The 128,326-nt window shown below is 44.0% G+C and overlaps 1 protein-coding gene and 1 long non-coding RNA gene across 4 annotated transcripts; one reads left to right on the plus strand and one right to left on the minus strand.

Annotated features, from left to right (window-relative positions):
* Positions 1-676: 676 nt before the first annotated feature.
* LOC132501523 (uncharacterized) lies at positions 677-54,392 on the minus strand. The gene is made up of 3 exons (XR_009534256.1): positions 54,246-54,392; positions 42,933-43,087; positions 677-1,342 (listed from the first exon to the last, which is right to left on the minus strand). It is a non-coding gene; the product is annotated as an uncharacterized LOC132501523 (long non-coding RNA).
* Positions 54,380-113,887, plus strand: TAF1B (TATA-box binding protein associated factor, RNA polymerase I subunit B). 3 transcript variants are annotated; one of them, XM_060117132.1, is made up of 15 exons: positions 54,380-54,473; positions 55,848-55,946; positions 59,661-59,748; positions 61,906-62,003; positions 63,710-63,805; positions 66,618-66,771; positions 72,592-72,748; positions 82,277-82,376; positions 95,074-95,221; positions 100,142-100,319; positions 100,891-100,937; positions 103,462-103,552; positions 107,310-107,380; positions 107,935-108,157; positions 113,197-113,887. In XM_060117132.1, the coding sequence occupies exons 1-15, from the start codon at positions 54,456-54,458 to the stop codon at positions 113,399-113,401; spliced, it is 1,773 nt and encodes a 590-aa protein (XP_059973115.1). In that variant the 5' UTR covers positions 54,380-54,455; the 3' UTR covers positions 113,402-113,887. The 3 variants fall into 3 exon arrangements, with proteins under 3 accessions (XP_059973115.1, XP_059973117.1, XP_059973116.1); XM_060117133.1 differs by lacking the exons at positions 54,380-54,473; positions 55,848-55,946; positions 59,661-59,748; positions 61,906-62,003; positions 63,710-63,805 and adding an exon at positions 67,613-67,656 and having other exon boundaries at positions 66,725-66,771; XM_060117134.1 differs by lacking the exons at positions 95,074-95,221; positions 100,142-100,319; positions 100,891-100,937; ... (2 more) ...; positions 107,935-108,157; positions 113,197-113,887 and adding an exon at positions 85,947-86,033.
* Positions 113,888-128,326: the final 14,439 nt, after the last annotated feature.

Here is a 128,326-nt window from a genome sequence, read left to right on the forward strand (position 1 = left end):
GTAAAGGACGTGACAGGCCCAGGGGAGGCAATATGTCTGTTGACAGCTGTTGCCAAGGTAACGTCAGGCCAGGCTGCAAACAGGTAGAAAGAGCTGGCTCTTTTTGGAAAGCGCCAGGAAGCTGATTAAATTTTCTTAGAATTACAGGTGGGGGCCGAGAAGCCTATTCTTCTTGAGCAACTCGTGGCTCAAAGCTGGACTGGAAACAAAGAGACGTGGCGCTCGTACCTGTGCTGCCGTGAATTTCCCAGGGTTACCCAGGGAAATCACTTCTCTGTTTCCCCACCTGCAACGTGAAGGGTTAAATCCGTGGAGAAGCTCCGGGGTTTCAGGGCGCCCCTCAGGAGACACCCTGGGCAGGAGCCCACTCTCATCGTTTTTTTCCCCCAGAATATAGAAATGGATTTATTTTTCACACGTCTCCATCTCGGCATGTCCAAGTTCAATTACAGGTTAAGTAATAGTGGACCTTTTGTTTCAATCAAAATGCAATACTTATCCCATCTAACTCTAGAGGGTCCAATGAAGTGGAAATAATGTATTCGTAATGATTATATCAAAATCATCCATCTTTGAAGAACACTGTCTTAGGAAACACAATTTTATTAAACTCCAATAAGAGCAGGTGCGGTATTCAATTAAATAACAGCAACTAAACTAAAAACTATTGATCAAAATTGCTTTTAGGAGAGGAAACGGGTAAAGGTCTCTGGGCCCGCGGGGCTGCTGCTGCGAATGTGGCATCACCCCCACAAGTGAGCCGGGTCCCTCAGTCCTGGAGCCTCAGCGGCCTCCTGCCCTGGGGACCTGCTGACCCACGGTCCCGGGCCTCTGCCTCCACGACTGGTGTCCGCGTCCCCCCCGCTTCTCACTAGCTGGGCTTCCCCCCAGTGGGAAGAGCTGGCGCCCACTCTTCTCCAGCTTCCTTCTCAGAAGAGGTGAGATGTTTCTGCTGGAGGGAAGGAGCTTGTTCTTTCTGGTCGCCTCTCCCGTCTCCTCCTGCAGGAGGTCACTCCAGTGACCGTGAGGCTGATATTTCCACGTACGTTGGGGAGCTTCTTCTCTACCTCCGCGCGGTAAATCCCCCCCCCCCGCGACCTTTCTGCGAAGTTCCAGCACTTGCTCTTGGTGCGGTGCAGGCAGGATGTGAGGTCTCAGTAGCAGCTCCGGCAGCTCACCGCCCAGCTGTGGGATTTCAGGCTGCAGACGTGCTCACTCACGTTGGAGGCTTCTCATCTGAACTGCAAGTGCTTTGTTCATCTGCTTTTCTTCACAGACCGTCTCCTATGTTCCTTGTTTTCCTCCTTCAAGCCTTTGGAAGCAGGGGAGCGTCGTGGGCCCTCTGTGTGGAGGACAAAGTCATCACATCTCCTGACTTAAAGCCTCCTTCTGCAGCTGGATGCCCTCCTGCCCACCAGCGACACAGGGTCCTCTCTCCTCCCTCCCTCCCTCCGTCCCCGAAGGGCCCTCCCTGTTCACGCTGCGCCTCCCGCCGCTGGGCAGAGGCAGAGGACCGCAAGGCCTCAGCCAAGGGGTTCACTCGTGACCCGCTTTTCACTCAGAAGAAATGCATCCAGACGGGCAGTGTGCCAACATCTCACGGACGGAGCCAACGTGTCCCATCCAGTCCAAGCGTGCCTGACGGGGCTCCTGGGGGCTGGCCCATGGCCAGGCTCCTTCCCCCATGGGCCTGTGTCTTGAGCTCACAGCCCCACGGTTGCCCAGTCATCTCAGAACTGTGCCTCTGTGGGCGGCTCTGCCAGGCAGCAGGTCCTTCCTGGCACTGAATGGGCCACCCTTAGTGCTTTAGACAGCATCCCGCTCTCCTGGTCCCTATCTGGCAGGCTCAGGCCCAGCATCCCCTCGTCCATCACCCAGACCTGCCATAAGCCACTGTCCACAGAGCCTTGACCTGTGGCTGGAGGTCCCGGTGGGCACTGCAGGCCATGATTCCCCGAGTGGATGGGGTGTTCACGGGTCAGACCAGCCCTGGAGGGCGAGGACAAGGGGGCCAACTGCCTGATGGAGAGCAGGGGCAGTGGCGGGGATGACGGCCAGGGCCGCCTCTGTCCCTCGTGCCCTGCATGTTGCCCCCTCCCTGCTCCTGCAGGGGCGGTGCAGGCCCAGCCCTTCATGGGCCGCAGTACGTGGACAGTTTTTTTTTTTTTTTTTTGCGGTATGCAGGCCTCTCACTGTTGTGGCCTCCCCCGTTGTGGAGCACAGGCTCCGGACGCACAGGCTCCGGACGCGTAGGCTCAGCGGCCATGGCTCAAGGGCCCAGCCGCTCCGCGGCATATGGGATCCTCCCAGACCGGGGCACGAACCCGTATCCCCTGCATCGGCAGGCGGACTCTCAACCACTTGCGCCACCAGGGAGGCCCACGTGGACAGTTTTATATCAGGCTTCTGCTGAGAATTTCATGTGAATGAATGTTGCCCCAGCTATAAAAATCAGTCACCACTGAACGGTACACTTACACATGGTTAAAATGGTAAATCACGATTATATTTGACTACAATACAAATAATTTTCGGATCAAAGGCTTGATCAGATCATCTCTGAGGCCCTTTTGGGCACCAGATTCTGTCCACTGTCATCTGAGATGTGACCGACATGCTACAGTGAGAAGACGGACTTCACGCAGGGGTGGTCGGTGTGGCTCAGGGAGACGCGCTCACCAGGGAGAAGCACAAAGAAGGTCTGAGGTTTTTGCATGAGGAACAGGAGCCCCGAGGCTCTTGGGAACCGGGCACACCTGGGCAGGACCATGTGCCTCCACCGGCCTCAGAACTGGGAGAGCCCAGAGGAGGTGACCCGTGCATCCAGGGGCCAGGAGGCCCACCTGGCATCTGGCTCACCCCTAGGAAAAGGTGGGGTCACGTGCCCTTGGCTTCAGGAGGAGGGCAAAGCTTATGCTGCCTCCCCAGCCCCGCCCGACACTTGAACCTTGGCTCTGATACACAAGCTGAGGAAGGGAGGGTCTGTCCCAAGAGGGGAAATCCTGCCCCACCCTGACACCCCCTGGATGGCTCTGTTGTCTCCAGAGGGGAGAAGAGGGGACCAGTGGGAAACAGGGGGTTTTCCCAGGGGCTTCTGTGCTGGGTCCTGCTTCTTCCTCAAAAATAAGCCACCAGATCAACATAGCTGCAGCCAGGCCCCTAATGACCTCCAGGCCGGGGCTGGCAGAGCCTCCCTGTCAACAGTAGCTGTTAGCCGCTGCGTCAAAAGACAGGGTACTCCCAGTTCACCCCTGCAACAGCCCTGAGGGGCAACCATTTATCATCATTTTACAAAAGAAGTGGCATAGGCACAGAGAGGGTTATCTAGCAGCCCAAGGTTACACAGCTGGGGAGTGCCCGAGCCAGGACTCAAACTCTGAAAGTCTGTCAAATCTGCTGCCCCAGATGTTGCCTTTTCCTCCCTCAGAGCCAGGAAGGCAGTGAGCGCTTGATAGTTTTACGTGGGCAAGTCACCTCTCAGCCTCATTCTCCTCACCTGAAAACTCAGGTAAGAGGCCCAAGAGAGGGAGGGGGGAGCTGCCAATCCTTGTGAGTCTAGACCCCGAGCTGGTGCAGCGTCCCTTCTGCTGTACCCTGCTGGTCAGAGCAGTCACAGGCCAGGCCAGGCTCAAGATGAGGAGAAACAGATCCCGTCTCTCAAGGTAGGTATAACTGTCTCCATTTTACAGATTAATCGATGGAGGGTCAGAGAGGTCAAGCACCCAGGGTCACAGAACCTGTGACATGGAACCAAGATCCACACCCAGGACTGTAGCCTGGTCTGTCTGATCTAAAGTCTGGACTCTTCTGCTGGCCTCAGTGTGTGCTGGGGCAGAGCTGATGGGTCAGGGCTGACGGCAACTTCACCACCTGACCCGGCGGTTCCCCGCCCGAGCTGCAGCCTCACCTGGGTGACTTTAAGATTACGGATTCCCTGGCCCTGCTCCCAGGCTTCGGCTTTAATTGGTCTGAGGTGGAGCCTGGACGCTGGGAACTTTTTAAGCGCCCAGGTGGTTTTCATGGAAGCCAAGGGCTGGGGACACTGTTTCAACCAAACAGGTTCCCTCCCTGCCTGTAGCCTGTGTGTGAGACCTTCCCCTGGACCTTCCTTCCCTGACCCTGAGCATCTCATGCCAGTCCTGCCCCTGGCCCTCCCTCCAACGCCCCCTCCAAGTCAGAGGGACTGTCACCAGGTCAGCAGGTTTCCCGGATGGAGGACAGATGTCCCGTCCCTATGCAGTTAGGGGCTGGAACGAGCGGCCCCCAGCAGAGCAAGTCTAGGCCCAGCTCTGCTGGCGGGTGGGGGATTTAAATCCCAGCTCAGTCACTTACTAGTTGAGGCATCTTTGATGTACAGAATGTGATCTCTATGTCACAGAGGGTTTTCAAGGCTCTGAAGAGGGAATAACTGTAAAAAGGCTTTGTAAAGAAGTGCAAGGCTTTTACACAGAAAACTACAAAATGCCATTTGAAGAAATTAAAGCCCTAAATAATGGAAAGATATCCCTTGTTTGTGGATTAGAAGATTTAACATCATTAAGGTTTAAAATTGTCAATATTGCTAATAACATGTAAATTGACCTATAGATTCAGTGCAACATTAGGCTTAAAAACACTCTCACAGCCAGGGAATCAGAAGGCTGCTGGACATCCAATATAAGATGCACATGTTTTTTGTTGTTGGTGGTGGGAATGTAAGTTGGTGCAGCCATTATGGAAAACAGTATGGAGGTTCCTCAAGAAAACTAAAAATAGAGTTGCCATATGGTCCAGCAATCCCACTCCTGGGCATGTATCCGGAGAAAACTATAATTCAGAAAGATACGTGCGGGGCTTCCCTGGTGGCGCAATGGTTAAGGATCTGCCTGCCAATGCAGGGGACATGGATGGGTTTGATCCCAGGTCCAGGAAGATCCCACATGCCGCGGAGCAACTAAGCCTGTGCACCACAACTACTGAGCCTGCGCTCTAGAGCCCAAGAGCCACAACTACTGAAGTCCGCACACCTACAGCCTGTGCTCCGCAACAAGAGAAGCCACCACAATGAGAAGCCCTCGCACCGCAACAAAGAGTAGCCCCTGCTTGCCGCAACTAAAGAAAGCCCACGCGCAGCAACAGACCCAATGCAGCCAATAAATAAATAAATAAATAAGTAAAATCTATTAAAAAAAAAAAAAGATACATGCACCCAATGTTCATAGCAGCACTATTTGCAGTAGCCAAGACATGGAAGCCACCGAAATGTCCATCAAGAGATGAATGGGTAAAGAAGATGTGGCACATATATACAATGGAATATTACTCAGCCATAAAAAAAGAATGAAATAATGCCATTTGCAGCAATATGGATGGATTTAGAGATTATCATACTAAGTGAAGTATGTCAGAAAAAGACAAATACCATACGATATCACTTATATGTGAAATTTAAAATATGACACAAATGAATGTATTTACGAAACAGAAACAGACTTACACAGAAAACAAACTTACGGTTACCCGAGAGGAAAGGGAGTGGGGGAGGGATAAATTAGGAGTTTGGGATTAGCAAATACAAACTGCTATATATAAAATAGATAAACAACATGGTCCTACTGTATAGCACAGGGAACTATATTCAGTATCCTGTAATAAACCATAATGGAAAAGAATATGAAAATATATATATATATATCAGTTATATACATATAACTGAATCAGTTTGCTGTACACCAGAAACACAACATTGTAAATCAATTATTCTTCAATAAAAAAATTTTTTAAATGCATATTTTGTTGACATTTTAACATCCCTGAAATTAGAGTGTATCTTATAGAGGGTATCACAGTTTCACTGTCACAGAGCCTCTCCAGCTGGGCCCCCCCCCCCCGATGGGGTCAAGGAGACGCCCTCCCAGAGTCACCCTCCTCCAATTCCAGGAACTCCGAGGACTTGCTCCTGGGGTCTGTCCTCCTGGAGGCCACTGGAGGCAGCTGTTTGTGGGGGCAGCGGTGTGAGGATGGGCAGGCTGGGCCGATTGCACGCGTGTGCCTGCATGCATGTATCCTCGTGGTGCAGTGGGGGGGGAGCAGAAGGGGGCAGGCAAAACTGGCTCCCCCATACCATCACGTTTTGGTGTCTAACTCCAAGGAGGCCCAAAATTCTAAATTTGAACCTGGCCTTGCAGGCCCTCGTGAAGGCATATTTGTCAAGGTAAGAGGCTGGAACATACTTTAATAGTTTATGAGCTTGATTTATAGCTTTAAAATATTTAGCTATAGAGGATGTGGGCCTCCGATTGCCCCAGGGCTTGACGGTGTTAGGATGAGGTCTGCGAGGTCCTCTCCTCTGAAAACGCCAGCCCTGGAATCGGTACGGGTTGTCCCCTTTCCTGGAACGCCCTCTGCCTGGCCAACTCCACTCTTCCCCTCAAGTCTCAGCTCGGATTCCTGACGCCCCCTGGGCAGACTTGGGCTCACAGGGGCCTGTGTGCCTCTGTCCCTCTCAGCACTCGCTGGCCAGCGCTGCCTGGGCTGTGTGGAGGCCAGGAGGCTCTGAACTTGGCCAACATCCCTGGAATTTCTGGGCCCTGGCAGGGGTGCTGCCCAGGGAAGGCTCAGTGGGCACATGCATCACCCTGCAATTCGTTTGCCCCCTTAGCCCCGTTGCTTAAGACACTCTTGCTCCTCAAGGTGTAATGTGCATGTGAGTCACCTGGGCTCTGGCTAAAATGCAGATTCTGTAGGTAGACCTACAGAAAATTCTGTAGACCTACAGAAAATCCTGATTCTGTAGGTAAGGAGCGGGGCCTGAGAGTCTGCACTTCCAACCACTCCCACATGACGCCAATGCTGCTGGTTAGCATCAAACCACACTTTGAGTGGTGAGGCTTGAGAGCTTGCCCCCAGATAGACAAGTTCAATACATGTGTGGCTTGTAGCCAATGCTTTCATGCAAACTGGACGATGCAGCTCAGAAATAAGCCTGCAGCTGCCCACAGGGCCCGTGGGAGAATCCAGAGCAGCCCTCCCAGAGGAGAGCAGTTCCGGGCCTCGGGGAATCACACGAGGGCGCTTGGAATCAGGGCACAGTCTCTGCAGCACCCAGGCCTGTGCCCAGCTCTTGGTTCCAGGCTCAGCAGAGCCAGTGTCCTCGGGCGGGACACCTCTTTTGGGGTCTCTGCCCCATGGGCACTGTCTGGCATCAGAGCGAGAGAGGGGACACTTTTATTAGTTATTTTTAAAACTTCTGGCCGCACCGCGCAGCATGTGGGATCTTAGTTCCCTGACCAGGGATCGAACCCGCGCCCCCTGCATTGGAAGGTGGGGTCTTAACCACTGGACTGCCAGGGAAGTCCCGAGAGGGGACACTTTTAAAAGAAAGGACTGGTGTAAACAGCACTTACCACGTGCCACATACTGTTCCATGTGCTTTTCCTGTGCCAGTGTCTTTAACCCCCATGGCCACCCTCAGAGGTGGGCACTTGCCTTATTACCATCTTACGGATGGGGAAACTGAAGTTCGGAGAGAGGGATTGCCCAAGGTCACATGGTGCCGTGAGGCCCCAGACAGTCTGGCTCCGAAGCCCAGGTACTTAACTAACTGGCCCCGAGGCCTGTCTAGTGTGAGGCTGGGCTCAGACAGGGAGAAGGACTGGGATCCTCTCCACCCCTCACGCCACAGCCCCAAGGCTCCTCTGCAGACACAGTCACAAACCTCTTCCAGGCGTCCCTTCTGGCTCTGGGGCTCTGGCCGCAGACAGACCAGTACTGGAGAGTACCCCTGGGGCCCTCCCACCCCTCCTGGGCAGCCTAGGGCCTCCGGAGTGGAGGCTGGCAAAATCTTCCCGGACCTGGTGGTGCCTCCTGCTGGGAAAGGCTCCTACTCCCAGATTTGAGGCTGTCCTGTTTAAAACCAGCCCTATTTTGTAACACCCCAAACTTCCCCAGTGTAAGTCCCTTCCTCGTTTTATTATCATGGCCTGTTTTCTCCTCTGTCTTCCACCTTAATCCATGCGCTCTCAGAACTGGGGCCATTTTCCTTTTTCTCTGACTACCAGCTCTGCACCTGGTGCACAGTAGGTGCTGAACGGATTTGCATCCTACAGTGGTGATGCACTTGCAGATCTTGCCACCAGAGGGCAGGCGCACACAGCAGCGGGAACACAGGCCTAGCCACCAGGAGAAGGTGGGGCTGTGTGGGTCCCTGAGCGCCCAGCGACTGGACCTCTGGACAGGATAAGGCCAGGCGAGCCGGCTTGGGGCTTAGGACATCTCTGCACTTCCCCTGCTAATTCCAGCCTCAGCTCCAGAGCCCCCCTTTTCTCTTCCTTCCCTTCCTCTTTCCCCTCCTTCTTTCCTCTCCTCCCTCCCCTTCCAGGTTCCTGGGTCAACCTTGACTCTGAGTGACTCTGGGCCAGGCACTTTTTTCCCTCTAAGTCTTGGTTTCCTCATCCCAGCTTTTGCACGTTTCTCCTACCTAGGGACTTGGGATCCTCGGTGTAAGGCTACACTTCCCTTAGCCTGGCCCTTCCCTGCTCTCGGGGCAGAGGTCCAGGCTGTGCTGAGGCAGAATCGTGTCCCCATTGCTGTAAGTTGTGTCCTCATCAGGCCTCCTGCTCCATCCCTGGTGGACGATATCTCAAGGTCTGAGTCTGTGGTGCTGCCTGGGGCTGGCTGAAGTGGCTGGACTGTCAGGACCACTGCTTTTCTAGCCGAGGAGCTGCCGCAGCCACATCTGTGCTAGGATGCTCGCCGGACATCAGCTGGGCCAGACGAGCAGGCGGGGATGGATGGATGGATGGATGGATGGATGGATGGATGAGAGAAATTCAGAGCATTTGTAGCAAAGGGATTTTCATACCCACTGCCAGCAGAACCCTAAAGCCTTCTTAAGCCTCTTGGAGCCTGGCTCCAAATGAAGTCAGTTGAGAGCCTGTCCCCCTTTTAAAGCTCCCTGTCCTTTTGGGATTTCCCACTGGTGGTGGCCCTAGGGGACCAATGGCCCTGGTCTAGGCTGTCCTGGGGCTGGGGCCGGGTAGGGGGTAAGGATTCTACTAACTGTGAGGGTTTACTCCTTCGTCCTGGGCTGGCTGAAGCACCAGTCAGCCAGCTTCAAAGGAAGTCACTGGCCAGAGGGTCAGCCAGGGGGGACCCCGAGATGCTCCAGTCCAAATCCCAGGGAACTGAGGGCTCTGTGACAACCCACAGCCAGACTTCCAAGCTCCGGCCCTTCCCTTACACCAGGCTTCCTCCAGAGAAAGGGTTTCTGGGCGGGCCCGGAAACGAGATGTGTCATCACAGTGGGATCTCGGTCCCCAGCTGAGCTCACGCTTTCTTAAGTCTCTCCTGACACTGGGGCCACTTGTCGGGGCTTGCCTGTTGCTGACCCAGATTTCCAGGCCACTCTGTCAACACCTCCAGGGCAGGGCAAAGCACAGCTTCTCAGAGGCCCAAACAGAATCCATGACCAATATCGCAGAAACTTGACCAGCCGTGGGAGGACACCTGCCTATCCACCCGTGGGCTTCCTGGTGCCCCTCCCCGCAAGGCTGTCCTCAGGGCAGGGCGTGAAGAACCGTGTTAGGTAGGGGGTAAGGGGTAGGAGTCACGCAATGGATGTGCCTGGAAGGAGGGGCTCTGCGTGTGTCCGGGGCCGGTTTCTTCTTTCTGACTCTTGCACAGTCCCTGCTGCCCTGGGGATCGCTCAGAGCCTCCCAACCTCTGCTGCAAGCCCCGCCCCCAACCTTGGCCCACCCAGTTCTCTCAGGATGGTTGATGTTGTTGCCACACAGCCTAGAAAATTCTGCCCCTGGCTTGGCTCCAGTTACTGAGCCAAAATGAGGCATGAGTCACGGGGCTGTGTCAGAGGAGCTGCACGCCCTGGAGCTGCCGGAGGCTGGCGGGAACCGCAGACCTCAGACCTGCAGAGCCGCAGGCCTGGCTCCTCTTTGGGGCTGCCTGCCTTTCCCTCCCTGCTGCCCGCCCTCCCCAGCCGGGGGCCATGACATCATCCAGCTTCTCTGGGTCCTTCTCTCACCAGCCTGCAGTAGTTCAAAGAGCCCCACGTGATTTGGGCCCCAGACAGCGCATGGCTGTCCCCACTTATTAGAGGTTTGTCAGGATGAGCCAGAATATGCAAATCGTATTCCTTTTAGATTTTTCTTAGGTTACAAACACCCGATTAAACGTCTTCTTTGTAAAGAATTCCTAGGCTCCCAAGCAGACCCAGGGGACCCCAGTTTGAGGAACTCTCGGAGAGCAGAAGTGTGAAGGTCAGGAACCAGCCCAGTGTCTGGTTTGTCCAGTTGTCCAAGTACCGCCTTTCTCGGAGCCTTATTTCCTAGCTGAAGGCTCCTGTAGCTTGGATATCCTTCTCTCCGTGATTCCTCAAAGACATCCCAGTCCCTGTGGCTGTTCAGACAACAGGCTTCAAGCTTGTGGCTGCACCCAGAGGTGGCAAGCTGGCCGCCAGCCGAGGCCCCTCCAGGCAGAGGCGGGAACGCACCCAGGGCCAGGGGGCGGCAGTCTCTACCCCACCTCCGCTTCAAGGTCATCTCTCACTCCCCAAGGCCATCTGCATGTTGGTAGCTCGCTGTTCAGAAGAGTTTGGCCCAGGCCTCCCATCAGTGACCGCATGGGGGTCCGGGCCGCACGGGATGCTGACCTTGCCGGGAGGCCTAGCCTGGGCGGGGGGGTGGAAGGTCCGTGTACTCAGGAGGGATGCCCACGGGTTCCTCTCGGGCCCTGCAGGGAAGTCCCAACAGATAATGATCCTGAGCAGGGCCCTGTGGGGCTCCTGGGCATGAAGTCTGTGTCCCCCATTTCTTTGATTACAGGAAACAGGCTTCATTCAGCCTCCATAACCTTCCCTGAGTTCCAAGAGGCAGATTCAAGCAGTTGTTAATTAGGGGAGGGAGGGAATGCAAGACAAGGGAGAAACAAAGTCAAGAGAAACAATAGTGCAGCCTTGGGGCAAAGGGCTGGTGCCCCATCAATGGGTACACACAACGATATCTCTGAGCTGTTTTGCAGATGCTGAAACCCCCTCCAGGTGGGAGAAGTTAACGATTAATGAAGGTATGCTGCCCACAAGCATGTAGACCCCAGACCAGTTGGAACCAGAAGGTTGATGATGCCGACTCCCACTTACCTCCCACCAACCAATCAGAAAATGTCCGTGAGCTGATCACGCCCTCTTTGAACTATTGCTATAAAACTCCTCACTACCCTCTGGAAGGGTTGGGGGCACAGTCTTCTGAGGCGCTTAGGCTGCAGTGTTCCCTCTTTGCCTGGCAGAGTAAAGTTACACTTTCTCTTTCCTCCTAGATTCTGTCTTCGTATTTCTATTCGGCACAAGTGTACAGAAGCCGAGATTTCGGCAAAAATAGCCTGGCGCGTTCCCCCGGCCAGCCCTCCTGGGACTATGGCCCCAGCTCCCTCCCCGATGCTGGGAGGCTGTTGCCTCAGTTTCGTAGGAGGACGTGAGGACGAGGGGACGCAGGGGCTGTAGAAACTGCTCCACACACACTACCCGTGCAGACATTCGGGCTGTAAGGTGTTTACAGCTCACCTGGCCCAAATGCTCCCCATGAAAGAGGGCTGGCCCAGGGCTCCCCGGTGGAGTCAGGGGCACCTGGGCCTCCAGGCTCCCGGCCAGACCTCTGAGCTTCAGAGTCCACATCTGCGAACCTTCTCTGAGAATTAGGCCGGGACATCAATGCACACAGATCACAGCAGAGGTGTGAAAGCCACTTAAAAGAGGCAGGGCTGGACAGGCTTGCTCTCTGCCCCCTTCCCTCTTCCCTGCCGCCCCCCCTGTGCACGCAGGAGTGACTCCTCCACGTGGGACACGGTCTGGAGGGCCCACCTCGGAGGGCCCTGTCCTCGGCTCCCCACTGTCTCCTGCCGCCCCCTTGCGGGCTGAGGGGTCAGGCTCTTGGCTCAACTATACCAGCCAGCTGCTCCCTGCTGCGATTCGAATTCTGACGACAGAGACACAGCACCTGGGCATGGTGAGCCAGTCCTCTCAAGAGGCTAAGGGGCAGCTGCTTGGCCCAACTGTGTGGGCTCTAAATCAGTTCTTTTAATTCCTGCTCTGAAGCCTCTAGAACTGCCATGGCTGTTGGCCATGCCCAGACCTGGTTTTCCACCCTCCTTTGAATTCAGTCTCTGTTATGGTTTGAATTGTGTTTCCTTAAAATTCATATGTTGGCGTCCTAATCCCCAGGACCTCGGAAAACAACCTTAGTTAGAAATGGGGTCCTGGCAGATGTAATTAGTTAAGATGAGGTCATATTGGAACAGGGTGAGCTCCTAATCCAATACGGTTGGTGTTCTTATAAAAAGGGTAAATTTGGATACAGGCCTGCATATAGTGAGAACACCATGTGAGCAAGAAGGTGGCATCTACCAGCCAAGGAGAAAGGCCTGGAACATGTCCTTCCTCACACCTCTCACAGGGAACCAACCCTCCTGACACCTTGATCTCAGACTTCTGGCCTCCAGAACTTAAAATGCAAGAAGAAGGAATTCTCCTCAAGACTTCAACAAGCGACTTCCCTGGTGGTGCAGTGGTTAAGAATCCGCCTGCCAATGCAGGGGACATGGGTTCGAGCCTTGGTCTGGAAAGATCCCACATGCCACAGAGCAAGCCTGTGTGCCACAACTACTGAGCCTGTGCTCTAGAGCCCAAGAGCCACAACTACTGAGCCCATGCTCCACAACTACTGAAGCCCGCGTGCCTAGAGCCCCTGCTCCACAACAAGAGAAGCCACCGCAATGAGAAGCCCACGCACCGCAACAAAGAGTAGCCCCCCTTCGCCGCAACTAGAGAAAAGCCCGCGTGCAGCAACGAAGACCCAACACAGCCAAAATAAATAAAAAGTTGGTCCGTATGACATTCATTATTGATAAATCGATGTCTTATCCATCAGTCACGTGAGCTCGGTCAATGTGAGCCCTTCCCCCAGAGATGGATCCATCTTGCCGAGTTGGCAAATCCGGTTCCAAGCCTGCAAGGCTGACATCCAGAGGCCTGGTGGGTAAATATGTCCCTTAGGGTTCGGAGGCCTGGGCTCTGCAGCAACATTTCTGGGAGGGCGGGGCCTGCTGGGCACTGCCCCGCCCTGACCCGCCTGCGATGGCGTTGGCTGAACGCTCCTTCACCACAGGCTGCCTCTCCCCGCGTGGCGCCCTCAGAGATGAGGATAAAGGCCCTCTGACTCAGTCAGCCCTCCTCTGAGAGCCTCCCCCGAGTCCCCGTCTCTGGGCTCCTCCAGGAATGTGTTTTTTATCCACTTGCCACTGGGCGGCTTCCTCCAGAGTGACACTCTCGCCAGCCCTTGGAGAGTCTATCTCGTTTTCTCTCCATTCTGTGACTCTGGGCCCACTGGCCTCTCCACCCTAACCCAGGGCCCTTGCCTAGCCTCCCCCCCAGGCCACGGTGCTGTGGCCCATCCTGACTGGGGGCCATGGACAGACAGCTTCTGGTCCAAAGTGGAGCCCATCCTCAGCCCAGACCACAAGGGGAGGCGCCACTTGCCCGGCCCTGGTGTCTGGACACTGCCTGCCATGCCCACCAGCCTCACCAGCCCATCTCTCCGGTCTTCTCTGATGCCCTGCCTTCCGCTCCGGGGCCCTTGGAGCTCTGCTGCTTACCATCTACCTCCGGGCCTCCTCACCTACGGTGACTCCAGACCCTACAGCCCGAGGCCTGGCCTCTGAGGCCAGCCCTGCCTGGTCACCCTGCTGTAGTCAAAGCCCCAGCTTACATGTGCCCTGCCCTGGCCAGCCTGCACAGCCACTTTGCAAGCGGGCCTGGCAGTCCCCTGGAGCCTCCGCCCTCCACCCTGACTTCTTACTCAAGCCCTGTCTCTGCTTGAGTCAGAACCTTGGATCCAAGCCCCAACACCAGTCTTGCCTCTGACCCCGGGGCTGGCATCTGTCCCAGGCAAGCTGATGGGTGAATAGTTAGAGCCTGGTTCCCGGTGCAACCGCAGATTGGCCCGTGTGTTTATCACCTGTGGTTCCCCAAGCCCCATAGAGTGAGAGGGGCTCAAAGACAAAGGGGCAACAGCAGTGAGAGTTCACGGACTGCCTGGAGGCGCATGGAGCCAAGGTAACGGAGGTAGCAGAGCTGAAGTTACACGTAAGGGCCTGCAGAGAGGGTCAGCGGCGGTCAGGGTCAAGTTTGCCTTGCAGAATCGCAGACCCTTGAAGCTCTTGAAGTCGACGGAACCACAGGAGGCCTGGCATTGGTAAGAGGGGAGTGATGGAAAGTCTTTACTCAGAGACCTGGACGCACAGTGGGTATCGCTCTCCATGCAGCCAGGAGACCATCCTCTCCCATCCCCGGGGGCCGCAGACAGAGTGTCTGGAGGATCTGAGCCTGAGACGCCCAGCACTGGAGACGGGCTGGGAGGGAAAGAGGATGAAGGCAGAGTGGAAGCAAGTCGACGGACACCCACGGAGCAGTCCACGCAGCCCTTGGGCCTCCCTCGCCTCCGCTCCCTGTGCTGGACACTGGCTCCACCCAGACACCCGGGTCCCTGGGACTCCTTCTGGGCACCCCTCTTGGGCGTCAGCTGCCGATGCTCCCTGTGGCTTCACCTGCAGCTCTCCTGGGAGCACCGACCTCGGGCTCTTGAAGCCACTTGGCCAGCACTTGCTCAGTCCCCTGGGGTGGCCCTCGGCCAGTGACTGATTGGTGGCTGTTCCAACAGAGTTTCCTATCTAGAAGCTTCCCTTCGAGCCCTCCGAGCTGGACGTAGCACGGCCCTGTCACTGTGGCTTGGATCTCGAGGGGCTGGAGTGGCCGCCTGCTCCCTCCTGGCTCAGGAGCTGTGGCCGCCGAGGCCATTGTCCCTGACCCCGCGTCCTTATCTCTATACACACGTCACCTTCTCTTCTCAGAGGTTCGCGCTCTCTTTAAAACTTGGGTTGCTTCTGACGGCAGCTAGGAGCCCAGCAACAGGATGATGGGCACCAGCCCTGCTCCAGCGCCGTGGCCCTTCCCCACCCCTTTCGGTGCTGCAGCTCTTCTTTCTATGGCTTCTCTTCTCCACGAGACCGTCTCTTTGCTCTCCCCCCGTGCGTGCAGCTTGGTGCCGCCTCCTGTAAAGCCCCAGTGGACGCCCTGCTCCATGCCCTTCACCCCAGCCTGGCTCCCCCGCGAGAGGCTCACAGAGCCCGGGGGCCACCGTGCTTGCGCACGCAGCTGTTCTAGGAGGAGCTGCTGAGCGGATGGGCCCACAGACGTTTGAAGACACATTTGGGGTCTCAGTTTCCCTGCTCCTCTGGGAGCCTTTGACCCCAGTGCCCCCCAGGCTCCGGGATTGCCCAGACTGGCCCGAGGTACACTCACCTTACCCAGAGGGCACGCCTCCTCACCACCACCCTCCACCCCAGGGGCCCGCTGCCCCCGAGACTCTGTCGACCCCTCTCCCTCCCTCATTCACAAAGGCTGGCACAGCCCCCATCGGGGTTTTTGGTGGAAGGACAGGCCTGCTGAGCGGCAAGCCTGAGGGACAGGTAGGACCGTATCGGGGGGGCGGGAGGACCCACATCCGTCCCCGGCCGGGCGCCCGACGGCTGCCCCCTGCCGCACCCCACGTGCACCTGGTGTGGACAAAACCTCTTCCCTTGGTTCAGCCCAGCGTCTGGTATAAGAGCAGATACAAATAATCATGTTTGCAAAGGATGTTCCTAATCATGCAGCGAAAACGAGTGGGTGCAACTGAAAAGCTTTGGGGTCAGGACCAGATCCTCCCCACACCAATGGGTGGTCTCGGTCAGATCAATAACTTCTCTGCCGCCATCACATCCTCAACTGGGAAATGAGAAGGCCTGTCTGCAGGGTTGTTTGAAGATCGAACACAATCTCTATGTGCTAAGCGCTTGGGATCACCACCGTGCCGGGAGGGCCCTTGAAGGCGGCAGTGCGTAGTATTACTGCCGTATTCCTCTCGCCATAAAGAGTTGCTACCAGCCTGCAGGGGGCATCTTACTAGAATCTGTTCCCAGCAGATCAGCCTCGGCGCTGGTGTGCCAGGAGCGTCTCCGTTTCAGACACTTACAAATGCCCTCGTCATCACCGCACGTTAAAGACTTGAACGTCAATCCTTTACTTGTGGGGGGAACTTGGGCATCTCTTGGAGCCCCTCTGGGCCTCAGTTTCCTCCCCTGGAACCTCAGACTCACAACAGAGATGAGGACTCAGAGAGATCCTGGACCAGGGATGCCGTTCCCACCCAGGACCAGCCTGGACATCTACGCCCGGTTCTGTTTGCACCAGTGCTGGTGGCGGCGTGGGTTGCTTCTCCAAGGATGCTGACAAGGTAACTCCACACAGAGGAAAGGTGCTCAAGTGGAGAAGTGTCAGACACCCAGACAAGGCAGCTGGGAGATGTGGGCACTGTGGCCGGTCCGGTTTCTCTCACTGACATGCAGCACTGGCTGGTTCCGTGAGAAACGTCTGCACTGTGTCCCGAGATCCTCTCCCGGGCCAGGACCAAGGGGCCGGAACCGCCGAGACGCCACAGCGTATGGCAGGCAGTCCTGCTCCACCACTTCCTGGCTGGGAGACACCAGGCAAGTCACTTAACCTCTCTGGGGAGGGAAACAAGCAATCCCTGTAGAGAGGATTACAACAGTGTCTGCGGTGAGGCGGTGCGGCGCTCTGCGCCATGATACTCAGAGGTAGGAGCCGGCGTTCCCTCAGCCAACGGGGTGGCACCACTAAGAACCGAAAGCCTCCCAAGCAGACCTCAGACTCACCCTGCATGGGTGTCGCCTTAATTACCTCCTTCCTCTAGCAGATCCTCCTGAGAACCCTTGGGATCTGTGGGTGAAAACAAGGAGATGCTCACACAGCCCCAGACCAGGGCCACGGCCTCTGGGAGCAAACAGGGGAAGGGGGGCCCAGGACCAGGCTGCCCAATGCCTGGGCAGGGCAGGGGTGTCAGGGGTCCCAGCCTGGCGTCCGGGGCCGGCTTGGGCAGGTGCTCACGTCTGCAACGGGTGTCCTGGCTTCACCCACCCCTGGAGGTGAGGAGGTGGATTCAGGGCGGGGCCATGGATGCCAGGTGAGACCGAGCCGATGGGCAGCTCTGGGGCTGCCACCTGCCCACTTGCACGCACGTGCACATGCACATGCACACTCGGCCCGCCTGGCACACGGACGGGGCTGTTCTCCCAGCCCCCGAGGCTCCCCCTTGCTCCTTCCCCGGTACGAGGATGTCTCGTGTCGGGGGCCCCTGTGCTCCAGTGCACGAGCTCCTTGCGGGCAGAGGCGTGTGTCATCCAGTGATGCCCAGCAGAGGTCTGCTACGTGGAGGGAGGGTGGGCGACCGGGTGAACGGGCGGGGCTGGGTGAAGCCGGGTGGGCACGCACCTAACACGAGTACTCTCACTTAGAGCCGCTCACAGCAGCTGCTGGAAACAACTCTCTCCGTGCCAAGAGTCCACTAACTACCTTCTAAATAACCACTGAATAACCAGCAGAGCTGATGAAGAACACTGCCCCTTCTCACAGCAAACAATGAAGGGTGTTTCTAACACGAGTATTTGCGAGTGTAACATTTGAATGCGGTGGGGGTGGATTTTCTTTTCTATCTTAATGAAAAATTTATGGTTTTATGTAGCAAACTATGTTTATGTGCCAGAATTCATGGAACTGAACTTCACAACAGGTACAAAAATCCCTCCCTGCACATGTGGGCGTGTGGGGAAGGGCACACGCCTCTTCCTCCGCACCCTCCCCCCGCCACCCCCTCGTCACACGCTTACAGCAGAAGAGCCGATCTAGGAGCCAGAAGAACCAAAGTCCATTATGGTGTGATTTTAGCAGATCATGAACCTCTGGGAGCCTCAGTTTCCTCTTTGGTTAAATATATCTGCCTCTCTGGGTTTTTAAGGGAATTAAATGAATTTCTGCTGGTTGATACTTTTCCAGCTGGGATATAAATTCCCTTGAGGAAATTTAGAAATGTCCTGAAGGCTCGTGAAGCCATAGGATATATATGTTCCTCCTCACCAAAGTGTCAGAACTTTGAAAACATAATATTTCCTATGAAAAGAAACATGAATTTAAAATAGAGAATAATGTATGAAATGCAAGAATTTTTAAGATGAAACTTGAGACTCTAAAGAAATTTCAAACCTGGAACTCAGGGCTTCAGGCTCTGCCCCTGATCTCAGTTTCTTTTCGATTGTGGGTTGAGTTGTCCCCCTTTCCCCCAAAGATATCTTGTCCAAAACCCCTCGTACCTGCAAATGTAACCTTATTTGGAAGAGGGCCTTTGCAGGTGAGGCCATGGGGGTGGGCCCTAATCCAGTATGGCTGATGTCCTTCTAGGAAGAGGAGATGCCACGTGAAGATGGAGACACAGAGGGAGAGGTGACGGAGGCAGAGACTGAGGTGACACAGGGCAAGCCAAGGAGCACCAAGCGTCGGCCACACCAGAAGCTGGAAAAAGTCTCAGAGGAAGCACAGCCCTGGTACTCTCAATCTCGGACTTGTGGCCCCCAGAGCTCGGAGGGAATAAATTTCTGTTGTTTCAAGCCCTCTATTACAGCAGCTCTAGGAAACTGACACCCTCCCTGACTTAGAAAAGTGTGGGAAGCCCTGAGGCTGGCCAGAGGGAGCATGCAGACCTGGGAGCACACCAGGCCCTGCCCCATCGGCTGGGCAGCCACGGGCAAGTCACTGCACCACTCGGAGCCTCAGTCTCCATCTCAGGTGGGTCCAGCCCGTTCCTGGCAGATGTCGCCTGTGTCATGATTAATGCCCGCTGCTACTGTCCTGCTGTTACGTGTGGGTGACTGTACCAGCACTCTCCACATCCTGGCCACCGTCTGAGGGGAGCTGGGCCTCCAGGTGGCAGGCCCAATTAGGCCCAGGAGGAGGGACGCAGCTCAGGCCATGCCGAGGGGCGCCAGCCAGGGAGGCCACAGGGATCGCGCAGCCTGAGAGCTCGGAGAAGGTGCTGACCAGACTCACAGCTCCCTCCGCCCGCCTCGGACCCAAGGACTGAAGCCAGTGAGGGGCGAGAGACCAGACCCCAGGGAAGTCTCTTGTGCCCCCCGGCCCTGGGAGGCGGCCGTGAGATTCTACCCCAGCCGGACGTGCCTTCCGGCTCTCAAAGCGACCGACCTCGCACGGGTGCACGGGCAGGTTTCCTGGAGGAAGTGGGCTCAGACCAAGCCAGGAGGGGGCTGCGCTGCAGGACCTGCCCGCCCGTCTGCACCCTGTCATCACGGGAGCCCTCGGGGCAGCACAGGGCCCAGCACAGAGCGGGTGATGGTCAGTGTTTGTTGAGGTGAATCAAGCAGGAGGAAGGAAGGAAAGGCGATTTCCTTCCTGGCTAACCGGGGCCTCCCCTTTGCTCTGTGGAAAGTTCTGGGAACGGTCCAGCACATTTGGGGTTCAGGACAGAGGTATCTGAACTGCCTGCTAGAGCTCTGCCCTCATCTCCTCCTGGGACCAGGCGGCTGGCCGGAGAGGGCTGTATGGCTGGGCAGCATCCACAGGGAGGCCAGCCAAGTGTGGCTCTCCAGCTGCCCCGAGAATGTGTCCGGAGCCCCAGCCCTGCAGCCTGCCCGGCCCCGGGAACGTCTGGGCACCATGGCCAAGGCACCATGCAGAAGGTGGGGCTGCGTGGTGCCCGCTGGGTGCTCCTCCTCGGAGGCCCGGCCGGCTCAGCCCGCCCAGCTCCCCCCGAGGTCAACCCGCCCGGGGACTTGACGCCCGAGAGCCCTGCAGCCCAGCCAGTGTCCGCCCTCCACCCCACGGTCTCTCCTCTTCCCTGTGGACTCAGAAGGCTCTGCACAGGAAGGGAGTGCAGTCCCCTTTTCCAGAAAGCTCTGGAAACAGCCCCGGCTCAAGGCTCCTCTCTCCTGGAGCCAGCGCAGACCCACGCGCTCGTCCCGCCAGGCCTCAGCTCACGCAGCCCGTGGGCGCGCGGGGGCAGCTCCAGCTTCTCTAGCTCCCTTCCTGCGATGGAGTGGGTGCCCCGCTGCTCTGACTGGATGGGGCAGAGCTCTGGTCTCTTGGCTGGCACCTTGACCCTCAAGTCCTCCTGAGAGAAACTCAGGGAGTGCTTTCCCCCCAACTTCATTCACTGACTGTCTCTTAGAAGACTTGAGGGCAACCTTCTCGTCCATTTTACGCTGGTCTCAGAGCCCCCATGTCAGGAGTCACATCTGACCCACGTGTCCATCTGAGCACGTACCAGGTGCCTGGCACTGTGGCAGCCGATCTTGCACCTGCCTGCCATGCACCATCTCCCAGCTGGTGGGCGTGCCAGCAAGTAACTGATGCCCAACAGGGGCTTGAGGGTAGCAATGAGGGCACCCAGGACCACTGAGGGGAGATGTCCCCCAGACAGGGCAGGGAGTGAGCTCCTGGAAGGTGCCTGGCTGCCACTCAAGTTCACAAGCTGCCATTTTTAGCACCTATGAAGTGCCAAGAGTCTATGTCCGTATCTCCAACTCTCGGGAACGTCCATGGTGTAAATCATTACCCTCTTTACAAAGAGGAAATCTGAGGCCCCAAGAGATCAAGTGGTGTGCCTGTGACGGCAGGCTGCTCAACCCGGGCCCCTCTGCACGCCAAGCTCATCCTCAGCTCCTACACCGCACGGCACCCCAACAAGGCAGCATCCTGCTGCAGCCCCACTTGGCAGCCTCAGAGTTGGTGAGACCTTGGGGGCGGGGATGGAGGAACATAAGGACCCGTAGGAATGAGACCAATGGGGCCTTCCCCTTCCAAGCGCTAAAAGCAACTTCCCTGTCAGGAGGCCCGGGGCACCCCGGTGACCCATCTTAGCGGGGCTGGGGTGTCAGGACAGGCAGGCTGGGAGCATGCCGTCTTCCCACCCACGGTCTTGGGCCCTCAAGCTCTGGGATCCACAGCAATTCCCCCGGCCAGGGTCAGCTTTCAGTGCCATAAACGCTTGGGGCCACAAGGTGGCGCCTGCACCCCTCCCTCAGGGCCAAGGGCTCAGACAGCTTGAATTCAGCAAGGGCTAGGGCCGGGGACCAGAGACAGCTTCTGCCAGAGGGGCATCCTGGAGCCTTTCAGAATGCGGGGCCTCGGTGATGCCAGGGATGGGGAAAGGACCCCCAAGACGGAGGGAGGACCTGGAGGTTTGAAAGTGTGTTTGAGACAGTTCTCACCTTGGCTGCGCCTGAACCCAGATGTACGAGCAAGGCCCTGGTTTTACAACACAGTCCCCAGTTGTCATGAATACTCTGTCCTTGTCACTTTGCACATTCCAATGTTTTTGTTCACAGAAGACTCATAGGGTCTGTGGGCAAAGTCGGAGGGACAGGAACCTGGAGAGATGGGCCTTGAATGCCGGGGTAAGGGGTTTGTTTAGGACTCAGAAGGTGACAGGGAGCCTCTGGAAGGCTCTAGAACTCTGGCTGCATGTGAGGGGAGTAGGCAGGGTCACTAGGGAATAAGCCACATCCTGCACTGGGGACCTGGGCAAGGAAGTGGAGCAGACATGGACCGTTCCCAGAGTTGGTACCCCTTGTCCTGACACTTCTGCCCCGTGTCTGCGCCCTCAGCTCCACATCCTTCTCTAGATGCTCACACGAGGGCACGTCCTCCCACCTCAATGCCCTCTGCCACCCTTGGTCCCAGGCTCAGTCTTCCTATCAAAGCATGACCTTCCTATGTCCCATTCTTTCCAAGCTCTGCTAAGAGGGAGCTGATAAGCTCACGACCACCCTGTGCCTCTGGACCAGCAGGTATGTATACGCACATAATCCTTCTGTTTCAATGTCTCAGCCCAAAGGGGGGACCCGTAGTGAAATTTCAGGCAGAATGGCAGGCCCGTATTTGGAGATGACCAAATATGGAAGGTAGGAGCCTTCTGAAGTGCCTCAAATCATGAGAGAAATAGGTCCCCGTCATGACCAGTAAAATCAGCTCCCTTGGACCCTAGGACTCCTCTGATTCCCAAGGCCGTCTCCTGCTTAATTCACAGTGACAATACGTCAACCAGCTGGTCCACCGTTAGCGTCTGGCTCTGCCCCAGGCCCCCCTTACTGTAGCTAGAAGGTGGTTACAGTTTGAACTCGGAGCAAGGGACAATTTGTGGCCCAGCAAGATGAAGTAAGAGGAAGTCTTGGGACTTCCCCGGTGGTCCAGTGGTTACGACTCCACTCTCCCAATGCAGGGGGCCCGGGGTTCAATCCCTGGTCAGGGAACTAGTCCCACATGCATGCCACAACTAAAAGATCCCACATGCCACAACAAAGACCCCGCGGGCCGCAACTAAGACCCGGCGCAGCCAAATAAATAAGTTAAAAAAAATAAGAGGAAGTCTTATTTTAATTATTTGCCATAATAGATTCAGAAAGAGGGGTAGATTAGCTCAGTCCAGTATGATTGGCATTTGGCAAAAATCTAGTAAAGCAAGTGTTCTGATCGCTTAGGATCTAACAGGGATGCTATTACTGTTTAGCCATTAACACTTCAAATATGATCCAGGGCTTCCCTGGTGGCTCAGGGGTTGAAAGTCTGTCTGCCGATGCAGGGGACATGGGTTCATGCCCCGGTCCGGGAAGATCCCACATGCCGCAGAGTGGCTGGGCCCGTGAGCCATGGCCACTGAGCCTGTGCGTCCGGAGCCTGTGCTCCGCAACAGGAGAGGCCACAACAGTGAGAGGCCCGCATGCCGCAAAAAAAAAATAAAATAAAATCCAGATGCCGTTTTAAAAGTGGACAGACAAATCCACCAGAAACTAACACAACATTGTAAATCAACTATACTTCAATTAAAAAATGGATAAATCCAAGTTTAATAAATGGATAAATCCAAGGAAAGTTTTTTAAAAAAAGAAAGCAAAGAAACTTTTACATGGCAAAATGCACTATAAGCAAAGTCAAAATGACATACTGAAGGAAAGTACTTGTAATATATATATCAAAGATAAAACACTAATATGATTAATATTTAAAGAACTCTTTAAAATGTGAGGGAAAAGACCAAAGTCCTAACAGAAAACTGGGCAAAAAACATGAATATACAATTCACAAAAAATGAAATAAACGGCCCTTAAACATAGTAAAAAAATGTTCAACTTCACTCATCATAAGAGAAATACAAATTGTAACTATACTGAAATACCATTTTCACCCATCAGGTTGTCAAAAATTCAAAAGCTTGACAACACATCACATGGAGAGGCTGTGGAGAAATTGGCGTTCTCAGGCATTGCTGGTGGAAATCAAAGGGGTAAAGCCCTGTGGGGACGACTCGACAATACGGAATAAAAGTAGACATGGATTTAACCCTTGCCCCAGCAATCCCATTTCCAGGAATTTATCCTGAAGATTTATTTCCAACTTTATGAAAATACATATGTGCATGATTATTCATTGCAACATTATATGTAATAGCAAAATAGTGGAAACTGCCTCAGTACCCATAATCAGAGACTGCATGAATTAAATGTGGTACACCCACAAAACGGAGCACTAGGCAGCTGTAAAAAAAAGAATGAGAAAGAGTTCTAAAAGTTCTTATGGAATGATTCCCAGAACATACCATTAAGTAGAAAAATAGAGTGATACATTGTATGTTATCTTTTGTGTAAAAAGAGAAATAAGAAAATACATACAAATGTGCTTATTTTTGCAAAATCACAAGAAGGGTAAACTAGAAACGAATGAAACCACATTTAATTACCCACAGGGGTGGGTAGGAATGGAGTGAAAGGGAAAGGAAAGAGAATGATATTTCTCTGAATATACTTTTTCTGCATAGTGTTGACAAACTTTTGGAACTTTGTTAATGCATCACATGTTGAGTAAATAAGATTCCATCAGTATGAATGGGGAGGTCACCACCCCTAAAACTGAATAAAACCAAAACAAATAAACTGAGCTATATATCAAATCGATAACATAACCACATAAGAAAAAGGAGGGAAAAAAAGAACTAATCCAAGTAGCTTTGAATGCATACTTTGACTTTATACCCTTTGTATAAACACAAAAAGAACTGCAAAGAATCTTTAACTTTACTTACTAATTTTGTGGTTGGTAGAGATATGAGTGTAACAATTCTGAGACAATTGTCGTGTATCATAAGACTGAGAAAATGAGATATTGTTAGGAGCCAGAGTTTTCATTGTCGGAGAAAGGAGGCATAAGTAAGGAACAGAGAAAGGTGAGTGTATTAGTTTCCTAAGGCTGCTGTAAAAAGTACCACAAACTGGGTGGCTTAAAACAACAGAACTGTTTTGTTTCCCAGTTCTGGAGTCTGGAAGTCCCAGATCCAAGGTGTCAGCAGGGTTGGTGCCCTCTGAGGCTGTGAGGGAGATGACTTCTCCCCTAGCTTTTGGTGGCTTGCTAGCAATTCTGGCATTCCTTGGCTTATAGAAGCATTGCCCTCATTTCTGTCTTTGTCTTCATGTGCTGTTCTCCTTGCATGTGTCTCAGTTCCCCCTTTTTAAAAGTGGATAAATCCAGGCTTCCCTGGTGGGGCAGTGGTTGAGAGTCCGCCTGCCGATGCAGGGGACACAGGTTCATGCCCCGGTCCGGGAAGATCCCATGTGCCGCAGAGCGGCTTGGCCTGTGAGCCATGGCCGCTGAGCCTGCGCGTCCGGGGCCTGTGCTCCACAACGGGAGAGGCCACTACAGTGAGAGGCCCGCGTACCGCAAAAAAAGAAAAAAAAAAAAGTGGATAAATCCACTTTTAAAGTACTTACTGCCGTAAGTATGCCAGTCACACTGGATGAGGGCCCACCCTAATGACTTTATCTTAACTTGATCATCTGCCAAGACCCTTTTCCCAAATAATGTCACATTCACAGGTACTGTGGTGGGGGGGTGGTTTAGGACTTCAACATCTTTTGTGGACACACAGTTCAATCCATAACAGTAATGAAAAACCTTGTAGTGTTGGATTGGGATGAGAGATTTCAGAATGAACTCATGCTTTCAAAAATCAATTTCCAAGTTCAGCCCCTATGTCACCTCAGCAGCAACGAGCACACTCCAGATCTTGGTTTCTAAATGCTATTCTCCACAAAAAGGGACAGGACTCCTTGGATAAATGGGTGACTCTAGGGCTGGGAAGGGAAAAGCACAAGATGAGCCTGGAACTTTTTGTTATGCCTGAAAGTCAGGAAGGGCGTGATATAGGAATGGTGGGGACATGTCAAAAAGACGTTGAGCAAGTCCACTTGAAGAGGATGCCCCTGGCCAAATCTGGGACCATTTGAGCAGCAAAAAGAACGATGACAGTAATGGATTATAACATATTGAATCAAAAAGAATGCATGAGTCCACAGTGATCCTAAAAATGAAACCAACGTACAAATAAACTGGGGGAGATGGGAAAGCTCTTCTTCATAGTGGAAAGATGACAGATGTGGAAGGGATGAGTTAGAAAACAAACCTTCTGCAACCATCACTGAGTAATTGATTCAAACAAGAATATTCAAACCATTGAGTAAAAGATCGTTGGGTAAACAGATATTTACAGTCTCAAAGCATCTCCCCAGAGATGATTTAGTAATTACAAAGAGAAAAGATAGATATCTTTATGGTAGAGAAATACAGTGGAGAAGGTAGAGCGCACTGCCTCTGCCTTTACCAGTGGTTAAGTAAACATCAACAATGATGACACACTCTGCCATCAGGTACCTCCTGGTGTAACCCGCTGAGAAGAACACAGTGGCACTTAAGCACCGGTCCTGCCAAAACTGAGACATCCACATCAAATCTTGAGGAAACAATCCAACAAATGCAAATTGAGGGAGGTTCTCAAAACAGTGGGTTTGTATTCTTGAAATGTATCAGTCATGAAAAAAGAAAGGCGGAGAAATTTCCAGATTAAAAGAATGGGATTTTTTTTTTTTTACAGGAGCTTAGACATTTACCCTAAAATTTACATAGAAGTAAAAGAGATCCTTGACTAGGTAAGTCATCTTTAAAAAAGGAAAGCAAGGGCCTCCCTGGTGGCGCAAGTGGTTGAGAGTCCGCCTGCCGATGCAGGGGATACGGGTTCGTGCCCCGGTCCGGAGCCTGTGCTCCGCAGCGGGGGAGGCCACAGCAGTGAGAGGCCCGCATACCGCAAAAAAAAAAAAAAAAAAAAAAAGGAAAGCAAAAAGGGAGGATTTACCCTACCAGAAGTTAAGACCTACGACAAAGCCATTGTAATAAAAATAGCCCTAAAAGAGACCAACGGACCAATGCAATACAGCAGTGCACTTAGACAGGCTCATGCACGTTTGCAAATTTAAGATAACTTGGCATCACTAATCAATAAGGGAAAGAGAGATCTTGTTTTAAAGGTAAATGGTATTGGGAAAACTGGCTCACTATAAGGAGAAAAATAAAACTGTTCCTTACCTAACACAACATAACCTATTCCAAAGATCCGCTGGCATTTTACAAAAGAGATCTCTGAAAGGCAAGCAAGCATATGCTGTTAAACTCATCAATAATCACAGAAAAGGAAACCAGAATAACAGAAGGTTGGTTTCCCACAGCAAAGGGCTGAATGAGCCAAGAGCCAGGGAGGGGAGAGGCAGGAAGCAGGTAGAGGTCCCTCGAAGTGTGCAGTGGGAGTGGGAACTCGTCCAGCCGTCCTCTGGATTGAGTTGGAAATTCTTACTCTGGTTCCTTAACCAGATTCTTAAATTAGGTTAATCTAATTTAATCTAATCTAATACATGACTCAGCAATTCCACCCCTGGACACTCACAGGGGCTTTCTTTGTGGCCTTGTTTGTGGAGGCATCTCTGGGGAACACCATGATTGATTGATTCCAGGTCTAAATAGGTCAGACCAGACGCTCAAGGAACCAGATGAGGACACTAAAGTCATGTTAAAAGAACTCAGTGTCCAACCTGAAGACACTCCCACTGGCCAAAGATGGGATGCTTCGAGCACCAATAATGATAATAACCACAGTGGAAACCAATTGAACGTGTTTATATTCATGAGTTCATAATGATGCCAAAAAACAAGCAGACACAAAAGGATTGACTGCTTTTAGACAATACAAGGAAACTGCTTCATTATTTTGAAAGCAGATAAATAAAGGGAAAGAATCAAGTAATTATCGTGCTTTTCTGAAATGAACTGTACTTCAGAGTTAAACCAAATAGGTGATGAAGGAACATTTCTCTTTATATATATATTCCAACAAATACACAAAGAAAGAATGATAGAAATTAAAATATCACTGTTATGGACTGAATTTTGTCCTCCTGAAATTCATACATTGAAGCCCTAACTTCCAGTGTGACAGTATTTGGAGACGGGGCCTTTAAGGAGGTAATTAAGGTTAAATGAGGTCATAAGGGTGGGGCCCTAATTCAACAGACTGGTGTCCTTATATGAAGAGGAAGGGAAGCCAGAGATCTCTTTTTCGTCAGGCTCACAGAGGAAAGGCCATGTGAGGACACAGCAAAAAGACAGCCATGTGCAACCATGTAGAAAGGTCTCACCAGAAACCAACCCTGCTGGCACCTAGATCTTGGACTTCCAGACTCCAGGACTGTGAGGAAATAACTTTCTGTTGTATGAGGCCCCCCGTCTGTGGTGTTAATCTTTTACGGCAGCCCAGGCAGACTAATACAAGCACCAGTTTGCAACCCCTAATGACTTATGGATCTGGGCAATGATCTCCAATGGCTGACACCACCAAAGAGAGAGAACCAGACAAACACACCTCCTGATGGTACCACCTAGGAAGTTGTCCAGACAAACAAACAAAAAAACCCACAAAACAACTGGAGTCTGTTAGATCTAACTAGTAATTTACAGGAAAGACCAGGGATGGAGGAACATGTAAACCAACACCAGAAGGATGTAATCAGCAAAACCCACAGTGTAGGAAACTTGACAAGATTTTTTTCCTTGCAAAAAATTGCAAGGAAAATAAAATAGAGGACACCCCTCTAGATTAGAAGAGATTGAAGAATCATAGCAAACAATCACAACGTATGGACCTCACTGATCTCAATTCAAACAAACAAATTTTCACCCACCCCCAAAATTTTAAGACAAAAACTATGAATGCTGACTAGGTTTTTAATAATATTACAGAGTTGGGCTTCCCTGGTGGCGCAGTGGTTGAGAGTCCGCCTGCCGATGCAGGGGACACGGGTTCGTGCCCCGCTCTGGGAAGATCCCACATGCCGCGGAGCAGCTGGACCCGTGAGCCATGGCAGCTGAGCCTGCGTGTCCGGAGCCTGTGCTCCGCAACGGGAGAGGCCACAACAGTGAGAAGCCCACGTACCGCAAAAAAAAAAAAAAATTACAGAGTTATTTTTAATTCTGTTCATGTGCAATAATAGTTTTATTTTTTCTAAAGAGCGTTTATCTTTTAAATATATAGACTAAAATATTTGCAGGTGAAATAGTATGTGTGGGATTTGATTTGAAATAATCCAAAGAGTTAAGAAATGGGAGGAGGTACAGATAAATAAGGCTGGCCACGCACTGGCAATAGCTGAAGCTGGGTGATGGATATACAAGGTGCTATATTATTCTCTCGACTGTTAAAAGCTGGAAATTTTCTGGAATAAAAAATTGTTTTCTTAGTACTGAGTATTTTTAAAAGTGATAAACAAAATGAGATTTTTCTCTTAGGTAAATTAAATATATAATACACAAAACAAAATACATTTTACAAGAGTACTAACAAAGCAATACACATCTAACACGTAGAGGAGTTGTTGTCTGGAGGGGAGGGAGGAGCGGGAGTAGGGTCTGGGGATAAAGGCAATTGGTTCATCATTTAAATAAACCTGGAGGGCTTTTCCGGTGGTGCAGTGGTTAGGAGTCTGCCTGCCAGTGCAGGGGACATGGGTTCGAGCCCTGGCCTGGGAAGATCCCACATGCCACGGAGCAACTAAGCCCATGTGCCACAACTACCGAGCCCATGTGCCAAAACTACTGAGCCCTGCGAGCCACAATTACTGAGCCCACGTGCCACATCTACTGAGCCTGTGCTCTAGAGCCCGTGAGCCACAATGGCTGAGCCTGCGAGCCACAACTACTGAGCCCACGTGCCACAACTACTGAAGTCTGCGTGCCTAGAGCCTGTGCTCTAGGACCTCTGTGCCACAACTACTGAGCCCAAGTGCTGCAACTACTGAAGCCCGCGTGCCTAGAGCCCATGCTCTGCAACAAGAGAAGCCACTACAATGAGAAGCCCGAGCACCGCAATGAAGAGTAGCCCCCCTTCGCCTGTGTGCATCAACAAAGACCCAACGCAGCCAAAAATAAATAAAATTTTAAAAAAATTATAAATAAATAAATAAAGCTAGAGAGGGACTGAGGAGTACGTTTAGTGCCATCCTCTGCACCTGAGGTCCAAGGACAGAGAAAAATTGGAAGATGGAAAAGCACAAGGATACACAAAAAATGATTGTAGCCCTACTACCAGAAAGAAGCATTGCTCACATTTCCGTGTTTCCTTCTAGTGTTTTTTCTATACCTATAGAAAACTACCCTCTCCTTTCCACTCATTCTCAGGCTTTGGAGACACATAGAAATGGGTTAAAATTCTGGATTAACCATTTTATGAATGGTGTTATCTTGGACAAGTCGTTTTCTCTTGTCCAACTTTCGTTTTCTCATTCTGAAAAGTCGGAACCATCGCAAGCACCTAAGGTTAGGTGATGATGGGACGAAAAAGCATCTAGAGGTTCCCTGGGGTGGGCCCACTGGTATTTTTCACAGCTCTGTGCAGAGGCAGTGAAAAATATTTGTCAAACTGAACGGGATGAAATTACGAGACAGCTGGTGTGTGTGTTTTCATGTGTGTGTTTTCACATGTGTGTTTTCACGTGTGTGTTTTCATCTCAAAGCCTTGTGTTGAGGCACATCATGTTTCTTCCTGTGATTCACTCTCAGTTCCATGTGCAGGGAAAAGAAACTCCCCCTTTGGGGTCCCTCTTTGGGGTCATCCAGTTTACATGGTGAGAGACCCCGGAAATGTCTTCTCATCATTTGCAGTGTCTCCCAGGGAAGAGTGCAAAGATGTTGAAGTTGACAGAAATATTGCAAGAAGTACTGCAAGAGGCTTCCTGGCTGCTAGCAGTGAGGATGTCCAGTCTCTGGGGCCCAAAGGTTCCCAGGTGGTTTCTGGCCTTCAGAGTCTGGCTTACGTGAGCCACCCTGGAAGCCACCACACGTGGTAACATGTCCTTTTTCTGAAACATCACTGGGTGGCTGGGCACAGAGCTGGGGGTCTCCCAGGGGCTCCTGTGCAGCAGCATTATGCTCACTAAAGGTCCAAGGGGTCCCGGGAATGTTTTCAGTTCTAGTGTTCAGCATTTGTTGTTAGGAGAAATCATGCGCTCTACTGGCATTTGTGAATCTGGGACTTTTAGAAGTTTCTAGAATGCAGGCCTCCTGGGTCTCAAGGGCCTACTTGACTCCTAGCCCGTCTGGATCCTTGTTCTTCCTTAATCCTTCCAATGATACTTCAGAAGCAGAGCAGGGATTTGGGGTTGTGTTGTTCACACGGGTTTTGGTCTTAGGGGGACACACCAGCGCACACAGGCGCACAGGGCCCTCAGCAGGCATCTAGTGCCTCTCCTCTGCCTTCACAGACCAGGAAGCCCCGTCCAGAGAGGTCAAGGGACCTGTCCAGGGTCACGCAGAGGAGAGTCAGTTCATGCCACGTGGTTCCGGCTTTGGGGTCAGGAGAGAAAAGGTGAGATCGTGAGAGCAAACCTAAGAGGAGCGGCTCCTCCAGAAGCCCAGACGAAAATCTCAGACGAAGGCACAGAATCAGAAACCTGGCTCCTGGACAGACCTTCCTGCTCCTCCAGGCACTGGGGGGTGGGGGCAGGGTAGAGGGGTTGAGAGCTCAGACTCGACTTAGATGGACCCAGGTTCCAGCCCTTAGATGCATTTACTGGCTGCATGAATTTAGGGAAGTTACTCTACTGCTCCGTTTTGGTTTTCTTCTTAGTGAAACCTATCCCCCTGCAGAGTTGTTGTAAAGATTGAATGACTAAAGGCAAAAAGTGCCTGCCCAATGTGACCGCATGATCACTATGGCCCACAGTACTGCGGGGAGAGGCGGGGTGCAGGCCCTGACTCCCCACAGGTGACTCTGTCTTTGGGGAAATCTCCCAACCTGTAGCCTCAGAGTAAGGAGATTCCTTGCACAACGAGGCAATGTGTGTGGAGGCGCTTTGCGGAGTGCCAAGCACAGGCCAGGGCCCCATACAACGACTGCTGTTACAAAAAATCTAGTCCAGCACCATCAATTCAAGGAGGAGGTCAGAACACACCACCCCAAAATATGCCACTCTGGCATATCGCCCATTTGGAGTTAAAGGCACTTAAAAAAAACCCAGCAGATACAAGAACACCCTGACTGTCCTTTTTTTTAAAAAGCAAGAGATGAAACTCCCATGTGTAAGATGTCCTCCCTACACCAGAGAGACAGGAGCATGCTTATCATCAAGAATGGTCAGGTGAGACCACAGAATTCTGTGCCTTGTTAAAATAACTCTTATCTGCCTTTAGCCTACCCACTTATTTTAGTCTCTTTTCCGCCATTGCTTCTCTGTTTTACCTCGTATAAAAGCACAGAGATTTTGCCACTTCTTTGGGTCTTCATGTCCTTTTGAGGGCTCGTATGTCACCCAAAACTTTTGTTAAATAAATCTGTATGCTTTTCTCCTGTTGATCTGTCTTATGTCAATTTAATTCTCAGGCCAGCTGAAAAACCCTAGGAAGGTAGAAGGAAGACCTTGCTCCCCTACAAAAGCAAAGCCTCAGAAGGTCCTGGGTCTACTTTCCATGGAGCCTCCATCTGGCTGGTATTTATCTGCCTCCCCCGTCTGTCTGATTTTAGTCTGAGAAGTCAATTCAAGCCCTAAGTCAGCCCATCCTTCTCACTGAGCTTCCATCAGAGTTTCAGCCCACCTGGGTCACGTGTGCCTGGGGACAAGGCAGAGGCCCTGGCTAGGATGTGACAGCACCAGGTCACACAGGCAGGGTCCCCATAGCAGGGCACAAGCTGGAGCACTAGGAAGCTAAGCTGATAGGGATGCTAACATCTGAGAACTCCGGAGCTGGGAGCAGGCTGGTCCAGATGCTCACATTGTCGATAGAGGAACTGAGGCCCAGAGCAAAGAAAGAACTTACTCAGGGACACATGGCCCTGGTGGCAACACTGGGACTGGAATTCTGGTTTGCAGTTCTATACTCTTTCTCCCACACCTTGCCCTTGGAATGAATATGCTAGTAAGTGCAGGCTTTGATCTGGACATGTTCATTCCGAGCTCACAAATACAAATGCTTAATCCTCTGTAACATTCTTGGTTATGGTCTTGTTTTTTTTCTTCTTTCTTTCTTTTTTTTTTTTTTTTTTTTTTTGCCACATTGCGGCATACAGGATCTTAGTTCCCTGACCAGGGATGGAACCCATGACCCGTGCAGTGTGTGGAAGCACGGTGTCTTAACCACTGGGCCGCCAGGGAAGTCCCTTGGTTAGGGGCTTGAATGCAGTTCAAGGAGTTAACTCCTGGGGGTAGGTGTCAGAAACCCAGAGCCATCTTCAGTGTAAGTATTGCTCTGGCCTGTCATTTCTTATTTTTAGTAACACTGAATAGCACCCCCAGGCTGTGCTGGAGCCCACTGATTACTGGATGGCTTATTAAGGCCACAGGTCCTGGGAACAGCAAAGGGAAATCAAAACGAAAATCACAGCCTCTCCGGAGCACAGGCCTTTATTATTATTAAATCCCAGTCTACTGGTAACATTTCAGGATACAAAGAGATTTTTGCTCTCTTTTGGAACTCTGGGAAGATTTAAATCAACAGCCTTTTGTTGAGTGTCGCCCATGGTGGATAGTTTGGGATGACTGAACTTCAGCCTCGTGGGAGAATCAGACAGCATCCATTTGAAAAGCACTTTACAGTTTACAGAGCCTATTCATGTTGTCTCAGTTAATCCTTACTACAGCCCTGGCAGGCAGCAGACACTCAGAGAGGTAAGGCAATTTGCCAAGTATAGGCCAGCAAGAGGAGAGGCCAGGATTAACCCCAGGTCTTCTGCCTACAGATTCAGGTCTCTTCATACTATATCATGCAACACACAGATACAGTGTTAGGAGACACAGGCCGGAGAATCTAAAAAATTTATTATTATTATTTTGTGAAAAGCTCTTGGAGGGATTAGCATTTGATATAGGTCTTTGAATGGCTATGATTATTTTCCTTTTTTCCTATTTTAATAGGTCATTGTAGATGATTTGGAAAGTGTAATAAAATGCAACAAACAAAAGACTGATAATCCTGATACAGAGGTGCTACCTCTATAAATCATTTACATTGCCCCTTCCAGTTTTTTCTTTGTGTTTTTTAAACTAGTTGAAATCATACTCTCTATCTAGCTTTGAATTGTCTTTTTTTCCCCTTTAATGTACATTTTATCACATTCACTTTGAATGGGTTAAACGCCAGTGGGGCTGTGATTAGGGAATTCTGGACTAAGAACATAGCTGGAGACACTTTCCTGGTGGCACAGTGGTTAAGACTCCATGCTCCCAATGCTGGGGGCTTGGGTTCGATCCCTGGTCAGGGAACTGGATCCCACATGCATGCCACAACTAAGGAGCTGGTGAGCCGCAACTAAGGAGCCTGCCGGCCGCACCTAAGACCCAGCATAGCCAAATAAAAAAAGAAAAAAAAAGAAAGAACATAGCTGGAGAAAAGGTGTGGGGACAGGGAAATGAAGGGCGTGTTCAGGAAACGGTGAGTAATTCTTCGAGACTAAACTTGTAACTCTATGATGAGCTGAGATTTACCGAGGAATCTAGAAAGACCTTTAATATCAGATGGTGGAGAGCCTTGAATGACACGTTAAGGAATTTGTAGTTTATTCTATTCTCATTAAACAACAATACACTTTACACTGTACATATTTAGAAAAATACATATGAGAACATTCAGAAATAAGTCACAATCTGTGCAGATGTAATTGCTATTAATATTTTGAAACATGTATAACCTTCCAATTTTTTTCTGTACACATATTTCTTTTTTCCCCAAACAGGGACATAAAACACAGATTCTTTTCTAATCTGATTATAATTCCATTAACATCTTTCTTGGTCATTAAAAATTCTTTTGCAATAATGGTTTTTAAACATTGTATGCACTGGAACTCTGTTTTTAAACAAAATCCTACCAGGAACCTCAAAGGCCAAAAGGGATATAAGTAGAACTACTGTGATCAGAACATGAGTTATTATGAGCCCTGATGCCCGCCTGACCCTGTAAGACACCCTGACCCCATTCTGAAAAACACTGTTGCATAATGTCATTTTTATGGCTGCAAGGTAAGAGCATAGCATCACTTAATCAGCTTGCTCAGTTGTTTCCAATTTTTCCCTTTGTAAATTGATACTACATTCTTTGAGCACATCCCATAATTATTTCCCAATGAAGGTTTCTGAACATGGGGTGTGACATAATCAGAGCTATTAGTATGAATGCCAAATACAGTAAAATCTTATTTAACTGGAATTCAGCTAACCACAATCCTTAATTAACCAATTTTCTTTTGCTCAACTTTAGGAACATAAAGGAAACTCTCTACCTCCCTCCCTTTTCTTCTCTCTCTCTCAAACACATACACAAGCACACATGCACAGAACTATGAAATAGGGATACAGTTAACAAATATATGCAATCACTGTACTCTGAGAAACATTACTGAGAGAAATTAAAGATGAGTGCAAATGGTGAGATATACCATACTCATGGACTGGAAGATTCAGTATTGTTAAAATGCCAATTCTCCCCCAGATTAATCTATAGAGTCAACACAATGACATTCAAAATATTAGCAGGGTTATTTTGAAAAATTTAGTAAGCAAATTTTAAAATTTATGTGGAAATGCAAAGCATGTAGAACAGCCAAAATAACATGGAAAAAGAGCAAAGTTGAAGGCCTTACCCAATCCGGTTTCAAGACCCACTATAAAGCTGACAGAAATCAAGATAGAATGGTATTCAAGTAAAGGTTGACATATAGACCAATGGAACAAAATAGAAAGTCCAGAAATAGATCCACACATATATGTGGTCAATTGGTTTTCTAGCAAAGATGCCAAGACAATTAAATGGAAGAAAGGATAATCTTTTCAACGAAAGGTGCTAAAAAAATTGGTGGCTGTATGTACAAAAATGAGCTAAAACTATACACCTTTAAAAAAATAGGAGAAAACCTTAGTGATCTTGGGTTAGGCAAAGATTTTAAAAATAGGACACATAAAATTTTAAAAATCAGTAACTTGGACTTCATCAAAATTGAAAATGTCTGCTCTTTGAAAGCACAATTAGGAAAAAGAAAAGGCGGGACTTCCTTGGTGGTGCAGCGGTTACGAATCCACCTGCCAATGCAGGGGACACGGGTTCGAGCCCTGGTCCAGGAAGATCCCACATGCCGCAGAGAAACTAAGCCCATGCGCCACAACTACTGAGCCCGTGTGCCACAGCTACTGAAGCCCACGCACCCTACAGCCGATGCTCCACAACAAGAGAAGCCACCACAATGAGAAGCTCGTGCACCGCAAGGAAGAGTAGCCCCCACTTGCTGCAACTAGAGAAAGCCCACGCGCAGCAACGAAGACCCAACACAGCAAAAATAAATAAAATAAATTTTTTAAAAAAAGAAAGAAAGAAAAGAAAAGGCAAGGCACAGACTGGGAGGCTATATCTTCAAACATACACAAGATAAAGGACTTATGTCCACAATATGTAATGAATTCTCAATATTAAGACAAGACAATTAAAATTAGGCAAAAGATCTGAACATTTTATCAGAAACACTGATGTCAAATAAGTGCACGAAAAGATGTTCAACATCATTAGTTGTTAGGGAAATGCAAACTTAAACCAAATGGAGATACCACGACATATCCACTGTAGTGGATAGAATTTAAAAGACTGACAGTGCCAAGTTTGGCTAGAAGGTGGAGCAATGGGTTAGCATTTATTTACAAAGTTAAACATTCACTTACCATATGACTCAGGAATTCCACTCTTGTGTATTTTTCAAGTGAAGTGAAAATATTTAATATATGCCTACACAAAGATCTGTACGTGAATATTTATAAGAGCCTTGTTCAGAGTAGCCAAAAACTGGAAACAGTCCAGATGTCCATTGATAGGTAAACGGATAAAGAAAAATCTATACCTAAATGGAATACTACTCAGCAATTAATGGGTATAAACTACTTATACATGCAACAACATGATGAATCACAAAAGCATTACCAAGTGAAAAAAGTCAGATACAAAAGACTACATACTATATGCATTTATATGAAGTTCTAGAAAAGGAGGATCTGAAGTGGTGATAGCAGATCAGCTGTTGCTAGGGGTTCGGGGATTGGGGATGGGGATTGACTGCAATGTTCTAAATCCTATTTTTGACGGCAGTTGCACTACTGAAGACATATGTCAAAATGCATCATGTAGACTTAAAACTGGTGAATTCTATTATAAATAAATTATACTTCTACTGGCATTTGGATTCATCTTAGTTCACTTTTTTGTCATTATTCTAGCCACTTAGTGGTTCACATTTAATGGTTCAGATGTGCAACGTCTGCTAAGCGTCAAGAATAGAGTTTGTGTTTCTGGTTATTTTCCTTGGTTTTTTTTTGAGCAAAAAAAAGAAGTGGGAACACCTTTCCTTCACCATTTTAAACTTGGAAGTCTTACAGATGATATTAAAAACCATGGACTGGGGCTTCCCTGGTGGCGCAGTGGTTGAGAGTCCGCCTGCCGATGCAGGGGACGCAGGTTCGTGCCCTGGTCCGGGAAGATCCCACATGCCACGGAGCGGCTGGGCCCGTGAGCCATGGCCACTGAGCCTGTGCATCCGGAGCCTGTGCTCCGCAAGGGGAGAGGCCACAACAGTGAGAGGCCCACGTAACAAAAAAAAAAAAAAAAAAAAACAAAACCATGGACTGGAGCTATCCCTATTTCTTGATGATTAATTTACATTTGGAGACACTACCACTGAGTCCCTACAATGATAAGTAAGGACTCAGATCTCCCTCACCCTCCCATTTCCACTTCCCTATCCCCACAACGTAGTTACAGTCAGGACATATTTAATTATGATTGTGCAAATGTCATTCACTAGAGCGTCACTCGAACTCTCTGCCCACCCCGTAACACCTTAGTTATTCAGTCCTTCACTTTTACTGGAGTTACTCATTTTCCCATGTGCCTGAGTTTCTACACATTTAATTTTTCCTAATATCCCAATAAAGCCTGCTTCCTTTCTATTAATAATGTTTTCTGTAATCTCAAATATATCATGTTCATCTTATTCCTAGAGACCTTCTTCTCAGAGCCTTCCTTCCAAGTTCTCCAGTTTCAAATGTACGCCATACCAATGGCAACCAGAAACTTCCATTCACCATCATTGTGGGGATTCATGTTGCCTCTTGCGCTTTGGATCCCTTGCTTCCTGGATTCCATGTATTCCTTTCTTGGTTTACTCCCTCATTTTATTGGATCACTACCTCCAGTAGTTCACTAAAGGTACAAGGGAAGTAAATGATTTTCGTTCTTGCATGTCTGAAAATATCTTATTCTGTCTTCACTTGATGAACAGTTTGGCTGAATACAGAAGTCTAGGATATAAATTAGAATATTGAAGGCATTGGCCCATTGTCCACTAGATCCCAAAGTGTTGTTGAGAGGTCCGTTGATTCTGATCCTTTTCTTTTTCTCTCTAGAAGTTTATAATATCTTCTCTGTATCCCTGATAGTCAAAAACTTCACCGTGGTGTACCTGACCATGGGTCTTTTTCATTCTCTGTGCTAGACCCATCCCTTGAGCTAGCTCTTTTGAGTTGGAAACTCATGCTTTAGTTCTGAGAAGTTTCCTTCACAATTTTGTTCCCTTGGCTCTCTATCTGGCATTTCTAGTAGGTGGCTTTTAACCTCTCAGACTTATCCTCTTGCTTTATTTATTTATTTAGATTTTAAAATTTGTATTTATTTTTGTCTGCGTTGGGTCTTCGTTGTTGCACGTGGGTTTTCTCTAGTTGCGGCGAGCGGGGGCTACTCTTTGTTGCGGTGCACAGGCTTCTCATTGCAGTGGCTTCTCTTGTTGCGGAGCAGGGGCTCCAGGCGCGCAGGCGCTCTAGGCGCGCAGGCTTCAGTAGTTGTGGTACACAGGCTCAGTAGTTGTGGCTCACGGGCTTAGTTGCTCTGCGGCATGTGGGATCTTCCCAGACCAGGGATTGAACCCCTGTTCCCTGCATTGGCAGACGGATTCTTAACCACTGCGCCACCAGGGAAGCCCTACTTTTTATATTGAATTTTTATTTTGAGTCATATATGTAACTTTCTAGAGGTCTTCCTTATTTAGTGGATTATTATTATTTATTTTTCCCAAAGCTTTCTGGTTCTTCTTTCATAGATCATCCCCATTCTTTTCAGGGAGACTGTCAGTTTGAGGTTGTCTCTGATCCTCCCAATTCTTTTTCCCATTTTTTTGGTTTGTTTTGTTTTCTGTCTTCAGGTTAGAAGCTTTTCCCTGTGTCTGGAGGTACTTAGCCATCGGCTCTCACTTGGGAGCCTAGAAATCTCTTTGCACATAAGCCAGACTTGGGTCCTAGGGCTTCAGTCTAATAGGACAGAACTTCAAACCAGCTCATTGTGAAGAATCCCAAATGGTAGAGTCTCTGGGATTTACTCCAGAGAAGATTCTTATCTCCTGCCTTGGGGGGGGATATAAAACTTGCTACTGGCATTCTAGGAAGGGGGAGGGGCAGTATTCAGATTTTCACTCAATTCCCCCATTTCTGGTCTTTGAGTCCTCCTACTCCACATGCCCACTTTCAAAGCCTCTTCAATTACCATTGCCTCTCCTCCCATTTCCTTGGTCCTTGTGGACTTAATACTTTTTAAAAAAAATTTATTGAAATATAGTTGATTTACAATGTTGTGTTAGTTTCAGGTGTACAGCAAAGTGATTTGGTTAAACACACATATATAGAAATATATATTCTCTTTTTACATTCTCTTCCATTATAGGTTATTGCAAAATATTGAGTATAGTTCCCTGTGCTATACAGTAGCGTACTTAACCCTTTTATTTTACTGTTATTTTAGTGGGGATGGGGAGAAAAAAAATAATGCATTATTCAATCTGGCCTGTGCTTTGTTTCAGTGAAAAGGAGACTAAATGAGATTCAGAGAGGATTTGCCTTCTCTGTGGTACCCCACGACTCCCCAAGTCACTGCTTCTGTCTGGGTCTCAATTTCCTGACCTATAAAATGGAAGACTAGTACTAGATGAATTTTATTTTTTTAAATTAGTTTTTGTTGGAGTATAGTTGATTTACAATGTTGTGTTCGTTTCAGGTGTACAGCAAAGTGAATCAGCTATACATATACATATATCCACTCTTTTTTAGATTCTTTTCCCGTATACATCCTTACAGAGTATTGAGTAGAGTTCCCTGTGCCATACAGTAGGTCCTCACTAGTTATCTATTTTATATATAGTAGTGTGTATATGTCAATCCCCATCTCCCAGTTTATCCTCCTCCTTTCCCCCTTGGTAACCGTAAGTTCGTTTTCTACATCTGTGACTCGATTTCTGTTTTGTAAATAAGTTCATTTGTACTATTTTTTTAGATTCCACAAATAAGTGATATCACATGATATTTGTTTTTACTAGATGAATTTTAACACTCTTTCTAGTCTGAAATTGTGTCTTTCAAGAAACTAGAACCTGATCTCCATGGTGACTTTATTGATTTGTCCTATTTTTTGGTGCTCCCAAGATGTCCCACCAATCTCCTTTTAAGATCTTTTCTTCCCTTCTCTGGAATCAACAGCCACAGGCAGGGCTAGCTTCGTGGGTGTGCAGCCTGTACAGTCACATGGGACCCCATACTCAGAAGGGCCCAGCCTCGGTTTACTGCTCTGAGGTCACTGCCTTGAAGTTCTTATTAATTTTCAATCCACGGGCATAACATTTCCATTTTGTGCTGGGCCCCATGAGTTAGGTAGCCAGTACTGGCCATGGGAGTGTCGCAAGCCAGGACTCATCTTTCAAGGACTTTAAGGCTCGTGGCCAGAGCTACAAACGCCTGTGTTCTGTTAACTCTGCTTCCTGGAAGGGGGAGGGAGGAGCAAGACATGTTTGCCCCAAGATTAGAAACGGAGAAACCAGCCCCCAACAGGTTCTGCAACTTGCCTGTGATCTTATCACTCGAGAGTTTGGGAAACTCCTGAGTTATTTAGGCCACACTCTGAGTACCTCACATGAAACTTACAAGGTTGTTTTGCTTCTGTTTAATTGGGGCTGTGCCTTCTGGCTGTTGATGTCCTTTGACAAGAGGCAATTTTGCATCCAGAGGACTTTATTCATTCATCCATCCACTCACTCATTCACTACGAAAACCTTTATGAAGCACCTACTCTGTTAGCAGAAAGAGTGGGCTTTGAAGCAGGGAGAAATGAGTTACAGTGTCCCCCTCTGGCTCTTGTTGGCCACGTGACCCAGTGTGACCTCCTGAGCCTCAATTTCCCTCCCAATTTGATGAGGAGAGAATGATTACCTCCCAGCTCAATGATGAGATAACCTGAGTAATGGGCCTTTTATAGCTCCAAACACTCTGTACCCAGCCAGTATTCATTTCTTTACCTTTCTCCCTAGCACTACGCAAAACACAGGGGGTTTCAGCTTCAGTTATGGATAGGCCAGGCCGCCGCTAGCAGGCCTTGGAGCACTCGGAGGGTCCATTCTTCGGGGACACACTTGATTCTCTCTTCCTCCAGCAGAAATGTTGATGGGCGCCCAGGGAGAAAGGAGGCTCATGCATGTGATAGGCGTCAAGAACCGTGTTTGCGCTCTGGACTATCCCAGTGCTTTGTTATTAGCATTTAATAGGTTCCCAGAAAGCTTTGAAGATAATAATACGTCTCCCCTCCCTTTCAGCTGGTGACCTTGACGTGATATATTTATGTCTGTAATGAAATTTGGAGGCTCTCACAAGGAGCCAAGACTTGCTCTTACCTTTAAAAAAACTTAAAAGTCTAGTTATGAAAACTAAACCCACAGAGAGGAGTGCCCAGGAATGTGTCCCAAGAAATGCTTCCTCTACAAGCTGTGCCTGTTTTGTGAGATGAATGGGGGAATGATATAGTGAATGAAGCCTCATGACAATTTATGGCATTTGTATCTCACGTCCCAGCTTACAGATCTTCGGCGGAGCCTTTGCACATCCACTATCCCATTTCTACCTCACAATCTCAGAAGGCGTCTTGGTAAAGTTATCATCTCCACATTGCAGATGAGAAACCTGAGACTCAGAGAAGTGATTTGTCCAGGTCGCACAGCTGGCAGGTAAGTTTCAGGGCCAAGATTCAAATCTACTCTCCTGATTGCAGAGTCTCTGCTCTGTCGCCTCCTAGAAATAGTATTTAGCTACTTCCACACTCAGCAGAACCTCTTAACGAAAATCCAGCTGAGTTGTTCTGGGCTCCAAGCCCTGGGATATTGGCAACACCAGGGGAGGGGGGAAGGTCCTGAGGAGGCAGTGGAACCAGCTTCCATGCTCAGATGTGGCCACACCCGGCAGACGGGGGAACCCCCAGCCTGGCTGAGAGGTGGCCACATTCCAGGAATTTCCATGGCCTGGTCAGGTGAGAACAACGCAGCCCCTCAGGGTGGCCTCATCTGGGGTCAGATCTGTCCCTCTCATCCACTCAAGGACTTTGATCCCCACCCCAGTCAATGTTTCATTTCCAGTCACATAACAAACCCGCTGCAACAGTTCACATTCTTACCCTCTCTGTACCTCCCTGCTCTTCCTTACAGGCCTTTACTGATGGTCTACCCTCTTCCTCCGGCTCTGCCTTGAGCCCACTCCAATTCAACTGTCATCCTTAACACGTTACTAAAACCGTCTTGTCAGTGCCGTGCATCTTGCTAAGCTCTGTGCTAAGCTCAACTCTATGCTTAACTATTTTTGTGTTTTTCTTTTATGCTTAACTCTTAATAGCATTTGATGCTTCTTCTTTTTGACACTTTCTTCACGTGGTTCTGGTCACCGTCCTCCACCCGTTTTCCTCATTCCCCTTAGCTGCTCCTTCTCTACTCCCTTTACTAGACTGTTCTGCCCTTCAGACTTCTAAACGTCACCCAGCCCGCGTCTCAGCCTGGGGCTCTTGCCTCTCCTTCGCTCGCTGCCCTCACTCCCCAGGTGTTCTCATTTAGTCCTAGGGCTTTAAATCTCATTTTGACACTAGGACACCCAAATCCACGTCTCTAGCCAGACCATCTCTGAATTCCAGATTCATTTATCTGTAATGTCTCCTCTTGTATTCCTAACAGACATATCAAACCTGAGGTGTCCCAAATCTTGATTTTCACCCCAAACCTGCTCATAACCATGTCTGCTCCACCATTCACCTCACTACGTTATCCTAGAGCCCCAGGATTTTTCTCACAACTACGCCCAATCCACTCTTGGCTCCACCTCCAAAGTATATCTGTATCCCATTGCCCACGATGGTGCTCTTATCCAAGTACACCCATGTCTGGGTTGGATTCCTGTAACAGCCTCCTATGGACAGAGAATGTCGCCTGCCATATCAGTAAACAAAGGATGTTGTGGTCATCAAGCCATCAGCAACCACAGGCACCCCACCCCACCATGGTGCACCCGGAGGGTGTCCAGGATGGAGAGAGCAGGATACTGGCCCCAGATGGCTAAGGTGCATATCAAAGAAATGATTTCAATGAGCATCCTGCATCTGCCCATATGTAGAAAAGTGCTAAGTGCATTAACTTGAGATTCTGGTTTTTCTTTAATTAACAGTAATCTTTTGATGTTCCGACTACCTGGGGTTTTGTTTGTTTGTTTGTTGCAAAAATTCCTATATATCCTGGCTCCTCCCTTACCTCTTTGGAGAAATCCCTCAGAGTTACGTGAGAGGCTGTCTCCAGGCTTAAGTCCTCAGCAACTTTTAGGTTTTTCAGTCCACACTCCCAATTAGCCATCTTCATTCCACCCTTGTGATCTGTGGCTGTTCCCCATACAGAGACCTGAATAACAACTAAAAGAATAAATTACAGCATGTCATTCCTCTGTTCAAAATCCTTCAATGACTTCTCAACACATTTAGAATTAAATTGAAATACCTTCCGTGGCCTCAGAAGAAATATTCAACATACTCATATTTAACAACTGGTAGGGAAATATATATTATGTATAAGTTTCTACGTAAATCACAATTTAAAAATACATTCCCTTCTATTTTCTAAATAAACCAAACTATATCTGTTTATATAATAAAACAGCTTACAGATGATGTAAGTTGAAACACAGAGCATTCATCAAATCAGTGTAATAATTTCTAAGTCATTTCTGGTTTTCGTGTGATCTTTGGTTTCATACATTCTCACTAATTAAATAATGTCCCTACTGGGGCTAGGATTTGACAGAGTGAAACACATCAAACTCCTCCAATAGCTCCCCCATTAAATCAGTAGCCACTAGGTCACTTGTGGTCTTGAAATACAGAATTTCTCTTAATAAAACAATATTTTTTGCAGTACTGAGTTGTCCCTCAGCTTCTGTTGAACGAAGAGTAATTATATTCAAACATTTTCTGAGCCTTACAATATCATCTAAGGTTCTCAACGTAGTCAACATCTTATTACTGGCTGTGCCACAGGGACCCACTGTGGAGTGCCGTATTTTGCCGTATTTCACGAGGTTGACCTTCCGGAGAGGGCCATGTGGCCAAGGCTATGTTCTCCACTAGGCTACTTGGTTTTGACTCCTGGCTCTGCCACTTACAGAAATTTTAAATCTCTTTGTTTTCGTTTTCTTGTCTGTAAAATGGGGCTGCTGCTGCTGAGGATATTCGAAGGAGTTAACAGGTTTAGACTGGTGTTTGGCCCAGAAAACGTTACATACGCATCGGCCCTCACTCACTAAGGAAACCAGCTCTGTCAGTGCCCTCGACCGGAAGACCCGTGGAGGGTTTTAACAAATGCACGCCCTCAGACGGAAGCGAATTTCAGTAAGAATGGTGAGAAGTGGGGGCTGCACCCTGGTGTCCTCAGGCCCTTCCTTCCTCCACTCCTGGGGTGGGAGTGTCTGCCCTCCCAGTGGAGCCCCAACACCTGGCTTATGTCTATGTGGGGCCCCATTTTTCTGCTCCCCCAGGCTCTCCCTGCTCTCTCTCTGAGTCAGAATCTTGTGAAGCCTGTTATCCCCACACACAGGTCCGGGTTAAGCGGGCAGGACAAGGCAGCCGTGGCTGATCCACCGGGAGTCCCTTCCCGCCTCCCTGGTAGGAGCCAGTGATGGTGACCAGGAGGCAGGACCCACCAGGGACGCCTGGTGTAACACGCAGAAGGGGCTGTAAGGGTGTACTGGCCTCGTATTAGCCCCGTGGGTCCAGGAGACCTTCAGCAATCAGCAATCGGGCCTCGCCCAGCATCTGACCCCGAGGCCAATGACTCTACCGTTCACCTGTTACCCTCCAGACACACAGGCTTCCTTTTGGTCCTCAAACACACCAAGCCCGGTCCCGTCTAGGGACTTGTCGCTCTCCCTGGGACACAGTCCCCCACAGTCCTGCATGGTTCCCACTGCAGTCCCACCTTGGCTCACCTGGCCCGTCTTCAGAGAGGTTTCCCTGATGACCCCGTAAAAATTCTGTGCACTTACCCCACCCAGTCATGGTATATACCTACCCAGCTGCGTTTTCTAAAGCATCTATCTACACCCTAAAGTTATATTTTATAGTTATCAGTTTTCTATTCTGTTGTAATAAACATGGCTGAAATAACAGACAACAAATAACGTTGGAAGACGTAGAAAATGCTGAAAATTTAGAAGAAACAAGTATGAGAACATATTACACAGGTTTGCAATTTGAAGGTTTGCTATATAGTTGGATAAAATACAGATGTTTCTAATAAGTCCCTGTTCAAGGTAGTCACTAGATTGTTTCAAAAATGAAATAGGGAAAGAATTACTTTCGAGGAGCTGCTAATGGGAAGATGCACCAGGGAGCATATATTCTCAACAGTAAATAATTTCTTTTACAAAAGCAATATTTCGGGTAAAATTGTGTCCATATAACCAATGAAAGAGTGGCTGCTTTGACTAGAATAATAAAAGGACTCTGAGATATGGTTGCTTACAATGCCGTGGGTGAAATCCATCCATGGCCTCATGCACTAGCAGGAAGTAGCAGCAAAGGCTGAAGGCAGAAGTGTGCACATCGCTGCAGGAGGCCACGGATCTGGCTAATTCTATAAACACAAGACCTTGCAGGTGCCACAGGATTGTGACCGTAACCTGTAATGGGCTGAATATCCATGAAAGTCCTTTTCCACCTCGAAGGTTGTTGGTTGTCTCATGGCAAAATACTAAAAAGACCTGTCAGACTTGCAGATGAGTTGTCTTTTTTTTCTTTTTACACAAAATGCAAGTGTCAGATTTGGACATGTGATAACAAGTGGCTGTCAGTGGCATACTGCCGGGCAGATATTTTTGGAATTGTGAATACACCTAATTTGTCCCTTTGGAGTAAATGGGATGTGTTAACCAAGCGAGCAGCTGAATGGCTGGATGTGTTGAGTGGCCTTATCTCTATATTTACGATCACAACTCCCCCATTTCCAAGAGCTATTACACCTCCGATCCCTCCTTAGACCTCGTACAAGCCCCCACCCCACTCAGCTGATGACTTGCTTCCCATCTCACCGGAACAGTCAGAAAAGCCTTTCCAGCCATTCCCACCAGTGCCTGAGCCTGCTCACACGCTCTCAGTTCACAGATGAATTGCCTACAAGGCCAACCCTTCTGCTTGGGCCGCATATCCTGCGCCCCTCTCGCAGCTCAGGGAGAGCCCCCTGAAATCGTGCCCTGTCTCTTCTGCATCAGCATTTTCCCCTCTCTGACAGTTCATTTCCATAAGCTTATTTTATTTTTTATTTTTTTGCAGTACGCAGTCCCCTCACTGCTGTGGCCTCTCCCGTTGCGGAGCACAGGCTCCGGACGCGCAGGCTCAGCAACCATGGCTCACGGGCCCAGCCGCTCCGCGGCATGTGGGATCTTCCCGGACTGGGGCACAAACCCGTGTCCCCTGCATCGGCAGGCGGACTCTCAACCACTGCGCCACCAGGGAAGCCCTCCATCAGCTTATAAACGTCTTAAGCAAGCAAAGAAACAAAAGCAGACCAAAGTCTCTCTGGACTTTACATCGCCTACCAGCTGCGGCTCCCCTGCCTCTGTCTGCAACAGAATTCCTCACAAGTGAGGTCTACACTCTTGGAACACATGCTATTTGGCTTTCTTGTCAAGGTCGTTGATGGCACCACTGTCCAAACCTGCTGGTCAGCCCCCGGTCCCTGTCCTACTGTAGTTCTCCAGAGCACTGGACAGAGTTGAGGGCTTGTGCTTTTGGACACGCTCTCTTCACTTGGCATCCAGGACACCGCACGCTCCTGGCCACCCTTCTACACCCCAGGCATTTGGCTCAGGGTCCTTTTCCGGGTCCTCGTTCTGGCCCCTCCTCGTGCATTTGCTGGACCGCCCAGTCTTAGTCCTCACACCTTTTTCTCTGTCTACTCTCAGACCCTTCCTTGATGACCTTAGCCAGGCTCTTCACTCCCCACATTATACCTCCGGTTTCTACGTTTCCCCTGAGCGTCAAACATCTATTCGACAGCACGTTCAGCACCTCCACTTGGACATCAAATAGGCATCACTAACTTAAACATCTTCTAAACTGAACTCTTGATTTTTTTTCCCCCAAACCCTACCATAAGCCCACACCTAAGTCTTCCCTGTCTCAGTAAAACGGCAACTTCATTCTTATGTAGGTTCAGACCCCAGGCTTTGCTGTCATCCTTAACTCTTCTCTTTTCCTCACACCCCTTCCCGTAAGGGAAGACTTTTTGCTTACGCCTTTGAAATCTATGGAGAAGGTGACCACTTCTCATCAGCATCACCACCCTCACCCTACCAGCAGCCCGCACCTGGGTCATTTCCGTAGCCTCCAAGGTGATCTCCCTGCCCCTCCACCAGCCCCTTCCAATCTACTCTCCAGACCCCCAGGGCAACCTTTCTAAACAATGAGTCAGCAGCCGTCACTCTCCTGCTCTCCATCTCACCGAGAATAAACTCTAACGTCCTTACTATTATCCACAAGACCTTACTCATGACCTGGCCCGGCCACCTCTCTGACCTCCTGCCCTCTGCCACCTCCTCCTGGCTTTTTAAGGACCACCTTACTGTCTCAAGGTCTTTGCACCGGGAATGCTAACCCCCAACAAATCTAAATGGCTAGGTCCCCCAGTTCCTTTTTTTTTTTTTTTAATATTTATTTATTTTATTTATTTGGCTGGGCCAAGTCTTAGGTATGGCACAAGGGACCTTCGTTGCGGCATGTGGGATCTAGTTTCCTAACCAGGGATCGAACCGGGGCCCCCTGCATTGGGAGCGGAGTCTTAACTACCGCACCACTGGGAAGTCCCAGTCCCCCAGTTCTTTTATGTCTCCTCTCAAATTTCACCTTTGAGAGGCCTTCCTAGGCCATTTTGTCTAAAATAGCAACTCCCACCCACCCCCAATCTTCGCGTTCTGCTTTCTTTTTCCTCATGGCAGTGTTTTGCTATCTGACATATTTTATAATTATTTATTTATTTATTATGTGTCTCCCTCAGCTAGAATGTAAGCTTCATGAGGTAGAGATGTTTTTGTTTATTGCTTTATCTCCTCCTTGTATCTAAAAGGTGTCTGGTGACTTCTCTGGTGGTACAGTGGTTAAGAATCTGCCTGCCAATGCAGGGGACACGGGTTCAATCTCTGGTCTGGGAAGATCCCACGTGCCGCAGAGTAACTAAGCCCGTGCACCACAACTAGTGAGCTTGCACTCTAGAGCCAGTGAGCCACAACTACTGAGCCTGAGAGCCACAACTACTGAAGCCCACGCGCCTAGAGCCCATGCTCCGCACCAAAGACAAGCCACCGCAATGGGAAGCCCATGCACTGCAATGAAGAATAGTCCTCGCTCGCCACAACTAGAGAAAGCCCGCACAGAACAATGAAGACCCAACGCAGCAAAAAATAAATAAATAAATAAATAAATAAATGTGTCTGGCACAAGCTAGGCACTCAGTTGTTTAATGCATTAAAAAGTAACTGCTTTTTTCGAAGTAACATGCTATGGAGAGAGCATTTTGAGACTAGATGTTTGCAAATGTGTCCATTGTTATGAAAACACTTGGTTCTATGCATCTTTGTGAGGTATCTTTTTCTGTTATGACTGCCATTAAAAAGAAGTATTAAATTGAACTTAGAACAAAAACTACAAATCACTGTATTACAGTATTAAGCCAAGATTTAAAGACTAGTGAACTCTAATTACATAACTCTTACTAGTATTTTCACTGAAAGGAAAGTTATTTATTATGTTAATAAGTAAATTAAATTTTTATTTATTTTATCAATAAACATATAAACATTTATTTTATATATTTATGAGTGTTCTATAATATACATCACTAGAACAGTCCTGCATGTATATAATATATACAAAAATACATATCTGTATAATGGGTATGCGTGCTCAAAATTTTTCTCTGGTATTTTGCTGTCTAAGGGGTATGTGTTAGGACAGGATTAGATCTGGGCACATGTTTTAGGTTTTTTTGGTTTTTTTAAAATATTTATTTATTTATTTATTTATCTTTGGCTGTGTTGGGTCTTCGTTGCTGCGTGTGGGCTTTTCTCTAGTTGTGGTGAGTGAGGGCTATTCTTCGTTGCGGTGTATGGGCTTCTCATTGTGGTAGCTTCTCTTGTTGTGGAGCATGGGCTCTAGGCGCATGGGCCTCAGTAGCTGTGGCACGCAGGATCAGTAGTTGTGGCTCGTGGGCTCTAGAGCGCAGGCTCAGTAGTTGTGGTGTATGGGCTTAGTTGCTCTGCGGCATGTGGGATCAGGGCTCGAACCCATGTCCCCTGCATTGGCAGGTGGATTCTTAACCTCTGAGCCACCAGGGAAGTCCTAGGTTTTTGTTACATCACATTCTACTTCAAGAACCAATGTGAGAAATGGCAAAAAATTTAAGGCCATTTTAAATTCACCATAGGATTCTTCTGCATGTCATTGTGTTTCATTCATATTGTTTTATGTAGCAGTTGTTCATTCTTCTTCATTGCTGTACTGGATTCCACTGGATGACTAAATCACATTTGCTTGTCCATTCTCCTGTTGATGGACATTTGGTTGTTTGTAATTTTTGGCTATTATAAAGAAAGGTTTATGAAAATAATTGTACATATCTTTTCGTGAACATATGCACGAATTTACCTTGGGTATATATCTAGGAGTGGAATTGCTCGGTCATAATTAGCACAGATTTAGTATGACTTCCAAGACTTTTCCAAAATATTCAATTTATACTCCCATCAGTAAAGTAGAAGAGACCCAATTCATCCATATTCTTGGCTAACCTTGACACTTTCAAATTTTTTAAAATATTTAGTTGTTCTGGTAGATGTGTGGTGGCATCTCACTGCTGTTTGTTTGTTTGTTTGTTTTGCAGTACGTGGGCCTCTCACTGTTGTGGCCTCTCCCATTGTGGAGCACAGGCTCCGGACGCACAGGCTCAGCAGCCATGGCTCACGGGCCTAGCTGTTCCGTGGCATGTGGGATCTTCCTGGACCAGGGCACGAACCCATGTCCCCTATCATTGTTGTTTTAATTTTCGTTTTTCTGATGACTCATGATGTTAAGCACCTTTCCATGTATTTATTGTTCTTTTAGCTGTCCTCTTTTGTGAAATAGTTGTTCAAGTCTAGCCTATTTTTAATTGTTTTTTAATTGATTTGTAAGAATTCTTTGTTATGGAGATAAGTCTTTTGTTGAATATATGAATTACGAATACCTTCTCTCAGTCTTTTGTTTGCCTTAACAATGTCTTTTGATGAACTAAAATTTTAAATTTTAATGAAGTCCAGTATAACAATCTTTCCTTTCATGGATAGTGCTGTTTTGTGATCTTTTAAGGAAATCTATCCTATCCTAAGCCATAAAGATATTTACCTACTTTTTTTTTTTCTTAGAAGCTTTATGGTTTTACCTATCACATGTAGGTCTGTGATTCATCTCAAATTAATTTTTGTGTGAGATAGGGGGTCAATAATTTTCATATGAATTCAATTCAAATGATCCAGAATCATTTATTGTAGAACAATCCTTTCCCCACTGAACTTTAGCAGCACCTTTGTTGAAAATCAGGTTATCTTATATGTATTTATGGGTCAGTTTCTGGACTTTGTATTCAGTTCCATTGATCTTTTGTCTATCCTTGCACCACACTATCTGGATTACTATTTAAATTGTTGTTGTTATTGTTTTTCAATGTTAAACCAACCTTGCATTCCTAGAATAAACCCAACGTCATTTTGATTTACTGTTCTATTTATATATTGCTGAATACAGCAAAGGACTTGCATTCAATTTGCTGATATTTCATTTGTTCTGAGGAGAGAATGGACTTTAATTTTTACTTTTCTTGAAATATCCTTGTCAGATTTGGGCGTCAAGTTTAAGGTAGCCTCACAAAATTTATTGGTAACTGCTCTCTCTTTTTTCATTATTTGGAATAGTCTGTGTGACATGGGTGTTATTTCTTTCTCAAAATTTTGGTAGAATTTACCAGCTGTGCCATTTGAGATTGAGGTTTTCTTTCTGAGAAATTTTTTTTTTTTTACTTATAGAGTCAATTTCTTGAATAGATATAAGATTGTTCACATCTTGTATTTCTTCTTGCATAGCTCTCGGTTATGTGCTTTTCTAGGAATCTGTCCATCCATCAACATTTTCAGATTTATTGTCTTAGAGCTGTATCCTCTTATGATCTTTTTAATGTTTATGGTATCTGTAGTGATGTCACTTTTATTGTTCTAATATTGGTTAATTTTGCTTTTCTTCTTGATTGGTCTTTCCAGGGTTTACTGAATTTATGATTCTTTTTAAAGAGTTAATATTAGTTTGTGGACCCCCCCCCACTGAATGTTTGCTTTTTCTTTTATTAATCTCTCTTCTTTTTAATTTCCTTCCTTCTATTATTATTATTATTATTATTATTATTATTATTATTATTATCTGGTTTAACCTTCTTTTTCTAACTTCTCGAGATGTATGTCTCTATCACTGATTTTCAGCCTTTCTTTTTTCTAATCCATGAATTTCAGGCTATAAATTTCCCTCCAGATTTAAGTGCATTTCATAATTTTGCTATGATACATTTCCATTTTTATTCAGTTCAAAATGTTCTGTCAGTCCCTTGTGACTGCTCAGTTGATTGGGCTGTTTAGAAGTTTACTGCTTAATTTCCAAACAATTGGGAATTTTCTAGTTACTTAGCATATAGTTGATAACACTGGTAGCTGACTTCTCAACAGAAACAATGAAAGAAGAAATGGAACCATGTCTTCAGAGAGCTGAAAGAACAACTGCTAATCCAGTAATCTATACCCAGAGAAAATATCCTTTATATTCAGTGTCCTCTCTCCCTACAGGCAGAATTGAGTAATAGTTTGTGTTGGATTCTGTTTGTCACTTAAGAGGTATGGTACCCTGGGGACATTAACTGCGTGGGCATAAGAGTGGTGTGGGGGTCCTTGCTATGGTTAGGTCCTCCTTTTGTTAGGATTGAAGGGCTAAATACATCTCTTGCTGATATCACATTCTTTCTTTAGATATATTAATACCTTCAATCAGGCTTTGGTGTTATATCAAATCTTGGCCCAGGGACTCTTCAATCCCTGTAAGGGTTTATTATCTCCATTCTAATATTATTTCCCTGTTTCCTCTTCTTGGCATTGCCTCAATATTGCTCCACCATATCACCTGTTATGCAGCTGAATTATTTTCAAGAAATACGCCCACATTCACTCTCACCTGCAGTACAAGACAGAGTCCATCTCACTGAGCCCTTCTGCCACTGATTATTTCCATTAAGCAAAAATCATCTGTGCCAATCTGACAGGTCAGAAATGGCATGTGAACCAGTTTTAAGAAATGCATATTAAAGCTTCTCTGCTGAAATAGTCATCTAAGTCTTACAGTCTAAGAAGACATTTTCTTTCAAGGAGTCTGACTTTGCTCAAAACACTCAATTTTCTGTTAAGGAATGGCTGGGAAAATCTGTGACTCATTTCTGTGCAACTACATGTCCAAAGTCTCAAATCAAGACACGTCATCTATTTAAACTATTTTGCATATATGTAAAAATCTTACAAAGTCATCCATCCATTTAACAAATATTTATTGATCACATCTTATAAGCTAAGTACTGTTCTAGGCCCTGGGTATACAGCAATAAACAAAAAGACAAAACTTCCTGATGCCATGGTGCTCATATTTCAGTTCAACATACTAACTCCAATTTAGTTGGGCATTCAGCAGTGCCCCCTTCCCATTGTAAAATTTCAACATTTGAAATCAGGGTTTGTCTGGAAAATTAGAGGCTTATAATCAAGCTGTTCATATGACAATACTTCATGCTTTGAAGATGGGTAAGGTTTTTTGGAAAGGGTTTGAGGCTTCAGAGCCAAGCCTGGTAAATGACCTGGGTGACACAGCTGGAGAAGAGCATTTATCTAATGCCACGATTAAAATAATAAGACTGAATGCTCCACTGGACTGGGTGCCTCTTGAAGGCAAGGACCCTGTCCTGTTTATCTCTCATTTCCCAATTGCTGGCACAGTGCCTGCCATATAGTGGGTGTTGAATGACTTTGCAAAAGAAATGAATTGACAGGTGAATAAGGAGTGAGTGAATACAGAGCTACTCCTTTGGTGGTCTCCTCCACTCTCATGACTTTAAATACCATCTAGACAGAGATAAATCCCAAATATATATCTCCAGTCCAGAACCTGCCTCAGAATGCTAGACTGCTATATCCAATTGCTTTCTCATCCTACCTAGAGGTCTTATAAGCACCTCTAACTTGACAGGTCCACAGTCAAAAATTCCTGATTCTTCCTCTACCCACCTCCCAAACTGGTCCACCCATAGTCTACTCTGTCAAATACAGCTTCACCCTTCCAGGTGCTCAGGACAAAAATCTTGAAGTCATCCTTGACTCCCTTCATCCTCCATAGCTGCTTTGATGGGCTTCTTATCCATCAAGATATCCTTATGGTTCTACCTTCAAAATATACATTTCCAGAATCTGTCTACTCCTCACTGTCTCCACTGCTTTTACCTGGTTCAAGCTACCAGGATTATTGTAACAGACTCCTGACTTGCCTCCCAACTTCTACGTTTGCCCCCTAGCAGTCTACTCTCCCCACAACAGCCAGAGTAATCTGTTAAACATGTAAGATTGTGTAACTCCCACAACGGCGTCTCTAATTGCTCCAAGTCTAAGTCCTTGGAGCTGTATTTTGCCCTTGCCTCATTTTCTACTCTCCCTTTAGCTCGCTGTTCCAGCCACTCGCTGACCTCCTTGCTGATCCTTAAATGGTCTGGCATGAGGTTCAGGACTAGGGCCTTGGTACTCACTGTTCCCTCTGCAGGGAATGAGGTTCCCAACATGGTTCTTGCTCCCTTGCCTCAAAGGTCACCATCTCAGGGAGACCTTTCTTGACCACTCCATTTAAAACTGAAACCACAATATGGCTCCCATTCTCCTTTCCTGTTTTATTTTTCTCCTTGGCACTCATGCCCGTTTAACATACCCTATGTTCTCCTTATGTATTTTTGTCTCTCCCCACCAGATTATAATCTCCATAAAGGCAGGAATTTTTGTTTACTTTGTTCACTGCTTAATCCCCAAGACCTAAAACAGCGCCTGTTTAATGAAATGAAAGTGCCCAATGAAGGGACAACAATAAAGCTAAATTTAATGAGCATTTACCATGTGAGGCTCCATCGCGAGGGACCCACAGGTAACAGCTAATTTTTACAGAGGAGGAAATTGAGGAACAAAGAAGCAGAAAAGCCATGATTACAAACCCAGTTCTAACTCAACCACGTGTTCTTTTCTCCAAAACCCGGTGCCTCTCTTGTGCCAGAACCAGGTGGAGAGTCCCGAGCGCTCTGAGTCCACGCCACCGCTCCCCCCTCGCAGCCCGAAAGCAGGAGAGCTGCCGGGAAGGAACGGCTGTCGGAGCAGAGACTGAATCCTCTCAGCAGCAGGCACCGCCCACTTTTTTACTGATTGGTTTTAGTTACCTTGACTAGGAAAGGGATGCTGTCTGGGGACGCAGGATTAGTGTCGCTTCATCCCGGAGCTAGCGGAAGCTTTCCCACCGCCGCAAGAGACAAATCCAAAGTCAAGGGTCTCTGTTTCCGCCCGGAGGGCTCTTCCCGCCGCTCCCGGAAGCTGCTCTCGCTGCCGGGGTAACGGGCGGCGGCGGCGGCGGCGGCGGCAGCGGCGCCGTTATGGACCTGGAGGAGGCGGTGAGGGAGCCGAGTGCCGCGCAGCCGGGCGGCGGGGCGGGAAGGGAGGGAGGCTGAGGAGTAGGGGTGGAGGACGCCGGTTGGCTGTGGGGGCGGCTACTGGCCGAAGGGGGACGGGGCGGAAGGCTGCGGCGTAGGGACAGAGATGGGGCTGGCGGGTCTGGCGGGCCGCGTGTGCCCGCGCTTTGGGGGAAGAGGCTGGAGTTTCTGGCTGGGTGAGGTTGTGGGTGAAGGGACGGTGAGGTGTTGGTCGATGTGGGTGTGTTTCGGGAGGAGGCTGAAGTTGTGGGTTTTGTGGGGTGGCCACCCACGTAGCTCATCTCCTCTAATCGGGACCACCCAGAAGTTCCCTTTGATGCTGGAGGTTGGGCGAGGGAGGCGGTGCTTGGAACCAGAATGCTCCCAAGTAACCCCTGCCGGTGTCTCTGCGAATCTTAGCCATGGCCTGTGCAGGAATTCCAAATTCGGGTTTGGGGACACTCCAAGATTACGATAGTTATCCACATGGGGTCACTGAAAACTTGACCAACTTGTTGAAATAGAGTTGGCATGCATTTTGACCCACTTCATAAAACGCCACTCTTTGATGGTGTTAGAGGAGCAGTCGGTAATTAGATCAACAATAATAAGATTTCACGCACCAGAGAGTTGCAAATGGATAATTTGGTGCCACTCTATGTATGTACAGAAGCATTATGGTGATAGAAGGCCTTATTCTTTGTAGACGCTCAATAAATGTCTACTGAATGAGGGTTAACGTCTGTAGATGCTAGGTTAATGAAATTAGCAATTAGAACTCACCATTAGCGTGTATAGTTATGAGTAGGGGTCTTGTCTGTTTTGCTCACCCTCAAATCCCCAGCACCTAGTTAAGTGCCTAGTACATACATAGTTGGTACTCCTTGTATTGCTGAGTGAACAAATCGAAACTTGAAACAACCCTAGTAAAACTCTGGCTCCTTTGTGGTGGGTATGTGTTCTTAGTGTCCTGGAGGAAGTTCCAAATGGTATGCTACTTCTATTTTTTAAGTCTTCTCTATACTTGAATCTTATCATCTTTTTCCTCACAGCATGTTCAAGGAGTTTTATTTACTCATCTTTTTTTTCCCCACTTTACCCCTACCACCTTGTCTTCTTTGTCTTTTTTTTTTCACCCTCACACACTGCATATTTTAGAAACATTTCTTTAATAGTTTAATTCAGTTTCAAATGGCTCAGACTGAACTGTTCTTCTTGTTTATAGATAATCCCTCTGGTATATTTTCTATTCTCAGTGATTCTTTATTTATAGAGTAAAATTGTAGGGAACCCTCTAAGTAGAACTGCAGCGTTTAGGTACACTGTATTGAATGTGGTTTTCCTTTTCTCCTACAGAAAGAGTTCAAAGACCGCTGTTCTCAGTGTGCTGCCGTCTCTTGGGGTCTCACTGATGAAGGCAAATATTATTGCACTTCTTGCCACAATGTTACAGAAGTAAGTAACAGACCTCATTTATGAATTTGCTTGTGCTTTAAAAGTTGCAGTTTCAGCCTAATATGTGGCATAGGTCCCCCCAAAACTGATCTGTTTTTATTACTCAGGCAATGTCCAAATATGAAGAGTGTAAGCGGTCCTCAAATGCTTACACAAGTGTTGAAGACTTTGTAAGGTAGATTTAGGATGAGCTTTTCAAATTATGTTGGGCCACATATATAAATGTTTTCCTGATTCAGACTGTGTAGTATGTGTATAAGGGGAAATAATTAAAATTGCACTTACAAGATGATGCATTTATTTTTATTAGTTACCACTTATTTAAGAGTTTTTAATGTATTGTGGTAGCTTAGAGGTTTGGAAGACGGAATGTTAGAAAGACTGTTGGGAGTATGAGAAATGTGCTTCATCGTCATTATATCTTTGTACAGTGCCTTACACATTACAGAGTGTTTTCTCATCCATTAGTTCATCCCCTCCTCATAACAACCTGTGAGATGTGTATACTATTACACCTATCTGTAGATGGGGCAAGCAAGGCTCATCAGTTGAGTGAGTTTGCCATAGTCACATGGATAGAGTGCTGAGCCAGGACTTGAACCTCAGGCTTTCGACGCCAGTGGTCATTTTATTCCACCACACCTGTCTCTTAAGGGAGAGGTTGGCCTGCTGTCCTGTGGGACCTTGGTAAATGAGGCTCCCTTCACACTGGGAGTGCTAGGTCCTCTCCTGGTTACCACACCTTCAGGACAGTATAACCAAAATAATCAAGTGTGTGGATAGCCTGCTATGGGACAGGCTAAACATGCCAGGACTCTGCTCTCTGGAAAAGGATTTGCTCAAAGTCTACAGAGCCAGGAAGGAACAGATATACTACCTTTGCCGTATAGGCCTATATAAGAAAGGTAAATTTGGGACAAATATAAGTAACTGTGTGAACTTCTTCTGGCCAAGATGGAGTAACAGGAGCCCACCTTAAACAAGTAAAAGCCTGGACAAAATGTACGAAGTAAAAAGTAGTTTTCTTGGGCTTCCTTGGTGGCGCAGTGGTTGAGAGTCTGCCTGCTGATGCACGGGACATGGGTTCGTGCCCCGGTCTGGGAAGATCCCACTAAAACAAAAACAAACAAACAAACAAACAAAAACTAGTTTTCTTGAGAAAAGTGGTTAATTTAGCTTGCAACTCAATCACCCAAGAGCTTTTCCTTGAGACAGTCTTTGTTCTTCAGTCTGCTTCCCATTTGGTCACACAGAGTATTAAGAAGATATGTACTCACTCGATGAAATTGTTGATCTGATGGATATGTTCATTACCTTGTTTGTGGTGATGGTCTCGAGGATATACATACATACACACACATCAACTTGTACACTTTAAATATGTGCAGTTTGCTTTGATGTATATTGAGGCATTCATAGTTTCTGCTTTTGTACCAGCAGTACAAATGTAGACATGGTGAAGGAAGATGTGTCTCAATGGACTGTTTATCGTTAGCAGATGAAGTCAGCATATACTATTTTTGGAGAAATTAAACTACATTAACTAATTGCTTTCTTTTATTTCTGTCTTTGATAATGTTTCTGTTTGTTTCTGTCTGATAAAATCTGCTGCAGTCGTTTTTTAACTTGAAAGCCCCTAATACCACTGTTTCCACATTTGAAAGGTATCAGCCTGTATGGATAACTTGTCAAGAATGTCGCATTCTTGAGGGTGGGCACCATCTTGAAACAGACGCAGAACCTGTCTCAGTGCCTCCCATGTGACAGGCAGAGCTCTGTGTTGCACAACTTCAGTGGTTTCTCTTGGCTTTATTGTCTTCATATAGAGTGTGCCACGATCCATCCTTCCTGGAGAGCGGGGGTGTGGCGTGGCGGTGTGGAGATCCGGTGGGTGGGGAACGGCCAACGAGATGGTGGTTTGCACATGCAAAGAGTGGAAGCTGTGCCACAACTTGCCCTGTTTTTCTGCTCCTTTCGTTGCCCTTCAACTTGCCCTTCAACTGTATATAATTCTCATGTTTTAGATCCTCCACCATCTGGAAGAAGGCCTTCTGAATTGATAAAGGAATTAGAATGTTCTCTTGATTGATCTTATACAGGAAAAAAAGTTTCAGGTCTTAAACCTAGCCAATTTATATTATAGACATTCTCGGAAGTATTTTGTGGGTATTTAATAAAGGTGTATGCTAGAATTGTGTGAGTTTAATAGATTCTTATGATCATAAGAGCAGATTCATTGTAGAAAATTTAGAAATTATGAAGATGAAAGCTAAAATTATCAGTGATCTCAACATACAACATTTCTTTCGACAGCTTCCATTTAGTCTTCTTTTTTTTTTCTTTTTTTGTGTATGAGAAGGGGAAGGGAATGTGGTTGGGTACCACTGAATCTTCTGTCTTAATAAATATTGTCCTGTGTTATTCTAAACATTTGTGGACGTGTTAATTGACTGTATAAATATTCCACAATATAACTATTCAGTAATTTAATTAGTTACAGTTTCAGTTTGTATATGTAGCTTTTTCTAGCTTTTAGTTATTTCACATTTTGTCTAATCCAGATTTTAAGCCCCCTTTTTTTTTTTCTTGCCTACTCTTTATAGGTTTTACCTGTTTTTGCTGGGTAACTGCTTTGGTGTGTATTCTGACACGTCTTATTTTCTCAGTGTGGCCAACCCAGTCCACCAGAACTGCTTTGAATGTGGTTTCTTTAACAAGAGAGGATGTATTCCAAAAATCCTGTTAGAGACATTTCTTTTGTTCTTAATGAAAGTTGAAGATAAATGTCATTCCAAATCTCTAAATTTGGACAAATCTATAAATGTTCCCTGTTGGTTAAAAATCTTCACCTTTTCCCCATCATTTAGACCTAATTCTTTTATATTTTGGTTGTGAGAGAACCAGAATCTTAGGTACTAGCCCTTGAGAGAACTTGGAATTGAAGACGTTGGGATGAACTGTACTCAGCATTTAGTCATTCTAAAATCCTATAGGTTTGATTAAGAATAAAAGTAGCTCTTTTATAATTTCATAAATAAAGCTGTTTTAGAGTATTAAACACATAGAAAAGTAGGATGAAACTAATCTATGTAGCTTAGGCATTGCTGACTACAGTGAATACAGAAGTTATTTTAATTTCAAAGTATGTTTTGGATAGAGAAAAAAGTGAATAAATTTGACTTTACAATTGGTTTCAAACAATTAAAAATTGATTTCAAATAAAAGTTTATTCATTTGACATACATTTATTTAGTGTTTACTGTGTTCCTGGCACAGTTTTAGGTACTGAGAAATTTTGAATCAGAAAGCAATATAGGGCTTCCCTGGTGGCGCAGTGGTTGAGAGTCCACCTGCCGATGCAGGGGACACGGGTTTGTGCCCCGGTCCAGGAAGATCCCGCATGCCACGGAGCAGCTGGGCCCATGAGCCATGGCCGCTGAGCCTGCGCGTCCGGAGCCTGTGCTCCGCAACAGGAGAGGCCACAACAGTGAGAGGCCCGCGTACTGCAAAAAAAAAAAAAAAAAAAAGAAAGCAATATAAAGGCTAACCAGAATGTTACACTTTATCTAATTTTCCCAAAATATTACCATCATTGGTCCTGGCACTCACAATCTGGTTCATTATACATCCCAGAGCATGCTTGGCAGTATATTTAAGGAGATGTAAAACTATCTTTTTATGGTCTTTTTAATGGTCTGCTTCTATTTCCTGCAGAGGTCTAGGGAAGTTATAAACACTGGGGCTATTCCTAATACTAAAATACAAGCCATCAACCGGGGACTTAAAAGAAAACGAAAACTTGGTAAGCTCTTTCTTCATATGTGCTTAGCATTTTTCAATCATGTTTTCACTTTCATGATTTGGGGATGAGGAATGGAATTTTAAATGGATTCTAAAGAAGTTACCAGAATTTTAAGCAGGTAATCCAAAGTAGAATTAGAGTGGATAATTATTGATGGTAAAATTGGAAGCAGATGTCTTAAAACATGTCCATTTTTTATTCTGCTTATTGTTAATGACTTGATTTTCCAGTGGAGCAACTATTATGCAAAAAATAATAATAGCAAAGGTAGCATATTTCTTTTTGTGTGTTGGTATATGTTTTTCTGTTTTATATCTGTTATCTATTATATGATTTTCTGTGCTTTTAAAGAAAAATGCTTATTTTCTGAAATGAATCAGCTGTGGAGTTGTCAGGTTAGGCAAGTTAAACATGATATTCAGCTTTCAGAAATCCATTTCTCACACTGAATTTTGAACACACCCTTTTAAAATAAGGAAAATTATTTTCCCTTAAAATAAGCTCAGCATGGTTGTGCTTTGAAAGGTAATCTATTTCATTCATCCAGTGAGTACATAATAATTAACCATTATTGAGAAGAATCTGAGGTTAAGTTTAGCTGATGCTTTTTATTTCTGTGACTAACTGCCTAGGGCCAGATTCTCAGGTTTGAAACTAGGCTAATGGTAATGGTGGACTCTTCTATCTGAGGTAGCTTTAAGGATACACACATGAAATATATATATAAATGTTAATGAAATATCTATATGAAATACATTGCTGTTCTTAGATGAATAACAGAGAGACTGCCTGAATGCCAACTCATGTTCCTGTTTAACCTTTAGTAGTGACTATTTTTATTAGGCTAAACCTGATTAATTTTAATTAAATTTTATTAGAGTAAAACCTGATTAATTTGGACTTGACCTATCTAATAGTTAAAATTGTATATTTTAAACTTAAATTGCTGAAGGAACGTCAGGTGCTTCAAATGAAATGTTGAGTCTTATATTCAACCTCTTTGTCCTTAGTTGTTTCTTCATCTGTAAAGTGAGAATGTAATACCATTTATTATATAGAATAGGAACCCAGACTGAGAATATAGAATACGACTTTATCGGTTTGTCAGAGCAGTGTTCAGGAAGGAGAGGGCACACATGGATAGAGCTTGGAGAGTTTAAACTCCCTCACCTTTGGGAAGCGTCAAAATTACAGGCTTCCTGTTTTACTCCTATACAAGCTAAGACCCTTTCCAGAAAGTGCGTTAGTCAGCAGGGGTGGGGAGGCCTTGTGACATTTGAGGTAAGGGAGGGGCATGGGAGTCCTGTGACATTCTGAGGGGAGAGAACCTCTTGGAGTAATGGTAACAGACTTCAGAAGCTGTGCGCTCATAACATATTTTTCAAAGAGTTACAGTATTTGTCCAGTAGGGAGGGGTAAAACATAAGGGTCTTAACAGATTTTAACATTCTCTTCAACTGGTAGTTTTATTTAAACATGTAGCTTTGTCCATTGTAGTGGCAGTTCTCGTCACAATCTCTTAAGGTTGTTTTGAAGTTGGAAGAAAATAACCTACTTAAAACACCTGGTAACTAGGCTGAGCTCAATAAATCTTAGTTTCCTTGCTTTCAGTTTCACCCCAGAACTTAGAACTATCTTGAGAAAAGGAGAATGCCGTTGAGCAGTTTGTTTTCTTTGTATATTCTTATTGCCCTTTCCTGCGATCTTGGAGCTTCACATCTTCACTTTTGTTCATTCATTCTCCAAATACTCATTGTTCCTTTCCATGTGAGTTGGACCAGAGGAGTCATAGAAGCAGTGGCTGAGTGTTGAGTATCCTTTCATTTAGGATTCTTCAGTGCAGCATACATTTATAAAACTTGTTTCATTTTTTTAATGTGACTGTTCATTTTTCTGTCTCTGACATTAACATTTCAGAAAAATTATAGATAATTTAAAATATTTAAAATCTGATAAATTATAAAAATGATGTTTAGCTTTAGCATTTATGTACAGATTTGCCAGATGGGAAGCAAGAGAGTATAAGAAGGGAAACTCTACTCAGGGGTACGAAAAAATTCCAGTTGAAGTGTATAAAACGCAGTTGTAACTATGTTGCAGCATTACATTTAGTAAGTTAGGAATGCAAATATCTGAAACCTGTCATTTGTCATTTAGAGAAAGGCTGGGATTGGTATGTGTGCGAAGGTTTTCAGCACATACTTTATCAACAAGCAAAAGCCTTACAGACCCTTGGAGTAGGCCCAGAGTTAAAGGTAAGTCCATTTGTGCCTAGATGTTAGCTTTACATTTTGTTGTTTGAAGAACAGTAGATTTAGAGTGATATTAAGGAGGGCTATCAGTAATCACATTAGGCCTACGAGAAAGAATCATTTTTCTGATGATTTTGCTTTAATCCTTTTACCAGACCAGCAATTCCTAAAGTGTGTTCTACAGGATAGAAATAAGTAATACATCCAAAAGAAAATAAGGTTTTAGTCTTCAGGTATTTAGGGAACACTGGGTTAAAGTAAAACAAATAACTTTGCCCACTTATTGGTGCCTTTTATGTGTTAATGTGCTTTTTAATTTCCTAGGGGATGTAGTATGCAGTATTCACAATTTGAGAGCAAAATCCTTTGGCATGTATATGTGTGGGAAGCATCCATCAGGACTTGAGTTCCAGAGAATGCACTTTGTGGAGCGATACATTAAACCAGTGGTTTTTAAACTTGAGTGTGTGTGTATCAGAATCACCTAAAAGGCTTGTTAAAACACAGATTGCTTGACCTCATTCCAGAGTTTCTGATTAAGTAGGTCTGGAGTAGGGCCCAAGAATTTGCAGTTCTAACAAGTTTCCAGATGACAGTGATGCTGCTGGATTCAGCTTAGCTGGAGAGAGGGTTTCATGCATATGTGCAGTGAGTAAACACAACAGTATATAGCAGTATGCTCATAAATGAAAATAAGAGCAAAAAGAAAAGGGAGAAAGATAAATGTCTCCTGAAGTCACCAAGAAGAGATTCGTAAAGTAACCTTTGCTGTTCAAACCAGTGTCTGCGGCAGGCTGGCAGAATGACCCGTGGGCCAGTGCATGGCCTAAGTGGACTCTGAGCCTTACCCATGACAGTCATTGCGTTAGGTAATATGACTGGTAGTCTGGGCTTTGTGAATCTCGTTTCTCCTTGCATAGTCATCCTGTGTATAAGTGTTGTTCAATAAGTGGTTTCTATTAGTTATACCAAATAGCTTCAGTAGGGTTTATACCTGTGTAGCCTTCTACCTGCTTCATTGGGATTAATCCTGAAAACAGTTTCTCTGAAATTAACCAATGAGTGTAACTGTTTAGACCTGACCAGTTAAATGGCACAGCCAGAACACAGGCTCTGGAATCAGGACCGACTCCAAATCCCATTCATGGCTTTTCTACTTATTGGCTAGGTCATTTTGGCAAAGTTACTCAGTTTCTTCAGTGGTAAAATAAGAGATAATAGCTATCTTGCAGGATTGTGTTAAAGCTTATAGATGCCTTGTACCTAGCAGGTAGGTGATGAATGAATGGAAAAATTGTTTTGTTTCTTTCGTTTTACTTTCACTTGGATGAGGGTGGGGGCAGTAAGAGGGAGGGGTGTCAGTAGGTCGCTGGACCCAGTAGCAGCTTTGCCCCTAACTGGAAGTGTAGTCACATGTAAGTTACTTTCTTTCTCTGAATCTTAATTTGCTTAACTTGTCAAAGGAAGGGATTCAACTAGGTGACTTTAAGGAACTAAAATCTAAGATTAAGAAGAATTTATTCCATGCTTCCCGCATACCTGACATTGAAATGATCTTTCTTCTTAAGGAAATTTAGGTAAGAAAGGTAAGAATACATTTAGCTGGAAGCTGTATGTAAAGTACAGGAGAGTAGAGATTCTGTGGTGTAGATGGGCCAGTATATTTTTCATCATAACCTGAAGCACCACTCATTTCTCTTCTACCTTAGAATGAAGTTTTACATAATTTTTGGAAGCGCTACCTTCAGAAGAGCAAGCAGGCATATTGTAAAAACCCAGTTTATACCAGTAGAAGGAAAACTACGGTAAGTCACAAATCTGAAAAGTGGGACCAGAAAACATGTCTAGCGAAAGGTGGAGATGAAGATGAGGTTCAACCTTACCTGGGTTTCTGATGCTTGTCAGAGGGTTTTCAGTGAAGAGGTTTCCTTTATAGTCCAGAAGGACAGGGTCACTGATCTAGACACTGACCCCAAATAAGACATTGACGTCTTATTTGACCAGTTGAAAACAAAGAAATTTGTGGTTAAGTTTCTAAATAGAAGCTTAAGGAGTTTCTACCATTGTGCTACTAAAAGCTTTTTTGCATATATTATTCTTTCTGCTTGGAACACCTACTTCCTTTACTTGGTGTTTCAAGATTCAGCTCAGTTATCATCTGGGTGTTTCACCACCCACCCCATCCGTCAAAGCAATTAGATTTTTAGCAGTTTGCTATTAGTGCTTTGTAAGTGTGCCATGGATCATTTTATTTGGGGTAGGGGAGGATTCCACTGCTGAGAAACGTGGGTTTGGTAAGCTTTGATGTGTTTTATGTGTGATACTTACTCTCCAGGGCTGGGAAGAGATCCTGAATCTATTTGACAGACTTTTGTTAACAGCTTAGAAACTTGGCCCAGTGTTTCCTTGTTTGGTTGGGGTCTCGTAGGTTCCACATGGAGAATTTAGTGACCCAGCAGTGAAAGAAATAGGTCCTAAGAACAAGAATTTTAGAAATAGCAGGTGGGGGCTCCCCTGGTGGCGCAGTGGTTAAGAATCCGCCTGCCAATGCAGGGGTCATGGGTTCAACAAGCCCTGGTCCGGGAAGATCCCACATGCCGTGGAGCAACTAAGCCTGTGTGCCACAGCTGCTGAGCCTGTGCTCTAGAGCCCGCGAGCCACAACTACTGAGCCTGCGTGCCGCAACTGCTGAAGCCTCCCCGCCTAGGGCCCGTGCTCTGCAACGAGAGAGGTCACCACAACGAGAGGCCCGCACACTGCAACAAGGAGTGGCCCCCACTCGCCGCAACTAGAGAAAGCCTGTGCGCAGCAACAAAGGCCCAACGCAGCCAAAAATAAAATAAATAAATAAATAAAAAAGCAAAGAAGTAGCAGGTGGAGCAGGAATAATGATAGTTCAGTTTTGGGCATAAGTTTGAGACAGCTTTTGGACATCCAAGAGGGAACGTCACATCCTCAGATATACAAATCTTCAGCTCAGAGGAGAGGTCTGGGCTGGAGATGTAAATTTAGAAGCTGGCAGCTTACACTATAATCAAAACTAAAATGCCATTGTTTGTAAGATGCACCATTATTTTAAGTACTTCCAAGAAAAGATAATGCTGCAAATTAAATCATGACATGCCACTGATTGTAAGACACATCCTGATTTCAGGGATGTTAAAATGTGGAGACATGGGAGTGCATTTTAGAACTGAAAGCAATATAAGTAGTAAATGGTTTTTAAAACCACAAGCCCAGATGACATCCCTGAGGAGTGAAGACAGAGAAGAGGACCAAGAACTGAGCTCTGGGCCACTCTAGGGTTAAGGTGTCTGGGATAAAAGAGGGAGGAATCAGCACAAAAGTCTGAGGAGCCACTGGTGAGGTGGGAGGAAAGCCTAGGGAGTAAAGGGGGCATTCTAGAAACCAAGGGACAGAGTGTTTCAAGAGGAGGGGCGTGATCCACTGGGAGAAATGCTGCCTCCAGCTCAGGAAGGGAGAGGGCTGCCAGTCGAAGAGCGGAGCAGTGGGATCAAAACTCCGCCTGGAATGGGGGACGGAGAGGAGAGGAATTGGAGCCAGCAAGTCTGGACAGCTCTCTCTGGGCACTTTGCTGCGAAGAAGTACAGAGAGATCGCCTTGTAGCTGGAGTCAAGGGGAATTTTCTTCTTCAAGTGGAATTCATGATGGTGTGCTGATAGGAATGATACAGGAGAAAGAAGAAATTCTTGATGGAGAAGGGATAGAAGTGAGTGCTAATCTTTGAGTGGAAAGGGGGTGGGATCGAGTGCACAAAGGGAGACACTGGCTTTAGAGGGGAGCGTGGACAGCACACCAGAAGAATCCGACGGAGGGCAGAGCGCGTGGTGGAGCTGCCGGCAGACGGTTGCCTGCGGGAGCCTGTGGACGTTTCCTCAGGATTGCTTCAGTTTTCTCAGAGTCTCCGCTTATCATCCAGCTTTATGGTTGCCTGGCCCCTCGTGGGCTCGCCTGTCAGAGGAGATGTGCTTGACAGAACACACAAGCATTATCCTGTCCCTGTTTTTTTTTTGTCTCATTCTCGTGATTTTCTTTAATATGAGCTTTATCTCCTCATAATAAGATCAAGTTTCTTGGCCTGCGTGGTTGAGAGCATGGCTTTTTGACTGTGATCAGTTCCCCAAGGTAATGTCAGTGAGGCCTTTAGGTAGCCAGCCAGCTGACCTTTCTTAGGGACACTCTGACCACCACTCCAACAATACATGTGTGAAAAATTAAGCAAGGGTAAGAGATAGTATGTCCTTGTCAAGCCTTAGGGTGCCTGGAGTCATTATTGACGCTTGATGTTTTTATTGGTGTTGATACTAGAGCTGCAAGAGAGGTGTTAGTTACAGAGAGAAGGAGGCCTGACATGTCTGCCTGTTTCCTTGCTCACGCTTGTTTGAAGCCCTTCTCCAAGAAGCATTGCTGGGAGCTGCTGGGGAGCACATGCGGAAGTCAGGGTCTTTCGGTCGCAGGGACTGGGCAGACGGCTGCAGGTCTCTAGAGCGGTTCCTTTTCTGGTGTTTGTGATGTTCAGGAATTGTTTATGTTTGTGGAAATTAATTATGTTGTAAATTCCTGTAAAATCATAATTTATACTATTTTACGAAATAGGTATTAGAAGATAATCCAAGTCATTCAGACTGGGGTAGTGAGCCTGAGCTGCTGAGTGACTTGAGCTGCACTTCTTTTGTTGAAAGTGGAGCAGAATCTCAGCCTGACGTCCGCACTCAGAAGCCTTTCCCCATCATCAAAGCGTCACAGTCAGGTAAGATGAGAATCGGACTACCTAGAATTTTAAAGCTGGCAATGCATCTTAAAAATGGTCTAATCTCTTCATATTCCAAGGAGGGAAACTTGGCCTTGCAAGGAAGAATGACTTGTTGAATCATATGGCAAGGAGAACGGTAAACTAAATGAAATCTTAGTGCAATTTTTAAAAAGGTACATCGTCTCTACATGAGTTTTTTGGTGTGATTTTTAAAGGGAGCTAAACAGTAAGTAGATCCACAAAGGATGCTAGCTCCATAAAGACAGGTGTGGGCTCAGAATTTTCAGAGAAAAGTTGCAGCAGAGAAATGGCAGAACTTAGCCATAAGGTAAGATAGACAAGAGTCAAAGATAAGTCGCCCAATTTCTCAGCACAGCAGGCTGAATAAAACGTACCATATTATGTGTGTGTATACATGTGTCTTACCTTCTGATTTAATTCCATAATTTAAAGTAGACAAGGAATATATTTAAGGTTACAGATATAGACCTCCTGAAAGCATTTATTCATGATTTTAGTTTCCACACTCCTTTAAAAAAAAAAAAAAAAAGTGGTGGAAAACAGAGCTCAAAGAACAGACCAAGAATTTATTATAGATTGCTAGAATCTTGATGTGTGCTGACAGAGTTCTTTGAGAGATAGCTTCCAAAACCTCTGGTGTTAGGGATTGTTGAAATCTGCATTAAGCATGGTTATATAAAATTTTCAACAAAACACTTCAGAAGTATGAAGTGCTTATTTGCAAGCCCCTTGCCCTCCAAAGATTAAAAATTCCTATTATCAGCATATCCTCATTTCTTTTGTTTTGTTTTGTTTTGTTTTGTTTTGTTTTCTTCAGCATATCTACATTTCTTGTTGGACTGCACAATGACACAGATATCAGTAAGTTACATTTTGTGTCCAAAGAAGTTAGAATCATAGGATAATTGGGCAGCATGGAATCTCTGGAGTTGCCTTCTCCATGCTTTCAGGCAAGCCTGGCTCACAAAGTCCAAGAGGACTATGACTCTAAACCATCCAAGCCTTTTATTTATTTTAAAAAATATATTTATTTATTTGGTTGGTTTGTTTGTTTATTTTGGCTGTGCTGGGTCTTAGTTGCAGCACGCAGAATCTTCGTTGCGGCATGCAGACTCTCAGTTGTGGTATGCATGCAGGATCTAGTTCCCTGACCGGGGATCAAACCCAGGCCCCCTGCATTGGGCGTGCAGAGTCTTACCCACTGGACCACCAGGGAAGTACCCCCATCCAAGCCTTTTAAATAAAGCATCGTGATTATTTACCTATGTTAGGGGTTTTTGTTTGCATGTTTGTTTTTTAGTAAATGATGATCCTTAGAGCCTTATTTTCATTTTTACATTAAGTGTAACTATTCAAACAACTCTTATTACAAAACTATAAAATGGAGGTATTCATGGGAATTCCCTGGCGGTCTAGTGGTTAGGACTTTCACTGCCGGGGCCCGGGTTCAATTCCTGGTCGGGGGACTAAGATCCCACAAGCTGTGCGGTGCGGCCAGAAAAATGCAGATATTCATAAAGAAAATAAAATCACCAGTTATTGTATCACCCCAGAATAACCACTGCCACTGTATTCTACTATACTCCAAAAGGTTTTTTTTTTAATTGGAGTATAATTGCTTTACAATGTTGTATTAGTTTCTGTTGTACAACAAAGTGAATCAGCTATAAGTATACATACATCCCCATATCTCCTCCCTCTTGCGTCTCCCTCCCACCGTCCCTATCCCACCCGTCTAGTTGGTCACAAAGCACCGAGCTGATCTCCCTGTGCTGTGTGGCAGCTTCCCACTAGCCATCCATTTTACATGTGGTAGTGTATATATGTCCATGCCACTCTCTTACTTCGTCCCAGCTCAGGTTTTTTATTCATGTATATATAGAGAGAGGGAAAGAGTTTTATTATTTTGTTTTGCAAAAATGTGAGCTATGTCATCATTCTTTAAATTTTTTTAATCAGAATTCTACATGCATGTTAATTCAAATAAATTTTTGACTTGTTATAATAAAGTACAAAAATAACAAATAAAAATAAATTGCAGTCCATTGTCTCCCCGAGATGTCCTGGTTCCAACAGACTTTCGTTTCCAACTCTTTTGCAACCTGCGTATCCCTGTCGCCTGCTTCTAGTGCTACATCTTGATTTCTGGTTTTGGACATTAGCGATTAAGCTCCCACTAGGGAAGATGAAGCCTTAGCTCTTTCACTCGTCCTTCACTGCCCCCCTGCCCATGTAGTTACCAACACACAATTATGAATTTCTCATTCTCTGTCTTTCCAATATAATTTTTTACTGGATCAATTTTTGGTGCTTAAATTGTAAGTGTATAAATGCTATTCAGAACTGAACCACATAGCTTACTATGATTACGTTTTCTGTATATCTTTTGGTTTTTCCAGAGTTGATAGTTGTCTTGTTATTTGTTTAGTTTTCTATTTATTTATTACTAATCTGTAATTTATTACTAACGTATCTCCACACTTCCCCTCAGTTCTGAAAATCTCTCAATTCCTTAGATATTCTGTCAATTTCATCTTCTGTAATAGACTTTCTGGAGCTTCTGAGCTGCTCTGATCTAGAATGATGTATTTCTAGACCTGTGTCCCAGCTGTCTTTGGGATCTCTTTACCACCGTTCCAAGGATTCTGTCACCTCTCTTCTGTTAAATTTCTTATTTCCTTGATCTCACTTCATCTTCCCTCTTGGTTCACTCCCTCATTTTTGTGGAGCATCTTTTCTTATTTTGCTGAGGATATTAATATTATTTCCCACTGATTTGAAAATTTGTTTTGGCCTTGCCTGTTTATATTAGAGGATTTCTTCAAGTGTTTAGCAAGCCTAAGAAGGCTAGTCCTGTTTAAGAATGGAGATTGAAAAGTTGATTGAAACTTTGTACCTGTGATTAATCTTGTCAGCTCTGCTCGGTTTATTTTCTTAGTGAACCTTCAGCATTGTCATCTTTAATTTTTTTTCCCCCTTAGCTGATCAGATTTTCCATTTGGAGGTTGTAACCCTGACTGTTCTGGGAACTGGGTGGGAAAAAGGCCTCGGGGGAGGAGGGAGTTGTCTCAGTACTCAATATGTAAATGTTCTCTTAATCCTCCTGTTTTCAGTAAGATACCCCTGCTTCAACTGTGTATGTGACTGACGCCCTATCCCAGAGAGCCCTTTGTTTTACTGTCTCTAGAGGAGAAACTTCCAATGTTCTGGCAAGATTGGGGAGCAGCCATTTGGCCGCATGGAGTCTGGGGGGAAGTCTGGGTGCCTAACTTCTTCTTAATAGGACTTTCAAGCTATCCTCCCAGTATTAGTCCTACTTCACTCAGTTTCCAGGGGTACCTGGTTTAATGGATTCCTGAGCTTTCTTTAGAGGTCCCCAGGGGAAAATTAGATTGATTTCTGGCTTCCCCCACTGCTGGCTGTGAATCCAGCTTTCTCAGCACTGCTAAGGCAATAATCATCCATCCATTTGCTTTCCAGCTTTTAAAATTTTATTGCTGTTGTCTCCTTTTCCATGTTATTTGTTCTTGTATTTATATCTTTTGAAAATTTCTTTATAATTGAAGTGCGACAGAACAGAGCCTAATGTATGTTTTCAATCTGCCATCTTAACTGGAAGTCCCTACATGTTGTTATATATATAATATATATAGAAGGTTTTAACATAATATTTTATGGAAATCTGTGTCCTTGTATATTCCTTTAAAACAGTAGTCTTCAAACTTTAGCATCCACCAGAATCACCTGGAGGGCTTGTTAAACCACAGACTGGTAGGTTCGATCATTTGCGGCTCTAGTAAGTTCTCAGGTGATGCTAATATACCTGCTCCAGGGTCTGTACCTTGAGAACCACTGATCTAAAGCATTGTGTAAATTGTTATGGACTGCCCCCTTGCATGGAGTTACTTAATTACATTTCTATTCCAGTCACTTGGTTGTTTGAAATTTTTGTCTTATTATAAACAGGGTTGCCACAACATGCCTTGACCCTGAATCTTTGCGTGTTTTTAAAATCATTTCACTAGGATGAAATCTGAGAAGTAGAACTGCTAGACCGTTTGTCACCGAATATTTATTGGGTTCCTTTTCCATGCTAGAGACTGTTCTGAGCTCTGTGGATGCAGTGGTGAGCAAGACTGTCCTCAGGCTGCTTGACTGTACCGGGAGGTGCTGACAGTAAATGCAACCACGAGAAAGGACAGTTCAGTTCCTGATAAATGCGATGAAGAAAGGATTTACAGGATTTGGAAAAGGGGATTTTGAGGGATAATTTGGAGAGGTTTTGCCCAAGAAAGGCTGGAGTTTCTCAGGGTCATTCCTCATCCTGCTTTTTTAATCTACCCTCACTCCTTACTTTAAACACCAGTTATATCCTGACAACCCTAAAATTCCTATCTCTTGCCCATCCTCTCAACTATAGGATTTTTTATATTCAGCTACCTACTCAACACTTCTGTTTGTATGCTTCATAAAATCTTACACTTGTGCAATTCTGATATCTTGATTTCTCTTGTCAAACCTGATCTTTTGCCATCTTCCTCGTCTCAGTAACTGGCATCTCCATTCTTCTTGTTGCTCAGTCCCAAACCCTTAGAATCCTACTTGTCTTCTCTTTTTTTTCTCATACTTCACATCCAGTCCATCAGTAAATCCTCTTGACTCTGCTTTCAAGATATGTCCAGAATCCAGCCGCTTCTCACCATCTGTAGGGTCGCCACTCCAGTACAAGTGCCCGTCGTTGTCGACCTGGAATCGTGGTCTACCATGTGCCCTCCCCAGCTCCACTCTTCATAGCAGCCAGAGGAACCTTTTAAAACCATAAATGAGATCATGTAGCTCTTCTATTTAAAACTCTCCGGAAACTTCTTATGTACTTAGAAGAAAATCTAAAGTACAAATCATGACCAGCAAAGCCCTTTGAACCAATATGGTTCTTACTCTCTCCTGTCATGTCTTAACACTTTCTCCTCACCCGTGGTGCTCTCGCCACACTGGCTTCCTTGATGTTCCTTCAGGTTGACTCTGCTAATGTACTTGGTGTTCCTATCCAGATCCTTAAGACTCATTCTCTGATTTCATTCAGGTCTCTGCTCAGATGTCACTTTCCCAAAGAGGCTTCTCTGACCACCTGTGTAAAATAGCACGTCTCTTCCCTTCCCATCATTTTGTATGCCGCTCCAGTGCTAGTCGTCTGTGTTGTGCTTAACCACTGTCTGCAAATTTTTGTGGGGGGGGCGTTTATTTACTGTCTCTCACTACTAGTATATAGGTTTTAGGAGAGATGAGAGACTGTACACTGTCATTTCCCCAGAGCTAGAGGAGTGGCACAAAGAATGCGGTGGATAAGTATTTGTGGAATGAGTGAGTTGAGGATGGAATAATGCCCCGTGGGGGAGGATGCCTGGAGGATGGGAGTGGGAGGGGGCGTTGCCTTAGCCAGTGTTTAGAGAGCCTCTCAGAGAAGGGGACATGTGAGTTGAGGTGTGACTCAAAGGAATTACACATTTTTGGCTTTGTAATTGTTTGTCCTTTTATTTATTTGAAAATTGTTCCTGTTAACTATACAAAACTTCAAACAAGACAAATCCCTCCTTGGAATCTCAGCTCATCCAACTCCCACAAAGAACCAAATTTTCTTCTGAATCGTTATTGCTCTTTATTGCCAAATTGTTCTTTGTAAAGATTATATCAGTAATCTAAAGATATTTAAAATACCTCTTTGGATTTTGCTCTTTTTCTTCTTTGTTGTCCAAAATGGTTGCTTGTACTTTTAAAAATCTCCCTTTGTCCTTTTAGAAACGGCATCTGTCTGTTCTGGATCTCTTGACGGAGTTGAGTATTCACTGCGAAAGGAGAAGGGAATTGTGAAGATGACTGTGCCACGGACGCTAGCTTTCTGCTACCTGTCACTGCTTTGGCAGAGGGAGACAATCACTCTTGCGGACCTTCTGAGGTGAGCTGGGCCTCTCATATAACGGTGCTTCTGCTGACTACCTGTGTGCGCTAGGAGACAACCTTGGTTATTTTGGATTTTACAAGGAGGCTTAAATTAAGGAAGGGAAAGGTTGGGCAGTCTGAATTCTAACTGAAATTTAATTCTCCTTGGGCTAATAATTCATCTCCTTGGTTTCCTTATTTATGTAGTGGAAATAATACTATTAATCTTACAATGGGGTATTAGAAAATTAATTATCTAATGTGAGTAAAGTGCTTTGAAGATGAAAAGTGACATTTAATTACCTGAGTAGTATTATTAAGTGTTTTTCATTTTTGAGAGAGAAGATGAACAGATGACCTTTACATTGGCAAATGTTATTAGTAGTTACACAAAAGCATACATTGGTATTGTTAAGAGCTAAAATATAGGTTGTGTTTATAAGCCAAAATTTAAAACAAAGCTATTAAAAGAACCTGTTATGTAGATAGTCAGCATTTACATTTTTCAAGGTAATCTGCCGCGTTTTATAGTTAATGAATAAATTATGGCGTTCTGTGTAAGAATTTCTCATTAAATAGAAGATGTGCCAAAATCATTAATGTGTTAATTTTCCCTTGCTTAATATGTGTTCTAAATAATAACATTTGAGGGTTTTTTTAGTGTGTAGAGTGATTTTAAGAGCACAGATTTAGAACCAGAGTCCTGGGTTCAAATCCTGGCTCTGCCACTTATGTGTTATAGGACCCTGAGTAATTTATTTAATTTCTCTCTTCCTCTGTTTCCTCATTGGTAAAAGGAGGCTAATAAGAATATCTACCTCAGAGGGTTTAAGACTACTTTCAATAATTAGTACTACATGAAAAGCACATAGTGCCTGGCACATAATAAGAACTCACTGCTGGTTATTCTTGTTTGTGTTTCCTTCATCATCATCCTCATTATAGGTGCTAGGCCCTTTGATTGAATAAAATGCCTCTGGTAAATGAGGATAGTGCCTTTGAATTTGGCCACATCAACCAAATAACAAGGCTTTTCTCAGATGTGATTAACAGTACATGCAAGTTGAAAACTTGCCTAATACGGAAAAGGAAATAGTCAGTCAAGTCCAGGAAGCGCAGAGAGTCCCATACAGGATAAATCCAAGGAGAAACACGCCAAGACACATTACTCAAACTGTCAAAAATTAAATACAGAGAAAAAATACTAAAAGCAGCAAGGGAAAGCAACAAATTACATACAGGGGAATCCCCATATGGTTAAGAGCTGATCTTTCAGCAGAAACTCTGCAAGCCAGAAGGGAGTGGCAGGACATATTTAAAGTGATGAAAGGGAAAAACCTGTAACCAAGATTACTCTACCCAGCAAGGATCTCATTCAGATTCGACAGAGAAATTAAAACCTTTACAGACAAACAAAAGTTAAGAGAATTCAGCACCACCAAACCAGCTTTACAACAAATGGTAATGGAACGTCTCTAGGCAGGAAACACAAGGGAAAGACTTACAATAACAAACCCAAAACAATTAATGGTAATAGGAACATACATATCGATAACTACCTTAAATGTAAATATGCTCCAACCAAAAGACATAGACTGGCTGAATGGATACAAAAACAAGACCCGTATATATGCTGTCTGCAAGAGACCCACTTCAGACCTAGGGACACATACAGACTGAAAGTGAGGGGATGGAAAAAGATATTCCATGCAAATGGAAATCAAAAGAAAGCTGGAGTAGCAATTCTCATATCAGACAAAATAGACTTTAAAATAAAGACTATTACAAGACACAAAGAAGGACACTACATAATGATAAAGGGATCAATCCAAGAAGAAGTATAACAATTGTAAATACTTATGCACCCAACATAGGAGCACCTCAATGCATAAGGCAAATGCTAACAGCCATAAAAGGGGAAATTCACAGTTACACCGTCATAGTAGGGGACTTTAACCAATGGACAGATCATCCACAATGAAAATAAATAAGGAAACACAAGCTTTAAATGATACATGAAACAAGATGGACTTAATTGATATTTACAGGACATTCCATCCAAAAACAACAGAATACACTTTCTTCTCAAATGCTCATGGAACATTCTCCAGGATAGATCATGTCTTGGGTCACACATCAAGCCTTGATAAATTTAAGAAAACTGAAGTTGTATCAAGTATCTTTTCAACCACAGCGCTATGAGACTAGATATCAATTACATGAAAAAAACTGTAAAAAATACAAACACATGAAGGCCAAACAATACACTACTAAATAACCAAGAGATCAGGGACGAAATCAAAGAGGAAATCAAACAATACCTAGAAACAAATGACAATGAAAATGCAACGACCCAAAACCTATGAGATGCAGCAAAAGCAGTTCTAAGAGGGAAGTTTATAGCAGTACAATCCTACCTCAAGAAACAAGAAAAATCTCAAACAACCTAACCTTACACCTAAAGCAATTAGAGAAAGAAGAACAAACAAAACCCAAAGTTAGCAGAAGGAAAGAAACCATAAAGCTCAGATCAGAAATAACTGAAAAAGAAATGAAGGAAATGATAGCAAAGGTCAATAAAACTAAAAGCTGGTTCTTTGAGAAGATAAACAAAATTGATAAACCATTAGCCAGACTCATCAAGAAAAAAAGGGAGAAGATTCCAATCAATAGAATTAGAAATGAAAAAGGAGAAGTAACAACTGACGCTGCAGAAATACAAAGGACCGTGAGAGATTACTACAGGCAACTGTATGCCAATGAAATGGACAACCTGGAAGAAATGGACACATTCTTAGAAAAGCACAACCTTCTGAGACTAAACCAGGAAGAAATAGAAAATATAAACAGACCAATCACAAGCAATGAAATTGAAACCAGAATTTAACACCCATTTATGATAAAAACACTCCAGAAAGTAGGCATAGAGGGAACTTATCTCAACATAATAAAGGCCATATATGACAAACCCACAGCCAACAGTGTTCTCAGTGGTGAAAAACTGAAACCATTTCCACTAAGATCAGGAACAAGACAAGGTTGACCACTCTCACCACTATTATTCAACATAGTTTTGGAAGTTTTAGCCACAGCAGTCAGAGAAGAAAAAGAAATAAAAGGAATCCAAATCGGAAAAGAAGAAGTAAAACTCACTGTTTGCAGATGACATGATACTATACATAGAGAATCCTAAAGATGCTACCAGAAAACTACTGGAGCTAGTCAATGAATTTGGTAAAGTAGCAGGATACAAAATTAATGCACAGAAATCTCTTGCATTCCTATACACTAATGATGAAAAGTCTGAAAGAGAAATTAAGGAAACACTCCCATTTAGCATTGCAACAAAAAGAATAAAATACCTAGGAATAAACCTACCTAAGGAGACAAAAGACCTGTATGCAGAAAACTATAAGACACTGATGAAAGAAATTAAAGATGATACAAACAGATGGAGAGATATACCATGTTCTTGGATTGGAAGAATCAACATTGTGGAAATGATTATACTACCCAAAGCAATCTACAGATTCAGTGCAATCCCTATCAAACTACCAACGGCATTTTTCCCAGAACTAGAACAAAAAAATTCACAATTTCCATGGAAACACAAAAGACCCCAAATAGCCAAAGCAGTCTTGAGAAAGAAAAATGGAGCTGAAGGAATCAGGCTCCCAGACTTCAGACTATACTACAAAGCTACAGTAATCAAGACAGTATGGTACTGGCACAAAAACAGAAAGATAGATCAATGGAACAGGATAGAAAGCCCAGAGATAAACCCACACACATATGGTCACCTTATCTTTGATAAAGGAGGCAAGAATATACAATGGAGGGCTTCCCTGGTGGCGCAGTGGTTGAGAGTCCGCCTGCCGATGGAGGGGACACGGGTTCGTGCCCCGGTCCAGGAGGATCTCACATGCCGCGGAGCAGCTGGGCCCGTGAGTCATGGCCACGGGGCCTGTGCATCTGGAGCCTGTGCTCTGCAACGGGAGAGGCCACAACAGTGAGAGGCCTGCATACCGCAAAAAAAAAAAAAAAAAAAAAAAAAAAAGAATATACAATGGAGAAAAGACAGCCTCTTCAATAAGTGGTGCTGGGAAAACTGGACAGCTACATGTAAAAGAATGAAATTAGAACACTCCCTAACACCATACACAAAAATAAACTCAAAATGGATTAAAGACCTAAATATAAGGCCAGACACTATAAAACCCTTAGAGGAAAACATAGGCAGAACACTCTTTGACATACATCACAGCAAGATCCTTTTTGACCCACCCCCTAGAGAAATGGAGATAAAAACAAAAATAAACAAATGGGACCTAATGAAACTTAAAAGATTTTGCACAGCAAAGGAAACCATAAACAAGAAGAAAAGACAACCCTCAGAATGAGAGAAAATATTTGCAAATGAAGCAACTGACAAAGGATTAATCTCCAAAATATACAAGCAGCTTATGCAGCTCAATATCAAAAAAACAAACAACCCAGTCCAAAAATGGGCAGAAGACCTAAATAGACATTTCTCCAAAGAAGATATACAGATAGCCAACAAACACATGAAAGGATGCTCAACATCACTAATCATTAGAGAAATACAAATCAAAACTACAATGAGATATCACCTCACACCAGTCAGAATGGCCATCATCAAAAAATCTACAAACAGTAAATGCTGGATAGGGTATGGAGAAATGGGAACCCTCCTGCGCTGTTGGTGGGAAAGTAAATTGATACAGCCACTATGGATAACAGTATGGAGGTTCCTTAAAAAACTAAAAACAGAGCTACCATATGACGCAGCAGTCCCACTACTGGTCTTATACCCTGAGAAAACCATAATTAAAAAAGAATCATGTGGGGCTTCCCTGGTGGTGCAGTGGTTGAGAATCTGCCTGCCAATGCAGGGGACACGGGTTCGGGCCCTGGTCTGGGAAGATCCCACATGCCATGGAGCAACTAGGCCCATGAGCCACAACAACTGAGCCTGCACGTCTGGAGCCTGTGCTCCCAACAAGAGAGGCCGCGATAGTGAGAGGCCCGCGCACCACGATGAAGCGTGGACCCCACTTGCTGCAACTAGAGAAAGCCCTTGCACAGAAACGAAGACCCAACACAGCCAAAAAATAAAATAAATAAATAAATAAATAAATAAATAAAATTAAAAAAAAAAGAAAAAAGTAGAAATGAAGAATAATGAACAGATGACTAGATCTTTAAAAAAACAAACAAACAAACAAAAAGAGTCATGTACCACAGTGTTCATTGCTGACCACAGGACATGGAAGCAACCTTAGTGTCCATCGACAGATGAATGGATAAGGAAGATGTGGCACATATATACAATGGACTATTATTCAGTCATAAAAACAAACGAAATTGAGTTATTTGTAGTGAGGTGGATGGACCTAGAGTCTGTCATACAGAGTGAAGTAAGTCAGAAAGAGAAAAACAAATACTGTATGCTAACACATATATATGGAATATAAAAAAAAAAAAGGTTCTGAAGAACCTAGGGGCTGGAGAGGAATAAAGACACAGACCTAGAGAATGGACTTGAAGACCCGGGGAGGGGGAAGGGTAAGCTGGGACGAAGTGAGAGAGTGGCATGGACATACATACACTACCAAATGTAAAATAGATAGCTAGTGGGAAGCAGCCACATAGCACAGGGAGATCAGCTCGTGCTTTGTGACCGCCTGGAGGGGTGAGATAGGGAGGGTGGGAGGGAGACGCAAGAGGGAGGGGGTATGGGGTTATAAGTGTTGGTATAGCTGATTCACTTTGTTACACAGCAGAAACTAACATACCATTGTAAAGCAATTATACTCCAATAAAGATGTTTAAAAGAAAACACAAAAAGCAGTACATGCAGAGAGTCCATGATTCAGTGAATTTTACTGTTAAGCTAAAAACCTTGGGGCTTCCCTGGTGCACAGTGGTTAGGAATCTGCCTGCCAGTGCAAGGGACACGGGTTCGAGCCCTGGCCCAGGAAGATCCCACATGCCACAGAGCAACTAAGCCCACATGCCACAACTACTGAGCCTGAGCTCTAAAGCCCGCAAGCCACAACTACTGAGCCCACGTGCCACAGCTCCTGAAGCCTGCGTGCCTAGAGCCCGTGCTCTGCAACAAGAGAAGCCGCGACAATGAGAAACCTGCACACTGCAACGAAGAGTAGCTGCCACTCACCACAACTAGAGAAAGCCCATGCACAGCAGTGAAGACCCAACACAGCCAAAAAATAAAATAAATAAATAAATAAATAGAAACCTCATCTTGTTCTGTATGCCCTCATTGGGTGATCTCATCCTTTCCCAAGGCTTTAATTACCATCTATATGATGATGATTCCCAAATCTGGATTTCCAGCCCAGACTTGTCTACTGAGGGCCAGACCCATATATTCATATATTCACCTGCCTTCTGGACACTCCTTCATCATCTTTCTCCTCAGTCCAGCTCCTCCTCTAGTGTTTCTTTTCTTCGTAAATACCTGCACCACGTTGCATCCCATAAGCCACCTGAGGCTCATCCTTGACTCTTTCCTCTCTCTACGTAGAGTTAATCATTATGTCCTCTCAATTATACTTCCAAAATAACTCTCCAACGATTTTTCCCTGATTCCCTCTATCTTCACCTGGGTTACTTAGCAGCCTTCCAAGTGAGTCTTGTGCCACCCCTGTCCATTTCCTCCTGAAAACCAGAGGGATCGTAATAGAAACAGCAGTCTAATCATGTCACTGGAGCTGGATAACAGGGTTAGCCATCCTGCGCAGGGCCGTCTGTAAGGGGGTAATGCAACTCTCCTAGAAATCTCACAAGATGGAGAAAGTAATATTTGCCCGAAAATTCCTCTCAGGGAGAATATTGTGTGTGGTTGGAAGGATGGGGTAAGATCCTGCACCTTTGTCTGTCTGTCTGTCTCTCTCTCCCCACTCTCCTTCTGCCTCTCTCCCCACCCCTCTGTCTCCCTCTTTCCTTTCCTCCCTCTTTCCTCCCTTCCCCCTCCGAGGGGAATTCCCTTCGAGGAGATTAGATCTAGTTAGCTGGAGGGCTTTTATTTTGCTCTGTGGGACATACGAATTTGGGACCCAGTTTAACTGCTTGGAGCAATAGGAGAAGAGACTTCACCACTGATCCCCTTTCTCTGCTTTTCTTAGAAAAGAGCTCTAAGTCACAGGTTCTTCTCAAAGTGTAGTCTCGCGAACAACAGCGTCAGCATCACCCGGTGATTTGTTAGAAATGTAAATTCTTGGACCCATTCTAACCTTCTGAATCAGAAACTCTGGGGACAGGGCCTGGTAGTCTCTGTTTTAATAAGCCCTCCAGGGGATTCTAATGGATGCTAAAGTTTGAGAACTACTATTGAAAAACTACTTAAAGAACATTGATTTGAAGGGAATACATTATTAGCCTGGCCCCAATACCCATACATTTTATACTGATCCTGCATGTCCCTTCCCTGTTTAAATCCTTTAGCAGCATCCGTAGTCCTTAGGATAAATTCATAACCCTTAGATAGCCTTTAAAGAACCCTACCTACCTAACAATAACAATAATAATAAATAAAAATAGCCAACATGTATTTGTTCCACAAACATTCATTGAATACCTACTATACACAGGTGTTGTTCTAGAGTCTAGACGCCTGAAATACAGTTGTGAACCATATACAGATCAAGTCCCTGCTCTCGTGAAGTTTTAGAGGAGGAAACAGATGTGCAAATACACAAATAAAAAACGATCGGACAGTGAAGTGCTGTTCAGAAGATTGAAGTAGGATGATGTGATAGAGAATGACCAGTTGGCTACTTTAGATGGGTTAGTAGGGAAGGCCTCCCTGAGAAGGCGGAGTTTAAGCTGCACTCTGACTGAAAATAGAACCAGCAGCTGAATATCTGAAGTACACGCATTCCAGGTACAGGGAGGCTGCTAGTGCCAGGCTCTAAAGCAGTTTCAGGCTCTGTGTGATCAAGGAGCCGAGGAAGCTAAAGTGATGGGAGTAAGAACGTGGAGGAGGAGCAGGAAGATGAGGACAGGGAGATAATAAACAGCGGCCGGATGGAGGTCTCTGTAAGCCAAGTTAGGAGTTTGGATTTTTTTTTTTTTTTTTTGGAGGTATAGTCCATATACAATACAACTCACCCTTTTAAAGTGTACAAGTCAGTGGTTTTCAGTATATTCACAAGGTTGTGCAACCATCACCTCTATTTCCAGGATATATTCATCACTCCAAAAGGAAACCCCATTCCCACTGGGAGTCTGGCTTTAAGTGTGATAGTAAAGCCCCTGGAAGATTTTAGCAGGAGACACATAATCTGATTAATGTTTTCAAGATCACTCGGGCACCTGTGAGGAAAGTGGATTCTAGGCAGGCACAGGTGGAAGCAGGGAGACCAGGTGATCTTTTCTATACTTAAAGCAAGAGGGTAGTGGCTTGGGTGAGGGTGGTGGTAATAGAAATGGAACGAGGTGAAGGGGTTCAGGATATGTTTTACAGGCAGACACAACTTTCCTCTAATGCAGTGCTTCTTAAATTACCTGTAATGAAGAGCCAATTTGTTAAATTTCCAGTCTGTCACAGATTGAAACTTTTGAAAAGTATAATATTATAAGTAGAGACTGTTTCCAGGGGATGTGCCTGGAGTAGTGGTTTGTTGGTTAGGAGGGGTATATGGGATGCTGTTAGTCTGTGCCCATCCTTCTTTCTCTATTCTTCTCTACTTTATTTTTCTTCTTACTGTTTTTTCCTATCTGACATACTATAAATTTCACTTATTTGTTTTGTCATCTTTCTCTTTTCACTAGAATGTAAACTCCATGGGAACAAGAATATTTTACTGTTTTGTTCACTGCTGTATCCCCCAGCCTAGAATAGTGTTGGGTATATAGTACTCAATAAATTGCTGTTGAACGAATGAATGAATTGTAAATAAGTATGTATGAGTGTTTGTTTATATATATGTGCTAATTTCTTCAAACTCAATAATTTACTCAAAATATTTGATCAGCTCCTATGTACCAGACATTGAGATGGAGTGGTGAACAAATGTTCCTTTGTTTAATGGTTCTTCCAGTGACAGGCACCTACCGTGCACTGTCATAGGTACTGGAGACCGAATGGTGGGCAAGGAGGTATTCAAACAAGGAAAACAGGGATCAAGGAAGATCTCGCTGAATAAGTGATTTAAGAGATGAGTAGGAGCTAATCATGTGAGAGGAGCTAGGCATAGGAGGAAGGAATGCCATGTCTGCAAGCCTGGTGGTAAATTGACAAATAAGATAAACACACTTTTTAGAAATATTTTGTCTATTGGGGCAGAAACTTACGAGATTATTAATCAACTAAATGTTTTCTCCACACAAGGGTACAGAGAATAATAGATATTTTCAGATTAATTATCCTTACATATATGTAGGATATACAGTATACTCAACTGATTCTTACCTTGTCTTTGAAATACATTTTTACCTCTTTTGTTTACTTTGCCAAATCAGTACATATCTTTTATTGGAACTCTTTTTAAAAATATAGATTCGTTGAAGAGGAACATATTCCTTATATAAATGCTTTTCAGCATTTTCCAGAAGAGATGAAATTATATGGGCGTGACAAAGGAATCTTTGCTATAGAGGTATGTTATTTTCTTTTTACTTTGTAGTCACTTATAAGACACAAGAGTAATTTGGTGATTTATATTCCTCTCCTGACTTATTTGGTGTTGGAGTTTTAAAAATGTCATCTAGTTTTTGTTCTATTGAAATATGGACATTAGTCATAATTTAATGAAGAGTAGAATTATTATTTTTTGTTTTCCTTATGTGGCTACATCTAATCCTTTAGGTTACGCAATCCTCAAAATACAGCTATAATGTTAGGTGTGTGCATTGCAAATAGGTGTATTGTTGAGACTAAAAGTTTTATATAGAGACCTTTAGGTAATTCCAAATTTAAAAAACAGTATTTTTTGTTGTTATTTGCACACTATGTTGCTTTGGAGAGAAGAGATGAAAGTTATTATGTTGTTTCAAGAGGCATATATTTTATTTATTTATTTATTTTGTTTGTTTTTAAATTTTTGGCTGCGTCAGGTCTTAGTTGTGGCACGTAGGATCTTCATTGAGGCATGCAGGATCTTTCACTGCAGCGTGCAGTCTTCTCTCTAATTGTGGTGTGTGGGTTTTCTCTCTCTAGTTGTGGCGCAGGCTCCAGGGTGTGTGGGCTCTGTAGTTTGCGGCACGTGGGCTCTCTAGTTGAGGTGCATGAGCTCAGTAGTTGCAGCACATGGGTTTAGTTTCCCCGCAGCATGTGGGATCTTAGTTCACTGAACAGGGATCAGACCCGCATCCCCTGCATTGGAAGGTGGATTCTTTACCACTGGTCCACCAGGGAAGTCCCTCAGGAGGCACTATCTTAAGTCCTTTGCTTGTGTTAGTCTTCTTTTAGATCTCTTTTCAGATGTCTCCAATGGCAGCGCTTCTGTCCTTTTAATTATGAGTCTTTATCACTATTTATAGTACTCAAAGGTTATTTTCCCTGTGCTCTTCATCAGAAGGTTTTCAGTGTACTAAATATATATTAAATATTATCCTCCATTTACCCACTTAAGGAATTATTTTCATAGGCTTTCCTAACCTTCACTACCTTCACATTGTTTTCAGTTTAATTCAGGAGACATTTATGATCCTTACTAAACCCCTGCATGAGTATGGTTCACCATCTTCCCAATTTTACATGTGAGTAAACACCTCAGACAGGTAGAATGATTTGCCAAGGTCATGCAGGTGGTAGTCTCAGACTTGGAACTACAGTGCTTTAGGCCTTTTACTCATTGTATGGTCTTTTGTTCTGTTTTTCTACCATCTTACTATTATTTGTGCCATCTAGTCTTAATTTCTTGTTTCTTCTTTTACTGCTTTTTTTGAATTAAGATTTTTTTATGATTCCATTTTATCTCTACTATTGATTTATTAACCATACCTCTATTTTTTTAAGAGATTGTTCTAGAGTTTATAAAATTCATCTTTAACGTACCACAGTCTGCCTCAATAATATACCAGTACATCTATAGTGTAAGACCCTTACAAGAATATATATATTTCCACTTCCCTCCTCCTGTCCCTTAGTGTTAAACATTTTATCTTTACCTGTTAGATATTCCACAATGCGTCGGAATTATTTTTGCTTTAAAAAGTTGTTTATCTTTTTAAGAAATTAAAATGAGAAGAACTACTTCATATTTACCCACATTTTGCCATTTCTGGCACTCTTCCTGTCTAAAAATGTCCTGTAACATTTCTTATAGTACAGATATGTTGGCAGTGAATTCTTCTGGCATTTTTTGGTCTAAAAATGACTTTGTTTTGCCTTCATTTTTGAAAAAACATTTTCACTAGTATAGAATTCTGGGTTTGTACTTTTCCTTCAGCACTTTAAAAATGTTTCTTTCTACAGGACTGTCTGATTTCTCTTCTCTTCCTTTCTCTTCCCTTCCCTTCCTTTCTCTTCCTTCCTTCTCTCCTTCCTTCCTTCCAACTACATGTTAGACCACAGCTCACTAAGGCTTCTGTTCTTTTTCTTTTCCTCAGTGTGTTTTGTTTTGGATAGTTTCTACGATGATATCTTCAGATTCACTGATCTTTACTTCTTGAATGTCTTAATTCGCTGTTAAACCCATCTAGTAATTTTTTCATTTCAGATTCTCTATTTTTCATTTCTAGAAGTTCCATTTTAGTCTTATCTTTTTCGTTTCCTTCATTATGTTTATGTTTTCTTTTACATCCTCCAGTTTATTGACAATATTTACAGTAGTTGCTTTAAGGTTATCGTCTATTAATTCTGTTATCTCTGTTATTTCTGGGTCTGTTTCTGTTGATTGATTTATCTCCTGATTATGTGCCATATTTTCCTGCTTTGCATTCCTGGTAATTTTGATTGGATGCAGACAGTGTGAATTTTGTGTTGCTGAATACTGGATTTTTGTTCTGGTGTATGATTAGGTAACTTAGATATCAGTTTGATCATTTAGAAGCTTGTTTTTTTAATGGCTGTTCCAGAGCCTATATTGTGAGACTAAGGAAGCCCCGCTACTAAGGCATGTCACTTTGGAAGACTCTACCCAGAGCCCCCAGTATTATGAAGTCTTTCCACTCCAGCTGGTGCCTTATGCAAACTCTGAGAATTGTTTGGATTCATTGGAAAAATCCAATGATTTTTTTTTCTCCCCTGGCCTCGGGTTTTTTCTCACACATGCACAGATTGGTACTCAGCCAAAGACTTGAGAGGACCCCTTTGCAGACCTCCAGAGTTCTCTCTCTGCAGTTTTATCCTCATTGGTACTCTGCCTGCAAATTATAGCCACCTCAGCTTCCAGGAACTCTAATCTCTCTCTGCTTAACTCAGCAAGACCACTGGGCCCTGTTTCACTCCCTGCTCCCTGCAGTACAGCTTGGAGACTGCCTCCAGGCAGTAATCTGGGGCCATTTGTTTCTCTTCTCTCAGCGATTGTATAGTCCTGTGCTTCCTGTTATCCGATGCCTAAAACTGTTGTTTCATATATTTTTTCCAGTTCTGTGTTTATCATGGGAAGTCAATTCCCGTAGTAGTTTCCCATAGTAGTTAATCCTTTAAGGGCAGAAACAGAATTGTTCTAAATACTCATTTTTAGACATTTAGAAATAGAGTCAATATTCAGATGCTTTTTAGCTGAGTGTTATGAAATACTTGCCTAGTAATAATCTCTTGTTGACTATTTTTAAATTAATCTTGAGTTGAGGGGACAGAGGTATGTAAAATAGGGGAGTGGTTTCTTGTAGAGATTTTGATAGAAAGTGTAAGCATAAAAATATATGAGATTATGTCTTGGTAACAGTAACTATTGCACTTTACCTTTTTCACTTGTATCTTAGAGAGCTTTTTTTTCAATAAACTTTTTATTTTGGAATAATTTTAGATTTATAGAAAAGCTGCAAAAATAAAAATATATCCTTTACCCAGATTCAACTCTTGTTAATATTTTATTTTATCCTTTGTGCTGTTCTTCCCTATCTATGTATCTATCTATGTATCTATCTATGTAATTCTATTTCTGAATCATTGAGGGTAAGTTACATTTATCATGGCCCATCATCCCTAAATATTTTCTAAGAGTAGGGATATTCTCTTATATAACTGCAATTTACTTATTAACTTTTTATTTTTCTAGGAGCTGCACAGTATAGATATGCCACAATTTACCTGACTAGTTTTCTATTGATGGAGTTTTGTGTTTGGGGATTCAAGGCTAAAGAAGGCAGCTAGGTAATGAAAAAACAAAACAACAAACCTGAAAACAATCTGAATGTCTATCCAGGAAAACGGATAAAATGTGACATAATCAGACATGGTATATTAAACAACTATGAAAATGAATCAACTACAGCCACAAGCAACAGGAATGACTCTAAGAAACATTCTGTTGAGTGTAAAAGGCAAGACTTAGGAAGCTACATACAGTATGATATCATTTTTGTTAAGCTCACAGAAGAAGTTAAGCTAAATATATTTATATAAATATATTTATGTGCATGATAAAACTTTAAAAAAAATAAGTTTATGGTAAGCAAAATTCAGGATACTAGTTACCTCTGGAGGGGGAGGCACAGAGGGAGGACTAGAGAAGGAGCACACTGGCAGGTGTGACAGTCGGGTTTGTTTGTACGTTTCTTGCATCCCTAACTACTCTCTGAGAGTAGGATCATGTGTAATGCTTCTATGTTGTCATACATAAGACCTAATATATAATAACTGTGTGTACATGGTAAGAGCTCTGTGTTTATTGGTTCAGTGATTTGAAATAGCTGAAAAACAGAATTCGTTTAAACACTTTATTTAGAGAAGATTTCAAATAGATTTGTTGGGGATTTTTTTTCCACCTAAGTAGTAAACATCCAGGCTGCTTCTTTTGTATTTATTATATAATATACCCAGAGGCTATTAAATAGTGGCATTTGATTGAAAAAATTAAAAAGCATTCCACTGATATTTTAGTGGTAAATGTGTAAGGGATATAACTTCTGCTTATAAGCAAGGACATTTAAAAAACGGAGTTATGGGTGTGTCAGTATCACTCATGAAAACCAGTGTGTGAGATAAATAATCTTTACCAGTTATTTGTACTGTTCACCAATATACTGAAACCAATAGTAAATTACTCTAGTCAGAAAATGTATGTTTTTTTTTTTTTTTTTTTTTTTTTTTTTTTGCTGTACGCGGGCCTCTCACTGCTGTGGCCTCTCCCGTTGCGGAGCACAGGCTCCGGACACACAGGCTCCGCGGCCATGGCTCGCGGGCCCAGCCGCTCCGCGGCATGTGGGATCTTCCGGGATCGGGGCACGAACCCGTGTCCCCTGCATCGGCAGGCAGACTCTCAACCACTGCGCCACCAGGGAAGCCCAGAAAATGTATGTTTGAGGCTACATTGATGATACTTGTTTTAGGAGAATCATGCCTCATGTTTTCTAAGTGAAACCAGTGATTTCATGTGAATTATCTGTGATTTAGTTTGATCCCTTGCCAATACCCACCCCTAGTACCCAGCATGCTCAGCCCAGTTCTCCCCCTACCTCTGCTTCCCAAGAGGAGGAATGAGAACCAAGTTTTATACTCATCTAAGGAAAACTGAATAATGACAAAGGTTAGCCTGCTACAAAAATAATCACGTAACCCTGCCAAAATCAAATCAAAATTATTTGGGGATTGTCTACTCTTTTGGATAACAGCTTTTAAGCTGCTTTAGTACAGATATGTGAAACTTGAACATAAGTATTCCACAGTCAGCAGAATATTTGGAGGACAGGCACATCTTAAGAAGGAGGACTCAGGTTTTTCCCAGCTCTGATCCTGGGGCCAAAACAAATAACTGCCTCCTGTTCAGTTGGTCATCAGTTCATAAATTCGTATTTATTCATAAGGTTTATCTTGGTCTGTGCAAGTCGACAGCATGTTTCTGAAATGACCTCATCCCCAGGACCAAGACTGTATTTCACATAAAATAATGTATTCACCACAAACTTCCAGAAGATTAGACTTTGAATATAAAAAAGTATTTTTTGCTACTGCTGATAGATTTACAGCCATTAAGATAATTCTAGCAGACTAAAAATGCGAATTGAACTGTTTTGTGAATCATAATGCATGTGGAATTCATTTTATCCTTCCTCCGTGAATAATATATTACAGTGCTTTGTCATTTCTTCTGACATTTTTATTCCTTGTTAATTTTCCTTTGCAATAGGAAGTCTTGTTTTAAGTTTGGGTTAACAGGTGCATGTAGCATTAGCTTTTTCTCAGCTGAATCTTTGCTTCAAAACAACACTAAGAATAAGGGTGAGGCACTGGACTTTTTTTTTTTTTAACAGCAAAGCAGGAAGTTCACCTCTGACAGGGTATTGTAATCAGGTTTATCACAAGAGCCTGCTGTTGTGTAACAGAAACTCTAGCTTGTCCTTACCTGTCTTAAGGCATTGCTTCATGAGGGAAAATAAACTCACTAGAATATTTGTGAAATTCAATAAAATGCTTTCCCAAGCACTCCATTTTTAATGCATGCTAGAACAATTTATTATAGCCTTGTGGTCTTTTAAAAAACATATCAGCCTTGTGATTTCTTAGTATTATAATTAAATAAATCTATAGCACTCTAGAAGCCCTATGTGTCATATTTACTATACCTTGTAGACACATCCTCAGCCATGTCTAGTAGTAGTCCATATTCCCTTCCTCCCCTCCCCCACTTTTTCAAGAAAAATGGAGAAGTTTTGGGATGTCTTCAAATGACTGTTTACTTAATTGACAGGCAGCTTTTCTTCATTGTATGCTTTGCCTTTGCTTACAAAAGCGCATTCACTATTCCATAGTATGTTGAAACTTTTAAGTGGAAACAGCTTTTCATTAACAAAGGCAGCATTTTCTTTCCTCCTTCTATGTCTTAGCTTTCTCTACTAAGTCTTGGCTTCTTCAGCAGCTGTACCTCCACCAGAAATGAAAAAGGGTGCAATTGTTCTCGGAGATGGTGATGAAGATAATGCCAGTGGGGTTTTGTGTGTGTGGGCTGCTGGGGACTGTTTTTCTTCTGTGTTTGGTTTGGTTTTGGTTTTGTTATTCCAGAAAGTTGAGCACACCTTAAAAACAAATCAAAGGGAAGGGGGATAAAAGCTTTAAAGACCCTTAAACCTTGATCCTGTGTGAACTGTTTCTTTCCATTAAATTGTTCTGTTAATTAAGTGGGCCCCTCTGTCCCACTAACAACAAATCTGACAAAACTCACTTTAAAACATAGGGTAATGGAATACAGAGTACAGAGTATTGATGTGGTTTGTTTCTTCTGACAAGCGGGCCATAAGAGTTTGAGTCTTCCTGCCATCACCCTGACTTAAGAGCAAAGTTCAGGAGAGGAGACAGGTGTGCAAATTAAGTTTTAGTATTTCCAACCATCTTTTTCTGAGTTGTGATTCCCAACTCCTGGTAGGTAGCTGTTTCATTTTCCGTATTTATTTAATTTATTTTTTAAAATAAATTTATTTATTTATTTAATTCATTTATTTAGCTGTGTTGGGTCTTGGTTGCTGCATGCGGGCTTTCTCTAGTTGCGGAGAGCGGGGGCTACTCTTTGTTGCAGTGAGCGGGCTCAGTAGTTGTGGCTCCTGGGCTCTAGAGCACAGGCTCAGTAGTTGTGGCACATGGGTTTAGTTGCTCCGTGACATGTGGGACCTTCCCGGACCAGGGCTCGAACCCATGTCCCCTGCATTGACAGGAGGATTCTGAGCCGCTGCACCACGAGGGAGGTCCGTGTTTCAATTTAAAGATAACCTCCTCCTCCTTTTTCTGGCTCCGCCTCTTCTGCTGCTTTATTTTTGAGTCAAGTTTCTGAAGTGTGGTGCTGATTTGAAGCATCAGTTACTTCTAGCAAAAATCTTTCAGGTCATCTGGTAGAAGACACTAAAAATCTATTCTTTTTCAGGGATACCATCTCCATATGGAGTACCAAATAGTCAAATTGCTGCTTGAACCAAGGTTGGACCTAGACACACTTATCTCTGTTACAGGTAGAATTTATTCTGCCGATGGCTTAATACACAGTAGGGATACTTCTGTCTTTTCAGCCTTGAATTTCTTTATTTTTATGTATTTTAAAACCCACAGACCAATTTCTTAACAGTTAATATGTAACATACATGTTATTCCACCATGGTCCTTGACAGTAATTCTACATCCTCTCAAGAATTAGTCATTTCATCATCCCTCACTAGACTCAGCAAGAAGTAATAAAGAGGAAACTGGAAATTCATTCCAAAGTACATCTCCAGTATTTTGAATGTTGATCAACAGCATCCTCTCTGAATGAGTAAAAAGAAAAGATGTAATGCTGGTTCAGCCAGACCCACTGCGTGGCACTTTGCCATGATGATTCAGTTTGCCTTGGAGCAATCTTACACCCTTTGTGAAACTAGGGCCCGTTGGTTGAAGGAAGAAAAAGACTCCTCCAGAGCTGTCAGTCACTCTTTCAGCCTCTCCAAATGACTGTCTTGTTGGATCAAGTTTTGATAACACTCTGAGTCTTCAAACTCTAGATTTTTTCACCATCTTGCTCTGTAGGCCGTGTGTAGCTCTTGGGATTGTTTGTGCAAGCTTTGTTAGAGTAATAATCTAACAGGTTTGAAATCGACCTGAGGGAAATTAAGGCGAGTGTAAAGATAACAGGTGTTCTCAGTTTCCCTCACTCCCACTCCCTCCCAGAATTACTACTGCCAGGCAGCATGAATAGAAAGCAGCTGATGTGTTCTTTTGTTCCTGGCTTCCCACAACGTCTTAACCATCACTGGAATTCGTGGGTGTGCTTCTCTTATCAAGCTTGTGAAGTAAAACCATCTGAGGGTCCCTTCCAGGCTACAAGAAAAATGAGGTTGAGAGCCACTTCATTTTATTTTATTTTATTTTATTTTTCGCACAAGAATATTGTGAAGAGCTTGTTTAAACTACAGACTCTTAGTCCTAGTGTTAGGGATGGATTTATTAAGTCTGGTGTGGGATCTAGGAATATTTTATGCAAGCATCTTGCAAGTGGTACTGATAGTAATGGTGCTTTGAGCAGTACAGACTAGTTTTCTTATCTCTGCCTCTGTCATTCTTTTGTTATTACATCTTATTCTACAAAAAATTTGAGGTAAAAAGTAGACTAATTAGGGCTTCCTTGGTGGCGCAGTGGTTGAGAGTCCGCCTGCCGATGCAGGGGACACGGGTTTGTACCCTGGTCCGGGAAGATCCCACATGCCGTGGACCGGCTAGGCCCGTGAGCCGTGGCTGCTGAGCCTGCGCATCCGGAGCCTGTGCTCTGCAACGGGAGAGGCCACAACAGTGAGAGGCCCGCGTACCGCAAAAAAAAAAAAAAAAAGACTAATTAACAGATTACCAAAGACCAGTATAAAACAAAGTGCTATTATACCTTAACTAAATATGCAAAGTTTTAAACAGGATTCTGGTAGTCCTCTTATTCTACTTAATAAATCAGAGATTCCCCATGCCAAACGAAAATACAAAGACCCAGCAGCTTCTATGAGACCCTTTCCTTGGGTGTGTTCTGTACATGCATGCATTTTCTAAAAGTCAAAGTAAGACTATTCTAACGCAGTCATTAAATGTTCACTGTAATTATTATATATCCATGTTTTGCAATCTTGTCAAAATTAGAGCCTGATTCACCTCTCCAGTCTAAGGACAATGGGACAGAAAGAAAAATGTGACACTGTGATCATATTCTCTAAAACAATGCTGTGTAACAGTACTCCCAGCCTTCTGCCCAAGGTTGGATACTTTGCTGAGCTAGTGGTTCAAGAGTGGCCTGCCTTGGTTGGAATAGGAGCAGATGTCTAGGGAGGTTAGTCCATAGCCAGCCCTGTAGGGACAATTGGGCCACCACTTCAAGTGGTGTTGGAGGCGGAAGGGAGCGGATGTTATTGTGGATGTTTTATACATATATTAAGTATTTTTAGCTTACCAGATTCCTTTTCATTAATGACCTTGCAATTACTTGTCATGAATTTATCATCCATTAAATTGGTTTTTGGAGATGGTTATTTTTCAAAGGGGAACATTCACTGCTCTAGTGTTTGTTTTGTTTGCAGATAAAAGTACTTAATTTCATCTCCTACCTTCATTATTTGAAAGGATTAGGGTTGCCATAAATCTTGTCAGTAATGTTAATTGTTTTAACTTGAAAAGATGCTTCAGATTTTGTGCAAAATGCAGCAGATGTCTAAATAAGTTAATTTTATAAAGAAAAAAGCTTTTGCCAAAAGTCACTGAGAATATATGTTTTCCTTTTTTCTCTTTTAATTTCACAGATTAGAATACAATTAATAGTATTTTAGTGTACAAGTAGAATTACTGTATCTCAACATTTAAAAAAAAGACTTGAAAGGCCACATTGCTATTTTGGACTGACAGAAATTTACTTTGTATTCTCCAGCTACAGATTAATCATATGTTAATAATATAGCTAATTGAAAGCCTTTTTTTTCCTCATAAAACTTGAGTTTAGACATTGAAATAGTGGTATCAAAATAAATACAATACAAAAAAGGTTGTAACCTCAGGCAAAGTAAAATCAGGCATAGTTAACGCTTTGATTGTTTTCTATAAGCATACTCTTTTTAAAAAATATTTATTTATTTATTGGCTGCATCGGGTCTTAGTTGTGGCATGCGGGATCTTTTGTTGCAGTGCACAGGCTCATTAGTTGCGGCGTGCGGGCTCTCTAGTTGTGGCACGTGGACGTAGTTGCTCTGCAGCGTGCTGGATCTTAGTTCCCAGACTAGGGATCGAACCAGCTTCCCCTGCATTGCAAGATGGATTCTTAACCACTGAACCACCAGGGAAGTCCCTATAAGCATACTCTTGTACCATTATAAAGCATTTCCTTGTGCTTTATAATTGCATATGAGCTGAATGTACCAAAGAAACATTTAACAGAGAAATACTCATTCCTTCAGTTGGCTTCCAAACACCTTCACACATTTAGAAAATGGGCAAGACATGACATAATGGTATTATTGGCACAAATTGTTGGGAAACAGATTTTTGCTTAGAATAAGGAAGAACTTTTTAATGATTAAACCCGTTAAAAATGGAATAGACTACCTTCAGGGAAGGTATTGAGTTCCCATCACTGGAGATTTATAAGAAGGGCTAGACATATACCTGCTGGGGATTTTGTAAAGTTAGACCATATACTTTCAAAGGTCTTTCCAACTCTGAATTTGCCAGTTAGATTATTTCTCCTACAAGGCGATGTATGAAGTGATTCTGTTACACAAAATAGTTTATTGAACTGATATTATCTTTCTCTCTTACCACTTTTTTTTTTTTAACTAGGCATACCTACAGAAAAGTGAACATATCACACATGTACCCAACCTGATGAATTTTCATAACCTGAACCAGCCCGGAGATCAGGAAACAACCTTAGCACCCTAGGAGCTCCACCCTTATGCTCACTTGCAGTCATTACCTCCACGACTCCAAGAGTAATCAATCACTCTCCTGACTTCTAACCGTATGGACTAGAAGTTCGGTGCTGAGTTGCTAAGTTTTGTACTTTACATACATGGAGTCATTCTCTTTTGCATCTGGCTTCTTTTAACATTATGTTTTGAAGATTCATTCATACTGTTGCATGTAGAGCATTCATTTGTTTGCTGTATAATGTTCCACTGTGAGACTGTATCAAAATTTACTAGATAGTTATTCTTGTACTTACTCTATTGCTGATGGCATTTGGGTAGTTTCTAGCTTGGGACTTTCACAAATAGTGTTATGAATATTCTAGTGCATGTCTTTTCATGGACTGCATGCACATTTCTGTTGGGTATATGTAGCTAGAGCTGCTTTGCTGTAGAATATGTCCACACTCAACTTTAACAGATACTGCCAAACAGGTTTCAGAATGTTTGTATTTAGGCCTAGTTTTAATGGGGTCCTGCCGTATCAGAAATGTTAGTTTTTCTGAAATCCCATAAGCCTTAAAAAAAAAATCTTGCTTGTAGTACTCGATAACTTTCTATCTTATTCTATAGTTATTTTTGTACCCTGATCCCTTTTCTAGAGTATAAACTCCTTGAAGAGATCACTTTATTCATCTTTATATTTCCCAAAGTATCTTGCATAGAATAGACTCTAAATTTAATATTTTTATGTGAGTGGATGAGTAAATGAGGAAAAATTACATGTAGTATTAATAAGAAGAATGTTTGGAAATTGCAGAAATATAAGTAGCATACCCAATAAACTACAAGGGTGATCTTAAAGTGAAGAGAATTAATTTATTAATATTAGCTCATAGATTTTCCTGAATTCTATAAGACACTCTTATAGGCTCTTAATGTGGGAAAATAGAAGATTGAATTGCACATTTTTATCTATTAGACTTAAACCCTGGTGTCATCTCTCGCATAGAAGCATGTGAATATTATGTAACACTGAGCTAAATCTGTTAGCTGTGAATTTGAAGATTGGTGAGAGGGTGCCGGTGAAGGAGGGTGAGAGGGAAGTCGTGCTTTGGAGTGATTATGACGACATTGTAACTCCAGTTGGGTTGTAGCTGTATACCAGATTCTTCCATGATTGGCAAGAAGTAATGATTTCACTATACCATGGGTAAGGCCAGTAAGAGTTTTATGAGCCAGATAGATTTTAATTTACCACTATTACTGTTTAAAACTGCTTGGTGAGGAAATTTGGGATTTATGGGCGTTTCCCCTTAGTGCTTTTCTCTACATTCCAAATTTTATTCAATGAATACATATTACTTTTATGTTGTTTTTTACTTAAAAAACTTTTTTTAATTTATTTTATTTTTTGGCTGCGTTGGGTCATTGTTGCTGCGCATGGGCTTTCTCTAGTTGTGAGCGAGGGCTACTCTTCGTTGCGGTACATGGGCTTCTTATTACGGTGGCTTCTCTTGTTGCAGAGCATGGGCTCCAGGCACACGGACTCAGTAGCTGTGGCACTCGGGCTCAGTAGTTGTGGCTTACAGGCTCTAGAGCTCAGGCTCAGTCGTTGTGGCTCGCAGGCTCTAGAGCGCAGGCTCAGTCATTGTGGCGCACAGGCTTAGTTGCTCCGCGGCATGTGGGATCTTCCCAGACCAGGGCTCGAACCCATGTCCCCTTCATTGGCAGGCAGCTTCTTAACTACTGTGCCACCAGGGAAGTCCCCATATTACTTTTAAAATCAGAAAGTAGTTTTTAAAATAATTTGTGTTGCAAAAATTGCTACCTTGACTATCTTTTTCATTCCAGTCTTGGCCTAACTATGAAGATATCTATAAAAAAATAATTGAAGTTGCCATATTTTTAGATTTGCCACGTTTTCCAGACATAACTGAAGACTGCTATCTTCATCCAAACATCTTGTGTATGAAATACTTGATGGAAGTCAATCTCCCTGGTAAGTGAGTGATGTATATAATGAGCAAGCTTTGACTTACTAAATTATTATGAACAATATATTGCATCTTCTCAAATCAGAGACTATTAGAGTCACCTGACGGGGTCCATAGTAACATGAAGCTTAATTTTAAAATCCTTTCTTAAAATATTTTGGACCATTTAAAATGGGTAAAAGGACACTTCAGAAATAATGAATTCTATTTTGGTGTGAGGGATAAGTTTGAGAGAATATGTTCGGTTTTTACAGTAAGTTTGCTGAATACAAGTAAAGTAACACATGTTTCAGTATGAGTTATTAATTACCTAGGCACCCACTCCCCCCAGAAAAGCAGCACTTCTTCATTTGCATGAAGCATGATTATTACATAAAGAATTCTAATTTTAAAAATCCCAGGGGCTTCCCTGGTGGCGCAGTGGTTGAGAATCTGCCTGCCAATGCAGGGGACACGGGTTCGAGCCCTGGTCTGGGAAAATCCCACATGCCGCGGAGCAACTAGGCCCGTGAGCCACAACTGCTGAGCCTGCGCGTCTGGAGTCTGTGCTCCGCAACAAGAGAGGCCGCGATAGTGAGAGGCCCGCGCACCGCGATGAAGAGTGGCCCCCACTTGCCACAACTAGAGAAAGCCCTCGCACAGAAACGAAGACCCAACACAGCAAAAATTAATTAATTAATTAATTAATTAATTAAAAAAAAATCCCAGAAGTTAATCTATGGTAACATTTTTGTTGTTTGCTAATATATTGCTATTTCCAGTCCCTAAAAGAAATTGAGTTCCAAGTCTGGTAGGATGAAACACAGAATGTGAAGACAGCCTTACTAGCTGTTGTTCACATTATACCAAGACACAGGTAACCCGAATGGAATCTGCCGATGGAATCCATTCCTGAATTTCTTGCTAAACTAGAAATGTGAGAAATTCAGGATTTCTGTTCTTAACAGAAAATACAAACATGGTGTGACTATATTATTGCTTAAGCAATATAAAAAATGTGATTGAATGTATTTTTAATAGGGGAGGAAAATACATATGTTATATGAAAAAAGCAATATGTAAAACTGTATGTATGGTATAATTTTAACTATAAACATAAACATAAATTGGCATAACATATATATGCAAATGTAAATATTAAGTCTGTACTTTTAAATTTTTTTTTGAAAAGGAAAAAAGTAATTTAAACTTTTCAAATATGTCTTTTTTTTTTTTTTTTTTTTTTTTTTTTCCCAGTACGCGGGCCTCTCACTGCTGTGGCCTCTCCCGTTGCGGAGCACAGGCTCCGGACGCGTAGGCTCAGTGGCCATGGCTCACGGGCCCAGCCGCTCCACAGCATGTGGGATCTTCCCGGACCGGGGCACGAACCCGTGCCCCCTGCATCGGCAGGCGGACTCTCAACCACTGCGCCACCAGGGAAGCCCCAAATACATCATTTATTAAGCTAAGGAATGTACGTCTCTGGTTAAGATTTCAGAAGTCACCAGCTATTTGATTAAGATTCCAGAATTTGGGGACTTCCCTGGTGGTGCAGTGGTTAAGAATCCACTTGCCAATGCAGGGGACACAGGTTCTATCCCTGGTCCGGGAAGATCCCACATGCCGCGGAGCAACTGGGCCCTTGCTCCACAACTACTGAGCCTGTGCTCTAGAGCCCGTGCGCCACAACTACTGAGCCCGCATGCCACAACTACTGAGCCCGCGTGCCTAGAGCCCGTGCTCCACAACAGAGAAGCCACCGCCATGAGGAGCCTGCGCACTGCCACAAAGAGTAACCCCCGCTCACCGCAACTAGAGAAATGCCGTGCGCAGCAAGGAAGACCCAACGTAGCAGCCAAAAATAAATACGTTAATTAATTTTTTTAAAAAAGATTCCAGAATTTGTAAAGTCTGATTTCTGCGCTTTGGCATGTTACATAGATCCGATCATTGTTTTGGATTTTGGTTTTTCCATTTACTTTTTTGATGGTTCTTTCAAACTATGGAAAGCTCCTGTGTTCTCTTATATACTCCAAACTCCTGAGCTTATAATGGGAATGCTAAGATATGGAAGGAATACAAGGAATTGCCAACACGTAACTGACACGGGTTGGGTTATGGAAAGTGTGTCGCTCACGTAGTTGCTGTTGGACAGAGATGAGGGTGGCCGTATTTTCTGACCAGTGTGTGTGATTTAACACTATTTCTTAGCTAACTCTTCCTGGGAGTAACCAGTAGAACTAAAACCCTTGTAATAGGCAGAGAGACACTACCAGCATCTGACGTGATTAAGTGCCGTTTTGGAGACTGTGTTACAAAGGACCAGGATAGAGAAAGGTTACTTCTCACCGACTGTTCAGTAGAAATAATTTGAGACATAGAAAAAAAAGTGACACACCACTGTTGTTGACCTGCTGATGTATACTGAAAAATTAGAAATACACATCCAACAGGAAGGTAATGGTGAAGTAAACAATGTTACGCATATTCAGTGGAACATTATGCAGCTTTTAAAACCATGTTTGTGAAGAGTATATAAAACATGGCAAATGTTTGTTATCATAAAAAAGGAAATGGGCCAAATTATAAAATTATATATAAGCATAGCTACATAAAATGAAAATATTCATTGAAATATTAGAAATAAATATACCAAAACATTGAAGTGCCATTTCTAAGCTATGGCAATGCCTTCTTTCCTTTCTTCTACAGAACTTTATGTATCTTGTAAATGTCCTGTACTGAGTTTGTATTACTTAATTGTGGGGGGGAAACAACACACAAAATAGATCAACAGACTAACATGTAATAGTCCCTGCACCTTAGGATCTTATTTTTTTCATTAATTAGTTAATTTATTTTGGCTGCATTGGGTCTGTTGCTGCGCGCGGGCTTTCTCTAGTTGCGGCGAGTAGGGGCTCTTCTTCATTGCCGTGCGTGGGCTTCTCATTGCAGTGGCTTCTCTTGTCGCGGAGCACAGGCTCTAGGCACACGGGCTTCAGTAGTTGTGGCTCGTGGGCTCAGTAGTTGTGGCTCACGGACTCTAGAGCACAAGCTCAGTAGTTGTGGCGCACAGGCTTGGTTGCTCCACGGCATGTGGGATCTTCCCAGACCAGGGCTCGAACCCATGCCCCCTGCATTGGCAGGCGGATTCTTAACCACTGCACCACCAGGGAAGTCCTTACACCTTAGGATTTATATTGTAAAATGTGTCATTGATTGACAAAGCACCCGTAAGATTATAAGAAGACCTCTAGAATATTGCCATTTTCAAAATCTAAAGTTTGCTGTCTACAGTACTATCAGTTCTATGGTGCTGTTGATCAAAAAGAAGAAACCTGTGTATTTGGCCCTTTCCCGGAAAGCTAAAAGTGGTTTTAAGCACACTGGGGCAACAAATGCCCCTCCTCAGTGCCTTTACGTATGACAGTGTCGTCTCTGAACTCGGTAGAAAGGTTTTAGCAAGCATGTCACACACACTCTTACTGAGTAAGCCTCTTTGATGGCTTTGAGTGAACTCCAAACACATTTCTTAGTATTGTCCCTCATACTGGGACTGAGGAGCCTGCCAGAGAGAACTTCTGGCAGCTTTCACAATCAGTATGTAATTTGTGGGGAACTTTATTACAGAGTTTCCAAAGTGCCTCCATCTATGTTACCTCATTTGTGAGGGTGGGAAGCGGGGGCAGGTGGGTATTCTCATTTACAGATGAAACATGGGCAAGCTGAGCGACGCCTGGCTGGTAGATGGCTGAGTGCGTACTGCAACCCAGCCATCCCATTCCAGAGCTGGTGTTCTTTCCACGTAATGCTCAGTTTAGCGTCCTGTACTGCTTAGTTTTTCTCTGCTGTCCTGGCGTCCTTCCTCATAATGTCTTCCACTTGCTTTTTTATTACTCTGTACTTTTGGCATAAGAGAAACAGTTTCAAGATAATTAATTTTAAATAAATAGGGGAGACATTTTTCAAGAAATACCATTCTTTATAGTAATAATTCTATATATAATAATATATACTATATATAATACTATATACTATATATGGTAATATATATGCTGTGTGTAATATTATATATACTATTATAAAATTAAAGTATTGTATACTACATTAAGAGAATAGAATCAATAGGATATAATGACCGAATGCATGTAGGAGATTCAGTACAATACAATTTATTATGCTTTTATAAATAATAGCCATTCTACTTGAATTTAATTAAAATAGAATATGGTACATCCTAGGTACTTAAATTAGTGAGTAAAGAAATTTGCTTAGTAATTTAGAGCTTTCAAAGTATGTTCACTTGTGCTATCTTATTGAATGTTTATCCTCACCATAACCCATTTTACAAATTAAGAAACTGAGGTTAGGTGACTCTAATTTGGAGCCACAAAGCTAATGATTAGAAAACCTAAATACATAGGCTGTAGATTTTCTGGCTCCAAGTCCCACATTATTCAGCCTTGAATAATAGATGCAGTCTGTGCTGAGCATATAGTTTCTTTGGGAAAGCAGTGCAGCTAGTGAGATGCACATCAGGCTTCCAGTGTGCTAGCCAGGCTTCCTGCTGGTGAGTGAGTGTGCGTTTTTAGAGAAGCTCTTGGTCTTACAGGAGAGTCAGTTTCAGGTAAATGCAAATTGCTGTAGAAACACAGACAAGAAACATGGATGAAACAATAGAAAAACGATGTGTGGCTGTGCATTAGGTGGCAAGATGTATCCTATAAATAACAGATGTTTGGGGAAGTGAAAATAGGAGGAGATACTCCTTGCTAGCATTCAACCGTTCATTTTTCTATACAAATATCATTTCTTGGTTTATTTTATTTACAAAATGTATGTCTCAGAGTTCTAGCATAGTATCATATTTTAAGATAAGCTTACATTAGTATAGTCTAGTTAGCCAGAGAATTTAATTCACATTTTACTGTTTTATTCTTCAACAGATGAAATGCATGATTTAACCTGCCACGTGGTAAAAGTGACTGGAATGGGAGAAGTGGATTTTCTAACATTTGATCCTATAGCTAAAAAGGCAAAAACTGTTAAATATGATGTGCAAGCTGTAGCTGTCATTGTAGTGGTATTGAAACTGCTCTTTTTACTGGATGACAATTTAGAATGGTAAGTGTATGTCGATTTTATGAGGAAACAATTGTATTGTTTTTACCTAATTCTTCAGGGTAAAGGAATCCCTATGCTACATCTCAGTAGAAAATAGAGACTCTCAGGTGTTAATAGAACATTGACTAGTAGCAACAGTTACTTCTTATGTAACATTTTGACTCAGCTAGTTGTGAGAGATCTCATTTTCCCTTAGTAGGTTGTTTGGATCATGTTTTCTTCCTATTCTTAGGTGGACACACATGTTTCTCACGGCTCTACTGATGCCTGAGTTTTAAATCATCATACACAAATCCTAAAGGGTCAGTTAGCACTTCATCTGTATACCTTTAGGCTTCTGGCACTACGTGTCTTCAAAGATTATTTTGGAAAGTAAAAGAGTCTTAAAATGCCAACAAAGAGTGGCAGTATTTATAGTGTCTCCTTCCCTGTTTCAGTGATAGCTTCTCCATTAAAAGTTGGCATCAGTTTCAAGTACTGTTCTATACGTTTCCTTCAGAAGAATTCAAAATTTAACTGTCTTCCAATAAATGATTTCTAAATAAATTGATTTGTTTATTTGTATCTCCAGGTCTTTGTCTAATATTGCTGAGAAATATAATGAAAAGAATGAAGAAGGTACTTACTTTTTTTATGAATCAAATTCAAAGTGATTGTAAATGGTGGATTAAAAGATACAATAAATACAGCGAAGAAACTTTGAGAAATATACACATACACATATACATATACATAGATACAAATTGTACCTTGTACCAGAATGTTTTATATGTATAATTATTTAATTATATCTCAGGGCTACTAAAGAACCTCAGTGACTTCCTACTGTGTGTAAAGGCCAGCCTGCTTTTTAGTTCCCAGCTCCTACTCACTAGCCATACTAGACCGTGAACTTCCTGGCAGCGCTGTGAGTGTACCGTCTAGTCCAGTGCCTCAACCTTTGCTCACATTGGTCCTTCTACCTGAAGTGTTCCTTCCTTCTCCCCCCCTAACTCCTTCTATCCCTGGCAAGTCCATCTTCATGCTTCAAGATGCAACATAAATGCCCTCTTCAGCCTCTCTTCACACCCACTCCCCAGCCCACCTCTTCCCAAACCAGAACTGATGACCCTGCCACAGCCACTCCTGTCCAGACTTCTCTTAGTTGTTTAAAACACTGAATCGTAACTAGCGGACTAAGCATGTCTATCCCTGTTAGGCCGCCAGTATTTGTAAAGTGCCTGGAGTATCTGCCGCATAGTGACTGCTGTGTAAATGACAGACAGGCAGACAAGTAGGTAGATTGCAAGCTTCTAGAGGGAGGGGCCATATCTTTTTTACTTTTTTTTTTATGTATCTTTAATATCTAGCAGAGTGACTGGACTAATATCCACTTAATAAAGTGTGGTAAATGCATGAATTCTTACATTCGATTCCAGTTTCTTAATGTTCTCACTAGGATTTATGTTCATTGTTTTATTTTTAATTTCAGCTTTTTTGAGGTATAATTGACATATAAACTTGTAAGATATTTAAAGTGTACATTGTAGCAATATGATGTGTTTGCATTGTGAAAGGATTCCCATGAAGTCAATTAACACATCCATCACCTCTCATATTTACCTTTTTGTATGTGTGAGAATATTTACGTTCTCTCTTAGTGCATTTCAGGTATACAATACAGTATTACCAACTATAGTCACCATGTTTTACATTAGAGCTTATTCATCTTATAGCTGAACGTTTGTCTCCTTGTACCAATCTCGCCCTCTTTCCCGCACCCCTCAGCCCCTGGCAGCCACTTTTTTACTCTATTTCTATGAGTTTGACTTGTTTTTTAAGATTCCACATATATGTTCATTGGTTTCAGGAGCTTAGATTTAATGGTGGCAGTTAGTTTGTGTGTTCTTTCCAGAATATGTGCAGCATGCTTCTTTCTGCACATTGCTTCATGTTGCCTCCTACATAGAGTAAAAGGTTGGACAAGATGTTTTCTGACGTTAAAGGGCCTTCATAGACTGTGTAGACATTTAGAGTAAAGGATGCTTTGACATATTATCTTCCTGTGACCCTCAAAATAAACCTACAGTGTCAGCAGGGCAGGGATTGTGGTCCCCATTCTCTCTGCTCCCTAACTGTCCACTGTCCCCTGCCTTCCCACATCACTGATGAGGAGTTTAAGAAGTTATGACTCACTTAAGGTCAAAGAACCTTGTGTTCTATTCATTGTTATAGTTTTCCTTCTTCCTTGTAGCTCTTCTGGTAGTTGCCTGTCCTCTGTGGCTCTGTTGCTCTGTGGCCTACAAGGCCATAAGTAATGATTATATTGGCCAGTTGAAAGATTTTTAACTAGACATTGAAGGTAGACTATCTTCATTAGAGAATATATAAAAAATTCAGCCTTTCACTCAGCCATCTTCCTCCTGTCAGCCTTCCTTTCTTCAAACTTCCTCACTCTCTAAGCCTCTTTCCTGCTTTATCTTTAATTTCATTTTTTTCCTCCCTATTCTTCCCATCTCCCCACATGGATTGAATAAAAGAGTGAGGAGTGTAGTTTTAGGCTCGACTATGTATTCAATTCTGTTGTCTATCTCACCTTGACATCTTGAACACACACTCACTCCACCTGTCCAATGCAATCTACTTTCTTACTTATCTCTAGAGTCTTTGGATTTGGATTAGGCTTAGGAAGAACAGAAATAGGAGCTGATGAAACTAGAAGCCTGGTGCCATTGCACACATACAGCCACCGTTTGTTCCTTAATTCATGTATTCCTAGACATATTGGAGCACCGCCCTGTGCCAGGCACTGTGCTGGGATTTGGGTCAGGAGGAAGAGGCCTGATTGTGTAGTCTTCTACATAAACAAAATATGTCTTCTATTCTCAGGGGGATAATAGTCAAATCTAGGAGAAGCAGACATTTTTGGTTTTGGTATAATTTAGTTAGGGCCACAGTACAGGTAGGGACTCAGAGAAGGGAGTGAGGGCAGGTCGCTCAGCAGTTGTGTTAGAGCTTGGATACAGCAGCACCTCCCTCCGTAATCTCCAAGGGCTGGTATATAAATGCTGAGTCACGTCAGTGAGTGGAGACTCAGAGGAACAGTGTGTGTTATAATAATGTGACATATTTGGTTAATAATCATGGATTTCGTTTCTTTCAGATAAGCCATGGTTTGATTTCAGAAAATGGTACCAAGTTATGAAGAAAGCTATTGATGAAAAAAAACAAACATGGGAGGAAGCCAGGGCAAAGTATGTTATCTCTTCTAGTTTTAGATTTACCTACTTTATTTTCAAGTCTGTTACTTTACATTTGAAAGCTGAAGTTTCATCAGTTTAGACTCACCAGCACTGTGACATTTTTTCTAGAACTATTGACCCATCTATCTCCAAATTAACTTTTTTCTTCTTTCTATGACTATTAACTAAACTAATAATGTCCTTTTTTTATTAATGTCCTCCTTCTGATCCAGGATCCAATCCAGGTACCATATTGTACTTAGTCATCAACTTTTTATGGTTTGCATGACTCTCCTGCATTTCTGATATTCCTCCCTCTTTCCTTTCTCAGAGTGGATCATTTCCCACCTGTGCTTCCCAATATTACAAAGATTACAAATGTCAACCTGTGACATATGTAATTGGAATGTTCCCCCCAAATAAAGTTCCCTATAAAAATCAAAACAAAGGAAAGCAGAAAGACAGTAGTATACTTAATTCAGTCAGTCTCACTGTTTGACTTTGAGCTCTCATTCTGATGTGGGTCCATTGTGGTAGAGTGGAAAGAGCCTAGCGTTAGAGACAGACAGTGCGGGGCTTGAATCCTGATTGTGTTACAGCCAGCTGTTTGACTGTGGGCAAATGACTTAAGTTCTTAGCCTCAGTGCACTAAAACATAGTTAGCTCATAAATTTTCGGAGACACTATCTTATGTAATATAGGGTACATTGCTATAGATCTCTGATTTGAACAGTTTTATATCTATTCTTAGAACTTGGAGTCTCTGTGAGACTGAAGAAAAAGTTAACATCTCTCTATTTTATGTAAATTTACAGTAGTACTCATTTGATCAAGTAATTTTATATCTCTTGAGAAAAGTCAGTGTTCCTCAAATTAGTTAAAATGATAATTCATTCAGCTCCAGTTTCCTCATCAACAAAATAGGGCTAGTAATGCCTGCTTTATACTCTTAACTAAGAACTAAATTTCAGTTTCTGCCGGTAGAATTAGATTATTTTTCCTCTAAATTTAGGAGAGCTTTTAAACAGAGAAACAGACTTACAGGGATGAATAAAGTGCTGTGGGAGAGAGGATCCTTGCCAGAAAGGGGAGAAGGTGAGCAGTTTCTTCCTGTTCAGGTTGGATAATGATGGAGAGGAGGTGGGAGGTGAACTTCTAATGAAAGCCGCCGGCACCCGGGGAACTGGGTGGGCCCTTCCTCGTCCTTGTTGGAGAAGTCATTGGATCTCAGCAGGTATAAGAGTAGCAGCAAGAACAGAAGGTTATCCTGTGTTTTTAGGTTGTTCTGGAGAATCAGCCATTGGACCTTCATTTTTGGGGGCCAGCTGGGGTTGTCTTGACCGATACTGCGAGGCTAGGTATTCAGGGGCCATGCCACTTGGGCGTCTCAGTAGCGAATAGGCATTCATGAACTCAAACTGGGCAACAGCTTACACTTCAGACATAGCTATTAGAGCCCAAACTCATGTTGCAGTGCTACAATCACTTGCACATCTAAGACTTCCTGACTTTTAGCTACTTTAAGGGAGAATTTAGTGACCAAAGAAAGTACGTCTAGTTTCAAAATGGCATTTTCCAGACAGACACCAGGCCCCAGGGAGGAGCTTGTCCAGGGGATCCATTACCAAGATGCTTCATAGAGTATGTGCTTTGGGCTGAGCGAGGTAACTTATGTAAGTCACTGCTGACTGACGTGTGGGCACAGAGCCCCAGTGCGCGCTGATTACCTGGTTTACCCAACCCCACCTCCATTGTTGACATAAGTTTCTAATTTTCCTCTCTATTCTTCTGGACATCATCTTCCATATTGTCAGATAGAAGTTACTAAGCATGGGTCCCTATGCATGGGATTATGAAAAACACTAATAAACAGTAGTTGAAAGCCTAAAAACCCCTTTAGAGACTGCTTGGATGACTTCCAGTTCTATGGAGATGTTGAGAAGAACATGGAGGAAAATTTCAAAGCACTTGCCGAAAATCTTTGCAGCCTTTTAGGTCAGGCAAAAATTTTCTTAGATATGATACCAAAAGCATGATTCATAAAAGAAAAAAAAAGATAAATTAGACTTCATCAGAAGAAAGAATTTCTGTTCTTCAAAAGACCCTGTTAAGAGAAGCTACACGCTGGGAGAAAATATGTGTAAATCACATATCTGATAAAAGATTTGCATCTAGAATATATGAAGAATTCTCATACAGTAAGAAAATAATTCAGGTTTTTAAATGGGCAAAAGATTAAGTTCACACAAAAAGCTATATATGAATATATGTAGATATATATACTTCATTCGCAGTGGCCAAAAACTGTCAACAACCCAGATGCCCTTCAGCTGGTAAACAGATAAACAGTAGCATATCTGTAAAATGGAATACTATTCAGCAATAAAAAGGAACAAACTTCTGAAACATCCAGAAATATGAATGAATCCTAAATACAGTATGCTAATGAAAGACTCAAAAGGTTACATATGGTCTAATTTCATTTATATGACATTCTGGAAAAGGCTAAACTATAGGGACAGAAAAACAGATCAGTGGTTGTCTGAGATCAACTTCAGTTGTGGGTATGGAGGGGGTTGACTCTCAAGAGGCATGAGAGATTTTTGGAGTGTGGAACTGTTCTGTAGATTAATCGTGGTGGTTACACAACTGTATGTGTTTATCCAAACTAGTGGAACTGTACACTGAACAGGGTCAGTTTTACTACATGTAAATTATACCTTAATTTCTAACAGTGGGGAAACAAATCACGTGGGGAGACTGGACATACAAAGCATACAGGGCTTTGTGGCATTCTGGAGAAAATGTTAGGACTTTGTAGTGGACCTGTGTTTTTTGTAGCTTTTGTAGTTTTGGGAAGAGGTAAACAAAGTAAAGTAAATTTTTAAAGAAGGACTATCTAAACAGTATTATCATTTTAGATTGCCCACTTATCCCATCTTCTGGGCATATGACCCCAAGGAAGTAAGAGTGCCTCCTTGACTATAGCATAATTGCCACCTGTATGGGCGTTTATTATAAATACATAAGAAAATCTATCTAGATTAGGTATTCACAAGGAATTTTTAACAGTGGGTTTATCTAGGGCGTGGGATTAGACTGTTTAGGGAACTTCTTTATTATTAAGAGATTTTTTATCTTGAGTATGTTGTCACTTATTATTTGATAAAATAAATAACAAAAAGATATTTGAAAGAATCACAAATGAGAAGCTCTCTGAATATTTTAAAGGTGATATGGTTCATTAAAATTTAGTTCACCCATAATTTTCAGGAAGACCATCACCTGTTAACCATGATTACACCTCTACCTCAGAAGGTGGGCACTTACAGTTAACTTTGTACAGGTTATCAGAATCAGAAGTACCACTAACTTCATCCTCAGCAGAGGGGCATTTGACCAAAGACAGGGAGGAACAGTTATTTCTTAGGTGGCTCCACTTTATGAGAACAGACAGCAAGGGAATTCTGTGGTAAGGGAAGCTGTTTCTGCATTTTGATGTAATTAATCATTTCTTTGGGATCTTATGGCATCTGGGAGACTCTGGGGAGGAGCCTATCTTTCTGTGGCCTTGCTGCCTCCTTCAGTGCTACTTGCCTACTCCTAGGTCATGAGCTCTATATAGACATGTGTCAGTAGGTCATTCTAAGTCAGAGCTATTACACGGGGTATCACAAATTTCAGACACTGCTTTAGAGAAACTTCTTTGAAATGTGTTGAGGTCCATTTATTCTCCATCCTGCTCCAAATGTTTTTCTACCTTGTACAGGTATCTATGGAAAAGTGAAAAGCCACTCTACCACTCAGCGATTGACAGATCAGTGGTATATAAAAGAAGGGGTGAGCTGCATTTCCTCTTGTTAACGCCCAGTAACAACACAGTTGTAGAAAAGCTAAGTATCTTAACTTGAAAAGTAAATGCATATGTACTTTCTTCACTTCTTTAGGAAGTGTTCCAATGCACATCCAAAGAGACATCATCCTCTGCAAGAAATGTCCATAGGAATCTTATCTATTTATTTCAGGAACATTGCATTATTCAAAACAGAGCTTAAGTTTCCACCAAAATCTGAAATGCCATATATCTATGATTTTCAGAACTCTTTATCTGGAGAACTGCCTTTAGGTTTTTTTGTTCATTCTTTTTTTCTTTTTAATTGTGGTAAAATATACATAACATAAAATTCACCTTTTTAAAGCCTTTTTAAGTAGTTCCTTGACATCCCTCATCCACTGTCAGTTTCCCCTACTGTTATGCTCTTATATCGCCATGGTGCATTTGTCAAAACTAAGAAACTAACATTGGTACATTACTATCAAGTAAACTACAGACTTTATTCGTGATTTAACATTCATTTTTATTTTATTCCTTTTCTTTTTTCCTTCATTTCCAGAAATGGTCGTGAGTCTACAAAAACAATTTAGCACACTGGTTGATTCAACACCAACTGTTGAAAAAAAAAGCCCTTCAAGTTTTCAGTTCAGCTGGACCGAAGAGGGCAGTGATAGAACTTGTTTCCATGGGCATAGCCTCCAGGGAGTCCTAAAGCAGAAAGGCCAGTCACTGATGACCAAGAATTCCCTCTATTGGCTGAGTACTCAGAAATTCTGTAAAAGGTATGTGATGCTCTTAGAAATGACAGGATAAAAAACATGATGAAACTTCTAGTTTGGCCTGAAGTAGTATTCTTTTCTAACTAAAAAAAGGCCATGTATAATTTAAAGGAGTTTGTTGTAGTAAGAGCCAGATAAGTTATTTGTTGGAATTAGAATCAGGACACTCAGAATTACACACTGAGTATTGTTTAAGGGATGGGGGTGTTGACTAACCTCACGGTGATAATCATTTCACAATACACACGTGTCACACCATCATGTCGGACTCCTTAAACTCACATACATTGTATGTCAGTAATATCTCAATAAAGCTGGAAGAAGTTTTAGATTATAAAGACTTTTCTGATTGTAACCTTATATTTTTATACTAATCTCATTCCCACATTGACATAGGAATTGTCTGTAAGGCACATTCCCATAGTTAAGAGGACGTGCTGGTGAATCCAGCTGTTCATATCCCAGCCCTGCCGCTCGCTCATGTGGGCAGGTTATTTACCATCTCTACGGCTCTGTTTGCCCTGATTGTAAAGCAGGGTATGGTACTGACCACCCTCCCCTTCTCAAAACCTCTAGCAGCTCCCACCTCATTCAGAGTAATGTCAGGAAACCCCATGGGGCCTGCCAGCCCCGCTCTTCTCTGCCCTCCCCACTCCTCCGCTTGCCGTGCTCGCCACCCAGGTTCACACCGGCCTCCTGGCCGTTCCTGGAGCTTGCCAGCCACACTCCCCGCGCAGGCCTTGACACATGTTGTACCTTCAGCCTGGAATGCTCTTCCCCCATGTGTCTACAGGGGCTCACTTCTTTCAGGTTTTTGTTCAAATTTCACTTCCTCGGAGAGGCCTTTCTTAGCCATCCTGTCTAAAATATCACAGCTCCGCCCTCACACCCACACACACCTCATCACTCTCTAACCCCCCTGCCTATCTTTTTTTCTTATAGCTTTTGTCACTATTGAATGTATTATATTATTATATATATATAACATATTATTATATATTTATTACATTATTATATATTTATTTATATTATTATACACACACTAGAATGTCACATCCTTGAGTTCAGGGACTCTGTCTTATTTAATGAAAACTCTCAGAGACTAGGACAGTGCGTAGCACATAGTAGGTGCTCACCAAGTATTTGTTGAATGAATGAATCGAAAATAGAAGCTGCCTCATAGGGTTTTCATGAGAATTAAATGAAATGTATGGTGTCTGTCACATAGTAAATACTCGATAAATGATAACTATGATCATTTTTTTAAATAAAACTAGTTTTCTGTTGAAGAGTTTAACTTCCTGAGTTGAGTATCAATCAAGATAAATAAAATGTAGAAAATACAGTAGAAGATAATAAAAGGAAGTTATCTGTATTAAAATTTACTGCTCAAAAAAACATTAGCCGAGTCTAGACTGGTTAAGGAGTATAACTGTCTTAACAGCAACCACGAAAGGCCAGAATCCCAACCTCCGGTCAGCTCTGCATCTGGGGTGATACAGGCCTTTGAGCAGTCAGTGCAATGGCTTTTTAAGATTTAAGGTTTCGGGCTTCCCTGGTGGCGCACTGGTTGAGAGTCTGCCTGCCGATGCAGAGGACACGGGTTCGTGCCCCGGTCCCGGAGGATCCCACATGCCGCGGAGCGGCTGGGCCCGCGAGCCATGGCCGCTGAGCCTGTGCGTCCGGAGCCTGTGCTCTGCGACAGGAGAGGCCAGAACAGTGAGAGGCCCGCGTACCGCAAAAGAAAAAAAGATTTAAGGTTTCGTCGAGAGGTGGAGAAAAGCCTGTAGTCCTGTCCCGCTACAGGGGCCCACACACAGGACCGGGAAGTCAGGACGTGGCGTGCTGGTGCTGTTCTGTCTGCAGAGTCAGCCTGGGGAAGTTAGAGGGGAGCCTGTACCCTACACTTTTCACATCGCACGATCAGTGGACTTTTGGATGTTCCTCATGGGTTTAATACTGTAATTAAAGATAGTTAGTTACAAATAGACCTTGGTATAGTCGGAGATGAAACAACCAAGATATTTTTCTCTGCAGGAATTACAAGGCTAAACACCAAACCATGTAGATGAATAATTTTATGATCCCATGATTTTATGCACCAAAATCATCCGTCGAATCACCTTGCCTATTTAGACCATAGCCTAGAACCACAGAGTAAGCAAAAAAGGGTTCAGCTAACCTACAAAAAGGTCACTAAGTCCATGACTAAAGCTTATACACTTTTCTCAGAAAACTCGCTCGGAGCCTGCTCACTCTGCCTGGAGGTGTGTTCTGTCAGGCTGAGTTGTCTGATTTCCAAATTCTTCATCATCAAAAGAAACAGAGTAGGCAGGAGACTGAGAGGTGTCTGCTGATAAGCGTCTTGACAGCAAATATAAATGATATTCATTTGACAAACAATAGAGGAACCAGCATCAGAAGCAGAAGCAGACAAAAGAACTCAAATTACAGTGGTCTGAAGTTCATTCATGACACACAATAGCTCCACAGAACTAAATAAACCAGATCATGTCTCAGCTTTAACACAGAGCGTGTGCCCAAATTGTGTGCATCCTCTCCAGATTTGTTTTTCTTACCTGTCTTTTCTAATATTTCCACAATAAAAGTGGACAGGTTGTCACAATATGATTGTAAAGGCTTTAACAAACATGCTGAATATACCTTGCTTAATAATAACCAAATAATGTATAACTCAGTTTTAAAAGATTTCCATCCAAAATGGTCACAATGAAATGTTTTGATGCTTAAGAGAGCAGATCTTCAGCTCCATGGAGAATTTTGTTACACAGAAGGACTCATTTTTGCGGGTTCAGAAGAGACCAACATTGTACTATAAGATAATTTTGAGAACACTCAGGCCTCGAGAACTAAGCAGAGACAGGCTGCAAGAGCACTTCAGATACTCGGAGGTGTTTATCCTTCTTCTCTGAGGCGGAGCCAACAATCTTGATGAATTTAAATGATTATATATTATGTTTGCTTTTATCACTTAAAACTTTAGGGAAATTTAAACGTTCTGAGTTTATGATAAGGAATGTAATCCTTAAAAGATATTGTTATTGATGCAACTTAGAAATAAAAAGTCTTACTGCAGCAGATACTTCGTATACCTTTTTTTAGCTTTCTGTTGTAAAAATAGAGTTTTCCTTATGGTCCCTAGGCAAGAGAACAATATTTTTACCCTTTTTGTTGGTAATATTTTGCCTGAAAGAATCTCTCTTAATATAGCTAAAATTAAAAATTAGAAAAGAAGAAAAGCAAGAGGGCACCATAAATGACTTATATTTGATTTCCATTAAACCAGTCAATGCACAAACAGTTGAGGCTTTTAAATTTCCTACTAGTGAACATAGTAGGGTATTAGCTTTTTTGTGTATTACTAAAATAGGCTTAAGATTTTAAGTGAAAATTTAAAAATCAATTTTAAAGGAATGTAGGGAAAGTGAACATTTTTGAGCCCTTACTATGTGCCAACCATTGGTTAAGTGCTTCATATATATTCTCATGCAATCCTCTTTTCCATCCTAGGAGGTGGTACTGTTATTTTTTCCTATTTTACAGATGAAAGAACCAAGAGTAGTTACCCATAGTCACAACTGATGGGTGGCAAACTTTGTGGTGCAAATAGAAACATTCCTTCAGGAATTTAGGGCCATATATGTTATATAAATCATAGTATCTATACGTTTATATCCTCTCTGTACTGTTCACTTGTTTTTGACAACTTTTTCTCATGGAAAATTTCAGTTGCACTCAGAAGTAGAGAGCACGGTATCCTGAACGCCCCTGTACCCGTAGCCACCCCACGTCAGCAGTTGTCTACATGGCTAGACTTGCTTCCCCCATGCCCCAACTCCTTCACCGCTCTGCTCCCAGATTATTTGGAAGAAAATCCCATACATTGTAATTTTCTAAAATAAAACCATGATGCCATTAATCAGACATAAAAAACTAATAGTAATTCCTTAATCTCATCAAACATGCAGCCAACGTCTAGATTTTCCCGATTGTCACGTAATTTTTTTTTTTTTTTTTTTTTTTTTTTGTGGTACGCGGGCCTCTCACTGTTGTGGCCTCTCCCGTTGCGGAGCACAGGCTCCGGACGCGTAGGCTCAGCAGCCATGGCTCACGGGCCCAGCCGCTCCGTGGCATGTGGGATCTTCCCGGACCGGGGCACGAACCCGTATCCCCTGCATCGGCAGGCGGACTCCCAACCACCGCGCCACCAGGGAAGCCCTGTCACGTAATTTTAAAAATAACTCAGAATCCAAATAAAGTCCATACATTGCAGGTGGTAGAGATATCCCTTAGGTGCTTTAATTCATAAATTCCCCCTTTATCTCTTCTTTTTTCCCCCTTGCAGTTTACTTATTGAGTAATCCAGGTCATGTGTCCTGTACAGTTTCCCATAGTCTAGATTTTACTGATTACAGCCCATGATACCACTTAAGGTGTTCTCCTGTCCCCCTGCTTATACCTTGATAGAGTTAGAGATTGATAGAGTTAGTTAGCAGTTTTAATTAGGGTTTTAGAGATTTGATGGTAGTGAGAGATATGATCAGATTCAGGTTCTACTACTTTAAAATAAGCAAAATTGCTTTGTAAACTCTTCTTTCTATAATTCATACAGAATTGCAACATACATTATTAAGCCTGGTGTCTTCTTTTGGATGGGAGTTGGGGATTACTTTTTTTCTTCCGTTTGTTTTAAAATATGTCCAGAATCTCTCCCTGTCTGCTTTTGTTTGCCTTGACCATGGTAAGAAGAGGGGGGCCCACCTGGAGTGGAAGAAGTCATGAGACCTGGCTCTGAACCACCTGTGTCCCATTTCATGGTGGCCAGGGACAGTGCTGAAATCTTTTTTCTTTATAAAATTTAGGATTCCTTCCAAATTGTTCTGTTTTCTTCCAGCTCAGAGTACTATTTTAAGCCTAACCATACATCTTTTTTAAGTTATTTGGGGGATGTTCAAGGGATGGATGCATACGTTTCTGAAAGACCTTTAAATGTAGTGTCTTCCTTTTTCTTCCCCTTCTAGCTATTGTAAGCATGTGACAACCTATGAAGAATCAAATTTTTCTCTGAGTTATCAGTTTATACTAAATCTCTTCTCCTTCTTGCTAAGAATAAAGACCTCCCTTCTCCATGAAGAAGTGAGCTTAATAGAAAAGAGACTTTTTAAAGCAAAATACAGTACAACAAAAAAGAAATCTTCAAGATCCAGGAAAGCAAGAAAATGTTGAGAAAAATGAAATGGAAACTTTCTGGGGAAAATATTTTAATAGTGACAGTAATGTCAAATTGTAATATAACATTACAGAGACTGGTGAAAAATAGAATTTTGTTGCAAGCATGTACATTCATAGAAATATATATATCAAACCACTTATTAAAATGTATATTAGAGGGGCTTCCCTGGTGGCGCAGTGGTTGAGAGTCCGCCTGCCGATGCAGGGGACGCGGGTTCGTGCCCCGGTTCCGGGAAGATCCCACATGCCGCGGAGCGGCTGGGCCCGTGAGCCATGGATGCTGAGCCTGCGCGTCCGGAGCCTGTGCTCCGCAACGGGAGAGACCACAACAGTGAGAGGCCCGTGTACCGCAAAAAAATAAATAAATAAATAAATAAATAAATTTTTAAAATGTATATTAGAAAACAGATGAAATTTGTTTGAATTTATTTTTTAAATTATGAATGTTCTCATTGTTAAAATAATAATGTGTAAATGGTATCCAGGAATTTGTATTCATTGTATTTTAAAGCTAAATTTTCTTTTTAAACTAGATCACTTCCTTAACTCTTTATATCCCAGAATAAATCCCAGATGGATTAAAGATCTAAACATTATAATCTTTTATATATACATATATAAAGTATTAGAAGAAAACAAGTGTGAATGCTGTGATGATCTTGGATCGGGGAAGGACTTTCTAAGATGTCTCAAAACCAGAAACCAAAAGGAAAAGATTGATAATGTGACTACAAAGTCAAAGGCAAATGACAAACTGGGAAAATATATTTGTAGTATATGATGGACAAAGGAATAATTCCTTTAATGTATCAATGCCACTTGCAAAGCAGTAGGAAAAAGATAAGCCAAACAAGGGATATGAAAAGATAGCTTTCTGAAAAAAAACAACAACAACAACAAAGACCAAGCTAAAAAACATGATAGGATACTCAACCTCACTCATATTAATACAAATTATGGAGATATTATTTCCCACATATTAGATTGGCAAAGATTATAAAGGTTTATAATACCTGGTGAGGATATTGGAAAATGAGGCATTCTGATTCATAGTTCATTTATTCATGCAATAAACACTTACTGAGCAACTTCTGTATGTTCCAGGTACATGCTAGACCCTCGAGGTACAGGACTGAACAAGGCCTTTAAAGATCATCTATTCTAATTGGGCAGGGACAAATAGTCCACAAATAAATAATATTTGGGGTAATGAAGTACAATGAAGAAAAAGTAAAGGGTAAGTGATCAGGTGGGCCATTTTGTAAAAATAATTGATGGAGGACCCTCTGGGGAGGTGACATTTGAGCCGAGACCAACCTGTATGAAGTACAATCAAGGGAGCAAGCCATGTAGCCATCCAGAGGAAGATCATTCCAGGCAGAGGAAACATGCCAAGGCTCTGAGGCAGGAGTACGCTTGATGGATTCAGGGAATAGCAAATCGTTTGGGTCAGCTGGAGTTTTGGGGTTGAAGGGGAGAGAGGTAACAGATGGCTTGGAAGAGGTTGCCTTCAAGGCCATGATAAGGGCTTTGGCTTTTGTCCCAAGTGTGTCACAGGAAGCCATTGGACATTTTTGAGCAAAAGAAAGATGTGATCCAACCTATGTCAAAAGGATCAGCTTCAGTTCTTCAATGTAGGAATCATCAGCATATAAGTAATATTTTAAAACGGTGAGACTAGATGGGGTCTCCTAGGCAGTTAGTATAGAGAGAAAAGCTTTTCATAGATGCTCTTCAGGAAGTTGGGCAAGTTCCCATCTACCTTAGTTTGCTGAGAGGTTTTGGTCAGGAATGGATGTTGATTTTTTTTTCAAATGCTTTTCTTGCATCTATGAGATGCAGGTTTTTCTTTTTTAGCCAGTTAATATGGTAGTTTACACTGAGTTACAAATGTTAAACCAACCTTAGATTCCTAGGATAAACCCCACTTAGTCATGATCTATTATCCTTTGAAAGTACTGTTGAATTTAATTTGCTGAAATTTTGTTAAGAAATTTCGCATCCATGTTCATAAGGAAAGTTGTTCTGTAGCTTTCTTGTGATTTCTTTATCCAGTTTTGGTATCAGAGTAATGCTATAATCACAGAATGAGTTATGAAGCATCCCCTTCTCTTCTTGTTTGTTTTCCAGAAGCATTTGTGTTGGGTTCTTCCTTTCATATAGGAGGTGCTCAATGCATGCTATTACTGTTGCAGTAATCCCCCTCTTCCCTTTCAGGCAGTAGGTGGATAAGCTTTTCCTGTGGTTGAGTAGTTTTCAGATGTGAGCGCACTCACTCAGAGAAGTAACCCTTCTTTATTAGGCTTAAATGTAACTCATAAGGTTGACATGCATGCAAAACCTTATTTTTTTTCAGTTTGTGGGTGCTGAAAACTTTCTATAGCTTTGAGCAATCTGTCTCAATATTTTTAAGTGTATGGAACTTGTTAGCAGATAGTGAAGTGAAGCTTATCTGGGTCTGGATTGGGAAAGTTTTCTTTGTGGGAAGGTTTTCAACTATAAATTCAGTTTGTTTGATATCTATAGGGTTATTCAGGTTATCTATCTCTTTTTGAGAGAGCTTTGCTCTTCAAAGGACACTTATGAAAATGAAAATTTAAACCACTGGCTGGGGGAAAATATTTGCAAAAAAATAGTTTGCCAAAAACAAGCCCTGACAAAGGGCTTGTATCTGTATAAATAATTCTTACAATTCAATAATAAGAAAGCAAACAACCCAATTAAAAATGGGCAGAAGATTTGAGCCAACACTTCACCAAAGAAAATACACGGAGAACAAATACACCCTTGAAAGATGCTCAACATCATTAGTTATTAGGAGAAAGTAAGTTAAAACCAGAAGGAGATACCACTACACACACAGTGGAATGGCTTAAATTTTAGAAGACTGCCCATAGTAAGTGTTGGCAAGGATTTGGAGCAACTGGTGCTCCCAACTGCTGATGGGAATGTAAAATGGTACAACCATTTTAGAAAACAGGTTGGTAGTTTCTGAAAAGTGAAAAATATATCTACTATATGATCCAGCCATTCCACTACTAGGTGTCTACCCAGGAAAAATAAAAGCATTTTCCACACAAAGCCTTGTGCACAGATATTCTTAGCAACTTTATTTGAGATCACCAAAAAAAGTAAACAACCCAAATGGCCATCAACAGGTGAATGGATGTGGTATATATCCATACAAGGGAATACTACTTAGCTATAAAAAGAGACGAACTATTGAAACAAGCGACAACACTGCTCAGGGGTGGGACTGGGGGGAGTATATAAGAAGCATGTCTTTCTATAACTTAAAACATTACTCTCCAAAGATCTGAACTGGAAAATTATTTGAATATGAATTTTATGGAATCAACACCATGATTTGAAGTGCTATGGTACTTCAGTTGAGTTAAGAGTTGAATTTGCTAACAAGCGCTCCAGGTGATTCTGATACACCTGGAGGGCTAAGCTCATGGCCATGCAAAGATAGCATGCATGTGCTGAAATTGAGTTAAATTTCGTATTAGAGTGTGAGAACCACTGGCCTCAGGGCTGTCCACATGGCAGGGGCACTCAGCTCCAACAGCCGCCTTCCATATCCTCGCTGGGAGCTACTTCCGGGTCCTTTCAACCCTCAGGGCACCTTAGTAGGCTGGGCAACCATTCCTTCTGTGCTGCCATCACCCCCCCCGTGTTGGCACAGGGCACCCTGTAGGTGGTCTCCTCAAGCCTTCTCTGCCTAAATACTTGCCTCAGCTCTTTCTAAACTGCAAAGGAACATGATTATGAAATAAGGCAGAAGCAGGCAAAGTGCCATAATGGATGTACAAATAGAGCCTAAAAGGAGCATTGACGGGGAAGAGACCTACACCCCTGGAAGGCTCGGGCGTGGAGGAACTGGATTCCTGGGCAGGCTGCCCCTGCCAGAAGCAGAAATCAAATCTTTTCAAATTGATTCCCCTTTCAGGGGAACTAATAAATTATTTTGCCACTAGAGTGACTTGTGATACTTGTTGATTTGGATGGAATCTCTTTTATGCATAAATCTCATTTAGTTTTGTTTTTTTTTAATTAAATTGCTTACCACTGCAGTGAAACATAATTTTACAATTTAGGGGACCACCCTAAAGGGAAGTAGAACCAAGTAGGATTTCACATGGTCTCAGATCCAGTAACCATTGTAATAGTGTGAAATCAGATACTTCTAGGGGGTGAAAATAGAATACAGCAGATACTTCTGGGAAAAACATCTTCAAATTGTTTTATGTCTCTCAATGATCAGTCTAAGCTCATGGCCATGCAAAGATAGCATGCATGTGCTGAAATTGAGTTAAATTTCGTATTTTTAGTTGTCTTACATCATCAAAACATCTCGGAAAGCACAGCTGTGAAACACACTCATTAAGCACCTATCTACTTATTGAACATTTTACACGATTTCTCATTTGATGTATTTAGATAAATCTATCCATCTACAACTACAGCAATTAAAGGTTTCATCACAGTAGATTAAAGCAAAAACTTTAAACGTGTTAACATTTTTCTTTAAAAATTTAAATCCGGTGAAAATACAATGAGCGTCTTTTCCCATGAGAATACAGAACAGTGTCCCAAACAGTTCATTAGTCTACAGGAATAGCTCATACATGTTGAACGTAGTTCTGTTGGTTTGGGGTTTTTTGTTTTTTAATCCTTCAAAAAATGCAGGTTTCTTTAGGCAGTGTGAGATTCTGTGTTAGACTTAAAAGGAGTGGGAGTGTCTCCTACCTGCCAGCTTTGGCTTCTCTTGCCTGGGATCAATCAACATTGTTATGGGAACATAATGATTGTTCCCAGGGCAGGAGCCTTATCTCACCTGAAGGGTAGCATTTCCCTCTGGCCGGGAAGCAGCAGACCTGTCACTGCCACTCAGAAGTGGCACTTCTGTAGCCCAAAGGAAGGAGGCCGAACACTGACCTGCAGAGTGTCTATGGTCCTTTGTTATCTCTTTGGGACTTTTCCCCCCTCCATTGGCACAAAGCCACCTAGGGGGAAAAAAAGAAGTACTAATTCCACCCTATGTTGACACAGAAAGCTATACTGCTTAGAAGGAAAGAAGAAGCATTACTTCCGAGTCTCAAGGAAAACCTTGAATAGAATTTCCAAAGTATGGTGGCTATAAAATTCTGTTGAGTTACTAAATATTGCAGATAGCTAAAAGTGTTTAAAAGTGTGTATTTTTATCTTGAGTATTTAGCCGGTGACTTTTTAAAATTTAAAATGCCTTTGCATTCTTGAAAGCAGAGTAAATTCACAGTATTGTCTCACAAAATGTTTTCAAGAAGCCCTTAGGGCTTCCCTGGTTGCGCAGTGGTTGAGAGTCCGCCTGCCGATGCAGGGGACACGGGTTCGTGCCCCGGTCCGGGAGGATCCCACATGCCGCGGAGCGGCTGGGCCCGTGAACCATGGCCGCTGAGCCTGCGCGTCCAGAGCCTGTGCTCCTCAACGGGAGAGGCCACAACAGTGAGAGGCCCGCGTACCGCAAAAAAAAAAAAAAAAAAAAAAAAAAGAAGCCCTTAGTGTATGTTCCCTTGTGAAGTATTTAAGCATAAAGTGACTTCAGTGCCAGACTTACCTGATAATACACTATGACTTGAGAAGAACTTACAAAAGAGTCCTTTATTGACTATAAATTAAGAACCTGCTATTTTAGCTGACTTGGCCTTTTGCCCTCTGCAACAATGATTTCCTCCTGGAACAATTATCGAATATCAAATATCCATAAAACATGTAAGGTACATGTTTTATGGATATTTGAGTTGAACAGGGTGACTCACAGATATTCCCAAAGGAATTTTTAAGTTAGAATACCACTTAAATGAAATTATCTTTTGTCACCACTGTTGTCCACGTTAATTCAGATTAAGTGATTAAGTTAAACATTACCTAAAATGAAAAAGATGGTCTCTGGATTTTAAAACTCCCAAAGTTAAAGTAGGAAAAATGTGTGCTTTACCATGTTAGAGGATAAGAAAATGTTATAAAACATGTTTACTGACTTTCACCTTTCTCTTCTTAGAAATTCACACCAGAAATAAAAGTCTCCCTGGCAAGGTCTCTGCTTCGGGTCCCTGGCACCCTAAGCAGTCAGCCTGCTGGGGCCCTCAGGCAGGGGCCAGCCCCTCGCCACGCCCATCTAGCCACAACGTCTTTCTCAAAGTGCAGCCCAGGGATCTGCGTCTGATCAAGACGGGGCTCTCCTGCCTGCCCCCTCCTCACCACTGCCTGAGGATCAGAGTGGGTGGGTTGGACTCAGAGTCTGCATTTTATCCCCTGGCACCCCACCGCCCATCCCCAGGCTCAGAGGGTAGGGACTACCCCCACACACACCTGCCTCCACCTCCCCGACCCCAGCCTACTTCAGTCGCCCCTCTGTCTGAAAAGACATCAAGGGGAGCTCCGTTCTTTCAGTTCCTCTGCACCCACAGCGCCTCCTGTTTTTGGCATTTAGTATAGCCTGATTCAGCGTGTGTCCTGGTGTCCTAACTAGGCAGGAAGTTGGAGACTGGGGGCCATTTCTCATGGCTCCATATAGAACCCTACATCCAGTGTTTGTTTAATAAATGTCTTTGATGAAAGTAATGATGATAAAAAAAGGAAAATTACAAAAAGCTTCCTACTTTCTTATTAGTTACCACAGTGCAATGATCACTACTTAATGAATGAACTTAGTTGTCTGCCTTCCAAATGTTGGTTTGGAATCAAACTGAAGTACTTTTAAGACAGAAGCGGGAAAGAAATGGACATGACTTTTGCCCACAGTCTGCCTGTGGCCTCATCCACTCTCTATACAGTACTCAGAATGTGCCAGGCACTGTCCTAAGCACTTGACCCAAATCGCCTCTTTTAATCCTTTCATCATCTCGGATGAGGTGGTACTGTATTATTTTACAAATAAAGACATTGAGACATTCCGATCCCAGGTAGCCCAGCTCCAGAATCCGTGGGCTTTACCAACTTACAGAGCTATCTCTGGAAGACCTCAACCCCTGGTGATGTCAGTTTGGCATCTAAGGAACCGCAATGCTACTCCAAACAAGGAAACATTAGCATATGTGAGAAGAGTGTCTCCTCACCAACCCCCTCCTCCCAGCCTCCTCCCCAAGCCTGTTTGTCCTTTGTGCTCCGGTCTCAGTCACAGCTCCACTGGCTAACCACCCAAGATATATGTCGCCAGCCCTCGCTACCTGTCACCGCCAGCGTCTCATCCGTCACTCAGCCCTGGTAGGTCCACCACCGAGTTTCTCTCTGGCTAGTGTCCAGTCTTCCGTCGACACAGTTACCGCCCACCTCGGGCCCTCATCTCCTTCCTCCTGGTAGGTTGCAAAACCTCTCACCTTTCCAAACATTTCTCATTCCTCTGCCAGTTATTTTCCAAAAATAGATCTAATAGGCACTTTGAGGCTCAAAACCCTTTGATGGCTCCCTGCTGCCTGCAACCCAATGGGGTGGCCTGGGGTCCATTACAGTGTGGCTCCCACACAACTTTCCCTGTCTCATGTCTTGCTCCTTCTCCCTCCATCTCGGGCAAGGGGCTCCTGAACCCTCATGCTCGGCACCTTTCTCGTGCTGTATTCTGTGTCAGGCGTGTCTGGCCTTGTCTCAGGAGAACCTTTATTCCTCCTGGATGACCCTGCTCAAATGCCATCTCCTCCACTTTCCCCACCTCGGCTCCCAGGCAGAATCCATCCTTCCCAATGCATAGAGCACACGTCTCATTAGGGCATTTACAACATTCGTGCTAACATGGCTTGGTCTCCAGATGGAGCAATGTGACTGCCAGACAGTGAGTGGAGTATGTACCTATACACCTGGGGCTGGGTGGGAGATTTTGAGGTTAAGGCACTTGAGACCTTATATGAAAAATAGAGTTCACAGAGATAAAATGATATAGGTAACATGCCGTAGAAGAAGCATATTTAGGAGATTTTACACATCTAATTGGTGATAATGAGGTTTATACAATTAATTTCCACTTATCACCATAGCTCATTAGAAACTTTGCAGGATTTCTCTTCTACACATTTTCAGTGAGATGCCTGTACCTCGGTTTTGCTTTACTAAGGATCATATGTATACTAAAAAGCATTTTTTGTGCTTTGCCTGGTCCTCCATCTACTTGTTAGAGCCTCTGATTTCTTTTCTCAGAGCTGGTGTCCTCATCTGCTGATCCCCACCGTGACCCCAGAGTAGAGTCCCATGGAGTTTTGTGACACTTTGAGGAACTTTTATTAAAAGGATTGAAGGATACCTAAGTAAGTAATGCTCAATTGTCTCCCAATTCCCAAGTAATACAACCATAGTGATGCCCACGATCATTTCAGACCAAACACACACCAGTCCCTTTCCCCTCATGGAAAGCAATTCTGATTTCTACTTCTCCTTCTTTCTTGATGCTTGTCGCAAAGTTCTCCTGATTTTTCCCTTCTCCTTTTCTCAATCTCTGAATCTTCCTTTCTCTAATTACCACCAACAGATGTAAATCAAAATTCCAGATACTGGAATTGACAGTCTCATGGTGTAGAAAAGATACACAAAAGTGAGTGTATCTACACATAAAAACCGAGTTCATGAAATGTCAACTTTGGGCAAGTGACTATCCCTTTCCCTGTTTCCTACCTATGAGATTAATATCTCTTGTATTAAAATTTGATGAGGTGCTACAGCTTTACATGGATATTATTTTATAGTTGAAGACGTTTTACCACTAGATACCTTTTCTTCGAAGAGTAAAATATGCAAATGGGAGCCAGCAAGCAGAGCCAGGGCCTCCCAGCCCCGCTGCCTGTGGCGTTTTCTTGAACTGGCAGGAAGCATCATGGCTCCACCTCACTCCGCGTTAGTCACAGGCAAGAGAGGTTTCCTGTTGCAACTGTTGAGCCTTCACTGGAATGACTGATCTACAGTGAAGTCATAAGAAAGAATGTGAGATATCTGGGTTCTAGTTGTCAGAAGGAGGGTGACACCCAACCTGACATGGCTCCTTCTGCCTCCATTCAGAGACAGGGAGAGAGTCCGGATGGAGGGCCAGGTATTGGACGAGACTCACCTGAGACCACAGTCATCCTGGCCCAACAGGTGGCCAAGGGGGGTAGGGGCAGAGTCTCCAAGAGCAAAAGCACGTTTGCAGCAAAGCCACTGAAGACATTGGAAAAGAGAGTATGTGGAGACCACAATGTGGAGAGTCAGTGCTTGGGAATCAACCTAGAGAACAATCGAACGCCATCTCCCAAGCCAGAAGTTGTCACAAGGAGCCCCAGCCATGGCCCTGCCACCTTTGAAGTGTCCAGGCTGTTTTATGACGGGGCCACAGGCGAAACCCCAGAATATCGGGCAGAAATACTCACATAGCAGCAGCACCACAACCTAGAGGGAAAGTGTGAGATTTGGAAACAAGATGCCTGGGTTCATGTCCCGAATTTACTGGCTATGAGACTTTGAAAATATTGTTTGATCTCTCTGGACCTCGTTTCTCCATCTACAAGATGGGCGTAACCCTCTCTACCTCGTAGGGTTGCTTTAAGAATCAGGTGACTCAGGTACGTGATCGCTTTGAGCACCAGCTACCTGCAGGAGGTTGTGTCATTACCATCCTGAAAAACAACAATCGTTGGTCCTCTGTAATGGGCTCATCCCCACGCTAGATGATGAGGGATTTTTAAAAATATGACATATAGTTTCTGTTCCTTAAGCAGCTTATACTACAGTGAGGGAAATGGGGAGATGGAACATTTAATGTTTATTGAGTTCTAATAGGTCTGGCATTGTTTGAAACACTTTTCATGAAACAAAACAAACCTATCAGCCCTTGGTGATAGGGATCTCTCATAGTCTCCAGTTGAGGAAACTGAGGCTCAGAGGTTCCAGAATCTCCTAAATCACAGAGCTGGGAGGCGAGGGTGGAGATTCCACACCCTCCCTTCCACACCCCATTTGTCCGGCGTGGATGACTTTCATCTCACAGGACGCACTGGCAAACGGGGTGAGACACAATGGCTCTGGTGAACTGGCTGGTACAGATTCTTGGATGTCAGGCATGGAGGCTGTGCCCTTCAATATGGGCTGTTTCAGGGTGAGGTCCCTGCCTGTGACAAGCCCTGCACATGGCTGGTCAGGCTACAGTTAGGTCGCATGGCCAACAAACAAGTGCTTGGATGGATGGGACAGAGTTCCTGCCCTGCTGGTCTCTAAAGAAGATGGAAGCCAACCATTCAGGGCCTTTGAGCCAGGCATTGCATGAGATTCTGTAACTGCATTATCCTTTGTAACTCTGCAAAACTTGATACTGTTTTCCTCATTTTACAGTTGAGAAAACTGGGGACTGGCAGTGAAGTAGACTGCTTAAAGTAAAAACAGGAGGCAGATCTGAGATTTGAATCCAGATCTTATGCACTTAAAGTCATCCCCTCAAACTCATGCAAAACTGAATTAACTAGAAGGCACAGATGCTCGTGATGAGTGGTTATTCAGGGGTAGCTGAGGAGCTGGGGGATGGGAAGGGTTCCTGGAGGAGATGGCATTGGAAGTTGGCCTTGAAAGACGATGCAGGACAGGGGTGGTGAGGTGGAGAGAAGGAACAGCACAGGAAACCCGGGGCCTGAAACTGCAGGATGTATTCAGGGAACTCTGTGATGGGGTCCAGGGCATTGGGGGCTTTTAACTGGGACATAAATCTGGAACTGTAGGTTGGGGCCAAATTGGGAAGGAACTTGAATGCCAGGCTTAGGAGCTTGGACTGCAGTCTATAAACTGTGGGTAGCTAAGATCAGAACTATTCTTAGCAACCATTCTTAGAGTTGGGGGACACTGGAGCTGGAAGGGACCAGATGACCTGTCCAACCTCATCCTTTTCCGGAGGCCCAAAGAGAAGTGACTCTACTGAGGTCACCAGCAGGTCAGTAGAACTTGGACTAGAACACAGGTCTGTGACTCTCCCAATCCACTTCCCGGTCCACCTCTTTACTTCCACAAGTCTGTTAAAACCAGGTGGTCTCCTACGGGAGAGGGGCCCAAAATTCGTTTCCTATTCTGAAGCCCATGACTTGGGAAGTTACCTCAAAGATCCTCCTTCTCTTAAGAAAAAAAGGACCCAGGGGCTTCCCTGGTGGCGCAGTGGTTAAGAATTCACCTGCCAATGCAGGGGACACGGGCTCAATCCCTGGTCCGAGAAGATCCCACGTGCCGCGGAGCAACCAAGCCCATGCGCCACAACTACTGAACCTGTGCACTAAAGCCTGCGAGCCACAACTACTGAGCCTGTGTGCCACAACAACTGAAGCCCGCGCACCTAGACCCCGTGCTCTGCAGCAAGAGAAGCCACCACAATGAGAAGCCCACGTACCGCGACAAAGAGTAGCCCCTGCTCGCGGCAACTAGAGAAAGTCTGCATGCAGCAACGAAGACCCAACGCAGCCAAAAATAAATAAAATTTAAAAAAGAATTGTTAATTTAAAAAAAACATGGATTGCTCACTCATAGGGTCTAGTTATCATACATCCATACGAAGAAATAATATGCAGCCATTTTTAAGGTGCAGTAGATGTATAGGTGCTGACATGGAAAATGTGCAAGACCCTATAGTAAGTGAAAGCAAGCAAGCTGAGGAACTGGGCACAGTATGCATCCCACTGTATAAGAAAATAAAACATGTATGTTTGTGGATGCATATGAAATATCTGGAAAGTTCTACGAAAACTGGTAACAGTGGTTATCTCTGGGGAGAGGGACAGGAGGGAAGAGGGAGCAACTCCATGCTCTAAACCCTCTGTATTGCTTACATTTCCTTCTCCTTTTTTTACTATAAGCATGTATTATTTTTATAATTTTAAGAGTAGTAAAAATATTTAAAATAAGGAAGGTATTGCCAACAGCTCATAGATATGTATTTTAACTTCTATTTTAGAGAGCTCTTGGAGACAAACTAAATAAGCCAATACTCAGATTTACAAAATAGACCCAATGTTTTTTATTAGTACATCTAAGTTCTAATAACCTCGGGCCTTTACTGTTCTTGTTTTTGGATTTATGGTTTGATATTTATTCATTCATCCCATATTTATTTTGTGCCTATCGCGTATCAGGCAGTGGGACTGAAGCACGAGGTCGTGCGTCTTCTGCAGTAGGAAAGTCATTTAAGCCAATCCCCGATGTGGTCCAGATGGGAAGAGGCTGAGGGCCAGAAGAGGTGCCTGCAGAGGAATGCACCCATCCAGTGAACACTTCCTGGACAGCTTCTACGTGAATACCAGGAGGCTGGGGACAGTAAAATGAAAGCGGTACAGTCCCTGCCCTCTCTTGAAAAGCTCCCACTTATGGTGGAGACAGAAACAAACAGAAAATCGAGTATTACAAACAGAATGTGGTAAGTGTGGTGATGGGGTGATGCACAAGTACCATGGGTGCACGTGGGCCACTTAACCCAGCCTAGAAGGCCGGGAGGACAGCTGGAGGAAGGGGAGGGGGTCCTAGCCCAGCCTGGACGCTTGAGTGGAGTTTGCCAAGCAGGAAGAGGGGGAGCAGGGGCTGGGGGGCAGGGAGTGTCCTTAGCAGAGCAGAGCAGGGGCAGGAGCAGAATTGCAGAAGTGTGGGCGGAGCTGTTCAGTCACACTCACGCTAAGGCGTCTGGACTTTATCCTGAGCGTAAAAGGTGACACGATCTAAAATTTGTGCTTGATAAAGGTCACTCTGGCCACATCTGGAGACAGATTAGAGGAAGAAGAGGGAAGGATGAGGTAAAGAGACATTGTTTCCCAACTTGAGTCACGTCTGCGGCACAACTCTGCCGATTTGCACCATATCTGGGGACCACCTGTACTATTATTTACTTAATTTTTTTAAGTTAGCCCACTTTAAAAATATAATTTATTTAAACAAGATAGTGAAGAATAAAAAAGAACAGACTCCCTGGCTCCAGCGTGGTACCCAGGGCTAGAGGACAGAAACTGGAAACGGCAGAAGGGCCTGATGGTGAGAAGCGTCTGTGGTTGCCGTGTTAGGTCCCAAGAGGCCTAGAGAAAAGGCAGCAGGAAGTTGGTGGGAGTGGATGAGGGACCAGCTGGTGCTGAAAAAAGGCCCTAATGGCCTCCATGCTGCTAAATGCTCATCTTCCTTAGCCTCCTGGCAGCACGGGACCTGGCTGACCACCCTTCCTCCTGGCTTCCTTTTCCTCCAGTGTTGGTCCCATTCTTTCCTCTCTCTCTGCCACAGAGATGCATCCCATCTCCAGGCTCTCAATACCATCTCTGTGCTGATGATTCCTGGAGGTCATTTCAAACCAGACTTCTCTCAGGACTCCAGGCTCATACCATCTGCTGATACATCTACTTGGATCTCTAATAAAAACCTTGAAATGAACATGACCAAAATGAAACCCCGACCTCCTCCAGACCTTCTCTGCCTGCAGTCTTCCCCATCTCAATGATGGCCAAGCATTCTTTTCAGTTTTCAGCTGAAAACCTTGTAGTCCTTGACTCTCTGTTTTTTCTCTCACACCCTATATCCGATTTTCAGGAAATCCTGTTGGTTTTACCTCCAGAATAGATCCAGAATTTGACCACCTCTCACCACTCCACCCTACCACCCTAAGCCAAGCGACTAGTATCTTTGGCCTGGTCTCCCTGCTCCCACATTTGTCCCCTACCACCCAACAGCCAGCTTATTTACTTTCAAACAGGAGTGAGGTCATGTCACTGCCCTACTCCAAAACTTCCAATGCTTCATCTCACTCGGTAGATGCCAAAGACTGTACAAGGGCACCTAAGCCCCACAGGGAGTGTCCCCTGCCCCCATTACCTCCCTTGTCCTTCTGTTCTCCAGCCCTTCTGGGCTCCTGCTGTCCACCGGGCGTCCCCACCTTCCCCAGGGCTGAGCCTCTGCCTGGACCACCCCTCCCCCACCTCCTGAAGGCCTCACCTCCTTCAAGTCTTCAAATCCGAGGCCACCGCCTGCTCCCCAGCTGCCTGCTCTGCTTTATTTCTCTCCTGCAGTGGCCACTTTCTAACATATCATACAATTTATTTTGTCTACGGTCTGTTACAGCAAGAAGGATGCTGGAAGAAGGCAGGAAATTTCGTCCCCTCTTTTCACTGCAGTATCCCCAGCATCTAGAACAGTGCCTGGCATAGAATATTTGTTGAATGAAGAGCAGACCCTGGAGAAGGGAGCTTCGGCTCAGGGAGGACAACTGCGGCCAGGAATAAGTAAGGGCGGAAATGCATGGAAGTTGGCTGGTGAGAGGAGTGAGACGGCTTTAGGGGTGCCGGGAGGGGCGGCAGTCGGGGAGGAGAGTGCAGGGTGGCGGGTGAAGTCGGGATGTGGTTCCCAGAAGGCTAAGACGTAGGCAGAGATGGAAGTTCGGGACCGGTGGGGTCGTCCAGAGAGGTGGGGCCCAGGAGAGGGGAGGGGCAGGCACTTGGGACGGAGGCGGCTCCCGCGAGGCTGGGGCGACCACGCCACGGGCACCCACGCTGGCCGCACCGGGGGCGGGGGAGACAACGGGTTAGGAGACTGTGGCAGTCTTCCAGTGACATAGGGGACAATCTTAAGTGGATGAACAGGGGGTTCTAAAGCCAGACAGTGTCGGTGGGCAAGACGAGCAGGGAGACATCTGAGCTTCCTCGGGTAAAAGCCAGAGCCAAGTAAGTGCACGCGGACTGAGAGGTGAGCGGGGGCACGAGGAGGGCGGGGCGCTCCACAGCGCCCAGGCGGGAAGGTGCCCGAGGCAGCCGAGCGGCGGACCGCGGGCACCGGTGGGGGGGCACAGCCGCCGGGTGGGGAAGCTCCATCACTGGAGCAGCGGGTGGCTTGGGTGGGCGGGCGGGCGGGGAAGGAAGAGCGCCCAGCGCCCGGGAAGGCGGCGCCAGGGCACGGCCCGTCCCGCGGGTGGGCGGCCGAGGG

This window comes from Mesoplodon densirostris, chromosome 14 (assembly GCF_025265405.1).
Source record: "Mesoplodon densirostris isolate mMesDen1 chromosome 14, mMesDen1 primary haplotype, whole genome shotgun sequence".
Classification (NCBI taxonomy): domain Eukaryota; kingdom Metazoa; phylum Chordata; class Mammalia; order Artiodactyla; family Ziphiidae; genus Mesoplodon; species Mesoplodon densirostris.

Bases quoted from the DNA above. Each gene is read 5' to 3' on its own strand.
- TAF1B (XM_060117132.1), top strand. The intron at 59,749-61,905 runs GTAAGCTCTTTC...TTTGTCATTTAG, and splicing joins TAAAAGAAAACGAAAACTTG to AGAAAGGCTGGGATTGGTAT. The intron at 62,004-63,709 runs GTAAGTCCATTT...CTTCTACCTTAG, and splicing joins GAGTAGGCCCAGAGTTAAAG to AATGAAGTTTTACATAATTT.